Source organism: Rutidosis leptorrhynchoides, chromosome 3 (genome assembly GCF_046630445.1).
Source record: "Rutidosis leptorrhynchoides isolate AG116_Rl617_1_P2 chromosome 3, CSIRO_AGI_Rlap_v1, whole genome shotgun sequence".
In the NCBI taxonomy this organism is placed as follows: domain Eukaryota; kingdom Viridiplantae; phylum Streptophyta; class Magnoliopsida; order Asterales; family Asteraceae; genus Rutidosis; species Rutidosis leptorrhynchoides.
Window position 1 is genome coordinate 242604343 of NC_092335.1, and position 144179 is coordinate 242748521.

The 144179-nt window shown below is 33.4% G+C and overlaps 3 protein-coding genes across 3 annotated transcripts; 2 read left to right on the forward strand and 1 right to left on the reverse strand.

Annotated features, from left to right (window-relative positions):
• Positions 1-1561: 1561 nt before the first annotated feature.
• LOC139900908 (uncharacterized) lies at positions 1562-100644 on the forward strand. The gene is made up of 4 exons (XM_071883657.1): positions 1562-1612; positions 98795-98852; positions 99073-99155; positions 99466-100644. The coding sequence occupies exons 1-4, from the start codon at positions 1562-1564 to the stop codon at positions 100642-100644; spliced, it is 1371 nt and encodes a 456-aa protein (XP_071739758.1).
• Positions 100645-114444: 13800 nt separating this feature from the next.
• Positions 114445-119482, forward strand: LOC139897319 (sm-like protein LSM7). Its single transcript, XM_071880016.1, has 6 exons — positions 114445-114574; positions 115094-115136; positions 115480-115561; positions 116516-116587; positions 118758-118810; positions 119285-119482. The coding sequence occupies exons 2-6, from the start codon at positions 115134-115136 to the stop codon at positions 119372-119374; spliced, it is 300 nt and encodes a 99-aa protein (XP_071736117.1). The 5' UTR covers positions 114445-114574; positions 115094-115133; the 3' UTR covers positions 119375-119482.
• Positions 119483-124299: 4817 nt separating this feature from the next.
• LOC139897320 (zinc finger A20 and AN1 domain-containing stress-associated protein 5-like) lies at positions 124300-125028 on the reverse strand. Its single transcript, XM_071880017.1, has one exon. It carries the CDS (start codon positions 124879-124881, stop codon positions 124420-124422), a length of 462 nt encoding a protein of 153 aa, XP_071736118.1. The 5' UTR covers positions 124882-125028; the 3' UTR covers positions 124300-124419.
• Positions 125029-144179: the final 19151 nt, after the last annotated feature.

The window sequence follows — 144179 nt, forward strand, 5'->3', positions numbered from 1 at the left end:
AATCCCTACGGACTTGGCATGAGCAGACCATCAAGTTAAAGCATTGCCACCTAATGAGATAGTGGCATACTTTACTCGATCGTCATCACCACAGTTGCAAATACAGAAAATGGACTCCATCTTCTCAAACCAATGAACTAGTTCGACAGCTTCTTCATTTCCCTTGAATGCGGGAGGATGACAGTTTGTAAAGTCCTTGTATGAACAAGGTTTCGGTTGAGGATTAACATTATTAGCTTGAGCGTTACCTTGTGCGGCAGTGAGTAACTGTTGGAATTTCTCGGTAGTCAACACGATATTGTTAACAGCAGGTGCAGCTGGACGAACCATGATGTTGCTACATAGAAGTTGACATAAATCGGATAAGTTAACAAATTATAGGTTTGAGCAATTACAAGTATGAATAAGATAAAGTATTGATATCACATGATATAAATAAAACACTTTATATTATTAAGGAACGAGGCATTAAATAAGCCTTTTAATACACGATTCAGAAATAGAAAATAGTTTAAGGCATAGCCTTTACATCGATGGAAAATGGAAAAATAACTAAGAAATATTAAGATTGAAGTAGTCTTCATATTTCTTCTTCTCAAACTGCTTCATCACTTTTTCCATGTTATCCTTCACAAGTTTCTCTAGCCTTTCGGTTTGAGAGTTGAGGGACTCTTGGATGATTTCCTTCAAGATTTTGTTTTCTTTTTCTAGGTTGTTTAGACGCACTTCTATCCGAGCAACATGGCATCTACTATACTCCCTATTCTTCTCACAGCTACTCTGAAGGTTGATGATATCACACTTCACCTCCACGTACTCCTCGTTATTATAGAATAATGGACTGGTAGCGGGTTCGGGTTGCTTTCTCTTTAGAGTTGGGTTTTCAGACGATTCTTCAATAGGTTCTTCTTCATGCTCATAATTGGAGAAGTCACTGTCGTAGTTAGGGAGGTCTTGAAGAGCATCCCATTCAGGAGTACTCATTGGTTTATGTACCAATGAGTGAAAAGAGCCAGAGTCAGCAGAATCAGCAGGGCTTTCTCCTTCGCTTTCAGATCCTTGAGTTGGGTGAAAATTAGGAGATACATGTAGAGTATCCGGACAATAGTTTAGGGAACGAGGACCACCAAATCCGTAAGGTGGACTTTGGACTGATCTTTCACTGGAAGGCCCTTTAGTATCTTCTTTGGTTGGCTTGAAAAGAGTTGGTTTATTAATATTTGAGCTTGACATCCTATCATTAGGAAAGAAACTTTTGATTAGAATCTTTAAGTCAAGTTTAGTAAAGCATAAGTGTTAAGATTATAGGGCAATCTTAAGTGCTTTAAGTCTAAGGCAGGAAAGGTTATAGTTTCCTAGATTGCTAAGGCACCCTAATTAAAAAGTAAGGCACACATAAAAATGCAATCCTGGTTCTCTATAACAGCCTGGTTATGCTCTGATATCAATCTGTGACATTCTGTGTCGCAGAGTGGGGAATGTTTCATCCCACTTAGTGCCGTTCTTTCGTGACCACTAAGTGTACCTCAGACACTGATTTTACGGCTAACCTCTTGGCAAAATGGCCAACCTAAAAGGCTCGCGAGGGGCAAGAGCCAATGCTTCGTCACAGGTATCACTGTGAGAACCCCTTCTACGATTAATCTGCTAATAAGCGCATTAAATCAGCTCTGATACCAATCTATCACACCCCCAGTTAGGGCCTGGGCGAAATGTGACTTAATATCAAATAAACCAACATATTATAATATACGAGAACAATACTAAATGATAAAATAAACTTTTTTAAGTACACAGCGGAAAATGAAATGTCGTTACAATGATAGAAATTCCAATAAAGTAATTGTTTAAATGCAATAATAGCAAATGCGATATTTCTTAATCCTATGTCCAAGTAGTATCACATAAGCAGTAAGTAAGAAAGCTTGAATCAATCAGCACCTGAGACAAAACATGCTAAAGTGTCAACCAAAAAGGTTGAGTGAAGTTCATAGGTTTAACAAATAAGTTTGACCGTTGTTTTAGACCACAAGATTTAGTTTGTAAAGTTGATCTCGCAGGATCAAAAAGTTATGCCAATGCGTGATATTTAGACTAAACGTTCAAGTTTGCCCCAAAGACAAGTTGTGTATATATTTGTCAGTTTAATTTCATTATTAAGTAATACAAAGACTTAGTCAAATATATCGGGGACGTTACTCCCGATAGGCCTACCCCCAATAATTAAGCATGCATTCAACGAGCAATTAAAAATATCACTGTATGGACTTAGTCGGACATAGCCGGGTATAGCATAGTTTTAACAGTTGGCACTTGTGTCTAAATTGTAAATAGTAAAAGTAGCATGTGTCTCACCCCAATAAAAGTAAATAAGTTTGCTAGCAATAAAGAGTGGGGCTATGAATTCACCTTAGTAAGTAGAGAGAGATGGTTATTCCTCAGAATAGAAAGTTGGATGAGTGAGCAGAAAAGTTAACCTATTGACATTTAAGAGTAGTAAGTGTTTTGCCCAAGTTTAAGTTTAAGTATGTAAGTGTTTAAGTATAGTTTGTTTTACTAAGTTTCCATTCTTAGTAAGTTTCTACTTTTAGAAAGTTTCTATTTTTAGAAAGTTTCTATTTTTAGAAAGTTTCTATTTTTAGAAAGTTTCTATTTTTAGTGAGTTTCCCATTTTAGTAAGTTTATAATTAGAAAGTTTCTATTTTAAAAGTGTTTCCATTTTAGGATACTTGCCATATTAGATATACTTCCAATCACCCCTTTCCCTTCGAATGGCCATTTCAGGTCTAGGGGCTTGAGCTACAGGATCCTTTAAATCGAAAAATCCAAACCCTTCCGCCTAGAGTTTCGTAGAAACCATTAGTCAAGAAAGTTGGAAGATCTATATATATCTAATATATATCCCGAAATGTTTTTATGCGTTATAATATAGGTAGTATAGTATATGTGTTAATAATAGTATAAGTGTAAGTGTTAAATAATAGTATAAGTAATATTAGGGTTTCATTAATTAATTAGGTTTAATTAATTAGAGTAGTAATTAATGATTAGGGTTTAGTAATTAATAACTAGGGTTTAATAATTAATTAGGGTTTTAATAAATTAGGGTTAGGTTTAGGGTTTTAATTAAAGTAGTATAGTTTAGGTATAATTAGGGTTTAGTATATATATATGTATGTAACTCGTGTATATGTATATATATATATATATATATATATATATATATATATATATATATATATATATATATATATATATAATTTTTTTTACATGTATATATATGTATCGATATGTATATGTATATATGTAGGGTTATTTTGTTTCCTTAATTAACACAAACAAATCTCCTAATTGTCATCTAGGGTTTTGAAGATCAAACTTTCCTTTTCCTTTTTTTCTAGTCGACATACATACATACATATTAATATATATATATATATATATATATATATATATATATATATATATATATATATATATATATATATATATTTCGTGTATAGATCTAGGTGTGTTTATGTATATGTTTATGAATAAGTTTATAACACGAACATGAATTAAACAAAACTCAAAGTTTATGTAAATAAGTTAGGGTTTATGTTATACCTTTGAAGATTCGAAGACGACTAACAAAGAAAAGATGAACACGATGAAGATTGAAGATCAAAGCCTTAGAAGATTCGAAGAACACCTCGAAGATTCTTGAAGAACACGAAGAACGTGAAGAACACTTGAAGATCACCTTGAAGATTGATGATGATTTCGATGGTGGTGGTGTATGGTTTCGGTTTTGGGAGCCGAAACTAGGGAGAGAGGGAGAGAGACTTGGGAGAGAAAATTGTTGTTGTGATTTGGTACAATGAAAAGGTTTAGGTTAGGTCTCTATTTATAGGGAGGATAGGAAAATTCTAGAATTAGGGTTAGGGTTAGATTTACTTAGGGAATAAGTTAGCTTGAAGAGGGGGTTAAAGAGTGTTGCTTAGGACCAAAATTTTTAGGGGCAAAAGGGTAATTTTACCCTTCCAAAATTGGCTAGGGTTTAATGGGATTAGGGTTTAACTTTTTCACTTAAGTCCTTATGCTTTAATTTAGCTTAAATGATTCCTTAACTATCACAGTTTAATTATTTTAAGTACACAATATTTATTTGTTCATGTAAGGTAATTAACTTATTATTTTTATTAACTTGTCAATTAATGTATAAAGTTAATTAGTATATTTTATAATTCTTAACGCTTAACCATTATCGATTAAAGTTTAATTATTAAGTTTAATTATATTGTTAGGCATTTAATATGGAAAAATATAGAATGGAAAAATTGAGGGTCGTTATAGTACCTCCCCGTTATTGAAAACTTCGTCCCGAAGTTTTAGGTAGATTCCTCGTTTGCATCAGCAATTGAGAAGAGATGGGGATAGTTCCGTTTTATGTGGTCTTTAAGTTCCCAGTGAAATGTCCCGTTCTTATTGATTAAAAAAGTTCCATATTAATTGATTTTGTTGCGAGGTTTTGACCTCTATATGAGACGTTTTTCAAAGACTGCATTCATTTTTAAAACAAACCATAACCTTTATTTCATAAATAAAGGTTTAAAAAGATTTACGTAGATTATCAAATAATGATAATCTAAAATATCCTGTTTACACACGACCATTACATAATGGTTTACAATACAAATATGTTACATCGAAATCAGTTTCTTGAATGCAGTTTTTACACAATATCATACAAACATGGACTCCAAATCTTGTCCTTATTTTAGTATGCAACAGCGGAAGCTCTTAGTATTCACCTGATAATAAACATGCTTTAATCGTCAACAAAAATGTTGGTGAGTTATAGGTTTAACCTATATATATCAAATCGTAACAATAGACCACAAGATTTCATATTTCAATACACATCCCATACATAGAGATAAAAATCATTCATATGGTGAACACCTGGTAACCGACATTAACAAGATGCATATATAAGAATATCCCCATCATTCCGGGACACCCTTGGGATATGATATAAATTTCGAAGTACTAAAGCATCCGGTACTTTGGATGGGGTTTGTTAGGCCCAATAGATCTATCTTTAGGATTCGCGTCAATTAGTATGTCTGTTCCCTAATTCTTATATTACCAGACTTAATAAAAAGGGGCATATTCGATTTCGATAATTCAACCATAGAATGTAGTTTCACGTACTTGTGTCTATTTTGTAAATCATTTATAAAACCTGCATGTATTCTCATCCCAAAAATATTAGATTTTAAAAGTGGGACTATAACTCACTTTCACAGATTATTACTTCGTCGGGAAGTAAGACTTGGCCACTGGTTGATTCACGAACCTATAACAATATATACATATATATATCAAAGTATGTTCAAAATATATTTACAACACTTTTAATATATTTTGATGTTTTAAGTTTATTAAGTCAACTGTCCTCGTTAGTAACCTACAACTAGTTGTTCACAGTTAGATGTACAGAAATAAATCGATAAATATGATCTTGAATCAATCCACGACCCAGTGTATACGTATCTCAATATTGATCACAACTCAAACTATATATATTTTGGAATCAACCTCAACCCTGTATAGCTAACTCCAACATTCACATATAGAGTGTCTATGGTTGTTCCAAAATATATATAGATGTGTCGACATGATAGGTCGAAACATTGTATACGTGTCTATGGTATCTCAAGATTACATAATATACAATACAAGTTGATTAAGTTATGGTTGGAATAAATTTGTTACCAATTTTCACGTAGCTAAAATGAGAAAAATTATCCAATCTTGTTTTACCCATAACTTCTTCATTTTAAATCCGTTTTGAGTGAATCAAATTGCTTTGGTTTCATATTGAACTCTATTTTATGAATCTAAACAGAAAAAGTATAGGTTTATAGTCAGAAAAATAAGTTACAAGTCGTTTTTGTAAAGGTAGTCATTTCAGTCGAAAGAACGACGTCTAGATGACCATTTTAGAAAACATACTTCCACTTTGAGTTTAACCATAATTTTTGGATATAGTTTCATGTTCATAATAAAAATAATTTTCCCAGAATAACAACTTTTAAATCAAAGTTTATCATAGTTTTTAATTAACTAACCCAAAACAGCCCGCGGTGTTACTACGACGGCGTAAATCCGATTTTACGGTGTTTTTCGTGTTTCCAGGTTTTAAATCATTAAGTTAGCATATCATATAGATATAGAACATGTGTTTAGTTGATTTTAAAAGTCAAGTTAGAAGGATTAACCTTTATTTGCGAACAAGTTTAGAATTAACTAAACTATGTTCTAGTGATTACAAGTTTAAACCTTCGAATAAGATAGCTTTATATGTATGAATCGAATGATGTTATGAACATCATTACTACCTCAAGTTCCTTGGATAAACCTACTGGAAATGAGAAAAATAGATCTAGCTTCAAAGGATCCTTGGATGGCTTGAAAGTTCTTGAAGCAGAATCATGACACGAAAACAATTTCAAGTAAGATTTCCACTCGAAATAAGATTGTTATAGTTATAGAAATTGAATTAAAGTTTGAATATGATTATTACCTTGTATTAGAAAGATAACCTACTTTAATTAACAAAGGTTTCTTGATCTTGGATGATTACTTGGAATGGATTTAGAAAACTTGGAAGTAAACTTGCAATCTTGGAAGTATTCTTGATTTTATGAAACTAGAACTTTTGGAATTTATGAAGAACACTTAGAACTTGAAGATAGAACTTGAGAGAGATCAATTAGATGAATAAAATTGAAGAATGAAAGTGTTTGTAGGTGTTTTTGGTCATTGGTGTATGGATTAGATATAAAGGATATGTAATTTTGTTTTCATGTAAATAAGTCATGAATGATTACTCATATTTTTGTAATTTTATGAGATATTTCATGCTAGTTGCCAAATGATGGTTCCCACATGTGTTAGGTGACTCACATGGGCTGCTAAGAGCTGATCATTAGAGTGTATATACCAATAGTACATACATCTAAAAGGTGTGTATTGTACGAGTACGAATACGGGTGCATACGAGTAGAATTGTTGATGAAACTGAACGAGGATGTAATTGAAAGCATTTTTGTTAAGTAGAAGTATTTTGATAAGTGTCTTGAAGTCTTTCAAAAGTGTATGAATACATATTAAAACACTACATGTATATACATTTTAACTGAGTCGTTAAGTCATTGTTAGTCGTTACATGTAAATGTTGTTTTGAAACCTTTAGGTTAACGATCTTGTTGAATGTTGTTAACCCATTGTTTATTATAACAAATGAGATGTTAAATTGTTATATTATCATGATATTATGATATATAATATATCTTAGTATGATATATATACAGTTAAATGTCGTTACAACGATAATCGTTACATATATGTCTCGTTTCGAAATCATTAAGTTAGTAGTCTTATTTTTACATATGTATTTCATTGTTAATACACTTAATAATATATTTACTTATCATTTAACATAATTAACCAAGTGTATCAATATCTTAATATGATTCATATGTACCTAGTAAGACGTTGTTATAACGATAATCGTTATATATATCGTTTTCGAGTTTCTTAAATTAATAGTCTCATTTTTATGTATATAACTCATTGTTAAAATACCTAATGAGATACATACTTATAATAAAATCATGTTAACTATATATATAACCATATATATGTCATCGTATAGTTTTTACAAGTTTTAACGTTCGTGAATCACCGGTCAACTTGGGTGGTCAATTGTCTATATGAAACCTATTTCAATTAATCAAGTCTTAACAAGTTTGATTGCTTAACATATTGGAAACACTTAATCATGCAAATAACAATTTCATTTAATATATATATAAACATGGAAAAGTTCGGGTCACTACAGTACCTACCCGTTAAATAAATTTCGTCCCAAAATTTTAAGCAGTTGGAGGTGTTGACGTATCTTCTGGAAATAAATGCGGGTATTTCTTCTTCATCTGATCTTCACACTCCCAGGTGAACTCGGGTCCTCTACGAGCATTCCATCGAACCTTAACAATCGGTATCTTGTTTTGTTTAAGTCTCTTATCCTCACGATCCATTATTTTGACGGGTTCTTCAATGAATTGAAGTTTTTCATTGATTTGGATTTCGTCCAACGGAATAGTGAGATCTTCTTTAGCAAAACATTTCTTCAAATTTGAGACGTGGAAAGTGTTATGTACAGCCGCGAGTTGTTGAGGTAGCTCCAGTTGGTAAGCTACTGGTCCGACACGTTCTATAATCTTGAATGGTCCAATGTACCTTGGATTTAGTTTCCCCCGTTTACCAAATCGAACAACGCCTTTCCAAGGTGAAACCTTAAGCATGACCATTTCTCCAATTTCAAACTCTATATCTTTTCTTTTACTGTCCGCGTAGCTCTTTTGTCGACTCTGGGCGGTTTTCAATCTTTGTTGAATTTGGATGATTTTCTCGGTAGTTTCTTGTATTATCTCCGGACCCGTAATCTGTCTATCCCCCACTTCACTCCAACAAATCGGAGACCTGCACTTTCTACCATAAAGTGCTTCAAACGGCGCCATCTCAATGCTTGAATAGTAGCTGTTGTTGTAGGAAAATTCTGCTAACGGTAGATGTCGATCCCAACTGTTTTCGAAATCAATAACACAAGCTCGTAGCATGTCTTTAAGCGTTTGTATCGTCCTTTCGCTCTGCCCATCAGTTTGTGGATGATAGGCAGTACTCATGTCTAGACGAGTTCCCAATACTTGCTGTAATGTCTGCCAGAATCTTGAAATAAATCTGCCATCCCTATCAGAGATAATAGAGATTGGTATTCCATGTCTGGAGACGACTTCCTTCAAATACAGTCGTGCTAACTTCTCCATCTTGTCATCTTCTCTTATTGGCAGGAAGTGTGCTGACTTGGTGAGACGATCAACTATTACCCAAATAGTATCATAACCACTTGCAGTCCTTGGCAATTTAGTAATGAAATCCATGGTAATGTTTTTCCATTTCCATTCCGAGATTTCAGGTTGTTGTAGTAGACCTGATGGTTTCTGATGTTCAGCTTTGACCTTAGAACATGTCAAACATTCTCCTACATATTTAGCAATATCAGCTTTCATACCTGGCCACCAAAAATGTTTCTTAAGATCCTTGTACATCTTCCCTGTTCCAGGATGAATTGAGTATCTGGTTTTATGAGCTTCTCTAAGTACCATTTCTCTCATATCTCCAAATTTTGGTACCCAAATTCTTTCAACCCTATACCGGGTTCCGTCTTCCCGAATATTAAGATGCTTCTCCGATCCTTTGGGTATTTCATCCTTTAAATTTCCCTCTTTTAAAACTCCTTGTTGCGCCTCCTTTATTTGAGTAGTAAGGTTAGTGTGAATCATTATATTCATATATTTTACTCGAATGGGTTCTCTGTCCTTTCTGCTCAAGGTGTCGGCTACCACATTTGCCTTCCCCGGGTGATAACGAATCTCAAAGTCGTAATCATTCAACAATTCAATCCACCTACGCTGCCTCATATTCAGTTGTTTCTGATTAAATATGTGTTGAAGACTTTTGTGGTCGGTATATATAATACTTTTGACCCCATATAAGTAGTGCCTCCAAGTCTTTAATGCAAAAACAACCGCGCCTAATTCCAAATCATGCGTCGTATAATTTTGCTCGTGAATCTTCAATTGTCTAGAAGCATAAGCAATCACCTTCGTCCGTTGCAATAATACACAACCGAGACCTTGCTTTGATGCGTCACAATAAATCACAAAATCATCATTCCCTTCAGGCAATGACAATATAGGTGCCGTAGTTAGCTTTTTCTTCAATAATTGAAACGCCTTCTCTTGTTCATCCTTCCATTCAAATTTCTTCCCTTTATACGTTAATGTAGTCAAGGGTTTTACTATTTTGGAGAAATCTTGGATGAATCTTCTGTAGTAACCAGCCAATCCTAAAAATTGACGTATATGCTTCGGAGTTTTTGGGGTTTCCCACTTTTCAACGGTTTCGATCTTTGCCGGGTCCACCTGGATACCTTCTTTGTTCACTATGTGACCGAGGAATTGAACTTCTTCCAACCAAAATGCACACTTTGAAAACTTAGCGTACAGTTTTTCTTTCCTCAATACTTCTAGCACTTTCCTTAAATGTTCTTCGTGCTCTTGATCATTCTTTGAGTAAATAAGTATGTCATCGATGAAAACAATGACAAACTTGTCAAGATATGGCCCACACACTCGGTTCATAAGGTCCATGAACACAGCTGGTGCGTTAGTCAATCCAAACGGCATAACCATAAACTCGTAATGACCATAACGCGTCCTAAAAGCAGTTTTTGGAATATCATCCTCCTTTACTCACATTTGATGACATCCAGAACATAAATCGATCTTCGAATAAACCGACGAGCCTTGTAGTTGATCAAATAAGTCGTTAATTCTCGGCAGTGGATAACGGTTTTTGATGGTAAGTTTGTTCAACTCTCTGTAGTCAATACACAACCTAAATGTACCATCCTTCTTCTTGACAAACAAAACAGGAGCTCCCCATGGTGATGTGTTTGGTCGGATGAAACCACGTTCTAATAGTTCTTGCAGTTGGCTTTGCAGTTCTTTCATCTCGCTGGGTGCGAGTCTATAAGGAGCACGAGCTATTGGTGCAGCTCCTGGTACAAGATCTATTTGAAATTCAACAGATCGATGTGGAGGTAGTCCCGGTAATTCTTTCGGAAATACATCGAGAAATTCTTTTGCGACGGGAACATCATTGATGCTCTTTTCTTCAGTTTGTACTTTCTCGACGTGTGCTAGAACAGCATAGCAACCTTTTCTTATTAGTTTTTGTGCCTTCAAATTACTAATAAGATGTAGCTTCATGTTGCCCTTTTCTCCGTACACCATTAAGGGTTCTCCTTCTTCTCGTACAATGCGAATTGCATTTTTATAACATACGATCTCTGCTTTCACCTTCTTCACCAGTCCAAGCCAACTATTACATCAAAACTCCCTAACTCTACTGGTATCAAATCAATCTTAAATATTTCGCTACCCAGTTTAATTTCTCGATTCCGGCATATATTATCTGCTGAAATTAATTTACCGTTTGCTAATTCGAGTAAAAATTTACTATCCAACGGCGTCAATGGACAACTTAATTTAGCACAAAAATCTCTACTCATATAGCTTCTATCCGCACCCGAATCAAATAAAACGTAAGCAGATTTATTGTCAATAAGAAACGTACCCGTAACAAGCTCCGGGTCTTCCTGTGCCTCTGCCGCATTAATATTGAAAACTCTTCCGCGGCCTTGTCCATTCATGTTCTCCTGGTTCGGGCAATTTCTAATAATGTGGCCCAGTTTTCCACATTTATAACAAACTACATTGGCATAACTTGCTCCGACACTACTTGCTCCGACATTACTCGTTCCGACACCATTTGTTCCTTTCATTCTGTTAACCCCTGGTCCGTAGACCTCACACTTCGCCGTGCTATGACCATTTCTTTTACACTTGTTGTAAAATTTGGTGCAGAACCCCGAGTGATACTTTTCACACCTTTGGCATAGCTGCTTCTGATTGTTGTTGTTGTTGTTGTTGTTGCGGTTATTATTGTTGTTGGGATGATTGTTGTAGTTGCTGTTGTTGTTGTTGTTGTTGTTGTTGGGCCGTTTGTTGTAGTTGCAATTGATGTTGCGATTGTTGGGATAGTTGTTGCGATTATTGTTGTAATTGCTGTTGTTGTTGTATTGGTGATTCTTATCACCGTTTTCTTCCCACTTTTTTTTGACTTGCTTCACATTGGCCTCTTCAGCAGTCTGTTCTTTAATTCTTTCTTCAATCTGGTTCACTAGTTTGTGAGCCATTCTACATGCCTGTTGTATGGAGGCGGGCTCGTGTGAACTTATATCTTCTTGGATTCTTTCCGGTAATCCTTTCACAAATGCGTCGATCTTCTCTTCCTCATCTTCGAACGCTCCCGGACACAATAGGCACAATTCTGTGAATCGTCTTTCGTACGTGGTAATATCAAATCCTTTGGTTCGTAACCCTCTAAGTTCTATCTTGAGCTTATTGACCTCGGTTCTGGGATGGTACTTCTCGTTCATCAAGTGCTTGAATGCTGACCACGGTAGTGCGTACACATCATCTTGTCCCACTTGCTCTAGATAGGTATTCCACCATGTTAACGCAGAACCTGTGAAGGTATGCGTAGCGTACTTCACTTTGTCCTCTTCAGTACACTTACTTATGGCAAACACCGATTCGACCTTCTCAGTCCACCGTTTCAATCCGATCGGTCCTTCGGTTCCATCAAATTCCAAAGGTTTGCAGGCAGTGAATTCTTTGTAGGTGCATCCTACACGATTTCCTGTACTGCTAGATCCAAGGTTATTGTTGGTATGTAGCGCAGCCTGTACTGCGGCTATGTTTGAAACTAGAAAAGTACGGAATTCCTCTTCATTCATATTCACGGTGTGTCGAGTAGTCGGTGCCATTTCCTTCAAAATAGTCAAATGGAACAAGTTAATCATACATAATATTAAGAGTAGTTAATAGTATTTCGTAGCATAATATGAACTCATTTATAAAAGCTTTTTCTTCATATTAGCGTTTTATAAGTTTAAATTCGGGTAGTACCTACCCGTTAAGTTCATACTTAGTAGCTAATATACAATTCAACTACTACAATTCTATATGAAAAACTGATTATAATAATATTTCGCGTTCAAACTTTTATACAATATTTTACAAACTTACAATACCGCTTATTTTACATAAAGCATGAAATATAGCACACAATAACTTTGATACAAGATAGTTGTGAAGATAATTCTAGCTAGTACACAAGTCGTTCAGCAAAGACAATAAAGACACGTAATTCATACGTCCAGAAACAAGTCATGCATTCTGGTTTTACTAGGACTACTTCCCATCCTTGGTCTTGTGGAACATAACCGTTATGGCCATTGATAAGACAGTGTGTTGTAACGTCGTCAAAGGGACGAGGGTTACGTAATGACCAACAGTCTCGTAATAACCTAAAAACCTCATTTCTTACCCCAATTACCGACTCCGTCACTTATGGGAACGTTTTGTTTAATAGTTATAGCCCGATGTTCTTTTTCTCACTTTGGTGAGAAGCGAACATTACTAACCTGTAAGCATGGCATGCTTCTTTATGTTGCATGTTAGCCGCTTTTTCTAAATCATGAAGTCCTATATTCGGATACATTGAGTCAAAATAATTTCTTAACCCGTTGCGTAAAATAGCATTTGGGTTCCCCGCAATATATGCGTCAAAGTAAACACATCGTAACTTATGGGTTTCCCAATGTGATATCCCCCATCTTTCAAACAAAAGTCTCTTATAAACCAAGACATTCTTGGAACGTTCTTCGAATGTCTTACAAACTGATTTCGCCGTAAATAGTTGTGCCGAAGAATTCTGACCGAGTCTAGACAAGATTTCATCAATCATGTCTCCGGGAAGGTCTCTTAAAATATTGGGTTGTCTATCCATTTTGTGTTTTTATACTGTAAAATAGACAAGAGTTAGATTCATAAAAAAAATACTTATTAATACAAGCAATTTTTACATATATCATAAAGCATAAGCACACTATATTACATATATTACACCACATGAATACAACTATCTTATTCCGACTCGCTCATTTCTTCTTCTTCGGTTTTGGTTCGTTTTGCCAAGTTTCTAGGGATATATGATGTTCCCCTAATACGAGCTGTCGTTTTCCACAACGGTTTAGAAAAACCTGGTGGTTTAGAGGTTCCCGGGTCATTGTTACAACTTAAGGGCTTCGGGGGTTGACGATACATATAAAGTTCATCGGGGTTGGAATTAGATTTCTCTATTTTTATGCCCTTTCCTTTATTATTTTCTTTTGCCTTTTTAAATTCAGTTGGGGTAATTTCTATAACATCATCGGAATTCTCGTCGGAATCCGATTCATCGGAGAATTGGTAATCCTCCCAATATTTTGCTTCCTTGGCGGAAACACCATTGACCATAATTAACCTTGGTCGGTTGGTTGAGGATTTTCTTTTACTTAACCGTTTTATTATTTCCTCCTCCGGTTCCTCCTCTTCCGGTTCTGATTCTTCTTCCGGTTCTGATTCTTCTTTCGGTTCTTCTTCGGGAACTTGTGAATTACTCCAATATATATTTGACTCTTCGTTATTATTAGGTGAGTCAATGAGATTTGTGCTAGAGGTAGACATCTATCACACAATATCAAACATGTTAAGAGATTAATATATCACATAATATATACATGTTAATAATATATAGTTTCCAACAAAAATGTTAAACAATCATTTTTAAAGAAAACACGGTCGAAGTCCAGACTCACTAATGCATCCTAACAAACTCGATAAGACACACTAATGCAAATTTTCTGGTTCTCTATGACCAACGCTCGGATACCAACTGAAATGTCCCGTTCTTATTGATTAAAAATGTTCCATATTAATTGATTTCGTTGCGAGGTTTTGACCTCTATATGAGACGTTTTTCAAAGACTGCATTCATTTTTAAAACAAACCATAACCTTTATTTTATAAATAAAGGTTTAAAAAGCTTTACATAGATTATCAAATAATGATAATCTGAAATATCCTGTTTACACACGACCATTACATAATGGTTTACAATACAAATATGTTACATCGAAATCAGTTTCTTGAATGCAATTTTTACACAATATCATACAAACATGGACTCCAAATCTTGTCCTTATTTTAGTATGCAACAGCGGAAGCTCTTAGTATTCACCTGAGAATAAACATGCTTTAAACGTCAACAAAAATGTTGGTGAGTTATAGGTTTAACCTATATATATCAAATCGTAACAATAGACCACAAGATTTCATATTTCAATACACATCCCATACATAGAGATAAAAATCATTCATATGGTGAACACCTGGTAACCGACATTAACAAGATGCATATATAAGAATATCCCCATCATTCCGGGACACCCTTCGGATATGATATAAATTTCGAAGTACTAAAGCATCCGGTACTTTGGATGGGGTTTGTTAGGCCCAATAGATCTATTTTTAGGATTCGCGTCAATTAGGGTGTCTGTTCCCTAATTCTTAGATTACCAGACTTAATAAAAAGGGGCATATTCGATTTCGATAATTCAACCATAGAATGTAGTTTCACGTACTTGTGTCTATTTTGTAAATCATTTATAAAATCTGCATGTATTCTCATCCCAAAAATATTAGATTTTAAAAGTGGGACTATAACTCACTTTCACAGATTTTTACTTCGTCGAGAAGTAAGACTTGGCCACTGGTTGATTCACGAACCTATAACAATATAAACATATATATCAAAGTATGTTCAAAATATATTTACAACACTTTTAATATATTTTGATTTTTTAAGTTTATTAAGTCAGCTGTCCTCGTTAGTAACCTACAACTAGTTGTCCACAGTTAGATGTACAGAAATAAATCGATAAATATTATCTTGAATCAATCCACGACCCAGTGTATACGTATCTCAGTATTGATCACAACTCAAACTATATATATTTTGGAATCAACCTCAACCCTGTATAGCTAACTCCAACATTCACATATAGAGTGTCTATGGTTGTTCCGAAATATATATAGATGTGTCGACATGATAGGTCGAAACATTGTATACGTGTCTATGGTATCTCAAGATTACATAATATACAATACAAGTTGATTAAGTTATGGTTGGAATAGATTTGTTACCAATTTTCACGTAGCTAAAATGAGAAAAATTATCCAATCTTGTTTTACCCATAACTTCTTCATTTTAAATCCGTTTTGAGTGAATCAAATTGCTTTGGTTTCATATTGAACTCTATTTTATGAATCTAAACAGAAAAAGTATAGGTTTATAGTTGGAAAAATAAGTTACAAGTCGTTTTTGTAAAGGTAGTCATTTCAGTCGAAAGAACGACGTCTAGATGACCATTTTAGAAAACATACTTCCACTTTGAGTTTAACCATAATTTTTGGATATAGTTTCATGTTCATAATAAAAATCATTTTCCCAGAATAACAACTTTTAAATCAAAGTTTATCATAGTTTTTAATTAACTAACCCAAAACAGCCCGCGGTGTTACTACGACGGCGTAAATCCGATTTTACGGTGTTTTTCGTGTTTCCAGGTTTTAAATCATTAAGTTAGCATATCATATAGATATAGAACATGTGTTTAGTTGATTTTAAAAGTCAAGTTAGAAGGATTAACCTTTATTTGCGAACAAGTTTAGAATTAACTAAACTATGTTCTAGTGATTACAAGTTTAAACCTTCGAAGAAGATAGCTTTATATGTATGAATTGAATGATGTTATGAACATCATTACTACCTCAAGTTCCTTGGATAAACCTACTAGAAATGAGAAAAATAGATCTAGCTTCAAAGGATCCTTGGATGGCTTGAAAGTTCTTGAAGCAGAATCATGACACGAAAACAATTTCATGTAAGATTTCCACTCGAAATAAGATTGTTATAGTTATAGAAATTGAATTAAAGTTTAAATATGATTATTACCTTGTATTAGAAAGATAACCTACTGTAAGTAACAAAGGTTTCTTGATCTTGGATGATTACTTGGAATGGATTTAGAAAACTTGGAAGTAAACTTGCAATCTTGGAAGTATTCTTGATTTTATGAAACTAGAACTTTTGGAATTTATGAAGAACACTTAGAACTTGAAGATAGAACTTGAGAGAGATCAATTAGATGAAGAAAATTTAAGAATGAAAGTGTTTGTAGGTGTTTTTGGTCGTTGGTGTATGGATTAGATATAAAGGATATGTAATTTTGTTTTCATGTAAATAAGTCATGAATGATTACTCATATTTTTGTAATTTTATGAGATATTTCATGCTAGTTGCCAAATGATGGTTCCCACATGTGTTAGGTGACTCACATGGGCTGCTAAGAGCTGATCATTAGAGTGTATATACCAATAGTACATACATCTAAAAGCTGTGTATTGTACGAGTACGAATACGGGTGCATACGAGTAGAATTGTTGATGAAACTGAACGAGGATGTAATTGTAAGCATTTTTGTTAAGTAGAAGTATTTTGATAAGTGTCTTGAAGTCTTTCAATAGTGTATGAATACATATTAAAACACTACATGTATATACATTTTAACTGAGTCGTTAAGTCATTGTTAGTCGTTACATGTAAATGTTGTTTTGAAACCTTTAGGTTAACGATCATGTTGAATGTTGTTAACCCATTGTTTATTATAACAAATGAGATGTTAAATTGTTATATTATCATGATATTATGATATATAATATATCTTAGTATGATATATATACAGTTAAATGTCGTTACAACGATAATCGTTACATATATGTCTCGTTTCGAAATCATTAAGTTAGTAGTCTTATTTTTACATATGTATTTCATTGTTAATACACTTAATAATATATTTACTTATAATTTAACATAATTAACCAAGTGTATCAATATCTTAATATGATTCATATGTACCTAGTAAGACGTTGTTATAACGATAATCGTTATGTATATCGTTTTCGAGTTTCTTAAATTAATAGTCTCATTTTTATGTATATAACTCATTGTTAAATTACCTAATGAGATACATACTTATAATAAAATCATGTTAACTATATATATAACCATATATATGTCATCGTATAGTTTTTACAAGTTTTAACGTTCGTGAATCACCGGTCAACTTGGGTGGTCAATTGTCTATATGAAACCTATTTCAATTAATCAAGTCTTAACAAGTTTGATTGCTTAACATGTTGGAAACACTTAATCATGTAAATAACAATTTCATTTAATATATATATAAACATGGAAAAGTTCGGGTCACTACACCCAGGTATATTCGGGGCCTCTACGCGAATTCCAACGGACTTTAACGATAGGTATGTTGCTTTTACGCGTTTGTTTGAGCTCTCCTTCCATGATTTCTATAGGTTCTTCAATGAAGTGCATTTGCTCATCAATGCGGACATCATCCAAAGGAATAACGAGTGTGTCATCAGCAAGACACCGTTTAAGATTTGAGACATGAAACACATCATGTATTTGGCTAAGTTCAGTTGGTAGTTCTAATCGGTACGCCACGGGACCGACTCTTTGAGTGACTGTGAAAGGTCCAACGTATCGTGGACTGAGTTTACTTCATTTACCGAAGCGGACAACACCTTTCCAAGGGGATACTTTCAACATGACTTTATCTCCAACTTGGTATTCGATGTCTTTTTTTTTCTTATCGGCATAGCTCTTTTGTCTGCTACGGGCAGTTTCTAATCGTTGCTTAATTTGTACGATCTTTTCGGTAGTTTCGTGAATGATTTCAGGACCAGTTAAATGTCTGTCCTCAAGTTCATCCCAACACAAAGGGGATCTACATTTTCGTCCATATAAAGCTTCAAAAGGTGCAGCCTTAATACTGGAGTGATAACTGTTGTTATAAGAAAATTCAACCAAAGGTAGATGTCTATCCCAACCTTTACCGAAATCGATTGCACAAGCACGTAGCATATCTTCCATGGTTTGGATAGTTCATTCACTTTGACCATCAGTTTGCGGATGATAGGTGATAGTGCTCCAAATGAACATATATTTAGTAGCAATATCCTCCCAATATGTAAATTATTTAGTTGTAATTGTCCTATTTTAAGTTGTAATCATTTATATTAAATAAGTGCAAAGACAAAAGGCGAAAACAACGATTTGAAGACGCAAATGACCAAAAAGCTCAAATGTACAAGATACAATCCAAGTGGTTCAATTTATTGATGAGAAACGTCTAAAAATGACAAAAGTACAAGTTGCGGAACACAAAGTACAAGATATTAAATTATACGAAAGGACGTTCAAAAATCCGAAACCGGGACCTGAGCCAACTATCAACGCCCGACGCAACGGACCAAAAATTATGAGTCTACTATGCATAAGAATATAATATAATATATATATATATAATTATATAAATTTATATATATTATATTATATAATTATATAATTAAATATAACGTCGACAAGCTAGAAAACAAAGCAATTGGGCATGGCCAGACTGGCCATGCGATCGCATGAGATTAACACTGAGAACCCATGCGATCGCATGGGCCTCAGGATCAGACCACATCTATAAAAGGCAACGAGTTTTGACCATAAAAATATAATAATAATACTCTATAATAAATAAATAAATATATATATATATAATATATATATATATATAATATATATATAGTATAGGGTAGTTTTATATTAGATTAGTTCGGGTTATGTAAAGGTTATTTTACGGGTTTTAAAGTCGGAGCTCTGTCCGTGTAACACTACGCGATAAATAATCAATGTAAGCTATGTTCTCCTTTTTAAATTAATGTCTCGTACTTAAGTTATTATTATGCTTATTTGAGCCAAAGTAATCATGATGTTAGACTAAATATTAAAGACGGGGTAATTAGGCTTTATACCTTAATTGGGGTTTGGACAAAAGAACGACACTTGTGGAAATTAGACTATGGGCTATTAATGGGCTTTATATTTGTTTAACTAAATGATAGTTTGTTAATTTTAATATAAAGATTTACAATTGGACGTCCCTATAAATAACCATATACACTCGATCGGACACGATGGGCGGGATATTTATATGTACGAATAATCGTTCATTTAACCGGACACGGGAATGGATTAATAGTCTATGGAATTATTAAAACAGGGGTGAAATTATGTACAAGGACACTTGGCATAATTGATAACAAAGTATTAAAACCTTGGGTTACACGCAGTCGATATCCTGGTGTAATTATTAAACAAAGTATTAAAACCTTGTTACAGTTTAAGTCCCCAATTAGTTGGAATATTTGACTTCGGGTATAAGGATAATTTGACGAGGACACTCGCACTTTAAATTTATGACCGATGGACTGTTATGGACAAAAACCAGACGGACATATTAAATAATCCAGGACAAAGGACAATTAACCCATGGGCATAAAATTAAAATCAACATGTCAACCATCATGGTTACGGAAGTTTAAATAAGCATAATATATTTTATTTCATATTTCATCGTACTTTTATTTACTCGCTATTTTATTTAACGTCATTTATTTATTGTAATTTATTTTTCGCTACTTTAATTATCGTCATTTATATTTTGCATTAGGTTTTCATTGTAACTTAAAATATAAAATCGACAAACCAGTCATTAAACGGTAAACCCCCTGTGGAACGAACCAGACTTACTAAAAAATATACTACTCTACGATTAGGTACACTGCCTATAGTGTTGTAGCAAGGTTTAGGTATATCCATTTTGTAAATAAATAATTAAAACTTGTGTAATATTTCGTCGTATTTCGTATTTAAATTAATACTATTTCGTACACCCCGCTGCACACATCAAGTTTTTGGCGCCGCTGCCGGGGACTCGGCGAAACGCTATATTTTTAATATATATTTGTATACATATATTTATATATCATTTTTAGAAAAACAATAAAAAAAAACCTGGAACCCAGACCCATGCGATCGCATGAGCCGGGTGTTGTAAAGCCATGCGATCGCATGGCCTGATCTGACACGCCAGAAACCCTATTTCAGCATTTATTACGGGGTATTATTTAGTATTATTATTATTTAGGGTTATTTATAATAATATTTAGTTTTAGTTTTAATTTAATTTGTAATTTAAGTTTTAATTAGTTTTATAATTATAAAAAAATTAATACTTTTATAAAATATATAATATAAAAATAATATTTTTATAAAATTTATATTTTTATCATTTTAATTACAATTTGTATTTTTATCGTTTATTCGTAATAATTGTATTTTTATCGTTCGTAATTAGTTTTAAGACTAGTATTTTGCCGTAGCTTATTTTATATTTCTAGATTTTTAGGTTTTGCCGTAAAATTACTTAAGTGCCTTTTCTTTAGATTAAGATTTAGGTGCTTTAGAATTTTGCGACGCTGTTTATAAATTTTAGTACATTTTAAGTTTCGACGTTTTTCTTTCTTATTTTTATTTTTCGACGTTTTTCGACGCGCTTCTTTTTCTTTCTTATTTCTCGACGATCTAGTTTTTAGGACATAGAATTTTCTATTTCTTCTCTAAAATTTCAAAAACGAAAAAATTATTTTAAGCGGTTAAATTGATAGACATCCAAATTTTCTGGTTCGTAGTAATAGTTGGATTTGTTAGTGGCTGAGTTGTGAGCTTCCGATTTAAAGGGTTCTGGCTCCCTGCTGCATCTATTGGCTATTCGAAACGTGGGCAAAATCAGAAAAGTCTATTAATTTGATAACTTATATAATTTTTATTTTTATAACTAATAGGATAATTAAGTAAATGCACCACATTGTAGCTAAAATTTGGTAAAAAAAAAGCGCATTATGGAAAATCTCGAGAATATTTTGGAAACTCTTTATGACATCCGAAATCAATTTAATCAATACTCTCAAACGGGTGTTGATGACAATTCGTTCGGTCAATCTTGGATCACGAATGACGAAACAATAACTGGTTGTGAAATCTGTGGAGATTATCATTCAACATGGGAATGTTATTATTATGTTCCTATGGAAAATTACGCACCTATGTGAAAGGACCCGTCCTAATCCATCCGGACGAAGTCCATATCGATTACAAACGTTTCACAATAGTTGGTTACATCGCGAGGTACTTGACCTCTATATGATACATTTTACAAACATTGCATTCGTTTTTAAAAGACAACTTGCTTTATATCGAAAATTAACGACATGCAAATCATTTCATAATTTATTCAACTATAATTGACTAAATAATAATCTTGATGAACTCGACGACCCGAATGCAACGTCTTTTGAAATATGACATGAATGACTCCAAGTAATATCTTTTAAATGATCAATTTCACAGCGGAAGACTTCTTTCATACCTGAGAATAAACATGCTTTAAAGTGTCAACCAAAAGGTTGGTGAGTTCATTAGTTTAGCATAAATAATCGTTTCATATTTTTAATAGACCACAAGATTTCATATTTCCATTTCTCATAAACATACGTCCCATGCATAGAGACAAAAATATCATTCATATGGATTGAACACCTGGTAACCGACATTTACAATATACATATAAGAATATCCCCATCATTCCGGGATCCTCCTTCGGACATGATATAAATTTCGAAGTACTAAAGCATCCGGTACTTTGGATGGGGCTTGTTGGGCCCGATAGATCTATCTTTAGAGTTCGCGTCAATTAGGGTGTCTGTTCCCTAATTCTTAGATTACCAGACTTAATAAAAAGGGGCATATTCGATTTCGATCATTCAACCATATAATGTAGTTTCGATTACTTGTGTCTATTTCGTAAAACATTTATAAAAATTGCGCATGTATTCTCAGCCCAAAAATATAACAGGGTAAAAAGGCAAATGAAACTCACCATACTGTATTTTGTAGTAAAAATACATATTACGCTATTGGACAAATGCAGGGTTGGCCTCGGGTTCACGAACCTATAGCATTTGTATATATATTAAAACATATAACAAATTCATAATTTAAAAATATTAATGTACTTGTTATATTTAATGATTCGTATATCATGTTTAATAAATAATTTAAATATACTTACTTTATATATATAAAAAATTTAATTAATAATAGACTTAAGTTATATGTTTTAAAACATGGTTTTATATATTTATTAGTTATGTTGATAATAATAATGTTACTAATAAAAATGATAACAATAATGATAATACTAATTACTATTAAAGGTAATGTTAATAATAATATTGATGATAACGATATCAATAATTAATAGCTCATTTAAATCATAATTTATCCATAGTTTTTAACTCCATAAATTTATAAATTTTTAATATTATTTAGCAAAATATTATTTTCGTATTCGAAGTTTCGAATTAACATTTGTAATCAAACTTTTTAAATCATGATTTTTATTTAAGCTTAATTATCTTACTTAATTCATAACTTTGTTACATTACCTTTTACGTCATAACATTGCTCATAATATTCTAGTATCTTAAAATCTTAACGGTTTGATGTCTGTACATACAAATATATATATATATATATATATATATATATATATATATATATATATATATATATATATATATACTTTGGTTATCATATTCATAACCATAGTGGTGTCACTCATTTCCTAATCAATATAAACTTTATAGTTATGTGCATACTTAACTTATTTAAGCTCATAAGATTTTAATTCACAAACTTAAAATACTTAATAATAGAAATCCTTTATCACGATAATTATAATACATATATTAGTATTAATAATAATAATAATAATAATAATAATAATAATAATAATAATAATAATAATAATAATAATAATAATAATAATAGTTATAATACCTGTAATACATAAATCATAATTAATATTTAATGATAATAACAGCAACAATAATAATAATAATAATAATAATAATAATAATAATAATAATAATAATAATAATAATAATAATAATAATAATAATAATAATAATAATAATAATAGTAACAACAAGAAGAATAAAAGCTACCTTAGAAGCTTATTTAAAAAGATTAGTCCCCAGTCGGTCTCGAACCCGCGACCTCCCGTTTGCCCACAACACCCTTTAACCATTACGCCATTTCAAACTTTCTGTTTTTATACCCATCGAAATAAATATACACTGTATTATTGTGTTCTTATTTCTCCTTCATCTTCTTCGTAAATCATGATTGACCAAGCACACGTAACAATTAACACATCTCATTAACAGGTTGATTGTAGACTTTTATACGAATTAGAAAACAACAAAAGTGGATGAAAAATTAAATAAAGGAAAAAAAATTGCAGCAGAGGCTGCGACTAAAAAATATATATATGAACACAATTGGTGATTTTAAAATCCGAACATTTTTAGGCCGTGATTTCTTCATAAGATCTGTCCTAAATCACTCTAATAAAGTTTCTAAACCATCAATTCAACTTGAAACATAAACACAACTTCGAATTTTGCGAAGAACGAAAATGTTTGACTTTTTGAATTGAACTTTGACTCTGAAATCCAAACTCGTTTTGTAAAATTAAAGGTTAGGATTTTTACAGATAGTTTTAATGAAGGTTTCCTAGCAATTCTGCAATTCAAGATTTAAAAAAAAACATGCTTCGATTTCGAGTCAAAAAAAAAAAAATATGAGAGTGGACAGAGATGTCGAGCAGTGAAGTGCAAATAAATAAATAAAAAAATCTGTTTTTAATTTTTCTGATATCGGTGATGGATATTCCCATAGTACCATTGATTGAGAGATACTGGAATATGATATTATAAATTTGTTTATATTGCTGTTTTATGATAGTGGTCGACACCCATATGGTTCGGCCAAGAATAAGATGACAAAAGAAAATAATTAAAATATAAATCTGATAGGTATGTTAACTGATTAATATCAATTTGGTACAGAGATCATCTAATCAGTAGACAAATCACGAATAAGATATTGATGGCAAATGGAAACAAACATAACGTGATATATATATTTGTATTTTCTATTTATTTTTATATATCTCTATATTTATATATCTCTTCTATTTATTTATTTATTTTTTTTTATTTATTTTTTTTTTGTAAATTATAGTTAATCTTAATATTAAAATAAGAAAAAATTTATAATAATAATATTACTAATGATAATGTTCTTAATTTTCATAAAATGTATAGAAATGATATTGTTAATAACAATAATATTAATAATACTAATATTATTATTAATAACAAATATAATAATAATAATAATAATATATTATCAATCTATATCAATTAAGTTCATATCTATAGATTATTAATAACACTCAATTTGATATTAATATTGGAAGTAGTAATCAATATTATTGTATAAACTATATTTATATTTGTATTATATATCTGTATCTTTACTTATATTATATATTAATTTTCATTACATGTTTATTATTTATACATTATATATATGTTACAATTAATAATAATTATACATAGACTATATCTATATATACATACTTTTATTAATAACAACAATTTATCTTGTGTAATGAATTAAATAAATAATCCAATTGATTAAATTGTATTTTATTATTTTGATTTATATATATATATATATATATATATATATATATATATATATATATATATATATATATATATATATATATATATATATATATATTTATGATTATACATACTATATTTATTTACTACTATGGTTCGTGAATCGTCGGGAGTAGTCAAAGGTTAAATGCATTTACGTAATCTGTTCTAAAGTTTTCGAGGCTCAACATTACAGACTTTGTTTATCGTATCAAAATCAAATAATATTCAAGTTTAAATTTGGTCGGAAATTCCCGGGTCACTACAGTACCTACCCGTTAAAGAAATTTCGTCCCGAAATTTGAGTGAGGTTGTCATGGCTAACAATAAAAATGTTTTCATGGAAAATATGAGTTGATAAATAGGATTTTATCACAGGGTGTAACCCGGATAGAATAATTTGATTATTCGAAGCGTACGAGTGAAGCTATCACCAAAGAGTGAAATAAGAAGTAAAAATTCATCTTAACTTTTGACGTAGGGGGCTGAATTTAGAAAAGAAAAAAAAAATAAGATGCGTCTTAGCTTTTGACGTTGTTTTGCTTGAATTCCGGAATTCAAGGAATTTGAAGAAAATCTTCGAAATCTAAAAGATTTGATTCTTCGGCGAGTAAGAAAATTAAGATCTCTATAATAAATGCGGAAATCTGCCTTGATTTCTTTGTCTGGTATTTTCACTATAAATGAACTTCTTCCGTTCCATTACTTTCACCATTCTTATACTTTCTTCCTCTATTCCTACTTCTAAAATATTGTGGAAATGCTCCATCCAGTTCTGATTCTTGATATTTTCCTATCTATGTATCTGTCATCCTTCTTTTCAATCTTCCACCAGAAAATCTGTTTACTTCTACTATTGCCTTGGGGAAATACTATTCTTAATTATACCGTGTCTTTATATTGATATTCTTATTAATATCCACTGTTTGTAACTTCTGTGTTGTTATTGGGTTTTACATCTTCCCTTGTATTTCAATGTCCCTGCTTCTGTCTCTTATAATTATTGTCATCCACAGTTAATGCACTCTCTTATTTGCTGCGATTTATACCCCCTTTCTATTTCGGAGCTTTATGCTTTTCTTTACTTTTCGCAAGTAATGGTCCAGAATTCATAGGTATGCAGTTTCAAATTATCATAATATACAAGATAGAAAGGGAAGGTAGTAGCACGATTTGTTTTGTCAAATTACCAGGAATTACGGAAAAGACAGAACCATCAAGAAGATATTTTCTTGATATGTTTAGAGGTTAAGTAGAATGAAAGAATCGTGTAACATGGCACATAATGATGGTACTGTGAATCATCACATTCCATTAGAAACTCAGCATGACTTACTGTAATATAATCACGTTGATCAAGTGTCATTATATTATACTAACTCATGCTTCAGTTCCCAACATTACTTCAATAACATTCGTATTTTAAGCTCGAAAATTTACAGAATATAGAAACTAACAGTTTCTATATGACGTAATACTGATAGCACGAAGAGATTAATGATTTCAGATAAGAATAGTTATAAAAATATCTCTAGAAATATGTAGGATATTTATAATGAAAGCTACGATGATATCTTGGAATTTCTAATATCGATGGATGATGAAGAAGATTTATCCGTAAGGGTTTAGATTCGGAAGCAAGGTATTCGCTAAAGATTTCATCAGAAACGGAATCATTTGGATTCTTTGAAGTCAAACCTATTCTTTGTGATTTGTTCACGGCTTCCTTTATAGTTTCGCATAATCTGCTTTTCGGTACTAAATTTTCTATTGAATGTTTCCAATATAATGATACACAGGAAGCACGAGGAGGTATATAATTTCGAACGAGAATATTTATGAAAATATCCTCAGAAATATCGAAGATATTGATGATGATATTTTGGAATTTCTAAGTTCGATAGTTGATGGAGAAAGATTTTCCCGCAAGATTTTAACATGACTTCAGAGTAAGATATTCTCTAAAGATTTCAACGAATCTAGATTTATCTAGGTTCTATGAATTTAGGGTATGTTACTTGTATTTCTCCTTGGTTTCCTTTTTGGTTAGCTCAATCCGCTTTCCAGTTCCAACTTTTCTGAGCTTTTCCAACATACTAATCTTTATCATCAAACTTTCGATGATTATGGTCGTTTACGGTTATCTACAGTTTCTGCTGCTTCATTCAGTTTTTTTTTTTTTTTTTTTTTTTTTTTTTTTTTTTTTTAACATTCATAGTATTGATTTGTGACTGAGTGCTTTTCAGAATTTCAGAATGAGAGGTCATAATTCTAAGAGATAAATGTCATATATATAACTGTTGATGTAGATATGCTGTGAGTTTTCAAAGTACTGATTGCTGATTCCCGGTAATTGTTATGGCTCGTTATAAGATGCGGATGAGTATATGATAGGGTTTCAATGAATAAATATAATGATTTATCAGAGAGATTTAACCAAAAAGCAACGAGGTTGCTGGTACGTCTGCTGGTAATATGGTAAAATATGAAAGGTTTGCCGGTAATAATAAAAGAGCACGTATATATATCAAGGTTATAATAAGGTTGTTTCGAACGAAAAGTCGAAGTTGACTTGTTGGAGCTGTGACACAATTTGCTAATTTGGAAAGAGATTACTAAGTTATTTTTGTTAATACATGTCAAAGGATCTGACGCGGCGAAATGTTAAACTTTTACTCAGTTGCCGAGAGTTTCTCAGGTGCATAACTATATGCATAACTCTTTCCTTCCGTAAATGAAGTGCGGTTGGTTCATCCTCTCGATTGAGGTGTTTTCAAGAATCATGAAAGGTTTGAACGCAGAATGTAATCGTGAAGATACAATTGAGGTTTAAGATGAAATCAAGTGGCAGACTTGAAGAATTGTTTAGTTTCATATGTTTTAATCAATATTTTAGTTCATTTTAATTGTTCATGTTGGTAGTCATCAGTTGATAGTCCACAGTTGACAGCCCAATAATTCATATATAGTTTAATATATAAAATTCGAATTAATTAATACGTGTCGTGACCCGTATACGTCTCAGACTCGATCACAACTCAAAGTATATATATATTTTGGAATCAACCTCAACCCTGTATAGCTAACTCCAACATTTGCATATAGAGTGCCTATGGTTGTTCCGAAATATATATATAGATGGGTCGATATGATATGTCAAAACATTGTATACGTGTCCCGATATTTAAAGTGCGTAAAATAAATAACAGAAATTAAATGACTATAAATAAAATTGCGATAAATTAAAATGTGATCAGTTAGCTAGGAATAGTTAGCTAGGATTTTGTTAGCGTGGATTCTTAACAAAATTCCTCATAGTTAATTGTTTGTTTCTAACAAATTTTATTCCGTCAAATGTTTTCTTCATTATGCCACTTGTTGGATTCTGATAGGTCAAAATCCAAATTTAAAATTTAATGAAAATGGTTACTCTGCGGTGAACGGATACGGATACCGGTGGATGTAAGTAGGATAGTGAATAACTGTGGAATCAGATTCGAAGAATATACAGTGTAAGTTATTAATGTGAAATTTAAATATTCCTCGGGTATTACCTACCCTTTAAAATATTTTCACCATTAACAGTTTGTACAAAAGAATTTTAAATTACAACTTCTATGAAAACATATTTACATATATATTTTCTTCAGATGTAACCATGGATTTAATGAGTCAATATGATATTAAACTCATTTGATTTACCGTTAGAGCAAGAATATATAATCTCTAAAACATTAGAGATTACATAATCTCCATGAAGAACGAAGATAATTGATGTAGAACGATATGTAGAACGATGATTATACTCGAGGTATATAATGAGATGTTGAGGCATGGATTGTTGATGGTACTGGTGATGTTACTGATTGTACTGTTGGTGCCGGTGATATTGCTGAAGCTGGTACATTTTGTACCATATTCTCCAGATTGATTACTCGAGCGCGAAGTTCGTTGACTTCTCCTATTATTCCAAGATGATTGTCGGTCGGAACGAGCAGATGAATAGGGTTTGGAATTGTGGATAGAATATGATCTTGTCGAGTTATTCGGAAAAATGAGGGTGAAAATGGTGTTTCGGACTAGTTCACTGGTAAGTGCTTCTGGTTCTTCGTCAAGAGGCAAATTCGGTTGGTGAAAAGAATCGCCTTCTTCGCGTCTCCATTGATTAAGTCGACTACGAACTCATCAGATAAATAAGGGATGAATGATTGGTCGATTCATTCTAGTGACACATGCTTTCGGAGCTCAGGTGGATATCCATGTCGAAATAGCTGTCGGAATAACTATCGGAATAGCTATCGGAACTTGAGGGACTCAAACTGGTTGAGGGATTCATCTCGTACGATCAGATGAAGGATTTTCGATAAGAAATAGATTATAGGATATAGATTAGTACCTTGCAATACATAATTTACATATACATATATAATACTAAAATCCCATAAGTTACGAAGGAATCTATGGATTACGACAGGCAAAGTTTACAGTAGCAGGTACGCTAAGATATGGATTAGCATATACGCTAAAATATGAATTTATCTATACACTGTCTATGCAATAGAGGCAGTAAGACGTGTCTAGACTTTAAGGATGATAAGCAATTAATTTTCGACACTAAATGATAAGCAAAAATTTTTGACATGCAGACACGGTCGAAGTCCAGACTCACTAATGCATCCTAACGACTATCAGTTAGACTCACCAATGCAAGACCTGGTTCGCTAAGACCACCGCTCTGATACCAACTGAAAGGACCCGTCCTAATCCATCCGGACGAAGTCCATATCGATTACAAACGTTTCACAATAGTTGGTTACATCGCGAGGTACTTGACCTCTATATGATACATTTTACAAACATTGCATTCGTTTTTAAAAGACAACTTGCTTTATATCGAAAATTAACGACATGCAAATCATTTCATAATTTATTCAACTATAATTGACTAAATAATAATCTTGATGAACTCGACGACCCGAATGCAACGTCTTTTGAAATATGACATGAATGACTCCAAGTAATATCTTTTAAATGATCAATTTCACAGCGGAAGACTTCTTTCATACCTGAGAATAAACATGCTTTAAAGTGTCAACCAAAAGGTTGGTGAGTTCATTAGTTTAGCATAAATAATCGTTTCATATTTTTAATAGACCACAAGATTTCATATTTCCATTTCTCATAAACATACGTCCCATGCATAGAGACAAAAATATCATTCATATGGATTGAACACCTGGTAACCGACATTTACAATATACATATAAGAATATCCCCATCATTCCGGGATCCTCCTTCGGACATGATATAAATTTCGAAGTACTAAAGCATCCGGTACTTTGGATGGGGCTTGTTGGGCCCGATAGATCTATCTTTAGAGTTCGCGTCAATTAGGGTGTCTGTTCCCTAATTCTTAGATTACCAGACTTAATAAAAAGGGGCATATTCGATTTCGATCATTCAACCATATAATGTAGTTTCGATTACTTGTGTCTATTTCGTAAAACATTTATAAAAATTGCGCATGTATTCTCAGCCCAAAAATATAACAGGGTAAAAAGGCAAATGAAACTCACCATACTGTATTTTGTAGTAAAAATACATATTACGCTATTGGACAAATGCAGGGTTGGCCTCGGGTTCACGAACCTATAGCATTTGTATATATATTAAAACATATAACAAATTCATAATTTAAAAATATTAATGTACTTGTTATATTTAATGATTCGTATATCATGTTTAATAAATAATTTAAATATACTTACTTTATATATATAAAAAATTTAATTAATAATAGACTTAAGTTATATGTTTTAAAACATGGTTTTATATATTTATTAGTTATGTTGATAATAATAATGTTACTAATAAAAATGATAACAATAATGATAATACTAATTACTATTAAAGGTAATGTTAATAATAATATTGATGATAACGATATCAATAATTAATAGCTCATTTAAATCATAATTTATCCATAGTTTTTAACTCCATAAATTTATAAATGTTTAATATTATTTAGCAAAATATTATTTTCGTATTCGAAGTTTCGAATTAACATTTGTAATCAAACTTTTTAAATCATGATTTTTATTTAAGCTTAATTATCTTACTTAATTCATAACTTTGTTACATTACCTTTTACGTCATAACATTGCTCATAATATTCTAGTATCTTAAAATCTTAACGGTTTGATGTCTGTACATACAAATATATATATATATATATATATATATATATATATATATATATATATATATATATATATATATATATATATATATATATATATATATATATATATATATATATATATATACTTTGGTTATCATATTCATAACCATAGTGGTGTCACTCATTTCCTAATCAATATAAACTTTATAGTTATGTGCATACTTAACTTATTTAAGCTCATAAGATTTTAATTCACAAACTTAAAATACTTAATAATAGAAATCCTTTATCACGATAATTATAATACATATATTAGTATTAATAATAATAATAATAATAATAATAATAATAATAATAATAATAATAATAATAATAATAATAATAATAATAATAATAATAATAATAGTTATAATACCTGTAATACATAAATCATAATTAATATTTAATGATAATAACAGCAATAATAATAATAATAATAATAATAATAATAATAATAATAATAATAATAATAATAATAATAATAATAATAATAATAATAATAATAATAATAATAGTAACAACAAGAAGAATAAAAGCTACCTTAGAAGCTTATTTAAAAAGATTAGTCCCCAGTCGGTCTCGAACCCGCGACCTCCCGTTTGCCCACAACACCCTTTAACCATTACGCCATTTCAAACTTTCTGTTTTTATACCCATCGAAATAAATATACACTGTATTATTGTGTTCTTATTTCTCCTTCATCTTCTTCGTAAATCATGATTGACCAAGCACACGTAACAATTAACACATCTCATTAACAGGTTGATTGTAGACTTTTATACGAATTAGAAAACAACAAAAGTGGATGAAAAATTAAATAAAGGAAAAAAAATTGCAGCAGAGGCTGCGACTAAAAAATATATATATGAACACAATTGGTGATTTTAAAATCCGAACATTTTTAGGCCGTGATTTCTTCATAAGATCTGTCCTAAATCACTCTAATAAAGTTTCTAAACCATCAATTCAACTTGAAACATAAACACAACTTCGAATTTTGCGAAGAACGAAAATGTTTGACTTTTTGAATTGAACTTTGACTCTGAAATCCAAACTCGTTTTGTAAAATTAAAGGTTAGGATTTTTACAGATAGTTTTAATGAAGGTTTCCTAGCAATTCTGCAATTCAAGATTTAAAAAAAAACATGCTTCGATTTCGAGTCAAAAAAAAAAAATATGAGAGTGGACAGAGATGTCGAGCAGTGAAGTGCAAATAAATAAATAAAAAAATCTGTTTTTAATTTTTCTGATATCGGTGATGGATATTCCCATAGTACCATTGATTGAGAGATACTGGAATATGATATTATAAATTTGTTTATATTGCTGTTTTATGATAGTGGTCGACACCCATATGGTTCGGCCAAGAATAAGATGACAAAAGAAAATAATTAAAATATAAATCTGATAGGTATGTTAACTGATTAATATCAATTTGGTACAGAGATCATCTAATCAGTAGACAAATCACGAATAAGATATTGATGGCAAATGGAAACAAACATAACGTGATATATATATTTGTATTTTCTATTTATTTTTATATATCTCTATATTTATATATCTCTTCTATTTATTTATTTATTTTTTTTTATTTTTTTTTTTTGTAAATTATAGTTAATCTTAATATTAAAATAAGAAAAAATTTATAATAATAATATTACTAATGATAATGTTCTTAATTTTCATAAAATGTATAGAAATGATATTGTTAATAACAATAATATTAATAATACTAATATTATTATTAATAACAAATATAATAATAATAATAATAATATATTATCAATCTATATCAATTAAGTTCATATCTATAGATTATTAATAACACTCAATTTGATATTAATATTGGAAGTAGTAATCAATATTATTGTATAAACTATATTTATATTTGTATTATATATCTGTATCTTTACTTATATTATATATTAATTTTCATTACATGTTTATTATTTATACATTATATATATGTTACAATTAATAATAATTATACATAGACTATATCTATATATACATACTTTTATTAATAACAACAATTTATCTTGTGTAATGAATTAAATAAATAATCCAATTGATTAAATTGTATTTTATTATTTTGATTTTTATATATATATATATATATATATATATATATATATATATATATATATATATATATATTTATGATTATACATACTATATTTATTTACTACTATGGTTCGTGAATCGTCGGGAGTAGTCAAAGGTTAAATGCATTTACGTAATCTGTTCTAAAGTTTTCGAGGCTCAACATTACAGACTTTGTTTATCGTATCAAAATCAAATAATATTCAAGTTTAAATTTGGTCGGAAATTCCCGGGTCACTACACTATGGAACCTGAATGGAATGATTATGAGGAATACAATTCAAATTGGGATTATTCCCAAGAATATTTCCAAACTCAACAACCAGAAGACGAGGAAAATTATGTGTCTGAAAATTCTTTAGATTATATGAAAATCAAACTCGAAGAACTTGATGCTCAAAATGAACAAATGAGAAAGTTTGTAAATAGGCAAGCTGAAACTCTATCAGACTACACACCTGTTGATCTGAGGAGTCATGTACAATAAAATCTCATATCATCGAATTTTGTTGAATTCGAGAGCTCCGAAATCACCAACTATCCCGATGATACTTTTTATTCAGCTTTACCAATTTCACAACATATCGACACATTAGCCTCTACCGACGAAATCATCGATCAATCAATGAATGAAGAAGAAGTAAGGGTGACAAATTTGTACTCTTGGGAAAACGATAACGTTGAAAATTTTACCCCCGAGACCAAAGTGGTGGAACCGATAAGTACCGTTAAAGAAGAAGAATCTACTTCGATCCCGGAATTCACCATTCCACAACCTTCCAACCCAATATTCTCAATAGACGAGTCATCTACTGAAGATGAACTACGGGCTGTAATAGATAATGACACCTTGGATTTCACCCAATTGGGTAATAGAGGTGAAACCTTTGATCCCGAGAATAAAAGGAAGAAAATGTTAGGAATTTTTCACCCTATAGTATGTATGTCGGTGTATATCGATCCATTTGACCAAGAACCAGAAAAGAGACATATCCATTTACTAAAAGCTACACTTAAAAAAGAATTAAGTAGTGAAGATCGGGTGGGTTTAAACTTTAAACCCATTGATATATTTTATACCACCCGAGATGTAAATAACTGGCTCACTATTTTAATTCGTGGAACTTATTCTACCGACTTCACATATCGTCAGCTAAGTGTGGGGAAGTCTAACCCCACTTAACGTTAAATTAGGGGTTCGGGTTAGTGCATAACTCATTAATAAACATGCATAATAAGTAAAGGTAAAAGACGCATTTTCAAATATTAACAAACAGCTCAGAAAATCAGCCGTTTTTGAAGAAGAAAAAAAAAACATGTGTGATAAAAGAAGAAGGGATGAACGATGAGGCGCGCCATCTATCATTCGACGAGCTTTGTAATTACAAAACTGGGTATCTTTAACTACTTTTCTGCACTAATCACCCTCATGAATTTATAATTAGAGTCTGATTTCATGCAAATGAGGGCATTGCATGATCTCAAGTGTGGGGAAGGGTTATAAATTCTCTCAGGTTTACACTTGGTTTAATGGCCAAATTTTGTGAAAATTTGAAAAAAATTTCAACTAAATGAATTCAAAATCATGTTTATACATATTTATGAACGATGAAAACTAGGTGTTAATATCGAAATTATCGTTACCTCGGAAAGGACATAAAATTGAGAAACACCCTAAAACACTTGAATTCATTTAAAATGGAATAAAGGAGAATAAAAAGGCAAAGAAAGAAACTAAGTGTGGGGAGAATGTACCAAGTTATTCAATTAAAAAAAAAAACTATCTATCACATGTTTCTGTAAAGTTATTGCAGGTGCTTTTGTTTTGGACTAAATTGACTGTTTTACCCGCAATATTATAATAAAGATAAAAGAAAAGATGGATCTACACGATGAATCAATTCCATCATTAAATGGAAGTAAAGTCTTCCGAAAAAGACACGCGCTTCTTGATTTAGTCAAGAAGTTGTCATCCAGACCAGCTGTAGGTTGACGAAAAATCTAGAAAAGTCATCTCTAAAATCAGCAGGAAATCCACGGACCTCAGCATCAAACAGGGTCGCCAAGTGGTCAGACTTATCCTAACCATGAGAGGATCTGTCTCGTAAAATGGGGAGGGCATCGTGCAAATTAGCTTGCTAAGACTAATGAATCAGATCCCCAGAAAGGAAAATCTCCTTAAAGATTAAAAATCAGCTTTTAAGACTGATATTACTCAATCCTAGAGATTGACCTTAAAGATTGAGAATTACAAACTCATGGAATTCGATGATATCTAAACTCGAGCTTGAACGAGACAATATTTTGATCAAATTAAAACCGATTTGTTTTCTAAAAACCCATTTTTAATTCGTTCATTACCATTGAACGTGAAATCCTAGGAATTCACCTAGAATTCATTAGGTCACCTGAACCAATTCGGGTGTCAACCGTAAAAACGGTGGTTGCATAGCATGGTCGAAGACAGGACCTTGTGCCAGACCGGAAAAAAATTATAGGGTGATCTTTACTATTGCTCCTACAAAGGATAGTAATTGCATCCGACACGTTTTAGACCATGAACAAATGCATGTCATTAAACATTGCCTTAACAGTTTCTTGTTCATCGCTTTCCTTTACAACCGGACGGTAGTTTGCCGAAAGGTAATATACGAGACAAGTATACTGGACGTGTTGCTTTCCCAATACAAGGTTAGCAAATGGGTGACACAAAACCATAAGTTTTGAGCTAAAATTTTCAAATCTGAAACTCACAAAACCCACAAAAACATTTTGCAAACACCGGTGAAGGGGTATTCCAGAAAACTTATCTAGGGTAAAAGCTAGAATGAATTTTCAAAAGATCAAATGTTTTCATAAAGATCCAATTTCCTTAAGGATCTAAATTTTTATAGTCATGTGGGACTGTAAACCACATCGTTACTATCATTGTTTATACCGCCGTATCAAAATCACTAATGTATAAAGTGTGAAGAATAAAGAAGTGATTCGTGTGATTTAATTTCAAGTTCTGTATTGCTTGAGGACAAGCAACGTTCAAGTGTGGGGATATTTGATAGTGCTCTAAATGAACATATATTTAGTAGCAATATCCTCCCAATATGTAAATTATTTAGTTGTAATTGTCCTATTTTAAGTTGTAATCGTTTATATTAAATAAGTGCGAAGACAAAAGGCGAAAACGACGATTTGAAGACGCAAATGACCAAAAAGCTCAAATGTACAAGATACAATCCAAGTGGTTCAATTTATTGATGAGAAACGTCTAAAAATGACAAAAGTACAAGTTGCGGAACGCAAAGTACAAGATATTAAATTATACGAAAGGACGTTCAAAAATCCGAAACCGGGACCTGAGCCAACTATCAACGCCCGACGCAACGGACCAAAAATTATGAGTCTACTATGCACAAGAATATAATATAATATATATATAATTATATAAAATTATATATATTATATTATATAATTAAATATAACGTCGACAAGCTAGAAAACAAAGCAATTGGGCATGGCCTGACTGGCTATGCGATCGCATGAGATTAACACTGAGAACCCATGCGATCGCATGGGCCTCAGGACCAGACCACATCTATAAAAGGCAACGAGTTTTGGCCATAAAAATATAATAATAATACAATGTAATAAATAAATATATATATATATATATATATATATATATATATACACATATATATATATATATATAATATATAGTATAGGGTAGTTTTATATTAGATTAGTTCGGGTTATGTAAAGGTTATTTTACGGGTTTTAAAGTCAGAGCTCTGTCCGTGTAACACTACGCGATAAATAATCAATGTAAGCTATGTTCTCATTTTTAAATTAATGTCTCGTACTTAAGTTATTATTATGCTTATTTAAGCTAAAGTAATCATGATGTTGGACTAAATATAAAAGACGGGGTAATTGGGCTTTATACCTTAATTGGGGTTTGGACAAAAGAACGACACTTGTGGAAATTAGACTATGGGCTATTAATGGGCTTTATATTTGTTTAACTAAATGATAGTTTGTTAATTTTAATATAAAGATTTACAATTGGACGTCCCTATAAATAACCATATACACTCGATCAGACACGATGGGCGGGATATTTATATGTACGAATAATCGTTCATTTAACCGGACACGGGAATGGATTAATAGTCTATGGAATTATTAAAACAGGGGTGAAATTATGTACAAGGACACTTGGCATAATTGATAACAAAGTATTAAAACCTTGGGTTACACGCAGTCGATATCCTGGTGTAATTATTAAACAAAGTATTAAAACCTTGTTACAGTTTAAGTCCCCAATTAGTTGGAATATTTGACTTCGGGTATAAGGATAATTTGACGAGGACACTCGCACTTTAAATTTATGACCGATAGACTGTTATGGACAAAAACCAGACAGACATATTAAATAATCCAGGACAAAGGACAATTAACCCATGGGCATAAAATTAAAATCAACACGTCAACCATCATGGTTACGGAAGTTTAAATAAGCATAATATATTTTATTTCATATTTCATCGTACTTTTATTTACTCGCTATTTTATTTAACGTCATTTGTTTATTGTCATTTATTTTTCACTACTTTAATTATCGTCATTTATATTTTGCATTAGGTTTTAATTGTAACTTAAAATATAAAATCGACAAACCAGTCATTAAACGGTAAACCCCCTTTTACATATTATCAATATAATATATTTTGTACAAATAATATTGTTTAAAAATATAGTGTGCAATAAGCCCGCTCCCTGTGGAATGAACCAGACTTACTAAAAACTATACTACTCTACGATTAGGTACACTGCCTATAGTGTTGTAGCAAGGTTTAGGTATATCCATTTTGTAAATAAATAATTAAAACTTGTGTAATATTTCGTCGTATTTCGTATTTAAATTAATACTATTTCGTACACCCCGCTGCACACATCAATAGGCTGTACTCATGTCGAGTTGAGTTCCAAGAGCAGATTGTAAAGTTTTCCAAAATCTGGATACGAGTCAACTGTCGCGATCAGAAATAATCGAGATAGGAACACCATGACATGAGATAATTTTTTAATATAAAGCTGTGACAATTTCTCCATCTTGTCGGTTTCCTTGATCGGTATGAAATGCACAGATTTAGTAAGATGATCAGCTACTAAATAGTCAAAGGTCAAATGCATTCATATAAATTGTTCCAAAATTTTGAGACTCAGCTTTACAGACTTTGCTTATCGTGTCGGAATCATAATAAGATTAAGTGTAAATTTGGTTAAAAATTTCCGGGTCGTCACAGTACCTACCCGTTAAAGAAATTTCGTCCCTGAAATTTGATCGAGGTTGTCATGACTAACAATGAAAATGTTTTCATGACGAATATGAGTTGATAAATAGAGTTTATCACAAATGAGTAATATAGATACAATAATTCAGTTACTCGAAGAGTACGAGTGAAGCTATCACAAACGAGTGAAATGAAAAATAGAGATTTGCCTTGACTTTTGATGTAGTCAAGGTTGAATTCCGGAATTCAAGGGATTTAAAGTAAATTTTCTAAATCTATAAGATTTGATTCTTCGGTAAATAAGGGAATTAGGATTCTCTTTGGTTAAATGCGATAATCTGTTTTGAATGCCCTGTCGGATATTTCTCTATAAATTCACTCCATTCGTTTCCTTTATATTTTGGTGTTCCATCCCTTTTGTTTTCCTCTTCCCGACATTAAGTCAAGCGAATCATGGTCCGGAATTCGTAGGTATGGAGTTTCGAATGAACATGACTAATGTTCTAAGAAAGAGATTGTAATAGCACGATCTTTATTGGTTAAATAACCAGAATCACGAAAGATAGAACTATCAAGAATATATGTTATTGATTGTTTTAGAGATTAGATAAAATGTAAGAGTCGTGTAACATGGCACATGATGACGTTATAGTCTGTGAACCAGCATGTTCCATTAGAAACTCAGCATGACTTACTGTAATATAATCACGTTGATCAAGTGTCATTATATTATACTAACTCATGCTTCAATTCCCAACACTACAACAAAAACATTCATAATTTAAACTCGAAGGTTTACAGAATATAGAAACTAAACAGTTTCTTATATGATGAAATACAGATAGCGTGAGGAGATAAATGATTTCAGATAAGAATAGTTATGAAAATATCTTCAAAAATATCGAGGATATTTATAATGCAAGATACGATGATATCTTAGAATTTCTAATATCGATGGATGATGAAGAAGATTTGTCCGCAAAAGTATAGAGTCAGGAGCAAGGTATTCGTTAATGACTTCAGCAGATACTGAATCATTTAGATTCTTTGAAGGCAGGTTTAGTCTTTGTGATTTGTCCACAGCCTCCTTCATAGTTTGCTCAATTCGTTTTCCAGTTCCAACATTTCTGAGCTTTACCAAGATGCTATTCTTTATCATCAAACTTTCGACGGTTAAGGTCGTTTACGGTTGTCTACAGTTTCTACTGCTTCATTAAGCTTTTTCAACATTTAGAGTATTGATTCGTAGACTGGGTGCTTTTCAGTAAATACATAATGGAAGATCATAATTCTAAGAGATAAAGGTTATATGTAAACTTATAACTGTTGATGTGGGCATGCTGCGAGATTTCAAAATACTGATTGTTGATTCTCGGTAATTGGTATGGCAATTCTCGTTACAAGGTGCGAATGATTATATGATAGGGCTGCAACGAATATAATGATTTTTCTGAAAATCAAAGATCAACACAGTTGTTGGTAAGTTTACTACTAATGTGGTGGAATATAAACGGTTCTCCGGTAACGATGACGAAAGGCAAACTTATATATAGAGGTTATAATAAGGCTAATTTGAATGAAAGTCGAAGTTGATTTGCTGGAGCTGTGACAAAACTGGCTATCTCAAACAGGAGTTGCAAAGTTATTTTCAATAATAACAACGCTAAAGGAATTAGCACAGCTATGTTTTAAACGTTTACTCAGGTTCCTAGAGTTTTTCAGGTGCATAACTATATGCATAAATCTTTCCTTACGTAGATGAAGTGCGGTTGGTTCATCCTCTTGATTGAGGTGTTTTCAAGAATTATGAAAGGTTTGAACGCATATTGTAATCGACAAGGTACAAATGAGGTTTAAGATGAAATCAAGTGGCAAACTTGAAGAATTGTTTAGTTTCATATGTTATAATCAATATTTTAATTCATTTTTAATTGTCCAATGTTGTTAGTCCACAATTGGTAGTCCACAGTTAGAAATTCAATAACTTATATATAATATTCGAATTAATTGATACGTATCGTGACCCATTATATACATGTCTCAGACTCGATCACAACTCAAAGTATATATATTATTTTAGAATCAACCTCAACCCTGTATAGCTAACTCGATCATTACCGCATATAGAGTGTCTATGGTTATTCCAAATAATATATATAGATGCGTCGATATGATATGTCAAAACCTTATATACATGTCCCGATATTTAAAATGCGTAAATAACAATATTTAAATGACGATAAATAAAGTGCGTAAAATAAATAACAGAAATTAAATGACGATAAATAAAATTGCGAGAATTAAAATTGCGATAAATAAATTGCGATAATTAAATTGCGATAAATAAATTGCTATAAATAAAATGTAATACGGAATTAACAGTTAGCTAGGAACAGTTAGCTAGGATTTTGTTAGCGTGGATTCTTAACACAATTTCTCATAGTTAATTTGTTTGTTTCTAATAAATTTTATTTTTGTCCAATGTTTTCTTCATTATGCCACTTGTTGGATTCTGATAGGTCAAAATCCAAATATGAAATTAAATGAAAATGGTTATTCTGCGGTAAATGGATACATATATTTGTGGATGTAGGTAGGATAGTAAATGACTGTTGAATCAGATTGGAAGAATGTGCAGTGTAAATTATTAATGTGAAATCTAAATATTCCTCAGGTATTACCTACCCGTTAAAATATTTTCACGATTAACAGTTTGTACAACTGAATTTTTAATTACAATCTTTATGAAAATATATATACATATATATTTTCTTCAGATGTAATCATGGATTTAATGAGTTTATATGATATTTAACTCATTTGATTTTCGAATCGGAATTAGAATGAATAATCTCTAAAAATTCAGAGATTACATAATCGCCATGAAGAACGAAGATAATTGATGTAGAACGATGATTATACTCGAGGTACATAATGAGATGCTGAGGCATGGATTGTTGATGGTATTGGTGCTTGATGCTGAAGCGAAGGGGTACAAAATACTATTAATTTTTACTAGGAAATACTATTAAATACGATACAATTTTACACAAGTTATTTATTTATTTATAGAGTGGATATACCTAAACCTTGCTACAACACTTATAGGCAGTGTACCTAATCGTACAGTAGTGTAATTTAAGTAAGTCCGATTCGTTCCACAGGGAGCTAAACCAAGTTTAACGCTATATTTTTAAAACTATATTTGTATAAATATATATATATATATATATATATATATATATATATATATATATATATATATATATATATATATATATATATATATATATATATATATATATATATATATATATATAAGTAATATTATTATTATTATAAAAGGGGGTTTTTACCGTTTAATGACCGGTTTGTCGATTTTATGTCTTAAATCACAATTAAAACCTAATGTAAAATATTAAAAATAAATATAACTTAATTTAAAGCGTAAAGTAAATAACGATAAATAAAATGCGATAAATTAAAGTGCGATAAATAAAAATGCAATAAATAAAATGACAGTAAATAAAAGTGCGATGAAATATGAAATAAAGAAATTATGCTTATTTAAACTTCCGTAATCATGATGTTTGACGTGTTGATTTTAGTTTATTACCATGGGTTAATTGTCCTTTGTCCTGAATTATTCGATATGTCCATTTGATTTTTGTCCATAACAGTCCATCAGTCATAAATATAAAGTGCGAGTGTCCTCGTCAAATTTTCCTTATATCCGAAGTCAAATATTCCAACTAATTTGGGGACTTAAACTGTAACACGGTCTTAATACTTTGTTTAATAATTACAACAGGATATCGACTGCGTGTAACCTAAGGTTTTAATACTTTGTTAACAATTACGCCAAGTGTCCTTGTACATAATTCACCCCTGTTTTAATGAGTCCATTGACTATTAATCCAATCCCGTGTCCGGTTAAATGAACGATTATTAGTACTTATAAATATCCCGCCCATCGTGTCCAATCGAGTGTATATGGTTATTTATAGGTACGTCCAATTGTAAATCTTTATATTAAATTAACGAACTATCATTCAATTAAACAAATATAAAGCCCATTAATAGCACATAGTCCAATTTCCACAAGTGTCGGTCTTTTGTCCAAACCCCAATTATGGTACAAAGCCCAATAACCCCGTCTTTAATATTTAGTCTAACATCATGATTACTTTGATTTAAATAAGCATAATAATAACTTAACTACGAGACATTAATTTAAAAAGGTTGAACATAACTTACAATGAGTATTAATAGCGTAGCGTTACACGGACAGAATTTTGACTTATACACTTACAACATTCACCACTATAACCTTATTATTATTAAACTTAAATTAAAATTAAAATTATAAAATATAAATATTAATATAAATATATCGTGAGAGATAGATTGAAAAAGCGTGAATAAAATCGATCAGAATGCGCGACCTTTTATAGCCCCACATTTCACTGTAGAGCTCCGCGAGTGCTGAGCTTTTATGCTTTACACCTCCGCGAGTGCGGAGGTCTGGAATCCAGCTCACCAAATGAATTTAACGTGGGCTGCTTTGATTAAAATAATATATAATATATATATAATCTATTATATATAATATTATATTCTTGTGCATAGTTGACTTGTAATTTTTGGTCCGTTGCGTCGCGCGCTGAAAGTTGGTTCATGTCTCGGTTTCGGATTTTCAAACGCCTTTTCGTTCAATTTAATATCTTGTACTTTGTGTTTCACGGCTTGTACTCTTATAATTTTTAGACGTTTCTCATCAATAATTTGAACCACTTGGATTGTACTTTGTACTTTTTAGCTTTTTGGTCGTTTGCTTCTTCAAATCGTCGAATCTGTCTTTTGTCTTCACCTTTTATTATTTAAACGAATATAACTTGTAAATAGAACAATTGCAACCAAAAGCTTGTCTTTCTTGAAGGATAATGCTATGAAATATATGTTTGTTTTTAGCATTATCAAATATTCCCACACTTGAGCTTTGCTTGTCCTCAAGCAATATAGAACTTCAATATAACTTTACTAGAATCACTTCTTTATTCTTCACACTTTGTACATCAGTGAGTTTAATAATGCGGTATGAACAATGATAGTAAAGTTGTGGTTTACAGTCCCACATGACTATAAAAATTTAGATCCTTTAGGAAATTGGATCTTTATGAAAACATTTGATCTTTTGAAAATTCAATCTAGCTTTTACCCTAGATAAGTTTTCCGGAATAACCCTTCACCGGTGTTTGCAAAATGTTTGTGGGTTTTGTGGGTTTCAGATTTGAAAATTTTAGCTCAAAACTTATGGTTTTGTGTCACCCACTTGCTAACCTTGTATTAGGAAAGCAACACGTCCAGTATACTTGCTCCGTATATTACCTTTCGGTAAACTACCGTCCGGTTGTAAAGGAAAGCGTTGAACAAGCAACTGTTAAGGCAATGTCTCGTGACATGCTTTTGATTATGGTCTATATCTTGTCGGATGCAATTACTATCCTTTGTAGGAGCAATAGTAAAGATCACCCTATAGTTTTTTCGGTCTGCCACAAGGTCCTGTCTTCGACCATGCTATGCAACCACCATTCTTACGGTTGACACTCGATTTGGTTCAGGTGACCTAATGAATTCTAGGTGAATTTCTAGGATTTTACGTTCAATGGTAATGAACGCATTGAAAATGGGTTTTCAGAAAACAAATCGGTTTGTAATTTTGATCAAAATATTTTCTCGTTCAAGCTCGAGTTTAGATATCATCGAATTCCATGAGTTTGAATTCTCAATCTTTAAGGTTAATCTCAAGGATTGAGTAATATCAGTCTTAAAAGCTGATTTTTGATCTTTAAGGAGATTATCCTTTCTGGGGATCTGATTCATTAGTCTTATAAGCTAATTTGCACGGTGCCCCCTCATTATACGAGACAGATCCTCTCATGGTTAGGATAAGTCTGATCACTTAGCGACCCTGTTTGATGCTGAGGTCCGTGGATTTCCAGCTGATTTTCGAGAAAACTTTTCAAGATTTTTCGTAGACTCTACAACTGATCTGGACGACAACTTCCTGACCTAAATCAAGAAGCGCGTGTCTTTTTCTCGGAAGACTTTACTTCCTTTTTAAATTCTATTACAATAAACTGGGTAAAACTTGATTAAAATTGTCCAAAACAAAAGTATCTTCAATTATTTGTACAAAAATATGTGACATATGTTCTAAATAACTTGGTAAATTTTTTCCACACTTGGCTTTTATTTTCCTTTCTTTGCCTTTTTATTTTCCTCTATTCCATTTTAAATGAATTCTAACATTTTGGGTTGTTTCTCAATTTATGTCCTTTACGAGGTAACAATAATTTCGGTGTTAACACCTAGTTTTATCGTTCATAAATATGTATAAACATGATTTTGAGTTCATTTAGTTGAAAATTTTGAAAATTTTTACTAGAATTGGGTAGTCAGTATATAAGACTAGGGCTGTTCTTTATTATCAGAGAGCACTAGATTCTAATACAACTACTGCGTTACTAGTATTTTTAATGGTAACCAAGTGTTTAAATTTAAAATTTTAAAAATCCGAAAGAATTTAACCCCTTCCCACACTTAAGATCTTGCAATGCCCTCATTTGCAAGAAATCAGTAACAATTTAAATTATTGAGGGTGATTAGCGTAGAAAAATGATTAAATTTTACCAAAGTTTCCAAACATATTGTTGTTTATGTTGAATGATAAATGGTGCACATCATTTGTTCATTCTTGCAGTTGTTATTTCACATATATTTTGCATCTTGTCGTCAAAATTAGTTGCTTTTGCTGAACTTAATGCCAGTCTTTGAAAATGAGTTGTTTTACCCTGTTTTGTACATGAGATAAACTGCAAACATATATATACATATTTTTGAAGTTGGGTATATCACCCCACATTCAAAAATTATTAAAAATCTAATAATAAAAGTTAGAAATTTATAAAAACTATTATAGTATCAAAAGAAATATTAAAAGTATAAAATTACAAGTTACCAAATAAATAAAAATAGGCATAAAAAAATCAGGGTTGATGAGGATGGTGCCAGTAGGGATCCCATTCATAGCCGTATGTGCTGTTGAATGCTTGAGCTGTGTCATATGTAGGGTACGGTGGTCTGGTCTGTATAGTCCAGGGAGGAAATACGGGCATTGGAGTAGCAATGTAGTTTGTATTTATGTGTGCACAATGACTTATGATTTGGTTTTGATGATACTGCCAATCTTGAAATGCTCGTTGTCTAGCCATTTTATACTCATGTTGAGCCATAAAAAGTTGCATTTCTGTCATCTGATTCCCCCCTCCCGCATTACCTTGATGCTGATCTCTTTCGACCTGTGGATGATGGCCGTCATATGGTGCTGCAGCGCTATGTCGTTTCTTTAAAACCTTAGCACCATGATATACTTTCAAACCAATTGGATCACGGGGTTCTGGTGCTGCAATTACTAATCCCCCCGATTTCTATCGACACAGAGATACTCAGCAATTAAAGTAACAAAGATACCACCTCCTGTTATACCATTAGGTCATATACTCCTAACCATAGCCGATAAATAATAACCCACACAATAAGGTATACTCACAGCGCTCTGTGGGTCTCGAATACACATGAGATAAAATAAATCATTCTCATTTACTTTCTCTTTGTTCTTACCTCGCTGTGTAATCGAGTTTTCTAAGAACCTATGGATTACTCTTAGCTCAGCTCTATCAATATCAGTATAAGAGTTATTCCCCCCACGAAATCGGTTATGCCTAGTCATTCTACTCCATATTCCATTCATATCAAAATTTTCATCAACCCTCCTACCATTAACTATCAACCTTTGACAATCAGTAGATGCTAGTTCCTCAGGCGTATATATACACAAAGCCTGAGCCATGTCTAGTAGAGACATATGGCACATCACACCTCCTAATAAAAATCTAATAAAACTACGATCGGTTAAGGTAGCTACCCGATTATTTATTTCAACATTACATAATAATTCCACACACCATTCTCGATATACACGCCTACGTATATTAAACAAACGTTCCCAATCATTAAAAGTAGAATTACCATACCTTTGTGTAAGTAATTCTCTGATTGGACCGGCCAATCCCACTGTTTCTAATGGTTCCCAATCTATTACTCTGGGTACTTCAACAACATTAGACTGAAGGGTGTGCAAGTTTCTTTGATACTTCGAATAATCTATCCAATATCGGTCAAACCTTAAATTAGGATGTAAATCTGCCAATTCTATATTTGAATATGAAATGAATTGATGCGGTAGATTTTGGCTATATTGGTCGTTAATCTCCTGTTCTTCTGCATTCTCAGGAGGAGCATTGTGAGCCTGAGATGCGGATGAAGATTCACCACCTTTCATTCTGCAAAACACATTAAAAACAAATTTTGTGCATCCAAATATGCATTAGTGTTAGCAAAATCATAAATCAAAATAATCATAAAGACATGTTTAATCTATTTTAAACTTTATATGCATTTTCAGAATATTAACAATTCTACACTTTTACAAATAAACATATATGAAAATGTATACAATGTTCTTTAGCTTTTATCTCAAATAACATGTCAAAATAATCATTACTAGCAATTAAACAAGTTCCAAATGGCATTCATATCAATTAAATTGAGTTCATGCATTTTTGACTCAAAAAGTCTACTTTATTACTTAAAAATCATGTTTAGGATCAAAGTTTTGATCATTTAGCAACCTAAACATGTTACACTACTCAATTTAGTATAAAGTAACAACAAAATTCGGCCATAACCCGTTTATATCAAAAAGCCCCAATTTTGCTCAAGAACACAAACCCTAGATTATTCAAAATTTAAAGTTTAATGCTTCTAATCATGTTAAATAGCATCAATCTAGGTTATACAAGAATAATACACAAACAAATTGAGCATAATTAAACTAGAAATCATCAAAATCAAATTAGGTATAAATTTATTCAAGAACACTAAAAATCCGAATTAAAGAGTGTTTAGATGTAGAAATTACCGATCTCCTTGAGAAACTTCTTGGTAGGATCCTTCTCAACATGATTTTAGCAAAAAAATTGATGTTTAACGGTGAAAAATCGCGATTTTTAGAGTGTTTTGTGTGTGTTTTTCGCAGAAAATATGGGTGTGGGTGTGTTGGGGACTGGTTTCTTCGACCAGTTAACCCCATCTGGATTTCGATACCTCCGCGAGTGCGGATGTGGGACCCTATCAAGTACCGCGAGTCCTGATTTTTTTTTAAACCTTTAACTAATAAAACATAAATTAATAAATTTTAAAAATTTATTTCTTTTAAGAATGAGGGCGTTTCGGATCGTTGTCCTAGTCCGTCTCTCGACAAAATTTTAAAATTTGTCATTTTAAAGCGTTTGTTTTAAAAGCAAAGATTTTTTTTGGATTTTTTAAATGTTTTTGACATACTTTAAATCAATAAGATTAAAAAATAATGATAACAAAATTTCTCGTCCCGCCCTCGGGTAAAGCAATTTCAGTTCAACGACCTAGTCTTCAACTTACGACGAATTTTAGATATCAAATTTTTAACTTAATGATATTAAGTAAATTTTTGTTTTTAAATTCACACCAAACTTAAATTTAAAATGCATAAAATTAAAAATTCATATTAATATTATTAATATTTTTATACATTAATTTTACAAACTTATATTAAAAATATTAATTTTTTTAAAATATTTAAAAACTTAAATATATTGATTTTAAAAATTTACAATAATAATTTAATATTTATATATTAATTTTAAAAACAAGGTAAAAATTCATAATGAAAAATCTTTTTGGTCTTTTATCCCACTTTAATTAATCAAATATTATCAAAAATATACGCCCCTCTTTTGGGTAAAGTAATTTCAGTTCCATAACCTAGTTTTACTCCTGACGAATTTTTGAAATATTTTGGGTTGATTGATTAAAGATATTTATACCTTAAGAATAAACGGTAAATTTCGCAGTGATGTAATAAATTTTTGTATGATATCAATAATTTCGGTTTCGCATACCTAATTTTATTGAATACCAATTTAATACTTTATAGCGAACGATTCAGCGTTTATTATCAAAAGGTTAAAAACAATAAATAAAAAAACAAAAAACTGTACATACTTACCTATGAGAAAGAATTCTCAGAGACCTGCTTTAGCTGACTCATAGGAAAGTCGTGTGATTTGGTTTTCCATAGCTACATAAGCGTAACCTCGATTCTTCAATATCTTTTCTTCTAAACATATGAACGGTCCTTCTCTGCATAGAGTAATAAATTCGGTATTTGAATATGTTTGATTGTTTGAACATTTACCTTCGTGTGACCATTTTCCGCATTTATGACATCTTTCAAGGTGTCGTGCTCTTCTTTTTGTTGCGGATTTTGATTTTCCTTTACCAAAATGTATCTTATAATGATCTTTCCTTAGTTCTCTTCTTACTTCGTCCATTTTTCCTCTTACGAATGATACCAGTTCACTCGGGAAGATGTTATTATTACGTTTAGTAATCATAGCGTGTAGTAGTAGACCATGGTTCAGATCAAAGGAATTCTTCATCTCGTAAAACCTAAAAAAAAATAAAAATTCAGAATGGAGGGAGAAGACTAGTTCTTTAGGGTCTGCTAGGGAAAGACCATTCGAATTCCATTCTCGAAAACTACACGAAAACAGAATATCTAACTCTAACAGAAATACATATTACCCTAAAAAGATTCGAATCTTCCCACACTTAGTTAGCTGTGGTATCGAAATTGTGATTAACTTTATCTTCAACTTCCATTGGATTATCTATGTAATGTTTAACTCTGTGACCATTAACCTTGAATTCAATTCCATTTGAATTTATTAATTCTACTGTTCCATATGGGAAAACTCTTTTGACTATGAATGGTCCAGACCATCTTGATTTCAATTTTCCAGGAAATAGCTTGAATCGTGAATTGAAAAGAAGAACTCTGTCTCCTTCTTTAAATTCTTTTGAACTTCTGATTCTTTTATCATGCCATTTCTTCGTTCTTTCCTTATAGATTAACGAATTTTCGTATGCTTCATGTCTTAATTCTTCTAATTCATTTAATTGACTTAATCGTAGACGTTCAGCTTCATGTAAATCAAGATTACATGTCTTCAAAGCCCAAAATGCTTTGTGCTCAATTTCTACTGGAAGATGACATGCTTTTCCGTAAACGAGTTTAAAAGGTGTGGTTCCAATTGGAGTTTTGTAGGCTGTTCTAAAATCCCAGAGTGCATCCTCCAATTTCATGGACCATTCCTTCGGATTTGATCCTACGGTTTTCTCTAGAATACGTTTTAATGCTCGGTTAGTATTTTCAACTTGTCCACTTGTCTGTGGATGATACGCGGTTGAGATTTTATGAGTTACTCCATATCTTTTGAGAACTTTCTCAAGTTGATTATTACAAAAATGAGTACCCCGATCACTTATTAAAGCTTTCGGTGTTCCGAACCTAGTAAAAAGACGTTTTAAGAAGTTGACTACAACTCGTGCATCGTTAGTTGGGAGAGCTTGTGCTTCCGCCCATTTAGATACATAATCAATGGCAACGAGAATGTAGAGATTATTATGAGATTTTGGAAATAGACCCATAAAGTCAATACCCCAAACGTCAAATACTTCACATACTTGAATGACATTTTGTGGCATTCCATCAAATTGACTTATTTTCCGACCCTTTGACAAGCATCACAGGATTTGCAAAGAATGTGTGCGTCTTTGAAAATTGTAGGCCAATAGAATCCAGCATCGTAAACTTTTATTGCTGTGAGTTGAGGCCCATAATGTCCTCCTGTTGGTCCTGTGTGACAATGGTTTAAGATTTGACTGGCTTGTAACATCCCAACCCGTTAACAAACCAAAAACGCGGAAATAAAAAAAATTAAAACTGGGCAGGAGGGTGCGCCGAGCGCACCACACCAGGTGCGCGGCGCGCACTGGTGCCTGGCAGCTTCTGTCCACTTTTTCCGTTTTACGCGAAAAAATCTTCGACTTCCCGACACATTTAGACCAAAGGCTTTTCACAACATGTTATAATAGTTAAAAATAACATGTTCCAATAATAAAATGAGTTTTACGAGACCGGGCCCACATCGGCCGTTTTACGACTTTCGTACAAAATACAAATTTTCAACCACATTATTTTTAACACAAAATAAAGACCGAGCATGGCGATTGGGAATATGCTACCCAATACTAATCAAATCCAAAAGCAAGATCTTCTAAGAAACTACGCAAGTCCACTAGTCCCCACGCTTACCCGAGCCACCGCATCCATGCAAATCTATAAAAATATAAACAACGAGAGGGTAAGCTACACCCGGAGGGTTAGCTAAATCACAACAATACATCAATATATATAACAATTTATATATAAACGCCCAAGGTTAACCCCTTAACCCAATACCGAAAACCAAATACCACAACGAAGATTGGCCGAACAACCCAAGCCTTAGTGAATTCGCACAACCCGATATTCACTTCTTCACCAATTCAACAACCGAGGTTGGCCGAACTACCCGAGCCTTAGTGAATTCGCACAACCCGAAATTCACTACCTCATCACGAGATGACCGAACAACCCGAGTCATCATGAATCCGCACTACCCGAGATTCACTACCCAAAATATTATGAATACGAGCAAACCGATATTCATTTCCCACTCCATAACCCACGCTGTCGGGATTATAACTCCAAATCACAATCCATGTGATATCGTACACACAAGTGTGCAACTCGCCAATGGTGGTCAACCAAAACGCACAACCATGCCAATTGGACCTATTACAAGTCCATAAAAATCCACCTATATGTGAAGTGAGCTCTATAACCGAGAACCACTTCACCCGACCCGCACCCATCCTACACATACATATGCACATAGGATATTAACACTCACCTTGTCGTCTTGATGAATGCTTCCAAGTAATCCGCAACTCGTCAATGGAAAGTACCTATTCCTTTATCACAATTACAACAACACACTTAGAGTGGATTTACAACCAATTCAATTCGACACTTAGTGCAAATTCGACCAATTGCACTCATAAACACAAAACGCGTCCAAACTAACCAATAATCACTAATCACAAGTGAACATGGTTCTAATATGCCAATGAACCCAATCTTAAGTGTTAAACACTTATCAATCTCAAAATCACCCAAAAACCCTAATTTTGACTCAATTCCAAAATTAGTCTTACAAACACACAAAAAGGGTTCCAATACTTCCATAATCACTAAACCTAGTGATTAAACCCAATTACAAGTCCTAATCATAACCAATTTGTTCACCAACCCAAAATCCACCATCAATAACAAATAACCCGATTACTAGCATCAACAAACTCACTTCAAGAGTTTAAATGGGTTTCTCTACAAATCAAGTTCAATCCCTAACTTTGAATATCAAAATCAATAATGAAATTCGGAGTTAGAACTTACCACAACAACTAAAACGTAGCTAGGAACGAGGTGAACAACTTAAACACTTGAGATTTTAATCAAACCAAGCTTCTTCTTCTCCAAAACCCCAAATCTCTCTCTAGAATTCTCCCTCTCTCTAGAATAGTTGAGAGTGATGAATGGATGTGAAAATGATCCAAAAGTGGATCCAAACCAGCTGATAAGGCCTGAGATCTGGCCTCAAGTGAAAAGACCAAAAAGCCCTTCATTAAACTTAAAATAGAAAAAGGCATAATTCTATCGCTGGGCATGTACGCGGCGCGCACACCTTATGGTGCGCGGCGCGCACCCATGTCTGGGCAGATTCTGACCTTTTAACTTTTACACAAAGCTTCATCCACTATACGTACATCATTTAAAACTCTGTGCGCCATAAATATTGGGGTCTTACAACTCTCCCCCACTTAGAATCGATCACGTCCTCGTGATCCTCATCACTTAACCAAACGGACCACATTCTACGGTCCTCAAACATACGTTCCAAACCGACCTCTACCATAATTATCATAAACTCGAAGATTAAACCACTTACCAATTACACACGTGCACGCACTTCGAGACATGCAATGCACACGACATCCGAAAACTACTACAATCGCTTAACATTCGCGGAAACATCATGTTTCCTTCCAATTTCTCTAGGCAATCCTCCCCAATGGACCGCCCTTAACACTAAATCGTCATCCGTGATTTAACAAATCCGCAAATCCGAGCATTAAAACTTGCTCAATCCCTCACATCGGGAAAAACTCAATCAATCTCTTACCGATATATCAATCCCTTAGCGTACCCTTACCGAGTACAATGCTAAAAGCAACCAAGTCTCAACCTAAGGTCAACAACCCGAAATGATGAAGACCGAACAAAAACGAATCCTTACGGATACGCTTACCACATAACATCCCTTGTAGTGTGCAATACGACCAATACGCAACTATCGTAATATCATAAACAAACGGCTAAAACCGATAGCGCCCCAAACGACTATGGCAACGCAAATCCCAAGGTGTACAAAATCGACTATTGTCACACCCGTAACAACATGTGAGCGAAACACGGATATCATATCACTAATCATACGACATGGTCCTCGCGACCCCACCATTGGTGTATAAACAACCAATAGTTCACAACACAACATGGCCGAAACAACCCGAGCCTAAACACATATGGAGGATGGTCGAAACAACCCAAACCTTAGTGAATTCGCACAACCCGAAATTCACCAACCCAATCCATATATCCCACAACGAAATGACTGCACAACCCGAGTCATCGTGAATATGCGCAAACCGATATTCACTACCTCCGCCACATAGTATAACCGAGGATGGCCGTACAACCCGAGCCTTAGTGAATCCGAACTACCCGACATTCACTACCTCAAACTATGAGTCCAACCAACAGGGACAATAGTACTACCCGAATTATTGTGAATACGAATAACCCGATATTCACGTCCCACAACACAACACGTGAATGGTACTCCCATTCCGATAACGTTATACCATACCGATATAACACTAAACCCAAGATGAAGTCAGCGGACCCCGAAGGTCATGCTCCACCAATCAACAATACCATGATGAAGTCAGCGGACCCCGAAGGTCATGCTTCACCAATCTCATACGCACTTTTGTCCTCAAACAACGAGTAGTGCAACATCGCGCTCTGCTACACTATAGTGAACCCTAACGGATACCACTAACCATCCACACAATCGAGCGAGAACCACCTATATCGAACATAGGCACAAAACAATAATTCTCTACAAGGGAATCCACCACGCACATCCCTTAGCCGAGGGATTTCACCTTGCTCGCCAAACACGCCCATTATCTCTCAACGAGATTACCACATTATCACCTCGGTGATAATTTATATCCCAAAATCATAAGTACAATTTAACCTAAATTGTACTCTACCACAAATCGACCAAAACTATGTCCCAAAGCAAACTTCCGGATCTACCAAAAGCATTATTCGAAGTCTCACACTAAAACCTCCTCGTGCGGGAGTGTAACTCCCCACTTGGAACTACGTTCCATAACCACAACTCGTACTACCGTACAGTGCTACCAAAGGTAGACCTTACCAACAATTGGGTTCACACGACCCATCATTACTTCTTGCTCCAATCTTGAGCACACAGAGGATTTTAACCAATCCCTAAACACTTTGAACGAAAAGTGTACCCCAAATTACACAACTATACACTCGCAATCATCCAATTGCTATAGCTCGCCAAACTTCACCCAATCACTCATGTACCTAAGGGTTTCTCTCTGGTACCCTAAGCACAGTGTAACCGCAACACCATCGGAGTCGAACACTACGCTAGTAGGTATGAAAGAGGCACCTAACGTCGCTTCATGTAGACTCCATTACCAACATACATCGAGATCCAAAACACTCGATCTCAAAGGTTCCAACCACCCGACGAACCTCACGGTTCATCAATTTCAACACAAGAGCGAACACGCTCTAACATTCGAACACCAAAGCCCATTCCCAAGGCTTGGTAGAACATTTCTCAATACTAAGGAATGCTTGGTTACACTAAGTCTTACGCCCTTCGCCCATTAATCAAAACGTCACCATAGGGTACTTCCATTAGGAACGTCACCCATAACAATAACTTGCAAAATACTATGTAAACCACAAACCCGAACGCATTAACACATAAATAAATATTCAAAGGGCATATTTATTAAAATGAAATGTACCTCAACGTCTCCTTGCGGCATTCGCCGCCTCCAACTCGGAACAATCCGGCTTGCGATGTCCCTCTTTATGACAATAGTAGCACATTCCGTCATCACTCTTCGGCATTGTGCATTCCCACAACTTGTGGCCCCTAACACCACAATTGAAACATCTAGGCGCACGAGAACTCGTCGAACCTTTCTCCACATTACCCATACTCACACTTGCGCCGTTAGTTTTCTTACTTGGAGCACCATACGAATCAACCCTTCTCTTACTTGAAAGCTCCCTTGAAATGTCCTGTTCTTATTGATTAAAAACGTTCCATATTAATTGATTTCGTTGCGAGGTTTTGACCTCTATATGAGACGTTTTTCAAAGACTGCATTCATTTTAAAACAAACCATAACCTTTATTTCATAAATAAAGGTTTAAAAAGCTTTACGTAGATTATCAAATAATGATAATCTAAAATATCCTGTTTACACACGACCATTACATAATGGTTTACAATACAAATATGTTACATCAAAATCAGTTTCTTGAATGCAGTTTTTACACAATATCATACAAACATGGACTCCAAATCTTGTCCTTATTTTAGTATGCAACAGCAGAAGCTCTTAGTATTCATCTGAGAATAAACATGCTTTAAACGTCAACAAAAATGTTGGTGAGTTATAGGTTTAACCTATATATATCAAATCGTAACAATAGACCACAAGATTTTATATTTCAATACACATCCCATACATAGAGATAAAAATCATTCATATGGTGAACACCTGGTAACCGACATTAACAAGATGCATATATAAGAGTATCCCCATCATTCCGGGACACCCTTCGGATATGATATAAATTTCGAAGTACTAAAGCATCCGGTACTTTGGATGGGGCTGGTTGGGCCCAATAGATCTATCTTTAGGATTCGCGTTAATTAGGGTGTCTGTTCCCTAATTCTTAGATTACCAGACTTAATAAAAAGGGGCATATTCGATTTCGATAATTCAACCATAGAATGTAGTTTCACGTACTTGTGTCTATTTTGTAAATCACTTATAAAACCTGCATGTATTCTCATCCCAAAAATATTAGATTTTAAAAGTGGGACTATAACTCACTTTCACAGATTTTTACTTCGTCGGGAAGTAAGACTTGGCCACTGATTGATTCACGAACCTATAACAATATATACATATATATCAAAGTATGTTCAAAATATATTTACAACACTTTTAATATATTTTGATGTTTTAAGTTTATTAAGTCAGCTGTCCTCGTTAGTAACCTACAACTAGTTGTCCACATTTAGATGTACATAAATAAATCGATAAATATTATCTTGAATCAATCCACGACCCAGTGTATACGTATCTCAGTATTGATCACAACTCAAACTATATATATTTTGGAATCAACCTCAACCCTGTATAGCTAACTCCAACATTCACATATAGAGTGTCTATGGTTGTTCCAAAATATATATAGATGTGTCGACATGATAGGTCGAAACATTGTATACGTGTCTATGGTATCTCAAGATTACATAATATACAATACAAGTTGATTAAGTTATGGTTGGAATAGATTTGTTACCAATTTTCACGTAGCTAAAATGAGAAAAATTATCCAATCTTGTTTTACCCATAACTTCTTCATTTTAACTCCGTTTTGAGTGAATCAAATTGCTATGGTTTCATATTGAACTCTATTTTATGAATCTAAACAGAAAAAGTATAGGTTTATAGTCGGAAAAATAAGTTACAAGTCGTTTTTGTAAAGGTAGTCATTTCAGTCGAAAGAACGACATCTAGATGACCATTTTAGAAAACATACTTCCACTTTGAGTTTAACCATAATTTTTGGATATAGTTTCATGTTCATAATAAAAATCATTTTCCCAGAATAACAACTTTTAAATCAAAGTTTATCATAGTTTTTAATTAACTAACCCAAAACAGCCCGCGGTGTTACTACGACGGCGTAAATCCGGTTTTACGGTATTTTTCGTGTTTCTAGGTTTTATATCATTAAGATAGCATATCATATAGATATAGAACATGTGTTTAGTTGATTTTAAAGGTCAAGTTAGAAGGATTAACTTTTATTTGAGAACAAGTTTAGAATTAACTAAACTATATTCTAGTGATTACAAGTTTAAACCTTCGAATAAGATAGCTTTATATGTATGAATCGAATGATGTTATGAACATCATTACTACCTCAAGTTCCTTGGATAAACCTACTGGAAATGAGAAAAATAGATCTAGCTTCAAAGGATCCTTGGATGGCTTGAAAGTTCTTGAAGCAGGATCATGACACGAAAACAATTTCAAGTAAGATTTTCACTCGAAATAAGATTGTTATAGTTATAAAAATTGAATTAAAGTTTGAATATGATTATTACCTTGTATTAGAAAGATAACCTACTGTAAGTAACAAAGGTTTCTTGATCTTGGATGATTACTTGGAATGGATTTAGAAAACTTGGAAGTAAACTTGCAATCTTGGAAGTATTCTTGATTTTATGAAACTAGAACTTTTGGAATTTATGAAGAACACTTAGAACTTGAAGATAGAACTTGAGAGAGATCAATTAGATGAAGAAAATTGAAGAATGAAAGTGTTTGTAGGTGTTTTTGGTCGTTGGTGTATGGATTAGATATAAAGGATATGTAATTTTGTTTTCATGTAAATAAGTCATGAATGATTACTCATATTTTTGTAATTTTATGAGATATTTTATGCTAGTTGCCAAATGATGGTTCCCACATGTGTTAGGTGACTCACATGGGCTGCTAAGAGCTGATCATTGGAGTGTATATACCAATAGTACATACATCTAAAAGCTGTGTATTGTACGCGTACGAATACGGGTTCATACGTGTAGAATTGTTGATGAAATTGAACGAGGATGTAATTGTAAGCATTTTTGTTAAGTAGAAGTATTTTGATAAGTGTCTTGAAGTCTTTCAAAAGTATATGAATACATATTAAAACACTACATGTATATACATTTTAACTGAGTCGTTAAGTCATCGTTAGTCGTTACATGTAAATGTTGTTTTGAAACCTTTAGGTTAACGATCTTGTTGAATGTTGTTAACCCATTGTTTATTATAACAAATGAGATGTTAAATTGTTATATTATCATGATATTATGATATATAATATATCTTAGTATGATATATATGCAGTTAAATGTCGTTACAACGATAATCGTTACATATATGTCTCGTTTCGAAATCATTAAGTTAGTAGTCTTATTTTTACATATGTATTTCATTGTTAATACACTTAATAATATATTTACTTATCATTTAACATAATTAACCAAGTGTATCAATATCTTAATATGATTCATATGTACCTAGTAAGACGTTGTTATAACGATAATCGTTATATATATCGTTTTCGAGTTTCTTAAATTAATAGTCTCATTTTTATGTATATAACTCATTGTTAAAATACCTAATGAGATACATACTTATAATAAAATCATTTTAACTATATATATAACCATATATATGTCATCGTATAGTTTTTACAAGTTTTAACGTTCGTGAATCACCGGTCAACTTGGGTGGTCATTTGTCTATATGAAACCTATTCCAATTAATCAAGTCTTAATAAGTTTGATTGCCTAACATGTTGAAAACACTTAATCATGTAAATATCAATTTCATTTAATATATATAAACATGGAAAAGTTCGGGTCACTACAGTACCTACCCGTTAAATAAATTTCGTCCCGAAATTTTAAGCAGTTGGAGGTGTTGAAGTATCTTCTGGAAATAAATGCGGGTATTTCTTCTTCATCTGATCTTCACGCTCCCAGGTGAACTCGGGTCCTCTACGAGCATTCCATCGAACCTTAACAATCGGTATCTTGTTTTGTTTAAGTCTCTTAACCTCACGATCCATTATTTCAACGGGTTCTTCAATGAATTGAAGTTTTTCATTGATTTGGATTTCGTCCAACGGAATAGTGAGATCTTCTTTAGCAAAACATTTCTTCAAATTTGAGACGTGGAAAGTGTTATGTATAGCCGCGAGTTGTTGAGGTAGCTCCAGTTGGTAAGCTACTGGTCCGACACGATCTATAATCTTGAATGGTCCAATGTACCTTGGATTTAGTTTCCCCCGTTTACCAAATCGAACAATGCCTTTCCAAGGTGAAACCTTAAGCATGACCATTTCTCCAATTTCAAACTCTATATCTTTTCTTTTACTGTCCGCGTAGCTCTTTTGTCGACTCTAGGCGGTTTTCAATCTTTGTTGAATTTGGATGATTTTCTCGGTAGTTTCTTGTATTATCTATGGACCCGTAATCTGTCTATCCCCCACTTCACTCCAACAAATCGGAGACCTGCACTTTCTACCATAAAGTGCTTCAAACGGCGCCATCTCAATGCTTGAATGGTAGCTGTTGTTGTAGGAAAATTCTGCTAACGGTAGATGTCGATCCCAACTGTTTCCGAAATCAATAACACAGGCTCGTAGCATGTCTTCAAGTGTTTGTATCGTCCTTTCGCTCTGCCCATCAGTTTGTGGATGATAGGCAGTACTCATGTCTAGACGAGTTCCCAATGCTTGCTGTAATGTCTGCCAGAATCTTGAAATAAATCTGCCATCCCTATCAGAGATAATAGAGATTGGTATTCCATGTCTGGAGATGACTTCCTTCAAATACAGTCGTGCTAACTTCTCCATCTTGTCATCTTCTCTTATTGGCAGGAAGTGTGCTGATTTGGTGAGACGATCAACTATTACCCAAATAGTATCAAAACCACTTGCAGTCCTTGGCAATTTAGTGATGAAATCCATGGTAATGTTTTCCCATTTCCATTCCGGGATTTCGGGTTGTTGAAGTAGACCTGATGGTTTCTGATGCTCAGCTTTGAACTTAGAACACCTCAAACATTCTCCTACGTATTTAGCAATATCGGCTTTCATACCTGGCCACCAAAAATGTTCCTTAAGATCCTTGTACATCTTCCCCGTTCTAGGATGTATTGAGTATCTGGTTTTATGAGCTTCTCTAAGTACCATTTCTCTCATATCTCCAAATTTTGGTACCCAAATTCTTTCAGCCCTATACCGGGTTCCGTCTTCCCGAATATTAAGATGCTTCTCCGATCCTTTGGGTATTTCATCCTTTAAATTTCCCTCTTTTAAAACTCCTTGTTGCGCCTCCTTTATTTGAGTAGTAAGGTTAGTGTGAATCATTATATTCATAGATTTTACTCGAATGGGTTCTCTGTCCTTTCTGCTCAAGGCGTCGGCTACCACATTTGCCTTCCCTGGGTGGTAACGAATCTCAAAGTCGTAATCATTCAACAATTCAATCCACCTACGCTGCCTCATATTCAGTTGTTTCTGATTAAATATGTGTTGAAGACTTTTGTGGTCGGTATATATAATACTTTTGACCCCATATAAGTAGTGCCTCCAAGTCTTTAATGCAAAAACAACCGCGCCTAATTCCAAATCATGCGTCGTATAATTTTGCTCGTGAATCTTCAATTGTCTAGACGCATAAGCAATCACCTTCGTCCGTTGCATTAATACACAACCGAGACCTTGCTTTGATGCGTCACAATAAATCACAAAATCATCATTCCCTTCAGGCAATGATAATAGAGGTGCCGTAGTTAGCTTTTTCTTCAATAATTGAAACGCCTTTTCTTGTTCATCCTTCCATTCAAATTTCTTCCCTTTATGCGTTAATGCAGTCAAGGGTTTTGCTATTTTGGAGAAATCTTGGATAAATCTTCTGTAGTAACCAGCCAATCCTAAAAATTGACGTATATGCTTCGGAGTTTTTGGGGTTTCCCACTTTTCAACGGTTTTGATCTTTGCCGGGTCCACCTGGATACCTTCTTTGTTCACTATGTGACCGTGGAATTGAACTTCTTCCAACCAAAATGCACACTTTGAAAACTTAGCGTACAGTTTTTCTTTCCTCAATACTTCTAGCACTTTTCTCAAATGTTCTTCGTGCTCTTGATCATTCTTTGAGTAAATAAGTATGTCATCGATGAAAACAATGACAAACTTGTCAAGATATGGCCCACACACTCGGTTCATAAGGTCCATGAACACAGCTGGTGCGTTAGTAAATCCAAACGGCATAACCATAAACTCGTAATGACCATAACGTGTCCTAAAAGCAGTTTTTGGAATATTATCCTCCTTTACTCGCATTTGATGATATCCAGAACGTAAATCGATCTTCGAATAAACCGACGAGCCTTGTAGTTGATCAAATAAGTCATCAATTCTTGGCAGTGGATAACGGTTTTTGATGGTAAGTTTGTTCAACTCTCTGTAGTCAATACACAACCTAAATGTACCATCCTTCTTCTTGACAAACAAAACAGGAGCTACCCATGGTGATGTGCTTGGTTGAATGAAACCACGTTCTAATAGTTCTTGCAGTTGGCTTTGCAGTTCTTTCATCTCGCTGGGTGCGAGTCTATAAGGAGCACGAGCTATTGGTGCAGCTCCTGGTACAAGATCTATTTGAAATTCAACAGATCGATGTGGAGGTAGTCCCGGTAATTCTTTCGGAAATACATCGGGAAATTCTTTTGCGACAGGAACATCATTGATGCTCTTTTCTTCAGTTTGTACTTTCTCGACGTGTGCTAGAACAGCATAGCAACCTTTTCTTATTAGTTTTTGTGCCTTCAAATTACTAATAAGATGTAGCTTCATGTTGCCCTTTTCTCCGTACACCATTAAGGGTTCTCCTTCTTCTCGTACAATGCGAATTGCATTTTTATAACATACGATCTCTGCTTTCACCTTCTTCAGCTAGTCCATGCCAACTATTACATCAAAACTTCCTAACTCTACTGGTATTAAATCAATCTTAAATATTTCTCTAACCAGTTTAATTTCTCGATTCCGACATATATTATCTGCTGAAATTAATTTACCATTTGCTAATTCGAGTAAAAATTTACTATCCAAAGGCGTCAATGGACAACTTAATTTAGCACAAAAATCTCTACTCATATAGCTTCTATTCACACCCGAATCAAATAAAACGTAAGCAGATTTATTGTCAATAAGAAACGTACCCGTAATAAGCTCCGGGTCTTCCTGTGCCTCTGCCGCATTAATATTGAAAACTCTTCCACGGCCTTGTCCATTCATGTTCTCCTGGTTCGGGTAATTTCTAATAATGTGGCCCGGTTTTCCACATTTATAACAAACTACATTGGCATAACTTGCTCCGACACTACTTGCTCCGCCATTACTCGTTCCGACACCATTTGTTCCTTTCGTTCTATTAACCCCTGGTCCGTAGACCTCACACTTCGTCGCGCTATGACCATTTCTTTTACACTTGTTGCAAAATTTGGTGCAGAACCCCGAGTGATACTTTTCACACCTTTGGCATAGCTGCTTCTGATTGTTGTTATTGTTGCGGTTGTTATTGTTGTTGGGATGATTGTTGTAGTTACTGCTGCTGTTGTTGTTGTTGTTGTTATTGTTGTTGTTGTTGTTGTTGGGCCGTTTGTTGTAGTTGCGATTGATGTTGCGATTGTTGGGATAGTTGTTGCGATTATTGTTGTAATTGCTGTTGTTATTGTATTGGTGATTCTTATCACCATTTTCCTCCCACTTTCTTTTGACTTGTTCACATTGGCCTCTTCAGCAGTCTGTTCTTTAATTCTTTCTTCAATCTGGTTCACTAGTTTGTGAGCCATTCTACATGCCTGTTGTATGGAGGCGGGCTCGTGTGAACTTATATCTTCTTGGATTCTTTCCGGTAATCCTTTCACAAACGCGTCGATCTTCTCTTCCTCATCTTCGAATGCTCCCGGACACAATAGGCACAATTCTGTGAATCGTCTTTTGTACGTGGTAATATCAAATCCTTGGGTTCGTAACCCTCTAAGTTCTGTCTTGAGCTTATTGACCTCGGTTCTGGGACGGTACTTCTCGTTCATCAAGTGCTTGAATGCTGACCACGGTAGTGCGTAAGCATCATCTTGTCCCACTTGCTCTAGATAGGTATTCCACCATGTTAATGCAGAACCTGTGAAGGTATGCGTAGCGTACTTCACTTTGTCCTCTTCAGTACACTTACTTATGGTAAACACCGATTCGACCTTCTCGGTCCACCGTTTCAATCCGATTGGTCCTTCGGTTCCATCAAATTCCAAAGGTTTGCAGGCAGTGAATTCTTTGTAGGTGCATCCTACACGATTTCCAGTACTGCTAGATCCAAGGTTATTGTTGGTATGTAGCGCAGCCTGTACTGCAGCTATGTTTGAAGCTAGAAAAGTACGGAATTCCTCTTCATTCATATTCACGGTGTGTCGAGTAGTCGGTGCCATTTCCTTCAAAATAGTCAAATGCAACAAGTTAATCATACAGAATATTAAAAGTAGTTAATAGTATTTCGTAGCATAATATGAACTCATTTATAAAAGCTTTTTTCTTCATATTAGCATTTTATAAGTTTAAATTCGGGTAGTACCTACCCGTTAAGTTCATACTTAGTAGCTAATATACAATTCAACTACTACAATTCTATATGAAAAACTGATTATAATAATATTTCGCGTTCAAACTTTTATACAATATTTTACAAACTTACAATACCGCTTATTTTACATAAAGCATGAAATATAGCACACAATAACTTTGATACAAGATAGTTGTGAAGATAATTCTAGCTAGTACACAAGTCGTTCAGCAAAGGCAATAAAGACACGTAATTCATACGTCCAGAAACAAGTCATGCATTCTGGTTTTACTAGGACTACTTCCCATCCTTGGTCTTGTGGAACATAACCGTTATGGCCGTTGATAAGACAGCGTGTTGTAACGTCGTCAAAGGGACGAGGGTTACGTAATATCCAATAGTCCCTTAACAATCTAAAAACCTCATTTCTTACCCCAATTACCGACTCCGTCACTTGTGGGAACATTTTGTTTAATAGTTGTAGCCCGATGTTCTTGTTCTCACTTTGGTGAGAAGAGAACATTAATAAGCCGCAAGCATAACATGCTTCTTTATGTTGCATGTTAGCCGCTTTTTCTAAATCACGAAGTCCTATATTCGGATATATTGAGTCAAAATAATTTCTTAACCCGTTGCGTAAAATAACATTTGGGTTCCCCGCAATATATGCGTCAAAGTAAACACATCATAACTTATGGATTTCCCAATGTGATATCCCCCATCTTTCGAACGAAAGCCCTTTTATAAACCAAGGAATTCTTGGAACGTTCTTCGAATGTCTTACAAACTGATCTCGCCTTAAATAGTTGTGCCGAGGAATTCTGACCGACTCTAGACAAGATTTCATCAATCATGTCTCCGGGTAGGTCTCTTAAAATATTGGGTTGTCTATCCATTTTGTGTTTTTATACTGTAAAATAGACAAGTGTTAGATTCATAATAAAAAAAAATACTTATTAATACAAGCAATTTTTACATATATCATAAAGCATAAGCACACTATATTACATATATTACACCACACGAATACAACTATCTTATTCTGACTCGCTCGTTTCTTCTTCTTCGGTTTTGGTTCGTTTTTCCAAGTTTCTAGGGATATATGATGTTCCCCTAATACGAGCTGTCGTTTTCCACAACGGTTTAGAAAAACCTGGTGGTTTAGAGGTTCCCGGGTCATTGTTACAACTTAAGGGCTTCGGGGGTTGACGATACATATAAAGTTCATCGGGGTTGGAATTAGATTTCTCTATTTTTATGCCCTTTCCCTTATTATTTTCTTTTGCCTTTTTAAATTCAGTTGGGGTAATTTCTATAACATCATCGGAATTCTCATCGGAATCCGATTCATCGGAGAATTGGTAATCCTCCCAATATTTTGCTTCCTTGGCGGAAACATCATTGACCATAATTAACCTTGGTCGGTTGGTTGAGGATTTTCTTTTACTTAACCGTTTTATTATTTCCCCCACCGGTTCTATTTCCTCCTCCGGTTCCTCCTCTTCCGGTTCTGATTCTTCTTCCGGTTCTGATTCTTCTTCCGGTTCTTCTTTGGGAACTTGTGAATCAGTCCAATATATATTCGACTCTTCGTTATTATTAGGTGAGTCAATGGGATTTGTGCTAGAGGTAGACATCTATCACACAATATCAAACATGTTAAGAGATTAATATATCACATAATATATACATGTTAATAATATATAGTTTCCAACAAAAATGTTAAGCAATCATTTTTAAAGAAAACACGGTCGAAGTCCAGACTCACTAATGCATCCTAACAAACTCGATAAGACACACTAATGCAAATTTTCTGGTTCTCTAAGACCAACGCTCGGATACCAACTGAAATGTCCCGTTCTTATTGATTAAAAACGTTCGATATTAATTGATTTCGTTGCGAGGTTTTGACCTCTATATGAGACGTTTTTCAAAGACTGCATTCATTTTAAAACAAACCATAACCTTTATTTCATAAATAAAGGTTTAAAAAGCTTTACGTAGATTATCAAATAATGATAATCTAAAATATCCTGTTTACACACGACCATTACATAATGGTTTACAATACAAATATGTTACATCGAAATCAGTTTCTTGAATGCAGATTTTACACAATATCATACAAACATGGACTCCAAATCTTGTCTTTATTTTAGTATGCAATAGCGGAAGCTCTTAGTATTCACTTGAGAATAAACATGCTTTAAACGTCAACAAAAATGTTGGTGAGTTATAGGTTTAACCTATATATATCAAATCGTAACAATAGACCACAAGATTTCATATTTCAATACACATCCCATACATAGAGATAAAAATCATTCATATGGTGAACACCTGGTAACCGACATTAACAAGATGCATATATAAGAATATCCCCATTATTCTGGGACACCCTTCGGATATGATATAAATTTCGAAGTACTAAAGCATCTGGTACTTTGGATGGGGCTTGTTGGGCCCAATAGATCTATCTTTAGGATTCGCGTCAATTAGGGTGTCTGTTCCCTAATTCTTAGATTACCAGACTTAATAAAAAGGGGCATATTCGATTTTGATAATTCAACCATAGAATGTAGTTTCACGTACTTGTGTCTATTTTGTAAATCACTTATAAAACCTGCATGTATTCTCATCCCAAAAATATTAGATTTTAAAAGTGGGACTATAACTCACTTTCACATATTTTTACTTCGTCGGGAAGTAAGACTTGGCCACTGATTGATTCACGAACCTATAACAATATATACATATATATCAAAGTTTGTTCAAAATATATTTACAACACTTTTAATATATTTTGATGTTTTAAGTTTATTAAGTCAGCTGTCCTCGTTAGTAACCTACAACTAGTTGTCCACAGTTAGATGTACATAAATAAATCGATAAATATTATCTTGAATCAATCCACGACCCAGTGTATACGTATCTCAGTATTGATCACAACTCAAACTATATATATTTTGGAATCAACCTCAACCCTGTATAGCTAACTCCAACATTCACATATAGAGTGTCTATGGTTGTTCCAAAATATATATAGATGTGTCGACATGATAGGTCAAAACATTGTATACGTGTCTATGGTATCTCAAGATTACATAATATACAATACAAGTTGATTAAGTTATGGTTGGAATAGATTTGTTACCAATTTTCACGTAGCTAAAATGAGAAAAATTATCCAATCTTGTTTTACCCATAACTTCTTCATTTTAAATCCGTTTTGAGTGAATCAAATTGCTATGGTTTCATATTGAACTCTATTTTATGAATCTAAACAGAAAAAGTATAGGTTTATAGTCGGAAAAATAAGTTACAAGTCGTTTTTGTAAAGGTAGTCATTTCAGTCGAAAGAACGACGTCTAGATGACCATTTTAGAAAACATACTTCCATTTGAGTTTAACCATAATTTTTGGATATAGTTTCATGTTCATAATAAAAATCATTTTCCCAGAATAACAACTTTTAAATCAAAGTTTATCATAGTTTTTAATTAACTAACCCAAAACAGCCCGCGGTGTTACTACGACGGCGTAAATCCGATTTTACGGTGTTTTTCGTGTTTCTAGGTTTTATATCATTAAGATAGCATATCATATAGATATAGAACATGTGTTTAGTTGATTTTAAAGGTCAAGTTAGAAGGATTAACTTTTATTCGAGAACAAGTTTAGAATTAACTAAACTATATTCTAGTGATTACAAGTTTAAACCTTCGAATAAGATAGCTTTATATGTATGAATCAAATGATGTTATGAACATCATTACTACCTCAAGTTCCTTGGATAAACCTACTGGAAATGAGAAAAATAGATCTAGCTTCAAAGGATCCTTGGATGGCTTGAAAGTTCTTGAAGCAGGATCATGACACGAAAACAATTTCAAGTAAGATTTCCACTCGAAATAAGATTGTTATAGTTATAGAAATTGAATTAAAGTTTGAATATGATTATTACCTTGTATTAGAAAGATAACCTACTGTAAGTAACAAAGGTTTCTTGATCTTGGATGATTACTTGGAATGGATTTAGAAAACTTGGAAGTAAACTTGCAATCTTGGAAGTATTCTTGATTTTATGAAACTAGAACTTTTGGAATTTATGAAGAACACTTAGAACTTGAAGATAGAACTTGAGATAGATCAATTAGATGAAGAAAATTGAAGAATGAAAGTGTTTGTAGGTATTTTTGGTCGTTGGTGTATGGATTAGATATAAAGGATATGTAATTTTGTTTTCATGTAAATAAGTCATGAATGATTACTCATATTTTTGTAATTTTATGAGATATTTTATGCTAGTTGCCAAATGATGGTTCCCACATGTGTTAAGTGACTCAAATGGGCTGCTAAGAGCTGATCATTGGAGTGTATATACCAATAGTACATACATCTAAAAGTTGTGTATTGTACGAGTACGAATACGGGTGCATACGAGTAGAATTGTTGATGAAATTGAACGAGGATGTAATTGTAAGCATTTTTGTTAAGTAGAAGTATTTTGATAAGTGTCTTGAAGTCTTTCAAAAGTGTATGAATACATATTAAAACACTACATGTATATACATTTTAACTGAGTCGTTAAGTCATCGTTAGTCGTTACATGTAAATGTTGTTTTGAAACCTTTAGGTTAACTATCTTGTTGAATGTTGTTAACCCATTGTTTATTATAACAAATGAGATGTTAAATTGTTATATTATCATGATATTATGATATATAATATATCTTAGTATGATATATATACAGTTAAATGTCGTTACAACGATAATCGTTACATATATGTCTCGTTTCGAAATCATTAAGTTAGTAGTCTTATTTTTACATATGTATTTCATTATTAATACACTTAATAATATATTTACTTATCATTTAACATAATTAACCAAGTGTATCAATATCTTAATATGATTCATATGTACCTAGTAAGACGTTGTTATAACGATAATCGTTATATATATCGTTTTCGAGTTTCTTAAATTAATAGTCTCATTTTTATGTATATAACTCATTGTTAAAATACCTAATGAGATACATACTTATAATAAAATCATGTTAACTATATATATAACCATATATATGTCATCGTATAGTTTTTACAAGTTTTAACGTTCGTGAATCACCGGTCAACTTGGGTGGTCATTTGTCCATATGAAACCTATTCCAATTAATCAAGTCTTAATAAGTTTGATTGCCTAACATGTTGAAAACACTTAATCATGTAAATATCAATTTCATTTAATATATATAAACATGGAAAAGTTCGGGTCACTACATCCCTAGCTTTCGATCGCGAATGTGATTCGAAACCCCTAGCCATGTTAAATAACTCTGCAAACAAGTTCACTTGGCCAACACTAATTTTGCCCTACAACTCATCATTCAAAGTCTGATAGAAATCTTCCATCAACATCCGATCATTCCCAATATACTCCGAGCAAAAACGAGCCTTCGACATAAAGGTCATCTTTAGAGTATTCAAGTCCATCGACCCTTGTTGCAAATTTCGCAACTCATTCCGCATTTCCGACAAATCGGCTGAAGTCCGGAACTCCTCGAAGAATTCCCTCTTAAACACGTCCCATGATAACGCCATAAATAGTTCACCACCGACAAGATCAATCTTACCATCTAACCAATCCTTTGCTCTACCCCGCAACAAGCTAGTAGCGAGCCTTGTTCTCTTCTCGGGAGGACATTTAATCGTGCGAAAACACCCTTCGACATCCGAGATCCAAGTGGTGCTTACCAAGGGATCCTGTTTCCCATCATACATCGGAGGTTTAGTCCTCATGAAACTCTTAACACACCGCTCCATTTCACTACTACCCCGAAATTCGGAATACCTCCTATCCATTCTTTCTTCCAACGCACTCATTTGCTCCGCAACGGCGGCCGCAACTCTAGTACTAAACTCATCGGCATTCGTCCCGATCTCGTTTCGCGTTGCCATTCTAAAGAATGCAAAACGATTAGTCTACGAACGTATGAAACCATACGCACAACACCGCCCCATCTTGCTCAACACCCATCGTACATCACTTGTTTGACACGATTTGCACCCGTAATAAGGTTTGCAAGTCCTTATTACGCACACACGCCATATCAACTTGTTAGTACAACGAATATCTTGCTCGATGATATTCGCAACGTAACATAAATACAAACATAACGCAATTGTATATTAATAATATCCACATATTAATATAAATGTTAGTCCACCTACCAATTAAGGCACTAACCACATTTCCCATTCCGACCCGTACACCTAAAAGTCCTGCAACAAATAAGCACACACAAAAGTCTAAGTCTAGGCACCTATCTCAAGTCACCTAAATCCCTTAGTCCATGCTCTGATACCACTTGTAACATCCCAACCCGTTAACCAAACAAAAATGCGGAAATAAAAAAAATTTAAAACTGGGCAGGAGGGTGCGCCGAGCGCACCACACCAGGTGCGCGGCTCGTACTGGTGCCTGGCAGCTTCTGTCCACTTTTTCCGTTTTACGCGAAAAGATCTTCGACTTCCCGACACATTTAGACCAAAGGCTTTTCACAACATGTTATAATAGTTAAAAATAACATGTTCCAATAATAAAATGAGTTTTACGAGACCAGGCCCACATCGGCCGTTTTACGACTTTCGTACCAAATACAAATTTTCAACCACATTATTTTTAACACAAAATAAAGACCGGGAATGGCGATTGGGAATATGCTACCCAATCCTAATCAAATCCAAAAGCAAGATCTTCTAAGCAACTACGCAAGTCCACTAGTCCCCACGCTTACCCGAGCCACCGCATCCATGCAAATTGAAAGGATCCGAAACTAATCATCCGGACGTTGTCCATATTGATTACAAACGAATTACAATAGTTGATAACATTGCGAGGTACTTGCCCTCTATATGATACATCTTACAAACGTTGCATTTATTCTTAAAAGACAATCTATAGTTACATCCATAATTGACATATTCGCCTGACATTTCATAATATTCAAATGACCTAAACCGCCATTTACTTAATAATAGTCTCTATGAACTTCAATGACTCGAATGCAACGCCTTATGATATAAGTCCTTAATGGCCTCAAGTAGTATCCTTAGTACGAGATAATGCACAGCGGAAGACTTAATTCATACCTGAGAATAACATGCTTTAAAATGTCAACATAAAGTTGGTGAGATATAGGTTTAATGTCGACAGCGATATAAATATAGACCACAAGATTTCATATATAAACATTTTAATAAAAATATTCTAAGTGGTTGAGCACTTGGTAACCATACTTAACAATTAATCACGTCGCATATTCCCTTTAATATGAAATCTTACTACACTGTACCAAGTGTAGTCACGAAACGAAGTACTGTGCAACCGTTGAATACTGGTCGTCCAGTCCGGTTGGGGTTGTCAGGCCCGATAGATCTATCAACAGGATTCGCGTTTACAATACCGCTGTAAATATTAGTTACCAAGCTACAGGGAAGTATGCCAGTGGTACAACTCAACGTAGAATATATTTTTCAGTTACTTGTGTCCATAACGTAAAACATAAAATACATGTATTCTCATCCCGAAATATTTAGAGTTTAAAAGTGGGACTATATACTCACTTTCGTCTTGAAGATATATATAATTTGACTTGGTCTCCGGTTGATATCACGAACCTATCCATATATAATATATCAATACCTTTTCTTTTTAAACAAACGTCACATATATATACTTGTTATACTTTTAATACTTTGAATAATTCCTTAGTCCGTAGTTAGCAGCTCGTTGTTAGTAATTCAATTTTAATGGTTCATTTTTAGATGTTTAATATACCCGCAATGAAATAAATAAAACCCCCAACGAAATAAATAAAACCCCATCGTATATGTATTGGTCGAGATTAATCTTGACCCACGGTACCGGTGTTGTCAAATGACGTGTTGCGTACATAAAGTACCGGTGTTGTCAAATGACGTGTTGCGTACAAACATGGGATCTTATGATTAATCTTCTCGTGTTGTTTACGGGTGATCCTGAACCATATAAAATTGAATTATAAGTACATATATATAAAATATCATGTTATCTTAGAAATATGTGATTTATTTAATTTTTCCCAATTAATCCCGAAGTTAAACAAGTCTAGGATAACCAATTTTGTTTCGGTCATAGTTTCTTCGTTACAAATCCGTTTTCGTTGATTCAACTTGCCATCTCCTTGGATCGAGTCCCTCTTTAAGACTATGAACTGAAAATATCTTGGTTTGTATTCAAAATCACACGGCATAGGTGAAACTTTAGTGAAACTTATGAAGTTAAACATTTTTGTTACAAAAAAATAACACTTAATGACCATTTTTCTAAAAATACTTATACTTTGAATTAAATCATGAAATTTCTATGTGTTAACATATTTATAGTAAAAATCATTTTTCCAGAACATAAACCTCCAATTCAAAGTTTAAGATAGTTTTTAATTATCCAACCCAAAACAGTCCCCGGTTACACTCCGACGTCGTAAAAACAGTTTTTAAGATATTCTTTGAAAAACCAAGTTATACCTTGTTAAGTTAGCATATATTTAAGTTATATTACAGGTCTTGAAGTATTTTAAAAGTTAAGTTAGAAGGATCTATTTAGTTTGCAAACAAGTTTGAAAACTTTCAAACTATGTTCTTGTTGTTAAAATTGTATACCACAAAATATGATAGCTATATATATATGAATCGAATAAGGTTATGAACATAGATACTACCTCAAGTTCCTTGGACAAGGTTTCTGTAAAAGAGGAGTAAAAAGCTAGAACCAAAAGGGTGATGGAATTGGATGAAAGATTGGAAGTAAGTTTGTGTTCTTGGAAGGATTTCTTGAAGTGTTTTTGTATGGTTTTCTTATGGTGTTTAAGTAAGGTTTTTGAAGCTAAATGTGGGGAAAATGCTTGGAGATGATCAAGTATGAAGTTAAGAGTATTTTGAGAGAGAAATGGAAGTGTAAGTATAAGAAAATTGGGTGAAGAAATGGTGTGCATGCATAAAAACGTTTTTAGGTTATAAAGGAAAAAAAAAATACCTAACTTTGTTTTCTTGCTAAATAATTCATGCTACTTGACAAATGGTTGGTTCCACATGTTTCTTAATCATTTAAGGCTGCTAAGGAGCAGATTTTTATTGGTATATACCAATAGTAAATACATCTAGAAGCTGCGTATGATACGGGTACATATACCCTAGGTATACGTATAGAAATCTTTGAGAAAACGGAACGAGGATTCAAATATAGCTATCTTTTGTAAATATACTTATATTGTTTTATGTATTTAAGTCTTTAAAAGTGATTAAATACATTACTTATACGATATATGTATAAACATTATAGGTCATAAGTATTTAAGTCAAATAACGTTACGTATGGTTATCGTTTTGAAAACTTAAGTTAGTAGTTTCAAAATATACTTATAACTTATTGTTATTAATACAAAATGAGATATTAAAACATTCTTAGATCATGTTAAATATGTATATATACATATATATACACAAACGTATAATTATCATATATTGTATAGTTCGTGATATCATCGGTCAAACTAGACGGTCAAACGTTGTGTAAAACTCTTTTCGAAAACATAAGTCTCAACAATTTGGATTGCTTATCATGTTGGTAAGGTTTAATTTATGTAAATATTAATCTTATAAGTATAGAACGATCGAAAAAGTGCGGGTCAACTTTAGGGTTTTTGCTTATCGTGTCGGAACCATATAGAGATTAGAGTTTAAATTTGGTCGGAAATTTCCGGGTCGTTACAGTACCCACCCGTTAAAGAAATTTCGTCCTCGAAATTTGGTAGAGGTTGTCATAAATAACAATAGGAATGTTTTCATGACGAATATGAGGTAATAATGAAATTTTATCATTATTGAAAGATTTAGATAAAACGATTCGGTTATGTGAGACGCACGAGCGAAGCTATCACAAAAGAGTGAAATGAGTAAATATAGAATTGTTGTAACCGATGACGTGATTATGATCGATTTCCGGGATTTAAGGGTTTTAAAGAAAATCTTATGTAATAATATTTAGTTTTGCGGCGATCAGGATCTTCTTTGATTTAACGCGGCAATCTGTTTTGATTTCTTTGTCGAATATTTCACTATAAATTTACCTCCTTCCCTTTCTTTCTTCCCACATCTTCTATTCTTTCTCTTTAGTTCCTACTTTAAGACATTCGCTAATATGCTCCATCCCATTCTAATCCTTGTTATATTTCTAACTTTCATATCTTTCATTCTTCTTTTTCATCTATCACCAGAAGAATCTATTCTCTTTTATCCTTTCCTTGGAATTATAATGTTTTTAATTCTCCCGTGCCTTTACGTTGCAATACGTATTGATATGCACGGTTTGTAGTTTCGGGGTTGTTGTTAGGTTTTATACCTTCCCTTATATTTCGATGTTCCTACTCCCATCCCTTAAAATCATTGTCATCCACAGTTAATGCTCTCTCTTATTTGATGTGGTTTATGTTCCTATTTCTATTCTGAGGTTTTGTCCCTTCGTTTCTTCTTCCTGTCCTCGAGCCAAGCGAACAATGGTCCGAAATTCGTAGGTAGGAAATTTGGAATGAACCTAGCTATTGGTTTTAGAATGAAATTGTAATGGCACGATCTTGATTCGTTAAATTACTCGAATATTCCGGAAAAATAGAACTAACAAGGTGATACGTTCTAATATGTTTGGAGACTTGATAGAATGTAAGAGCCGTGTAACATGGCACATGATGACGGTACTGTGAATCATCACATTCCATTAGAAACTTAACATGACTTACTGTAATATAATGAAGTTGATCAAGTTTCATTATATTATACTAATTCATGCATCAGTTCCCAACACTACTTCAAATCATTTATATTTTAATCTCGGAGGTTTCAGAATTTAGAAATTAACACAGTTTCTTTTATATTGTAACGCAGATGTTACGGAGAGATAAATGATCGCAGATAGGAATAGTTGTAAAAATATCTCCAGAAATATGAAAAATATGTATAACGAATGATATGAAGATATCTTATAATATCTAAGATAAGATGATGATGAAAAATATCATCCGGGCAAGGTTTTGAATAAAGAGTAGGGTTCTTACTGACGGTTTCAGCAGGTACGGAATCGTTTGTATTCTTTGAGAGCAGGTTCAGTCCCTGTGATTTATCCACAGCCTCTTTCATACTTTGCTTCATCCGTTTTCTAGTTCCAAACTTCTTTTTTTTTCAGCTTTACCACCTTACTATTCTTTGTCATCAAACTTTTGACCGTTAAAGTCGTTTACAGTTTTTGCTGCTTCATTAGCATTTCAAGAACTATTTCATAGTCCCGGGTGTTTTTCAGAAACTTCACGTTCAGATTATGAAATTCTTAGGGATAGACATTATAGATATGATGGAAGAAGTTCCGCGAGATTTTCAAAATACTGATTGTTGATTTCGCCAAAAGGATAACGATCTGCTGGTGCACCTGTTGATGTTGTCGAGGGATATAAAAGGTTTTCCGGTAATGACGGCGAAAGGACAAGGTATAAATATCATGATTATAATAGAAATAATCTCACTGAAAAGTCGAAGTGGAGCTGTGACAAAATTAGCTTCTTGAAAAGGAATTGTAGGGTTGTTCTTGCTAATAAATGGCAAAGGATTCAATATGTTATGTGTTAAATTATGAATTTGGGTTCGAGAGTTCTTCAGGTGTATAACTGTATGTATAAATCTTCATTCCGTAGGCAAGGTGCGGCGGGTTCAACTTCTCGGTCGAGGTGTTTTCAGGAATCATGAAAGGATTTGAATGCGAATTGTAATCGTCAAGTTACGAATGAGGTTTAAGATAAAATCAAGTGGCAAGCTTGAAGAATTGTTTAGCTTCATATGTTACAATCAACATTTTAATTCATTTTAATTGTCCAGAGTTAGCCGGAACAGTTAGCGTGGAATCCTTAATAGATTTTTAATTAGTTAAATCGTGTGTTTCTAACAATTTTTTTTTTTATTTTGTCCAATGTTTTCTTCTTTATGCCACTTGTTGGATTCTGGTAGGTCAAAATCCGAATATGAAATTTGATTGAAAATGGTTATTCTGGGGTGAGCGGATACGAATATCGGTGGTTGTAAGTAAGATAATAGATAACCGTTGAATCAGATTCAAGAATGTACAATATAACTTATTAATGTGAATTCTAAATATTCCTCGGGTACTACCCACCCGTTAAAATATTTTCATCATTAATAGTTTGTACGAAGGAATTTTTAATTACTATCTTTATGAAAATATACTTGCATATATATTTTCTTCAGAGATAATCATAGATTTAATGAGTCAATAAGATATTAAACTCATTTGATTTATCGTTAATTCTAGGTTACATAATCTCTAAGACTTTAGAAATTACATAATCGTCATACGATACGTAAAGCGAAGATAATCGATGTAGAACGATATATAGAACGAAGATCATACTCGAAGTACAGATATTGAGTCGTGTGATGTTGATATTCGAGATACAGATTGTGATGTTGAGATTTAAGGCGCGGTTGTGATTGGGGTGATAAAGGTACTGTCGGCGTTGACGATGGTAGTACGGATTATGCTGCTGGTGCTGCTGTTGGTGTTTGTAACCTTCGCACCATATTCTCCAAAACCACTACCCGAGCACGGAGTTCGTTGACTTCTTCTATTATACCGGGATGATTGAAGGTTGGAACGAGCGAATGAACAAGATTTGAAATATGGGATAGTATGTAATCATGACGAGATACTCTAGAAATGAGCGAGAAAATGGTGTTTCGAATAGGTTCGCCGGTAAGTGCTTCAGGTTCATCGTTAAGAGGACAATTTGGTGGATGGAATGGATCACCTTCTTCTTGCCTCCAGAAATTTAGTATATTACGAACCCATCCCCAATTCATCCAGAATAGATGATGGGAAATTGGTTGATCCATTCCGGTAACGCTGTTCTCGGAGCTCGAATGGAAATCCATATCGGCGAAGCTATCGAAGTCGGAGGAATTTGAGCTGGATGAAGAATCCATCTTGTATGGTCGGAGAAATGAATTTTTGGTTTGGAATAGATTATAGGAGTTGGGTTTGGTACTCTTCAATACATAATTTACATATGTATATATAATATCAAAATCCCATGAATTACGGAGAATCTTTGAAATACGTCAGGCAATGTCTATAGTAACAGATACACTAGGATATGAATTTTGTCTATACACTATCGATGCACTAAATGCAGTAAGACGTGTCTAGACTTAAGAATGATAAGCAGGCAGTTCCCTAAGAATGATAAGCAGATGATTTCCGACTAGGATTGATAAGCAAAACTTTTGACAGGCAGACACGGTCAAAGTCCAGACTCACTTAATGTATCCTAACAACTACTAGTTAGACACACTAATGCAAGGCCTGGTTCGCTAAGACCAACGCTCTGATACCAACTGAAAGGATCCGAAACTAATCATCCGGACGTTGTCCATATTGATTACAAACGAATTACAATAGTTGATAACATTGCGAGGTACTTGCCCTCTATATGATACATCTTACAAACGTTGCATTTATTCTTAAAAGACAATCTATAGTTACATCCATAATTGACATATTCGCCTGACATTTCATAATATTCAAATGACCTAAACCGCCATTTACTTAATAATAGTCTCTATGAACTTCAATGACTCGAATGCAACGCCTTATGATATATGTCCTTAATGGCCTCAAGTAGTATCCTTAGTACGAGATAATGCACAGCGGAAGACTTAATTCATACCTGAGAATAACATGCTTTAAAATGTCAACATAAAGTTGGTGAGATATAGGTTTAATGTCGACAGCGATATAAATATAGACCACAAGATTTCATATATAAACATTTTAATAAAAATATTCTAAGTGGTTGAGCACTTGGTAACCATACTTAACAATTAATCACGTCGCATATTCCCTTTAATATGAAATCTTACTACACTGTACCAAGTGTAGTCACGAAACGAAGTACTGTGCAACCGTTGAATACTGGTCGTCCAGTCCGGTTGGGGTTGTCAGGCCCGATAGATCTATCAACAGGATTCGCGTTTACAATACCGCTGTAAATATTAGTTACCAAGCTACAGGGAAGTATGCCAGTGGTACAACTCAACGTAGAATATATTTTTCAGTTACTTGTGTCCATAACGTAAAACATAAAATACATGTATTCTCATCCCGAAATATTTAGAGTTTAAAAGTGGGACTATATACTCACTTTCGTCTTGAAGATATATATAATTTGACTTGGTCTCCGGTTGATATCACGAACCTATCCATATATAATATATCAATACCTTTTCTTTTTAAACAAACGTCACATATATATACTTGTTATACTTTTAATACTTTGAATAATTCCTTAGTCCGTAGTTAGCAGCTCGTTGTTAGTAATTCAATTTTAATGGTTCATTTTTAGATGTTTAATATACCCGCAATGAAATAAATAAAACCCCCAACGAAATAAATAAAACCCCATCGTATATGTATTGGTCGAGATTAATCTTGACCCACGGTACCGGTGTTGTCAAATGACGTGTTGCGTACATAAAGTACCGGTGTTGTCAAATGACGTGTTGCGTACAAACATGGGATCTTATGATTAATCTTCTCGTGTTGTTTACGGGTGATCCTGAACCATATAAAATTGAATTATAAGTACATATATATAAAATATCATGTTATCTTAGAAATATGTGATTTATTTAATTTTTCCCAATTAATCCCGAAGTTAAACAAGTCTAGGATAACCAATTTTATTTCGGTCATAGTTTCTTCGTTACAAATCCGTTTTCGTTGATTCAACTTGCCATCTCCTTGGATCGAGTCCCTCTTTAAGACTATGAACTGAAAATACCTTGGTTTGTATTCAAAATCACACGGCATAGGTGAAACTTTAGTGAAACTTATGAAGTTAAACATTTTTGTTACAAAAAAATAACACTTAATGACCATTTTTCTAAAAATACTTATACTTTGAATTAAATCATGAAATTTCTATGTGTTAACATATTTATAGTAAAAATCATTTTTCCAGAACATAAACCTCCAATTGAAAGTTTAAGATAGTTTTTAATTATCCAACCCAAAACAGTCCCCGGTTACACTCCGACGTCGTAAAAACAGTTTTTAAGATATTCTTTGAAAAACCAAGTTATACCTTGTTAAGTTAGCATATATTTAAGTTATATTACAGGTCTTGAAGTATTTTAAAAGTTAAGTTAGAAGGATCTATTTAGTTTGCAAACAAGTTTGAAAACTTTCAAACTATGTTCTTGTTGTTAAAATTGTATACCACAAAATATGATAGCTATATATATATGAATCGAATAAGGTTATGAACATAGATACTACCTCAAGTTCCTTGGACAAGGTTTCTGTAAAAGAGGAGTAAAAAGCTAGAACCAAAAGGGTGATGGAATTGGATGAAAGATTGGAAGTAAGTTTGTGTTCTTGGAAGGATTTCTTGAAGTGTTTTTGTATGGTTTTCTTATGGTGTTTAAGTAAGGTTTTTGAAGCTAAATGATGGGAAAATGCTTGGAGATGATCAAGTATGAAGTTAAGAGTATTTTGAGAGAGAAATGGAAGTGTAAGTATAAGAAAATGGGGTGAAGAAATGGTGTGCATGCATAAAAACGTTTTTAGGTTATAAAGGGAAAAAAAAATACCTAACTTTGTTTTCTTGCTAAATAATTCATGCTACTTGACAAATGGTTGGTTCCACATGTTTCTTAATCATTTAAGGCTGCTAAGGAGCAGATTTTTATTGGTATATACCAATAGTAAATACATCTAGAAGCTGCGTATGATACGGGTACATATACCCTAGGTATACGTATAGAAATCTTTGAGAAAACGGAACGAGGATTCAAATATAGCTATCTTTTGTAAATATACTTATATTGTTTTATGTATTTAAGTCTTTAAAAGTGATTAAATACATTACTTATACGATATATGTATAAACATTATAGGTCATAAGTATTTAAGTCAAATAACGTTACGTATGGTTATCGTTTTGAAAACTTAAGTTAGTAGTTTCAAAATATACTTATAACTTATTGTTATTAATACAAAATGAGATATTAAAACATTCTTAGATCATGTTAAATATGTATATATACATATATATACACAAACGTATAATTATCATATATTGTATAGTTCGTGATATCATCGGTCAAACTAGACGGTCAAACGTTGTGTAAAACTCTTTTCGAAAACATAAGTCTCAACAATTTGGATTGCTTATCATGTTGGTAAGGTTTAATTTATGTAAATATTAATCTTATAAGTATAGAACGATCGAAAAAGTGCGGGTCAACTTTAGGGTTTTTGCTTATCGTGTCGGAACCATATAGAGATTAGAGTTTAAATTTGGTCGGAAATTTCCGGGTCGTTACACAAATCTATAAAAATATAAACAACGAGAGGGTAAGCTAACGCTTAGTGAGTGAAAATATACTACATACATATATATGCATAAAATGGGCACGCCACACAAATAATCAAATACCGCATACCGGAGCATCCAAGCATAAAGGCAGGCTAATCTAAGCATACCGTACGATCACTAAGCAACAAGCTAAAATATAACAACAAACATAAGTTCACCAACGACGATGTGAACAACGCCAAATAGCTACACCTGGAGGGTTAGCTACATCACAACAATACATCAATATATATAACAATTTATATATAAACGCCCAAGGTTAACCCCTTAACCCAATACCGAAAACCAAATACCACAACGAAGATTGGCCGAACAACCCGAGCCTTAGTGAATTCGCACAACCCGATATTCACTTCTTCACCAATTCAACAACCGAGGTTGGCAAAACTACCCGAGCCTTAGTGAATTCGTACAACCCGAAATTCACTACCTCATCACAAGATGACCGAACAACCCGAGTCATCATGAATCCGCACTATCCGAGATTCACTACCCAAAATATTATGAATACGAGCAAACCGATATTCATTTCCCACTCCATAACCCGCGCCGTCGGGGTTATAACTCCAAATCACAATCCATGTAATATCGTACACACAAGTGTGCAACTCGCCAACGGTGGTCAACCAAAACGCACAACCATGCCAATTGGACCTATTACAAGTCCATAAAAATCTACCTATATGTGAAGTGAGCTCTATAACCGAGAACCACTTCACCCGACCCGCACCCATCCTACACATACATATGCACATAGGATATTAACACTCACCTTGTCGTCTTGATGAATGCTTCCAAGTAATCCGCAACTCGTCAATGGAAAGTACCTATTCCTTTATCACAATTACAACAACACACTTAGAGTAGATTTACAACCAACTCAATTCGACACTTTGTGCAAATTCGACCAATTGCACTCATAAACACAAAACGCATCCAAACTAACCAATAATCACTAATCACAAGTGAACATGGTTCTAATATGCCAATGAACCCAATCTTAAGTGTTAAACACTTATCAATCTCAAAATCACCCAAAAACTCTAATTTTGACTCAATTCCAAAATTAGTCTTACAAACACACAAAAAGGGTTCTAATACTTCCATAATCACTAAACCTAGTGATTAAACCCAATTACAAGTCCTAATCATAACCAATTTGTTCACTAACCCAAAATCCACCATCAATAACTAACCCGATTACTAGCATCAACAAACTCACTTCAAGAGTTTAAATGGGTTTCTCTACAAATCAAGTTCAAACCCTAACTTTGAATATCAAAATCAACAATGAAATTCGGAGTTAGAACTTACCACAACAACCAAAATGTAGCTAGGAACGAGGTGAACAACTTAAACACTTGAGCTTTTGATCAAACCAAGCTTCTTCTTCTTCTCCAAAACCCCAAATCTCTCTCTAGAATTCTCCCTCTCTCTCTAGAATAGTTGAGAGTGATGAATGGATGTGAAAATGATCCAAAAGTGGATCCAAACCAGCTGATAAGGCCTGAGATCCGGCCTTAAGTGAAAAGAACAAAAAGCCCTTCATTAAACTTAAAATAAAAAAAAAAGGCAGAATTCTGTCGCTGGGCATGTACGCGGCGCGCACACCTTATGGTGCGCGGCGCGCACCCATGTCTGGGCAGATTCTGACCTTTTAACTTTTACACAAAGCTTCATCTACTATACGTACATCATTTAAAACTCTGTGTGCCATAAATTTTGGGGTCTTACATGGCTTCATCCTCGAATACACATCGGCGTATTATTCTATCGGGACAAGTTTTAAACAAATGTGGATCTTCCCAGAAATAGTGTTTTATATCACTAAAGAATTTCTTTCATTTTTGGTACGACAACCCTTTTTCAAGGAATCCACATACTAAGTAGTTTGCATAGTCTGCAAACCATGAAATTTCACTATAATCTATCTTCAATAGATATTCATCAGGAAAGTTATCTTGTATGGCCGATTCATTTGGAACTTCTAATTCAGGATTTTCAAGACGAGAAAGATGATCAGCGGCGAGATTTTCTGCTCCTTTTTTGTCTCGGATTTCAATATCGAACTCTTGTAGGAGTAAGATCCAACGGATTAATCGTGGTTTGGCATCTTGTATTGAAAATAGGTATCTAAGAGCAGAATGGTCGGTATAGACCACCGTTTTAGCCAGAACGAGATATGAACGAAATTTGTCAAAAGCAAAGACAATAGCAAGGAGTTCTTTTTCAGTAGTTGTGTAATTCGTTTATGCTCCTTGTAACGTCTTACTAGTGTAATAAATAGGTTGAAATCATTTTTTAATCCTTTGTCCTAAAACGGCTCCTATTGCAAAATCACTTGCATCGCACATGAGTTCAAATGGTAGATTCCAATTTGGAGTTATCATGATCGGCTCATTAGTGAGTTTTTCTTTAAGAATATTAAAAAATTTGATGCATTCATCTGAAAAGATGAATGGAGCATCCTTTTCTAGGAGTTTATTCATAGAGAAAAATCTTTTATGAAACGTCGGTAAAAACCAGCATGCCCTAGAAAACTCCTAACTCCTATAACATTGGTGGGATGTAAAAGTTTAGCAATTACATCTACTTTAGCTCTATCCACTTCAATTCCTTCCTTTGAAATCTTATGACCAAGAACGATGCCTTCTTTAACCATGAAATGGCATTCTCCCAAATAAGTACTAGATTTGATTGCTCGCATCTAATAGGCATTAGTTCAAGATTAACTAGACATGATTCAAAAGTATCATCGAAGACTGAAAAGTCATCCATGAAAACTTCCATGCATTCTTCTATCATGTCATGAAAAATCGCCATCATGCACCTTTGAAAGGTTGCAGGAGCATTGCAAAGTCCAAATGGCATGCGTTTGTAAGCAAAAGTACCATAAGGGCATGTGAACGTAGTTTTCTCTTGGTCCTCGGGTGCGATTGGAATTTGAAAGTATCCGGAAAAATCATCAAGAAAACAATAGTAACTATTTCTGGCTAACCTTTCCAACATTTGATCAATGAAAGGTAAGGAAAAGTGATCTTTTCTGGTAACATCATTTAATTTTCTATAATCAATACAAACACGCCATCCTGTTACAGTCCTAGTAGTAATAAGCTCATTTTTCTCATTTGTGATGACAGTCATGCCACCCTCCTTAGGTACACATTGAACTGGGCATACCCATGGACTATCAGAGATTTAATTAATTAAAACTGCATCTAGCAGTTTAATAATTTCTTTCTTAACAACATCTTGCATATTAGGATTTAGTCTTCATTGGTGTTGCACATACATTTTATGACCTTCTTCCATAAGGATTTTATGTGTGCAATACGAAGGACTTATGCCTTTAATGTCATGAATCTTCCATGCAATAGCTGGTTTATGAGCTTTTAGCACAGAAATGAGTTGAAATTTTTCATTTTCAGTAAGAGAATACGGTATTATTACAGGTAATTCATATTTACCATGTAAATAAGCATATTCCAAATGGTTTGGAAGTGGCTTTAACTCTAATGTCGGTGGTTCTTCTATCCATGATTTGTATCGATATCTGTCTTCCTCTTTTAGCATTTGAAGTTCTTCTGTTGTTGGTTCATATTCATTAGCCATAAGTGTAGCTAACATTTCAGCTTCATCAATTGGTTCAGTTCCTTCTCCTAAAGAACATTCTCCTGTTCCTTTTAATTCTGGAAATTCTTCTAACAATTCTGCATGTGAATCTATAGTTTGAATATAATAACATGTATCATCTGCAGATTGCGGTTGTTGCATGGCTCTATCAACAGAAAAGGTAACACTCTCGTCCTCTATACTTAGGGTCAGTTTCTTACCGAACACGTCTATTATTGATTTAGCCGTGTTTAAGAATGGTCTTCCTAATATGAGAGGAACTCGAGAATCTTCTTTCATGTCCAGAATAACAAAATCTACTGGAAATACTAAAGTACAAACTTTAACTAGCATGTTCTCCATTATCCCTCTAGGATATTTTACTGATCAATCAGCTAGTTTGTAACACCCCGCTTTTCCGTACATCCTAAAAGGTACACACCTAATCAATTATACGTCTATAACTTGCTCGTTATGTGGCTAATTTAGCTAACATGTTAGTTACTTGATAATGTGTGCGAATACAAGTTTATACATGAGCTTTGTTAGCGTTAAGTCTTATGAGACTATTGTTGAAGGTTAGGCGAATATATGAAGCGAGATTTAAGTGTACGAATTAAATAAAATCAAATTTTGTTTAAGGTTGTCGAAGTGTCCAGGTGACGGCCAATGCCGCGCCGCGACACATTGGGCCGCGCCGCGGCATATAAAGCAAATCCAGATCAGCAATTGGATTAAGAAGGGTCGATTTTACCCTTATGTGTCGCGCCGCGACAAAGGGGTCCGCGCCGCGGCATTTCAAGCGAACCAGGTTCAGAAAGTGGGTTAAGAGAGGTTGTTTTTCCTTCGTAATGTCGCGCCGCGACATATAGCGCCGCGCCGCGACAACTCTGCAGTTCTGACTCCGATTTTAGCTCAAATTGAATGACTTCAAGGGGCAAATTGGTAATTTCACGTATAAATCAGATGGGAGCATTAAATCCCAACCACTCATCCATTTCATTTATTTCTTTTCTCTTTTTTTCCAATTTCTCTCTCAAAACTTAAAACCCAATTGAATTAAAAGCAAGATTTGAGAGTGAAGGATTGAGGGTTGATCTTTGGAGCAAGAATTAAAGTTGTTCCTTGTGTCTCTAGCTACGCGTTGATAGTCTCGGTAAGTTCTAACTCTAAGTTTTGAGTTTTAATTAGTTTATGCTAGGGTTTTGTTCATTTGGAACTTATGTGACCCATTTGGGGTTAAAATGGGCGAACTTGGGTTGTGTTGGGGAAAGAAAACCCAAATGGCTATAACCTAGGGTTTGGTCTTATGATTTGGGGTTATAAATGTTAAATGGCGTTTTTAATCACTAACACGCTTGTTAAAGTTGAAAGAGATGTTATTTGGGTCATATTTGACAAGTTTGGTAGTGAAAGTGTTAAATGGATCCAAAATGGGCTAGTTGACCTAGTTTGGGTGAAATGGGTATGAATTAACCTAAGTTTGTGTTAGTTGATGTTAGTAGACTTAATTTACTAGCTTTAGTGATTAAAGTCGGGTCTTGGCCATTTAAGGGCGGTTTTGGTATGGTTGAGTCATTTAATGCGAATTGGGTCATTAAATGCTCAAGTAAGTGTAATGTGGTTAATTCCACTAGTTGTGTAATCGAATGTGTACTTATGTAATTAGGTACTTTGCTTTGAAGCCTTCGGAAGCATTTAAATCACCACCGAAGTGTTAAGGTGAGTGGAATAATTATATGCGTAGGTATATAATATATTTATTTGTGGTAGCGTGAGATGTGAAGTGTCGAGGTGTTAAGACGCCACGTTTCACGTGACGAGTGAAGCATCGAGGTGTTAAGATGCCACTCGAGGTGAAGCATCGAGGTGTTAAGATGCCACCTAGGAGTGAAGTGTCGAGGTGTTAAGACGCCACTCCATGTTAAAGGGTGAAGTGTCGAGGTGTTAAGACGCCACCCGAGGGTGAAGTATCGAGGTGTTAAGATGCCACCCGGGGGTTAGTGATACGAGGTGCTAAGTACACTAATGGATGTTATGAACACCAATGGGAAATTCGAGTACCATCCCTTGTACGATTGGTTAACCATGGTTATTGTGTTGTAGTGTAAGCATATTATATTGTACGGTTTGTATATATGCTATTGCATTGCTAGCTTGTGATATTGGAAGTTTATAGTTTATAATTGAGATGATAAGCTAATTGTGTTGCTAGCATGTATGCGGTATGTGTTTAAGTGTTTGCAAGTAAGTATATTATATATGTACGTGTATAATTATTGCATTCACTAAGCGTTAGCTTACCCCTCTCGTTGTTTATCTTTTTAGTCGCAGGTACGGATATGGGCAAAGGGGTTATCGGGCATTAAGTGGCCCTTGATGAGGTTTTGTTGAAGCTTGGAAGTTGGCCTAATGTTTTGGGTAGTTTAGTCCCAAACCATGCTCGAGTGTCGTTTGGATTATAAACTATCAATTGTAGTGGGTCAAACTTGTATTGAATTTGATTAATGGTCTTCGTGCCTTTTGTAAACATTTAAATTGTTGTACGTTTAAGTGGATCTTGTGAAATGGTTTACATATTTAATTGGCGCGTAAATGTGTTGTATAAAAAAAAAAATTATCGTATGGAATACGGGTTGGGTTGTTTCAAGTGGTATCAGAGCATGGTCTAAGGGATTTAGGCGACTTGAGATAGGCGCCTAGACTTAGACTTTATTGTGTATGCGCGTTATGCGGGACTTGTAGGAGACGGGTCGGACCGGGAGTTGATTAGTGCTTAGGTTTATGTGAACTAACCTTGCGCTAATTGTTTTGTGTGGAGTTAGCAAACGTCAAGCAAGATAGACGTTGTACTAGCGAGTTAATGCGACGTGCTCGCGTAACAATGATTAGCTACCATTGTTACGGGTTCAAATCGTGTCAAACAAGCGATGTACGACGATTGTTGAGCAAGATCGGGTAGTGTGTTGTATATGTATATACTTATGTGTTAAATCCTTTTCGTCTCGTTGTTTAATCTATTCCGTCTTATAGAATGAAGATGAGAAACGGGCATGATATCAACGGCGGAGGTACTAGTGAAGAAGTCGAGTTTACGGCCAAGGTTGAGGCCATTTTGAAAAGGCATCATGAGGCTTTTCTCGAGGACGTTAAGAAGATGTTCCTAGATACGATTGACGAGCAATTAGTCAATGTGGTAAAGGAGCAAGTTAAGGCCGTTCTTCGCGAAGATAATGTGGGAAGACGGGACTTTTTCTATAAGAATTTCAAGGACTCTCAACCTCCCTCTTTTGATGGTGAAAGAGATCCTCTTAAGAGCGCCCGTTGGATCTCCGATATGGAGGGGGCCTTCCGTACTTGTGAATGTCCTCTCGATAAGAGGACAAGGTACGGGTGTAGTATGTTGAGGGGCGATGCCAAGTTGTGGTGGGACGCAAAGCTCCAAGTTTATGGTGAAGAGCAATGCATGGAATTCACTTGGGATGAATTCAAGTCCGAATTTTTCAAGGAATACCGAACTTCGGCCGATCTTACTAGGCTTAAGGACGAGTTACGTTCCTTGAGGCAAGGGTCGATGGATTTGAACACTCTCAAATCCGTGTTTTTGTCCAAGACCCAATTTTGCCCGGAGTACGTCGGGAATGATAAAATGTTGAAGGAAGATTTCTATCGAACCTTGAACGACAACTATCAAGATAAGATTAGTGTGAACGTAGTGAAAAGCTTTGATGAGTTGTTTGACATGGCCAAAGGTTTCGAGTCGCTCATCTTAAGAAAGAGTGGTTTTACTTTTGGCAAGAGAAAAAGTGAAGGTTCGAGCTATTCAAACTTTTCGAACAAAAAGAACAAGAAAAGTTCCGAAAGTGTCAATAGCGTGAAGAAGGGCGCTTCCGGTGGTTTTACTTTTACGTGCTATAATTGTGGACAAGCGGGTCATATGGCTCGTGATTGTCCAAAACCATCTTCCGGAAACAAGCTCACTTGTTTTAATTGCAGTAAAGAAGGGCATAAGAAGCCGGAGTGTCCCGATTTGCGCAACGATAATGTTAAGCGTCTAGAGAAGGCGGCGGGTACGGCTAGGGGTCGCAACTATTTGATGACCAATGATAAGGCCAAGCAATCCAATGAAGTCGTCTCAGGTACTTTCATAGTTAACTCTAATCCGGCACGGATACTTTTTGATAGTGGGGCTAACTTATCCTCTGTGTCGCCTCGATTTGTGCCTAAGTTAAATAAACCGCTAGTTAAGTTAAGTCATCCGGTAGAAGTTGAAATAGCGGATGGCAAGACGGCGCTAGTGGTTGGTGTGTGTAAGAATTGTAATGTTGTATTTGGTTCCGAAACGTTTAAGATTGATCTTATTCCAATGACCTTGGGCGACTTTGATATTGTCGTTGGTATGGATTGGCTCGATCGTTATAGAGCCGATATTGCATGCCATGATAAGTTTATTCGTGTGAAGGCCCCAAGTGGGGGAGAGTTAATTATTCATGGTGATAAGCGAAGGAGACCGGTGCCGCTATGCACTTTTGCACGGGCACGTCGTTTTGTTGTTACCGGTGGCATGGCTTTCCTTGCTCATGTTGTTGATACTCGCAATGAGCCACCACCTATTAGTGAAATTTCGGTTGTTAGTGAATTCGAAGACGTTTTTCCGAACGAATTACCGGGTGTTCCGGCGGAAAGACAAGTTGAGTTTGGTATTGAGTTGGTTCCGGGAGCTACTCCCATTGCTAAAACTCCTTATCGTTTAGCACCAACGGAAATGCAAGAGTTGTTAAACCAAACCCAAGAGTTGCTTGAAAAGGGTTTCATTCGACCGAGTGCTTCTCCATGGGGCGCTCCGGTTTTGTTTGTGAAAAAGAAAGATGGTAGTATGCGGATGTGCATCGATTATCGGGAGTTGAATAAAGTGACGATCAAGAATCGTTATCCATTGCCTCGGATTGACGATTTGTTTGATCAACTCCAAGGTGCAACGTATTTCTCTAAAATCGACCTACGGTCCGGCTATCACCAAATGTGGGTCCGTGAGGAAGATATTGAGAAAACGGCTTTTCGAACGCGTTATGGGCATTTTGAGTTTGTGGTAATGCCTTTTGGTCTTACGAATGCACCGGCGGCATTCATGGATCTTATGAACCGAGTGTGCCAACCTATGTTGGACAAGTCGGTAATTGTGTTCATTGACGACATACTCGTTTATTCGAAGAGTATGAAGGAACATGAACATCATTTGCGGTGTGTGTTAAAGACGTTGCGGAAGGAGAAGTTGTATGCAAAATTCTCAAAATGTTAATTTTTGGCTAAGGGAAGTTCAATTCCTTGGCCATATTGTGAATATGGACGGTATTCAAGTAGATCCGGGGAAGATAGAGACGGTAAAGAGTTGGGGACGACCGACTACGCCTACGAAAATCCGAAGTTTTCTCGGATTGGCCGGGTATTATCGTCGGTTTATCCAAGACTTTTCTAAGATTGCTTCTCCATTGACGAAGTTGACGAGAAAGAACACGAGATTTAATTGGGAGAACGAGCAAGAAATTGCTTTTCAATTGTTAAAAGAGAAGTTGTGTCAAGCTCCGGTGTTAGTGTTGCCGGAAGGTGTAGAAGACATGACGGTCTATTGTGATGCGTCTTTAAATGGACTCGGGTGTGTTCTAATGCAAAGAGGTAAAGTCATCGCTTATGCCTCTCGACAATTAAAAGAACACGAAATGAGATATCCGACTCATGATCTTGAGTTGGCGGCGGTTGTTCATGCATTGAAAATTTGGCGCCACTACTTGTATGGTGTCAAATGTACGATTTATTCGGATCATAAGAGTTTGAAACATCTTTTTGATCAACGAGATTTGAATTATCGTCAACGTAGATGGATGGATGTGGTGAAAGACTACGATTGTGAAATACTTTATCATCCGGGTAAGGCGAATGTGGTCGCGGATGCGTTGAGTTGAAAGAGTCAACATCCGGCGATAAAAGTGGGGTCGTTACGTTTGATTATTACCAATGATTTTCTTGAAAAGCTTGGTGAGATCCAAATAGAGGCTTATGTTCACAACAAGCATACGGAGCGAATCGTGGGCCAATCGGAGTTTATTACTATGGGTCCGCGTGGGTTGTTGTCCTTTCAAGGAAGGGTGTGGGTGCCTAAGATGGGTGATTACCGACGAGTGCTACTTGATGAAGCACATAAGTCAAAATACTCCATTCATCCGGGCGCGACGAAAATGTACCTTGACTTGAAGAAAGATTATTGGTGGCCGGGCATGAAACGTGATGTTGTTAAGTATGTTGAACAATGCGTCACGTGTTTGCAAGTTAAAGCTGAACACCAAAAGCCGTATGGTATGTTACAACCGTTAGAAATCCCGAAATGGAAATGGGAGCACATTACCATGGATTTCATCACAAAGTTACCTAAAACGGCGAGAACCCAATTTGATTCAATTTGGGTGATAGTCGATCGATTGACGAAAAGTGCCTTGTTTCTTCCCATTCGGGAAGCGATATCGTCGGAAACCTTGGCTAAGCTGTTTATCAAGGAAGTGATCTCAAGGCATGGGGTTCCTATATCTATTGTTTCGGATCGAGATACCCGTTTTACATCTCGGTTTTGGGAAAAGTTTCATGAAGATATGGGTACACAATTGAAATTGAGCACGGCGTACCATCCTCAAACGGACGGTCAAACCGAACGTACGAATCAAACATTGGAGGATATGTTACGTGCGTGTATTATTGATTTTGGTGGTAGTTGGGACGAGCACTTACCTTTGGTGGAATTCTCGTACAATAATAGTTATCATACTAGTATCGGGATGCCACCGTATGAGATGCTTTATGGACGAAGGTGTCGAACCCCGATTTGTTGGGGTGAAGTGGGTCAAAGGGAAATCGGGAGTACCGATTTGGTCTTAGAAACGAATAGCAAGATTGATATGATTCGAGAGCATTTGAAAAAGGCTCAAGATAGACAAAAGTCGTATGCCGATAAAGGTAGAAGAACGATTAAGTTTCAAGAAGGTGATTTGGTGATGCTTAAGGTTTCTCCATGGAAGGGTGTGATTCGGTTTAGGAAGCGAGGAAAGTTAGCTCCTCGGTTTATTGGTCCTTTCAAGGTATTGGCACGTGTTTGTGAGGTTGCTTATCGATTAGAGTTACCCGAAGAACTTGCGGGAATTCATAATACGTTCCATGTTTCCCATCTTCGCAAGTGTCTTGTGGATGACTCGACTTGGGTGCCATTGGATGAGATTACTTTGAATAACAAGTTAGCGTATGCGGAAGAACCGGTTGCAATCCTTGATGAAAAGGTTAAGATCTTGCGGAACAAGGAAGTTAGAACCTTCAAAGTGCAATGGCGACATCGAAAGGGTTCCGAGTTTACATGGGAATCCGAAGAGTTTGTTTTGGCTTATCTTCCGGCTTGTCATGCGGTTTGGATCGCGAGGACGCGCTCCGATCTAAGTGGGGGAGAGTTGTAACACCCCGCTTTTCCGTACACGCTAAAAGGTACACACCTAATCAATTATACGTCTATAACTTGCTCGTTATGTGGCTAAGTTAGCTAACATGTTAGTTACTTGATAATGTGTGCGAATACAAGTTTATACATGAGCTTTGTTAGCGTTAAGTCTTATGAGACTATTGTTGAAGGTTAGGCGAATATATGAAGCGAGATTTAAGTGTACGAATTAAATAAAATCAAATTTTGTTTAAGGTTGTCGAAGTGTCCAGGTGACGGCCAATGCCGCGCCGCGACACATTGGGCCGCGCCGCGGCATATAAAGCAAATCCAGATCAGCAATTGGATTAAGAAGGGTCGATTTTACCCTTATGTGTCGCGCCGCGACAAAGGGGTCCGCGCCGCGGCATTTCAAGCGAACCAGGTTCAGAAAGTGGGTTAAGAGAGGTTGTTTTTCCTTCGTAATGTCGCGCCGCGACATATAGCGCCGCGCCGCGACAACTCTGCAGTTCTGACTCCGATTTTAGCTCAAATTGAATGACTTCAAGGGGCAAATTGGTAATTTCGCGTATAAATCAGATGGGAGCATTAAATCCCAACCACTCATCCATTTCATTTATTTCTTTTCTCTTTTCTTTCCAATTTCTCTCCCAAAACTTAAAACCCAATTGAATTAAAAGCAAGATTTGAGAGTGAAGGATTGAGGGTTGATCTTTGGAGCAAGAATTAAAGTTGTTCCTTGTGTCTCTAGCTACGCGTTGATAGTCTCGGTAAGTTATAACTCTAAGTTTTGAGTTTTAATTAGTTTATGCTAGGGTTTTGTTCATTTGGAACTTATGTGACCCATTTGGGGTTAAAATGGGCGAACTTGGGTTGTGTTGAGGAAAGAAAACCCAAATGGCTATAACCTAGGGTTTGGTCTTATGATTTGGGGTTATAAATGTTAAATGGCGTTTTTAATCACTAACACGCTTGTTAAAGTTGAAAGAGATGTTATTTGGGTCATATTTGACAAGTTTGGTAGTGAAAGTGTTAAATGGATCCAAAATGGGCTAGTTGACCTAGTTTGGGTGAAATGGGTATGAATTAACCTAAGTTTGTGTTAGTTGATGTTAGTAGACTTAATTTACTAGCTTTAGTGATTAAAGTCGGGTCTTGGCCATTTAAGGGCGGTTTTGGTATGGTTGAGTCATTTAATGCGAATTGGGTCATTAAATGCTCAAGTAAGTGTAATGTGGTTAATTCCACTAGTTGTGTAATCGAATGTGTACTTATGTAATTAGGTACTTTGCTTTGAAGCCTTCGGAAGCATTTAAATCACCACCGAAGTGTTAAGGTGAGTGGAATAATTATATGCGTAGGTATATAATATATTTATTTGTGGTAGCGTGAGATGTGAAGTGTTGAGGTGTTAAGACGCCACGTTTCACGTGACGAGTGAAGCATCGAGGTGTTAAGATGCCACTCGAGGTGAAGCATCGAGGTGTTAAGATGCCACCTAGGAGTGAAGTGTCGAGGTGTTAAGACGCCACTCCATGTTAAAGGGTGAAGTGTCGAGGTGTTAAGACGCCACCCGAGGGTGAAGTATCGAGGTGTTAAGATGCCACCCGGGGGTTAGTGATACGAGGTGCTAAGTACACTAATGGATGTTATGAACACCAATGGGAAATTCGAGTACCATCCCTTGTACGATTGGTTAACCATGGTTATTGTGTTGTAGTGTAAGCATATTATATTGTACGGTTTGTATATATGCTATTGCATTGCTAGCTTGTGATATTGGAAGTTTATAGTTTATAATTGAGATGATAAGCTAATTGTGTTGCTAGCATGTATGCGGTATGTGTTTAAGTGTTTGCAAGTAAGTATATTATATATGTACGTGTATAATTATTGCATTCACTAAGCGTTAGCTTACCCCTCTCGTTGTTTATCTTTTTAGTCGCAGGTACGGATAAGGGCAAAGGGGTTATCGGGCATTAAGTGGCCCTTGATGAGGTTTTGTTGAAGCTTGGAAGTTGGCCTAATGTTTTGGGTAGTTTAGTCCCAAACCATGCTCGAGTGTCGTTTGGATTATAAACTATCAATTGTAGTGGGTCAAACTTGTATTGAATTTGATTAATGGTCTTCGTGCCTTTTGTAAACATTTAAATTGTTGTACGTTTAAGTGGATCTTGTGAAATGGTTTACATATTTAATTGGCGCGTAAATGTGTTGTATAAAAAAAAAAATTTATCGTATGGAATACGGGTTGGGTTGTTTCATAGTTGTATGCTTATTCGTGTTGGTTTCAATTCTCCGAGGTCTAGTTTAGTGTATAGTGAATACGGCATTAAATTTATACTAGCACCTAAGTCTGCCAATGCTTCTATTGAACTAAGACTACCCAGAAAATATGGAATTGTGAAACTTCATGGATCTGATAATTTTTCTGGTATCTTATTTAACAGCACTGCAGAACAATTAGCATTCATAGTAACAGCCGAAAGTTCTTTCATTTTCTTTCTATTTATGATTAGATCTTTCAGAAATTTAGCATATCTTGGCATTCCTGAAATCACATCAATGAAAGGAAGATTGACATTTATCTGTTTAAACATATCCAAGAATTTAGATTGCTCGGCTTCAAGTCTTTCTTTTCTCAGTTTACTCGGGTAAGGAAGTGGTGGTTAATACGGTTTAACATAAGGCTTAGCCTTAACTGTATTATCTTCATTAACCTTTTCAACTACCAGTTATGTTTCCTTTTCTTGCTCAGATTGTGGTTCTTGTGGAGTAGGAATAGAGTCATCAGAAATTACAGGTATTTCAGGTGGTTTAAGTGTAATACCACTTCTTGTGGTAATGGCTTTAGCTGTTTCATTCCGGGGGTTAGCATTTATATCGCTAGGTAGACTTCCCGATTTTCTTTCACCTATTAACCTTGCTAGGTTACTTACTTCTTGTTCCAAATTTTGGATAGAAGCTTGTTGATTTCTAAATGCTTGAGCATTTTGTTCATTGGTTTGTTTCTGAGATGTGAAAAATTGAGTTTGAGATTCAACTAGCTTCGACATCATGTCTTCTAAATTTGGCTTTTTATCATCGGTTTGTGGTGGTTTATTTTGAAAAATAGGTCTTTGCTGATTGTAAGTATTATTGGATACTTGTTGATTGCTAGGACCTTGTTGATTGCTAGGACCTTGTTGGTTGTTGTATGGAAAATTTCGGTTATAATTCTGATTTTGATTGTAGATTGGTCTTGGAGGTTGATAATTATTTTGATAATTATTTCCAGGCCTTTGGTTCATGTATGAAACATTCTCTCTTTGTTCCATTGTTTGTTCAATACTAAGACAATCTTTTGTCAAATGTGGTCCTCCACACTGCTCAAAACTAATTCGTATTGAGTGAATATCTTTAGTCATCTTTTCCATTCGTCTTTCGACAACATCTATCTTTGCGGACATGGAATCAAAGTCATGGCTAGAATCGACTCTAGCTGCTTTAGATAATCTAACGATATCTTTTTCTTGATGCCACTCATGTGAGTGGGAAGCAGTGTTCTCAATAATTTTGTAAGCTTCAATTGCGGTTTTCTTCATAATGGAACCACCAACTGCTATATCGATGTCTTTTCGTGTAGTGATGTTGCATCCTTGGTAGAATATTTGTACTATTTGATAAGTGTCTAAACCATGTTGCGGACATCCTCTCAATAACTTTCCAAATCTTGTCCATGCCTCATATAGAGTTTCATTTGGCTTTTGGGTGAACGTAACAATTTCTCTTTGAAGTCTTACGGCTTTAGATGCCAGAAAGAATTGTTTAAGAAATTTTTCAACTAAAACGTCCCATGTATCAATCGCCCCTTCAGGTAATGATTCTAACCAATCTTTGGCTTCTCCCTTTAAAGTCCAGGGAAATAACATGAGATATATCTGTTCATCCTCAACTTCTCTGATTTTGAATAGAGTACAGATCCTATTAAAGGTTCGAAGATGTTCGTTTGGATCTTCCTTCGGCGCACCACTAAATTGGCATTGATTAGTTACCATGTGTAGGATTTGTCCTTTGATTTCATAATCTGGCGCATTAATGTCTGGTTGAGTAATTGTGTGACCTTGGCCAGTGCGTTTAGCTCTCATTCGGTCTTCCATACTTAGAGGTTCCAGATTCTCCATGATTGAATTTGTTGAATCTGAATCACTAGAGGATTCTGATTTAATGGTTTCTTCCTCGACAATCTCTGGATGAGTAATTTGTGGTTCAGGAGGAATGATTAGTGGTTCAGGATCTCTGAATTGTCCCTGAATATCCTCCGGATTCTCAATTGTGAGGTCGGGTTCAAAAAATGGATTATCAGAAATTAGAATTGGAGTACTTGGTCGACTAGATGACGATTCTAAAGAAAAATCAACGGCGACAATATTGGCTAGATGTCTTGATCTGGTTACAGGTGGTGAACGTATGAAAGGTGGTGAACGTTTTGCTTGGTGCATTCACTGAATATCCTATTAGTTATATAAAAAAATAAAAATTATATAAGTTATCTAATTAATAGACTTTTCTGATTTTGCCCACGTTTCGAATAGCCAATAGATGCAGCAGGTAGCCAGGACCCTTTAAATCGGAAGCCCATAACTCGCCACTAACAAATCCAACTATTACTACGAACCAGAAAATTTTGGATGTCTATCAATTTAACCACTTAAAATAATTTTTCATCGAAATTTTGAAGAAAAAAAAATTTATGTCCTAAAAACTAGAGCGGCGAGAAATAAGAAAGAAAAAGAGCGCGTCAGAAAACGTCGAAAAATAAAAGGTCGAAAAATAAAAATAAGAAAGTAGCGCGTCGAAACTTAAAAATCTAAAAACTAAATATTAAAACATGCGTCTAAAGGTATTAAAGCTTAAAAGGAATTCTATATCTACAACGGCAATAACTTAAAAACGCACTAAAATTTATAAAATATTAAAGCGATAAGCGACGTCGTAAAATTCTAAGGCGCCTAAATCTTAATCTAAAGAAAAAGCACTTAAGGGATTTTACGGCAAAGCCTAGAAATCTAGAAATAAAAATGGCTACAGCAAAATACTAAATTTAAAACTAAGTACGAACGAAAAATATATAAATTATGAATAAACTATTAAAATATACAATTACGAATAAACGATTAAAAAGATATAAATATAAAAAGAAACTTAAATTTATAAAAATACAATTTTTACAAAAATATTATTTTTATAATTTTATTTTACAAAAATATTTGTTTTATATATTAATAAAACTAATTAAAACTTAAAATTAATTAAAACTAAACTTACACTAATTATATTAAATTAAAACCCTAATTTTAATTAATAATAATTAATTTTAACCCTAATTTCGTAATTAATGCTGTCCAATGTTTGACCTGTCAGAGAACTCCGCGAGTGCGGATACCAGCTGGAAAAAAGCTCCGCGAGTGCGGATGATTCAGATTCAGCTGAGCTACAGGTCAAATTCGTGCAGGTTCAGTTGTTTTTTTTTTACTTTATTTTTAATTTTTTGTTTTTATTTTATAGAAAATATAATTTAAACAAAACTTATATTTTTTTTCAAATACTTATTAGTTTGTTCTAACTAAAAAAAATAAACTTTTTTTAATTAAAACACCTATATATATATATATATATATATATATATATATATATATATATATATATATATATATATATATATATATATATATATATATATATATATTATGTTTTTATATTTTTGTTTTTAATATTTAAAAACTTATATTTTTACAAAAATAAATTAAAACTTAATAAAAATTTCTTTTTTTTATATATATGGCGTTTCTCTTCGGCGTTTTAGTGTTCCCCGACAGCGGCGCCAAAAATACTTGATGCTGAAGCGAAGGGGTACAAAATACTATTAATTTTTACTAGGAAATACTATTAAATACGATACAATTTTACACAAGTTATTTATTTATTTATAGAGTGGATATACCTAAACCTTACTACAACACTTATAGGCAGTGTACCTAATCGTACAGTAGTTTAGTTTTTAGTAAGTCCGGTTCGTTCCGCAGGGAGCTAAACCAAGTTTAACGCTATATTTTTAAAACTATATATATATATATATATATATATATATATATATATATATATATATATATATATATATATATATATATATATATATATATATATATATATATAAGTAATATTATTATTATAAAAGGGGGTTTTTACCGTTTAATGACCGGTTTGTCGATTTTATGTCTTAAATCACAATTAAAACCTAATGTAAAATATTAAAAATAAATATAACTTAATTTAAAGCGTAAAGTAAATAACGATAAATAAAATGCGATAAATTAAAGTGTGATAAATAAAAATGCAATAAATAAAATGACAGTAAATAAAAGTGCGATGAAATATGAAATAAAGAAATTATGCTTATTTAAACTTCCGTAATCATGATGTTTGACGTGTTGATTTTAGTTTATTACCATGGGTTAATTGTCCTTTGTCCTGAATTATTCGATATGTCCATTTGGTTTTTGTCCATAACAGTCCATCAGTCATAAATATAAAGTGCGAGTGTCCTCGTCAAATTATCCTTATATCCGAAGTCAAATATTCCAACTAATTTGGGGACTTAAACTGTAACACGGTCTTAATACTTTGTTTAATAATTACACCAGGATATCGACTGCGTGTAACCCAAGTTTTAATACTTTTTTAACAATTACGCCAAGTGTCCTTGTACGTAATTCACCCCTGTTTTAATGAGTCCATTGACTATTAATCCAATCCCGTGTCCGGTTAAATGAACGATTATTATACTTATAAATATCCCGCTCATCGTGTCCGATCGAGTGTATATGGTTATTTATAGGTACGTCCAATTGTAAATCTTTATATTAAATTAACGAACTATCATTCAATTAAACAAATATAAAGCCCATTAATAGCCATAGTCCAATTTCCACAAGTGTCGGCCTTTTGTCCAAACCCCAACTATGGTACAAAGCCCAATAACCCCGTCTTTAATATTTAGTCTAACATCATGATTACTTCGATTTAAATAAGCATAATAATAACTTAACTACGAGACATTAATTTAAAAAGGTTGAACATAACTTACAATGAGTATTAATAGCGTAGCGTTACACGGATAGAATTTCGACTTATACACTTACAACATTTGCCACTATAACCTTATTATTATTAAACTTAAATTAAAATTATAATTATAAAATATAAATATAAATATATCGTGAGAGAGAGATTGAAAAAGCGTGAATAAAATCGATCAGAATGCGCGACCTTTTATAGCCCCACATTTCACTGTAGAGCTCCACGAGTGCTGAGCTTTTATGCTTTACACCTTCGCGAGTGCGGAGGTCTGGAATCCAGCTCACCAAATAAATTTAACGTGGGCTGCTTTGATTAAAATAATATATAATATATATATAATTAATTATATATAATATTATATTGCTGCCATTCTAGAACAAATTAGAAGCTGAGACCTACACCATTCAACTCGCGCAATTTTCCCGGACCCAACCGTACCTTTTTTTCCGGCGATTGTTGTGCCACCCGCCGCCACTCGCCGCACGCGCCGCCGCGAGAACTAACCCATAAACGTTATCTTTTTCTAAATTTTGCAGGGATCCATCACCAAGAGGGTGCTGACTGCTAGCCGTGTACCGCCGAGGACTGCTGCCGGTTAACGCCGCTAATTGTGGACGTGTACCGCCGCTGACCAGGGCCGCTTCAGCTGCCTATTGAATTAGAAGCCGTAACCTACATCATTAAACTTGCGGCATTTTTCTGATTCTGTGAGTTCGATTTTCGCCGGCAAGCGTTTCGAAACGCACCGTCGCTCAGTTCGCCGAAATTTTTTTCGGGCACTTTCTCTGTTCTTTTCGCAGGTATTAAAACGAAGCTTCGCTAATTCCGCCGCCTCCTGCTGCCCTTGTGCCGTCGCTAGCCACCGCTGCCGGAATTTCCTTGTTTACACAAGGCTGTGTTTGTTTCTTTCTACCCTTAAACTTCTTTTACCCTTAACCTTACTTTGACTGTATTATCCTAATCTTGTGAGCCTTACTTTTTTGTATACTAGCTACGTGATTGGTATTATTAGAATATACGGAGTATTTTTCTAACTTGCTGAACTTGTTTTTTTATTTATTTTCTTATCTCATCTATTTATTTCTTACTATTTGCTATCTTTTTCCTATCTTTTGCCTTACTTTGACTGTTTACTATTGTATAGCCCGGTCTTTATTGTATTTTACTTTTTTGTTTTGAATTCTCTCAATTTTTATTTTCTTTATAGGTTAATATAGACCCTACTAGCACCTATGATCACCTGAGGTCATGTCCTCCTAGATTAGGGGCGGATAGGACTAGAGGGGTTAGAGGGGGTAATAGGGTTGCTACCCCGGGTGGGATTAGAGTGGGTAGTTGGAATATAGGAACCTTGACGGGCAAGAGGATTGAGCTCGTTGATACATTTCTTAAGAGTAATGTAGACATAGGGTGTGTTCAAGAGACTAGATGGAAGGGTGAAGGGGCGGTAGATATTAAAGACTATAGGTTGTGGTACTCGGGTTCTAGGATAGCACGAAACGGGGTAGGTATCTTTTTGGGCAAACTACATAAGGATAACGTTGTTGACGTGAGTAGGCTTAGCGATAGGATTATGTCGGTTAGTCTAATTATTAAGGAGGAGACTTTCACGGTCATAAGCGCTTACGCACCTCACACGGGCTTAAGTGATGCGGAGAAGAAGAGTTTTTGGGAATTGTTAGACGAGGTAGTGAGGGGGTGCCCAGCTGACCATCGACTGATTATAGGGGGTGATCTGAATGGACACATAGGAGTGGAGGCAGAAGGTTACGAGGGAACCCATGGGGGCTTTGGGTTTGGCCCTAGAAACGAAGAAGGGCGCTCAATCCTGGAGTTTGCCATTGCCCACGAGATGGTCGTAGCAAACTCTTTCTTCAAGAAGAGGGATGCTCAGTTAGCTACGTTTCATAGCGGGGGTCGTAGCACCCAGATTGACTTTTTGCTCCTCCGTAAAGGGGAACTTAGGACGTGTAGGGACTGTAAGGTCCTTCCAGCATTGACTTGCTCCTCCCAGCATCGATTGTTGGTCATGGACCTAGTCACTCGGGGAAGAGTTGGTAGGAGGGCCAGGGTTGTGCAACCTAGAGTCCTTTGGAAGAACCTGCATGGAGCGAATGCAGAGACTTTTAGAGTGACTGTTGCTGATAGATTGAGGGTAGAAGGGGATTACGTAGCCCCTACTGATGTAGATCAGATTTGGAACCGCATGGCGTCCACTATCAGAGATGTAGCAAAAGAGACTTTAGGGGTGGCAATAGGGACATCGAGAGCCCATAAGAGTAGTAGAGAATCGTGGTGGCTTAATGACGATGTCCAAACGAAAGTCGCGTTAAAACAGACGAGGTTTAGGGAGCTCATTACTTTTGGAGAAGGGACACCTGCATAGAGAACTAGGATAGAAGAAAGATATAAAGAAGCTAAAAGAGAAGCAAAGAAGGCCGTAGCTATTGCTAAAGACAAAGCATATGAAGATTTATATAGTAAACTAAACTCTAAAGAGGGAGCTAATGACATATATAGGATAGCTAAAGCTAGGGAGCGAAGAAGCAGGGACTTGGTTAACGTCAAATTTATCAAGAATGAAGCGGGTCAAACTATAGTGAAAGAAGACCTTATTAGGAATAGATGGGAGGAGTATTTTGCATCCCTCTTCTGTAGGGAAAGACCCGAGCGGAACGGGGAACTCCATGAGGTTCGTGAGTATCAAAACAACTGTTTCTGTACGAGGATTAACCAGGAGGAAGTTAGATCGTCTCTACGAAAGATGGGGAGAAACAAAGCAGTAGGACCAGACCAAATTCCGATTGAGGCATGGAGGTGCCTAGGAGATGAAGGGGTTAGATGGCTGACAAACCTTTTCAACATGACGTTTAGAAGCGCAAAGATGCCTATGGAATGGAGACTTAGTGAGGTTATTCCCATTTACAAGAATAAGGGAGATGCGCAAATATGTAGTAATTATAGAGGCATAAAGTTACTTAGTCATACAATGAAGCTTTGGGAGAGAGTGATTGAGACGAGGCTCCGACGTGAGACAAAGGTTTCAGAGAACCAGTTCGGTTTCATGCCAGGACGTTCGTCGATAGAAGCGATCCACATCGTTAGAAGCCTTATGGAGAAGTATAGGGAAAAACAAAAGAACCTACACATGGCATTCGTAGACTTGTAAAAGGCTTATGACTGTGTCCCGCGTGAGCTGATTTGGAAGACCCTTAATGTTAGGGGTGTCCCAAGTAGATATATAAGGACTATTAGAGATATGTATGAGGGGGCGAAGACTCGTGTACGTACGACGGTAGGAAACACTGAGTTTTTCCCAGTAGAGGTAGGTTTACATCAGGGATCGGCCCTTAGCCCATACCTTTTCGCTTTGATTCTAGACGAACTGACTCAAAGGATACAAGATAACATCCCATGGTGCCTAATATTCGCGGACGATATTGTATTAGTTTCGGATTCCCAGGATGAGCTTAACAGAAGGATAGAGCAATGGAGGAGCGCCCTAGAATCAAATGGCCTACGGATTAGCAGACTTAAGTCAGAGTACCTTAGATGCGATTTCAGGACGAGCGAAGAGGAACAAGAGGATATTGTGGACGTCCAAATTGGGGACCAAATTTTACCTCCACAAGAGTCCTTTAGATATTTAGGCTCGATGCTTCACAAATCGGGAAGGATAGATGAGGACGTGACACATCGTATACGAGTAGGATGGTTGAAGTGGAGGGCAGCGAAAGGGGTATTGTGCGACAAGAAGGTACCCCTTAAATTGAAAGGGAAATTCTTCAAGGTGGCAATCAGACCGGCCATGTTGTACGGATCGGAGTGTTGGCCAATGACGAAAGCCCAGGAGAGAAGGATGGAGGTGGCAGAAATGAGGATGCTTAGGTGGACGTGTGGTAAGACAATGCTAGATTTGATACCAAATGGAGTTTTTAGGGAGAACTTGAAAGTTGGGAACATAACCAACAAGCTGAGGGAAGGACGACTAAGATGGTTTGGACATGTTTTGAGGTGCCCACTTTTAGCCCCGGTTAGGATAGTCGAGACCCTTGTTGTTGGGGGCGTAAGGAGAAGGGGTAGACCCAGACGTAGGTTGGAGGATAGATTGAAGCTTGACATGAAGGAGCTCTTATTGACTGAGGACATGACTTCTGATAGGAATTTGTGGAGGAGTAGAATTAGAATAGATGACTAGGCTTTACATTTTGTTTTTTTTTTTATATTTATATTATATTTCCTGCCTACTTGCTTGTGTGCCTTATCGTATTGGCTGTACCTATTTTACGGTTATATTATATATCTATACTTATTGTAGCATTTTCAGAGGATTTATTGCACTATATGGTTACATGTTTGTATTACATTATATAGCAATTAATTTATACATACTTACATATCACATGCTTTTATGCTATCATTGCATGCTTATTTGTCTATGTTTACATTGTATACCATCTATTTTATACTGCATAGTATACCTACATGCTTCTTACCAACATGTTTTCGTATACTTATTGTACTTACATGACTGGTTATACTTGCATATTTGACACGCACATATTTTAATTATATGTTATATTACATTATTTTGTTACATGCTTTATTTACCTATACATATCGTATTGATATATACTTTAGTCATGGTAAAGTTTCTTTTTTATCTACTTTACTTGTATACTTTTACTGCACATATTGGAATTCATGGTTCTTTATGGTCGGAGGTCCCTAGGAAGCAGCCTCTCTGCTCTACAGAATAGGGAGGGACGACTTCCTCTACCTGGGGACCGATAGGTATCCGTGGGTGGAGGAATGACTTCCCTTTTACTTTAGGGTAGAGGAAAGGACTGTCTACATCTAACCTCCCCCATACTCCACTCTAGTGGAATTGGGTATTGTTGTTGTTGTTGTTGTTGTTGTATTATATTCTTGTGCATAGTTGACTTGTAATTTTTGATCCGTTGCGTCGCGCGCTGAAATTTGGTTCATGTCTCGGTTCCGGATTTTCAAACGCCTTTTCGTTCAATTTAATATCTTGTACTTTGTGTTTCACGGCTTGTACTCTTGTAACTTTTAGACATTTTTCATCAATAATTTGAACCACTTGGATTGTACTTTGTACTTTTTAGCTTTTTGGTCGTTTGCATCTTCAAATCGTCGAATCTGTCTTTTGTCTTCACCTTTTATTATTTAAACGAATATAACTTGTAAATAGAACAATTGCAACCAAAAGCTTGTCTTTCTTGAAGGATAATGCTATAAAATATATGTTTGTTTTTAGCATTATCAGTGCTGTTACTGATGGTACTGTTGGTGCCGGTGATGTTGCTGAAGCTAGTAAATTTTGCACCATATTCTCCAAATTGATTACTCGAGCGCGAAGTTCGTTGACTTCTTCTATTATTCCGGAATGATTGTCGGTCAGAACGAGCGGATGAATAAGGTTCAGAATTTGAGATAGTATATAATCATGATGAGATACTCTGGAAATGAGATAGAAAATGGTATTACGGACATGTTCGTCGTCAAGAGGTGAATTCGGTTGATGGAAAGGATCTCCTTCTTCACGTCTCCATTGATTAAGTCGGCTACGAACCCATCAGATGAATTGGGGATGGCTGATTGGTTGATTCATTCCGGTCACGCTTTTTGTTTTTTTCGAAGCTCGAGTGAAACTCTATATCGAAATAGCTGTCAGAATCTGAGGAACTTGAACTGGTTGTGGGATTCATCTTGTACGGTTAGGTAAAGGGTTTTCGATATGAAATGATATTTGAATATCGGATGATATTCTAATTACATAGAATACCTATAGTATAGAAGATCCCGTAGATTACGGAGGGAATTAAGGAAACGTGTCAGACAAGGTTTACAGTAACAGATACGCTAAGATATGATTTAGCAGATACGCTAAGATACGAATTTATCTATACACTATCTATGCAATAGAGGTAGTAAGACGTGTCTAGACTTTAAGGATGATAATCAGATGATTTCCGACTAGAAATGATAAGCAAAACTTTTGACATGCAGACATGGTCGAAGACCAGGCTCATTAATGCATCCTAACAACTACTAGTTAGACACACTAATGCAAGACCTGGTTCGCTAATACCACCGCTCTGATACCAACTTTAATGACCCGTCCTAATCCATCTAGACGAATACATTACATTTAGTTACATCGCGAGGTACTGGACCTCTATATGATACATTTTGCAAACATTGCATTCGTTTTTAAAAGACAAACTTTCATTACATCGAAAGTTGATGGCATGCATACCATTTCATAATATATCCAACTATAATTGACTTAATAATAATCTTGATGAACTCAACGACTCGAATGCAACGTCTTTTGAAATATGTCATGAATGACTCCAAGTAATATCTCTAAAATGAGCAAATGCACAGCGAAAGATTTCTTTCATACCTGAGAATAAACATGCTTTAAAGTGTCAACCAAAAGGTTGGTGAGTTCATTAGTTTATCATAATCGATCATTTCCATCATTTTAATAGACCACAAGATTTCATTCAATAATCATACACTCGCAAGTGTTTAAAATTCATTCATATAGATTGAACACCTGGTAACCGACATTAACAAAATGTATCTAGAATATCCCCATATATAAATATCGAAGTACTAAAGCAGTTCAAATTCTCTGACTGGGGCGTGTCAAAGCCCATAGATCTATCTTTAGGATTCACGTCAATTGGTGGCAATTATAATAAACACCAATTCTTAGGCTACCAAGTTCAACAAGGGCGATATTCGGTATAACAATTCAACCATAGAATGTAGTTTCGATTAATTGTGTCTATTTCATAAAACATTTATAAAAGCAGCGCATGTATTCTCAGTCCCAAAAATATATATTGCAAAAGCATTTAAAAAGGGAGCAAATGAAACTCACAATACGATATTTTGTAGTAAAAATATGCATACGACGGAACGGAACAATGCAGGGTTGGCCTCGGATTCACGAACCTATTATTCAATTGTGTATATTAACACATGTAATGAAAATCGAAACAGGTTTATATATTATTATTAATACTATACTTGTTATATTGTATGTTATTTAGGTAATTTCATATATTTAATTTATATGTCTTATATATACTAATATTTCTCATTAATAATAAAAATTTATATTAAAGTTTATATATAAAAATATATATTTATATATTAATTGATATTATATATATATATATATATATATATAGCTTAATTAATGTCTTTTTAATAATAAAATTATGGTGAGATGTAGTATTAATATCATTGTATTGTATTATAAAAATATCTATTTATAATAATACTGATAACGATAAGAATGATAGTAGTAATAATAATCCTAATGATAATCTTAATAATAATGTTAGAAATAATAATGTTGTTAAAAATGAAAATACTTATAATACTAATAATAATGATAATACTAATAACTAAAAATGTTATATGTTAATACATATATTAATAATAATAATAATAATAATAATAATAATAATAATAATAATAATAATAATAATAATAATAATAATAATAATAATAATAAGAATAATAATATTAATGATAATAATTAATAATAATACTTATATGAAAATAATAATAATGATAATAAGAGAACTACCTCAAGAATAGGCCTAAAAAAAATAACGACTCAGCCCAGGCTCGAACCCACGACCTCTCACTAACCATCAACACCTAGCCTAACCGTTCCTCTATCCTTTCTTTTCTGTTTTAATACCATATATATATATATATATATATATATATATATATATATATATATATATATATATATATATATATATATATATAACCCATATGTAATTCTGTTTCTCCATAAACATAACCCATTTAATTCACACCTTCAGCATCATCATGTCATCGATCATTATAACAGATCTTCATCATCGTTTCATTAACTCATCATGATTATCATCATAACTATAATCATCCATCATCATCCTAATATATTCGGATCACAAATATGATCATCGAATCCATCATCATATCTCATTATCATCGATATCACTATTATCACCATCATATTCTTATCTTCATTAAATCCTTGTTATCATAATCATCATCCTAGTCACTGTTTTAACCTCAGCTTCATCGTTACCTTCGGTTGTAGCTCAAAACAGGAAGAGAAACAGAAACATATTGCGCCGACAGATTTTTGATTGTAATAGTAGGGTTTGGGCCTCAAGTAAAACAGAAAACAATTAAGATTTTGGCTATGGCCCAAACAACAAACGAAGGCAGCCCAACTGCAAAAGAATTCGATGGATTTGGGTTCAGTTTTTAAATAGAAAATAGATAGGAAATCAGAAGCAATGTAGTGGTAAGTGGGTAGTAGGGTTTGGCCCTACAGGTAACAAAAAAAATGTAATCAATTAGTTGCTATCGTGGATGTTGGCTGTCAAAAAGGAACTGATTAATAGCAGTAAAAAGGGAATTGCAGGTGGAGTTGGTTTACTTGAGTGTTTATTCTTTGTCGACAAAAACAAAAAAAATAAAAATAAATAAAGAACGTTGCAGCACTTTTTTTTAATGTTAAAATTATTCGGTGGCTACCATTTAAATACATGGTGACATGTTGTGAGAGAGTTTTCATTACTGCAACGACTCCTTTTATTGTAAAGGGTTTGGTGGTGTTCGAATCCAAGACAGAAAGAATCGTAGCAGCAGGAATTCAAGACAGTCTATGATGGTGTTAAGATGGTTTCACGAAGAAGATGTAAGAGAGAGAGAAGAGAGAGTAAAGTGACGGGTTATGGTGGTGGTGCTCGGTAGTGGTGGTGTGTTATGATGGTTGATAGTATAAATTGTGTGTTGAGTTTGAGTGGTTAATCGAACATACAAACAGGAAAGTTAATTAGGAAGAGTTTAACAACTTGGTGGTGGATGAAGGTGGAGGGTGAAGGTGGGATCATGGTGTCGTGGTGATGGTGCCCCGGTGAGTGTGGGAGTGTGTCCATGGTGGCCGATGATCGTGGTTAATGATTATCAAAACAACATTAAGAAAGACTTCGGTTTTAATGGAGAACCAAGGATGGATATATCGGTTCTGCATATGAATATGATTATGAATATGATTATGAATGTAATATCTTAACTTCAAAATGAATTAGATAATATGCAGAGAATAGACTAAAGTGGATAGTTAGTAGTGATGTTAATCATATATGTATCGTACACACACACACACACACACACATATATATATATATATATATATATATATATATATATATATATATATATATATATATATATATATATATATATATATATATATAATGATAGTATAATAATAAAATATCTTCAATTTCAAATGAAAATTTAAAAGAACAGTACAGCCAGCGAAACCTTTGGATGATATTACCAACAGTTTTCTCGGACTGCGTATCATGCGAAATCAGTGGCGGATAAAAGTGTTCAGAAAATCCCCTATTTTTAAATTAACTATATTTATTTATTTTGGTTATTATGGTATAAAATTCAATTATTAATTTAATAAATAAAAATTACATCAACTGTCCCTCTCATTTCTGGGTAAAATATAAAAAATGTTAAAACTTAATAAATAGTTCCTAAATACATTTTTAATAAGCCTAAAATTTATAGAACTCATTTTCGTATCACCGTTTACTTTAAAATTACATAATTTTGAATTTAACTTGTTTAATATCAACTGAAACATCAAACGAGTATTACAATCATTTAATATTTATTTTTAATATACTTTATTTATATATAGAGATATATTTTAAATAATAATTATTATAATATCCTATTTTTATTTTATTAATTATTAATAACAACAACATATAATACTTCAAATTATATTTCGAATTATTATTTATATATACATACACACATATCTAATTACAATTAATTGTTCGTGAATCGTCGGAATTAGTCAAAGGTCAAATGCATTCATATAAATTGTTCCAAAATTTTGAGACTCAGCTTTATAGATTTTGCTTATCGTGTCGGAATCATAATAAGATTAAGTTTAAATTTGGTTGAAAATTTTCGGGTCGTCACATTTTGAATGTAATATATTGATGAATTATGTACTCATTATTTGTTTCTCATATTTTGAAGTTCATGATGTACACTACTGGAGTGCAAAATCAGTCAAATGGTGGGGATCTTTGTATTGCAGACAGTGGTACCACGCACACTATACTCAAATCTAAAAAATATTTCACTGATTTTAAAGCAACAGAAGGAACGGTACATACTATATCAGGTCCTGTGGATTTAATAAAAGGAATGGGAAAGGCAAAATTCATGTTACCAAATGGTACAAATTTTCTGATAAAAATGCCTTATTTTCTCCCATGTCAAAGAGAAATTTGTTAAGCTTCTCTGACATATACCAAAATGGATATGATTATCAGTCAGTGACTACAGAAAATGATAAATACTTAAGTATCACTGACAAGAAGCATGTGATTGAAAAACTACCAAGACTTAGTTCTGGTTTACATTATACATATATAAATGTACCAGAAGCACACATGGTAGTTAATAAAAGGCATGTGATCCTGTAATGATCAATCTGTGGCATGAAAGATTAGGCCACCCAGGATCAACAATGATGAAAAGAATAATTCAAAATACACATGGACATCCATTGATGGATCAAAAGATCCCTCATGATGCACTTATCCCATGTACATCATGCTCACTTAGAAAATTGATAATAAGACCATCACCTCTTAAGGTTGAAAAAGAATCACCAATGTTTCTTGAAAGAATTCAAGGTGATATATGTGGACCAATTCATCCACCATGTGGACCATTTTGATATTTCATGGTCCTAATAGACGCATCTAGTAGATGGTCTCATGTTTGTCTATTATCAAGTCAAAATGTGGCATTTGCAAAATTTCTTGCTCAAATTATTAAATTGAGAGCACATTTCCCTGATTATACTATTAAAAGGGTGATATTGGATAATGCTGGTGAGTTTACATCTCAAGCATTTAATGATTTTTGCATGTCTATTGGGATTGTTGTTGAACATCCTGTTGCCCATGTGCACACACAAAATGGTTTAGCTGAATCACTAATCAAACAATTGCAATTAATAGCTAGACCATTGATAATGAGAACAAAACTCCCAGTATCTGTATGGGGTCATACAATTTTACATGCTGCATCATTAATTCGCATTAGACCAAGTGCAAGTCATACATATTCTCCCCTGCAACTTGCTTTTGGCCATCAGCCAAATATTTTCCACCTTAGAACATTTGGTTGTGCAGTTTATGTTCCTATCGCGCCACCACAACGCACTAAAATGGGTCCTCAAAGAAGGATGAGAATATATGTTGGATATGAAACATCTTCAATCATAAGATATATTGAACCCATGACGGGTGATGTTTTTACAGCACGTTTTGCTGATTGTCACTTTAATGAAACATTGTTCCCTAGATTAGGGGGAGAAATAAAAAATAAAGAAAATGATGTTTCATGGTGTAAACCTCAATTAATGTATCTTGATCCTCACACAAAAGAATGCGAGATCGAAGTTCAGAAAATAATGCATATGCAAGAACTTGCGAATAAATTGCCTGATGCATTTACAGATACAAAAAGAGTGATTAAATCATATATACCAGCAGCAAATGTTCCAGCTCGAATTGAAATTCCAAAAGCTGGCAATAATGTCACTCTTGAGTCTTTGCCATGCCAGAAACGTGGGAGACCAATTGGTTCCAAAGATAAAAAATCATCGAAAAAGAAAATCAGCTGATAATGAGGTAAAAGAAAGTGTTCAAGAAGAACCACAAATCAATACTCCTTCTGCATAGGAGATTGATGATGTCAATACAGAATTTTCAATTAATTATGCACATTCAAAAATATTATAGAACCGAAATGAAATGAAAAATCTTGATGAGATATTTTCATATAATGTTGCATATGACATCATGAATGATGATGATGATCCAGAACCAAAATCTGTCATGGAATGTCAAAATAGACATGATTGGGATCATTGGAAAGGAGCAATACGAGCTGAATTTGAATCGCTCAATAAAAGAAAAGTTTTCGGATCTATCGTTCTCACACCTAAAGATGTGAAACCAGTGGGATATAGATGGGTTTTTGTGCGAAAAAGAAATGAAAAAAATGAAGTTACAAGGTATAAAGCTAGACTTGTAGCTCAAGGTTTTTCTTAAAGACCGGGAATTGATTATGATGAAACTTATTCCCCTGTTATGGATGCAATTACTTTTAGATACTTAATCAGTCTGGCAGTTTTTAAAAATTTAGAAATGCATCTCATGGATGTTGTGACTGCTTATCTATATGGATCACTTGATAGTGATATATATATATATATATATATATATATATATATATATATATATATATATATATATATATATATATATATGAAGATACCTGAAGGATTTAAGGTATCAGAAGCAACCAATGCAAAATCCAAAGAAATGTACTCAATCAAGTTACAAAGGTGTTTATATGGGTTGAAACAATCGGGTCGCATGTGGTATAAACGATTAAGTGATTACTTGATATGCAAAGGGTATACCAATAATCTTATTTGCCCATGTGTATTCATTAAGAAAACAACATCCGGATATGTGATCATAGCCGTTTATGTCGATGATCTTAACATCATAGGTACAAATAAAGAGATCCATGAAGCCATTCAACTTCTAAAGAAAGAATTTGAAATGAATGATCTCGGAAAAACCAAGTATTGCCTTGGTTTGCAGATTGAGCATATGCCTAATGGTTTACTTGTACATCAAACAACTTATACGAAAAAGATTTTAAAACGTTTCAATATGGACAAGGCAAAACCATTAAGTACTCCTATGGTTGTTAGATCACTTAATGTTGACACTGATCCATTTCGTCCCTGTGAAGATCATGAAGATATCCTGGGACAAGAAGTACCATATCTTAGTGCAACTGGAGCTCTTATGTATCTTACAAATTGTACAAGATATGACATTTCTTTTGCAGTTAATTTGTTGGCAAGGTTCAGCTCAGCTCCTACCAAAAGACACTGAAATGGGATCAAACACATATTTAGATACCTTCGAGGAACTACTGATTTAGGATTATTTTATTCTAATGAATCAAAACAAGATTTGGTTGGTTATGCAGATGCAGGTTATTTATCTGATCCACATAAAGCTAAATCTCAAAATGGATATGTATTCCTAAATGGAGGTACTGCAATATCATGGCGTTCTCAAAAATAAACACTTGTTGCAACATCATCAAATAATGCCGAAGTGATTGCATTACATGAAGCTACTCGGGAATGTTTTTGGTTGAAATCAATAACACAACTCATTACTGATTCTTGTGGACTAGAACGCGATAAAAGTCCAACAACTATCTATGAAGATAATGCAGCTTGCATAGCACAGATGAAAGAAGGGTATATCAAAAGTGACCGAACAAAACGCATACCTCCTAGATTCTTCTCATATACTCAAAATCTCATCAAAGACAACCAGATTGAAATGAGATATGTTCAATCCAGCAAAAACTCTGTCGATCTTTTCACCAAAGCACTTCCAACTGCTATTTTTAGAACGCATGTTCACAATATTGGCATGAGGCATGTTCAAAAGATGTAAAAGATCAATGATGCCTACTTGAGGGGGAGTCAACTCTATGCTGCACTCTTTTTTCCTTAGCTAAAGTTTTTTCCCAATGGATTTTCTTTAGCAAGGTTTTTAACGAGGCAGTAATTTATAGTCAATATCCGAGCTAATAAAATTGTCATCCAAGGGGGAGTGTTGTGATAAAGTAAATATGGATGACATCTACTCCTAATTATAAGTCAAATAATGCACAGTAAATCATGTATTATAAATACCCCATCAAATGTAATCATGTAACTTGCTTGAATGATATATATATTTCATATATACTCTCTCTCTCTCTCTCTCTCTCTCTCTCTCTCTCTCTCTCTTTATATCTTCTAATAATTATCAATAGTCCACACTGAAAAACCACATCACTAAAAGTAGTTATAAGCCTACTGAATTATAACACGTCACTAAAAGTAGTTATAAGCCTACTGAATTATAACACGTCACTAAAGGTAGTTATAAGCCTACTGAATTATAACATTATTCACTTAAAACATTTTACTCATCTAATATAATTTTAGACATTCACATATCCATATCAAAAGTCATATACTTGGTTAGTAAAAGCTCTCCCTTGTCAAGTTTCATTTCATCCTCTGATAATCTACATATATGTTTGTCCATTCTACTTATGTCGTCAACCACAAGGGCCTTAACCCTCCTAACTTGTGATCTAAGTGGTTGTTTCCTTACATGTCTAAACTACTTGAGTCGCCATTATCTCAGTATATTGATGATGCCCTTGACTTGTAAGTTGTCCTTAAAATCTCCATTATGTATCATATATAACATAATTTTATCGTACGTTAACCTATACATCTTCATTTATGTCACTTTCATCCTCCTCGCTTGTGTTTCTATCATTGGTCAACACTTTAATATGTACAACATTCATGGTCCAATTGTCATCTTAAAGATTTTTTTTTTTTCAGTTTAAGAAGAGCTTTCTTGTCACAGATGATCATGTTATGACTCTCTAGTATGGTGCTCTATGTATATGACATACGATATTGTGATGTAATTTGTTGTCTATTACTTGTTATACTCTCACTAAGCAATTGATTACTTTGTATGTTACTATGGCAGGTAGGTTCTCAAAAGCATCGTAAAGAACCAAAGAGGGACTAGAAGAGCATTGGCTTAAGTAAGTGGATTGCAAGTCTTATACTTTGATCATATTTCTAGTACCGCTTGTTTAGACGCCAAAGTCATTGTTCCAATGTTTAGACATGTTTTGTGTCTTAGTTAACTAAATTAAGAAATGTTGTAGTGTTAAATGATGCACTAAGTTTTGGTGTAAGTGTTTAATAAATGGAAACGCTTGGTTTTAAGCCAAGTTGCAGGTTTGAAAGGTCAATATTGAATTGGCACGTAAATGGGTCGTGTTTGACAAGCCTTAGTCTAAACGGGTCAAGTGTCAAAATAGTTAAAAATTGGATCAGAACTTTTGATCCCATGGTCAGAATTTGAGATCCCATTTGGATCAGAACTTTTGATCCCATTTGGATCATTTTGATCCAACTTGGAAGTTTAAAAAGATTTGGTCAGAATTTGGGATCCCACTTGGATCAACCTTTCCAATTGAGATTTCCGGAAAATAATAAAGTTTATATCGTCTCTGGTAATGGGTTAAAAGGGCGTCTCATATATAGTCCAGTCCTCAGTCTGATTTTTTGCTATTAAATGGGACTCGGGACGAAACCGAATCGGGTTAGTTTGGTCCGGTCCCATACCATGCACAACCCTACGCACCTCAGGTTGTGGTTGTTCTGGTCGGTTTGTAGCATTTTGTCTCGATCCTCTCTTTTCTCGGGTTCCCGGTCTCAGACTTCGTTTGTTCCACCTTTCTCGTCGTTGGTTCTTTTCGGGCGAATCGACGTTGTTCTCTATTTAGTTGATATGTCTAGGTTAGCAGGGGATGTTACTCGGTAGTTTCTCGACAGTCTGTGGGTATGGATTAGTATGGCTGGTGCTTCTTGGTATTCCGTTTTCACGAAGGTTGCATATTAGGTTAGTCTATAGGGGTTCTGTTCGGATTATTGGTTGCGGTCTCATGAAGGGTATTATTGGGTTTCCTGGAGAGCGTTTCCTGTTGTTACATGGACGTGTTGAGGTGTGGTCGGTTGACTGAGAGTTTTGGGGTGTGTCTTACGTTGTAGGGCTTAGATCGATTCCAGATGTTTGTGATTTGATGACGTTTGGTTGATTGTGTTTAGTTTAGACTTGTGTTGGTTGTTTATTGTTTATTGTATGACTTGTTTGTTTGTGGTCTATTGCTTGTACTTGTATTGGTTATCGTAGTGTTTAGTAGGACACAAGTTTAGGTTTTAAATAGATCGCATGATTTGTCAAAATTGTAATTCAACCTGATCAGATTTTTTTATATTACTCCGTATTATACTACAGTAATATATATAATATAATATGTATTATGTATGTATATGTATATGTATATATGTATAGGTATTTTTGGGGGGAAAAAAAAACAAGTTAAAACTCACGTGTGCTAAAAAGGTTAAAACTTTATTGCAAGATCGAACCAGTTTCCCTCTCCAGAGTCCACTCTATTCATTCAGATTATTAAGCATACTCCAATCGCCGGACATCCTACCTCCGCCGCTACTCCGTCTCCGATCAATTGTAAGTACTAACTATGCCCTAAATCAACTTTCACTTTCATCACCTGCAAGCGCACACATAAACGTAAATACAAACACAAACGCCGCCCAAACACTTGTTCATATTGTTACATACGGACGGCATTATATATAGATAGATACTAGTTCACTGTAATAAGAGGTTTGATTCTAGTATATGAAATATGAATAACCATTATTCATTGGTTGAAATTGTAAATTTTTATTAATTCAAATGGAACTTTCAATTTAGGGTTTAAGGTTCGACCTAGTTATTATAAATTATTTCTTGAGAGTAACATATCTTATATGGCTAAAAATTGCCGTTTTACTTTGTAAGTGTGGTAATATCAACTCATATGATTTGATGTTTATATATGTTGTCTAATTTTGTGGTATTCATGTAATCATGTAATGATAGTCTAAAAAGAAGAAGCTATAAATGTCTTAGAAACAGAAGGTATGACTTATGAGTACCTTTTTATTTTTATTTTTATTCAGTTTAGTCCCAATTTTTTTGCAGGATTATCTTCTTGTGCCACATTTAACAAGGATAATTTACAATGGTATCACTCTTATTCATTATCATCATTCATCCTTGCTTACTGATATTCAAAAATACAAGATAAATCTTAGAACCCACCTCATGAAAGCATTTCAATTACGCAAGATTGGATGTAGTACTTTATGGTAGTAAGATCAAAGGGTTATAGAAATTTATAGTATTGACGAAAGGTTAGGACTTTTGTTACATACTGTGCAATCAATTTCAATGGTGATGGCAAAACTTAGCTAGTAACTGCACTTTTTATTAATGAACAATTGGAGCCTTTATGTAACTATGTTACTATATCTAATGTTAAAAGGTGTTTTTAATTTATAAGTCATTTTTATGTGTAAATGTTTCAGTCAGGCAGGAAAGAAACAGTTTTGGATTTAGCCAAATTTGTTGATAAGGGTGTCCAAGTGAAGCTCACCGGGGGAAGGCAAGGTTAGCCAACTAAAAATATTTGCACCTTACTTTTTTCTTTCCTTGCATATCACTTACTAATGAATGTGATTGAGATACAATGAAACGACTTAAAATGATTATAAGGTGTTCCATCTGTGTTTGTAGAGTTTGAACTTTGAAATGTAACTGCTTACTGTCATGTTAACTTTAGCTTACAAGTTAGATGGGTTTTTAGAGGTAGCTTGAATATTCTAGTTCTGTATAATGATGATCATCATGCTTTTTACACTTAGTATGTAGATATTGCTACTACTTATCCTGGGAAATGGGAATTAACCGGTATATATACATATATAAAAGTATTTAAGACACTTGATTTGGAAGTATGACATGTATATGATGTAATTCTAATACTGAATAGTATGAGTATCTGTATGGGAATTCACATCGACATGGTATTTACTTGATAATGGAAAGCCAAAAGCATTATTAGTATGTATGAAATGTAGATCAAGGATGAAAGAAATAGCTGTAGTACCTTTGGATATCTTTGATATGAGGGATCTATTTCTGTTTTTATCATGGTTCTCATGTTCAAATTGATATGTGATCATGTGTAATTGGTTATCCATTGAACGCATTTTTCTGATTCAACGTCTTTTATTTATCCTAGATATGAAGCACAATTTACATGTGGAATCTAAGCTGAACAAAGTTATATACAAAAATAGCTTAGAGTTATTATTTGTCTAACCATTGGGTTTTAGTTTCACCTAGTTGCTGTGATAGATTGATTAAATAGTGATTTGTCAGGTTTATCATATTAAGAACATTCTTTAATCATTTTTGAATTCTCTGTCTCGTTTACCATGCATGGGACGTCTAGCTGTCCCTATTAAATGTTATTTTGTTTATTAAACCCACAGTCTACTGTGTAAAGAATCTATCTTTTTGGGTTTTTACTTCTTGAATTGACATTTATTTCTCAATTAGTGTCAGGGACGCTAAAAGGATATGATCAGTTGCTGAACCTTGTCTTAGATGAAGCTGTAGAGTTCCTTAGAGGTAACAAATCATGTATTACTAGCAAATTATTAACCTTTCATTACCTACTCTTGTCCGTGCATATGTAATTTCAGATAATTGTTTTTCTCACTTTAGTATGTATTCGTGAAGTAGTTATTTTAAGTCACAATTAGTGCCCACTTTGGTATTACAGTTCCCACGTAGTGGTTATCAAGTTTAAACATAATTCCAACAGTATTAATTTTATTTAGTTTTTGTCCAGGATCTTTTATTTTTATAGGTTACTTACTACTTACTTTTATCTGAAAAGGTTACGAGTATATTAAGAAAATTGAAAAGTAGAACAAAATGAAATTACACCATAGGCCCATAGCCCTTCAATCTTATCCGTACGACACATAAAAAATTAAAGGGAAATGGAACCATATGACTCCTACACACTGACCATACATAAGTACCTTTAACACCTAAATAGACTTCTGCCTACACAATTATGCTCTCTAAAGACATTTGCTACTGCACCTAGAAAGCTCTATATATAAAGTTTTGTGCATGGCTACCACCCCTTGAACAATGAGCATGACCTGAGAAAAAAGTGACTCAGGATCTCTTTCACGGGTTTTGGTTTGTTGCTTAGCTCTTGTTTTTTGAAGTCTTTTTCACGTTTTAGCTTTTGTTTTGGAGTTGATGTGGTTTAGGTTTTTTAGGTTAGTTTTTTGCGCTTTGTCGTTTTTAGTTTTAGCTTTTGTTTTGCGCTTCAGTCTTGCATTCACTGTAAAAGGACATTTTCCTTTATCAAAGGACTTAGACTTCAGGAAATGTGTCAATTTGATTTGTTTAAATTGGTTTTCAAACACGATCTTATTTCTTGTTCTACAAATTACATCTATTGCACTCCATACATCACTGCTTGCCATAGAGCTTTTTGAGGTCTTGTTATTATGATTGTATACCCCTCCATGATTTATCAAACTTGATATCAAAACGACGTTAAATTCACTTGTCTAAAATGATGGGATATGTAATATGTTTCTTACTAGACTATATTAGTTACTACTAACACATCTTTTGTCAGTTTTGGAGTAGAAATTACCCACTGTTGTAAAATTCGGGTCGGTTTGGGGACTATCCCGTCCCGATTCTCCCAAAAAACGCCTTAAAAGTCGGTCAACGCTAAGTCATCTGGTCAAATTCTGGCCCAGCCGACTCGGTCTGAGTCGGTCAAAGTCAAATTTTGGTCAAAAATCATATATTATTTAAAACTAAATTTTTATATCTATGTTGGAAATATTTTTGTTTTATGTTTAATATATATATATGTTTTAATTATTTATTACGAAAAGTCAACGTTGGTCAATGCATGTCTTGTCCCCGACTCGTCCCTCCAAGCTCCTGACTGACTCGTCCGTGACTTACGGCTTATGCAACCTTGAAATAACTTCACCTCAAATTCAAATATGGATTCTCGTTCACTCTATTATATTTTATATTAATGGTTACAAGCATCTGCTGCACCTTAGGTATAAATTTTGGCTATTTACACTTCAAAATTTGACATCACTTAATTAGTGCTTAACCAGATTCTTGATGAGCTGACAATTAGATCAATAACCTATGGATTGATGGTCAGTTTATGTGGTTAACACTTTTATATTCTCTTGATCGCTTTCAACACCTAAGTTGTAGTAGTTAAGAAGGGTAAGGTTTTTTTGATAGAAACTGATTCGAGATGGCTAGTCTTGTAGAAGAAATCGAAATACGATATAATCTTTTGTCATTCTTTCCACTTAAAGGTCTACTAATGCAATGGAAACTTATCTATCTTGATTTTACATACTTCATTTTTTTATATCTTGGCAAGTATAAAACAAGTAACACTGTTTTGCGTGTCTATACTTCATTTTTTTATATCTTGGCAAGTATAAAACAAGTAACACTGTTTTGCGTGTCACCTAACGTCGTTGGTGAATTGTCATCGTTATAATGACCATCAAAGCTACAGAGTATACCACCATTGTGATCATGATGTTACATGGGCTATACTGTATTTTATGACCTATAGGTTTGAGAATTTTGGCATGTCTGTCGCTTTTTTTTTTAAAAAAAAATTTGAATGTGCTTCTGCTTTAGACTACCATGAGTATCAAATTTTTTTTTTTTAATACATTGGAAATTGAAAATTACAAGAATTATATTTGATTTGCTGCAGATACGGAAGATCCACTGAAGACTACCGATCAAACTCGTCGTCTTGGTTTGATAGTATGATTTCTAATTCTCAGTTAAATATTCTCTCTATTGAAATATATAAATAAATATTTCATTGATCTCACTCCTCTGTTTTCACTTGTTAGTATTAGACCAGTTTTACATGTTAAGCGTTCCTTTAATCGCACAAGCCCAAGCCTCCCTCATTATATTGAAATTAGTGCTAGGATTTAAACTTATCATCTATCTAAATCACATTTCATATTGCATCATTACTGCTAACCATACATATACATACATTAATTAAAACAAGAGATACAATAAAACATGAAACATCATTGCATCCCCCTTTGGTTGTTGAATTATCCTAGTTACACTGTTTTTGAACCTGCATTAGGTGTGTATGGTGTGTACGATTTATTATAATCTTAATAGTAATAATTAGTTGCTGAGCCTCTCAAAGTATGATTCAGTTTTCCAGAACTCAAATTTTGAATAGAAACTTATGGTCAATTTTTTGCATTGCAGGTTTGTAGGGGTACTGCAGTTATGCTTGTTTCACCTACTGACGGTACAGAGGAGATCGCTAATCCCTTTATCCAGCCGGATGGAGTTTAATCCTACTGAAAACCTCTTGGTGCGTCTGTCTTCAGTCAAACAATAAAATTCGGTGTCCAAATTATTATACTCTTAATGCTAGTTTTTACTGTTTGTTTAAACATTCAATCTTTATGTATCATGCTGCAATATCTCGGTAATTAGCTCATTATTTTGCTAAAACACCAGTTTAGTTTAAATTAAGTCCCTATATATTAGGTGGATTCATTTGCTCTTGGTAATATGACAGTTTTTTGGTCGAATGTATCAATCAATACCTCTTTTCAAAGGACAAGTAGAAGATTAACATTCAATGGTAACGTATATAGTAATTTTAGCCCCATAGAAACAATGTTGCGAGAAAACCATATATTTTTTTTTTTTACTTATTCTTGAGTAATTTAGGCTTTCCCTCTTTGGTTTTTTTTTTTTTTTTTTTTTTTTTTACCCAGACCGTAACTTACGTGTATTTTAACATACAAGATCTATAACAGATGGTTAAATTTCACCTAAATAACTTAGGTGTATTTCAAGGTGGCAGATGGTTGCAACTCGGCTATGTTTAAAATCATTTTATGAATACCCTTTATGTTTAGAGAAAATTACTGATCAGAAAATAATAGAGAAAACATGGTTTATTATTATACATGCTCCTGCAACAGCAATAGATTATGACTTATGAGTTACTTGCAAACGAGTATCAAGTAATTTGAGTTCATTTCAATTTAGCTTGTGATTAACAGAGCTGTCTCGCTAATTTTGGACGCCATATCCAAAACTTAAAAATGAGCTAATATAAACGTTAATTTTTTAATACATAACCGTAGCAAAGTGTTATTTAGTGAATAGTTGTCAACTCGTTATAATTAAACTACTTTTTATATAAAATTGCTATCCTTAGATATATTGTAGGATGAAGTTATTGGTCAACTCCTTATAGCCAATGCTCACATTATATTGTTTTCAATACATTTAAACGCCAATCTATTAAGTCTTTGTTGTGACATGGTAGACCGCAAATATGATATTCTGTCACGATATATAAATAAATAAATTATTACATAATTATTACATAGGTTTTTTCATTATGAAAAGCTAATTTAAAAACATATAATGGTCGATGTATATAATATTAAGAAGAGAAATTGTACAAGCAATGAATTAGGTTTAAGTGGAGTGAGATAAATTAGGTTTAAAGTGGAGTGATGAGAAGTAGGAAAAAGGAGGAAGAGGGGAAATGGTGTAACATTATTAATCACCAGTGTAATATCGTACATCACATATTTGATTTTTTTTTTTTTTTTTTTTTTGAAAGGCAAGCAAATTTTATAAATAGAAAAAAAAAAAATAACTAGCAAGAAGCTAGAAAGAACGAGAAAACCACGAAAGAACACACCTTCGGAAAAAAAAACTATCTAACCTAACACCGAAAAATGCTAAACACGAAAACCACGACAAAATAACTCAAATGACCCAATAAAATGAACACGAACGGGAGCTAAACTCGTAGAGACAGTCGCACAAAACATAGATCATGGACCATAGTCTTTTACGATTCCTCGTCTGAGGATGAAATAGTATCGCAATCGCTCTCCCAATCACAATTGCAATCACATTCGCAATCGCTATCGCAATCATCATCGTCATTGTCCGAGTTCTTTAACAGATCATCGATAATGATCCTTTCACACCAAGTACGCTTTTCACGACATCTTTTGCGCTTCAATTGTTTTCTTCCGTGTAGGTACTTAATAAAATGATTTTTAATCAAAGGCCTAAATTTTCGCTTCCTATATCGAAAACGAACCACTGTGCTACATTCATCCACCGAGACACCATTCATAAATTTTGACCCACTAGAAGCTTCAACCGAATTAATGGGCTCAGTTTCCAAAATTCCCACATCAACCCCATGTTCACTAGATGTAGAAGTATCTAGTGGCCCATCATTGGAAACTACATTGCAACCACGCGCAGTACTATCTCTGTCATCTAAATCATTACACAAATTTGTCTCCTTGAAAATTGGGTTACCCACATCCTCATTCGATTGATACACGTCATTTGTGCCAGAAGCATCACAGTCACGTTTACCATTTGAATTGGGAATTTCACTATCACGTTTGAAACCCGATAAAGTGACACAAGAATCGGAGACATCACAGCATACCTTAGAGTTCGAGGAAGCAACAGATTTTCAATGCCTCGAGACTCGTCAATATCCTCCATAGTCGTACCGTTGACCGAATTCTTGGACGGACCGTCAACAAAATTGTTTAAGGGAGGTTCACTCGTCGAAACGGAAGTCGGTAACTTGCTCTCACCATCGACTAACACCTGGTTCACAACCACCCCAAGACTTTCAGTGGACTGAAATTTGTTGACCGAAACAGACCCATTTTGACTACAATCGACTTTGCTAGTTAACGAAGCATCATTGCCACCGGACGGAGCCTTAAAACCAAAAGGGAAATTTGATGGATGAGGAGGAGGGTGAATTTTTACATTATTTGGATCAAGATCAGTGGATTTACTATCCACAGAAGAAGTTTTAGAGTAAATCTTTGTATCACACCCATTGACCTTGTGTTCACTATCTGTAAGCTTACTTTTAGATTCCCCATCACCAAGAGATGAGGGAACATTATGTTTATCTAAGCTGCCAGAGTTCACACTGAAAGTATCGTTATCACAACCGAACTCACTCGTATGCAATTCATCTACTTTAATCAAAGACCAAGTAAACCGATCTTTATTGAAACTAAAAACTAAATTGTGATTTCTAACCGACTCAGGTAGATTAAACTCGAACAACTTACCATCGACCTTAACTTCAATGGAATTAGAGTTCTCTGTGAACTCCTTAAAGTGACACGAATTGTTATTCCAGATCGAAGGATGGATCCCAGAAGCGGCTGATTTACTTTCAAACCCTGTGACGACGTTGACGGAGGATCTGCCACCCCGCTTCTCACTTCTAGATGGAACAGAGTTCACGTATGGACCTGAAAAACCAGCATTGCACTCATATTTCGATGAGTTCTTACCCACGTTAGGCCCGGAATAACCATCTACCATCTTTTTCCTCTCCAACGCTTTGAAAACACGAATCACCCTTCCATTTATATGAATGCAGTTTAACTTTTTTTCAAAGCTTTCGACATCACTAACCTTTTCAAATCTCACAAAACCGAATCGTTGACCACTCGAAAGTTTCTTTCTAGCTAAGTACACATCTTTAACAAACCCAAATTGACCAAAAGCTCTCCAACAATCACCTCGAGACCAATAATCCGGAAAGTTAAAAAAACAAAAACGAAGTAACTCGATTATCACTCGAATCAATGGATGAGAGCCCTTCCTTACTCGACTTGAGGGGTACTCCCTCGCACTCCTGCTCAACCATGAATCGAAACATACATCGTTGAACTAATAGTAAAGTCAAAGGTGATCGGAAATTAAAATAAGGAGGAAACAGGAGATTTCAGTTTGTTAGGGGCAATTGAGGGTTATTCAATTGAAAGTGGGACAAAAATAGGGAATAGGGAGCGAGTATGGGGAAGAGTAAATACGAAATTGGTGAAGGATTAAAGGGGAAGGTAGAGGGATGGGAAGAGTGGAGGTGGTGCCACGGCGGCTTACGGTGGAGAAGGATGAGATTCAAATTCTCCGGTGAAACACATATCCCGAGATTGAGAGCGATTCAAATTAATAAAGGAATACAGTTTACCCTTTTTTACGAGTAATGTTTGACTTTTGTGTGTTTCATGTCTGTTAGGATACATCACATATTTGATGAATGATAGTTAACATTCGTCACACATTTCACTAATGTTAATTACGAAATATCATTCATCATGCTGCTTTCCTTTTCTTTTTTTGGATCGCGCTTTTAGGTTTAGATTGGGTTAGATTACAACGCTTAAATGTGTAAGTGCTTCAAAAGAAAATAAGTTTTGAGATTGAAATTTTGTAGAGATTGTTTGGTTTGTTAGGCATCGTCCGCAGTTTTGGTAATTATAATACAGAAATTGAATATTTTTGAATGAAAGTGAATTTTAAATGAGAATTTGTTCTGATAATTTTTATTTAAGTTAAGAAGTGTTGTATTTATAGAGAGAGAAATTAAATTATTATTGATTATTTGCTTACGGTTTGAAAAAGGAAAAAAGAATAGCAACTCACGTAACATTCAAGTGAAGATTTTAAGGCCACAACATAGCCGAAAATGATGATCGAGATACCATTCCTAAAGTTGCAAAACTTCCGATAAATTCATAACTAAATGTCGATGTTAAGACCACTCGATCCTTTTGCTCCAAAACCCTAATCCCTAATTATTTCAGTTGACTAATGATATCATATATGGTTGGCTCCATCAGACTTGGCGACTTCTATATCTAATGTTATTTTCAATTTTTTAATTTATTAATTATTATTAATCTATAACTTTAGTACTTTACATTTATAAATGATCGAATATATAAAGAGCCATGTTGTATATCTTTTTTTTTTAAGAACCGCCCAAGTTGTCTATCTTTTTATCAGAACCGCCCATGTTGTCTTTTCCATCTATCTTAATTTAATTACTCATGATTTTAAGCAGAACAATGATGATTACGAAACCATCCAGTCTTTCCTTTATGCATTTTTTAAGCAATAAGGTATTTGATTAGATAAAGTGATTAAAATATTCACATTGTAATTCTAAATTCTTATCATATTTCTAAAACAAATATATTTAATTAGTCATCATCCAACCAACTAGAAACACACCAGTCAAACACCACCCTTCACGTACCATCCTAAAAATTGGTCAAATCCGTCGTCTACTCCACTCTAACCAAAAACCCGACTCACCGGACCCCACCCGACCCGACCGGACGGACAAATTCATAAATTTCAATTGCACACAATCTAACATTCAATCGCTGTTGAGAGTCCAATTCAGAATAAAAATTATTCATTAACTTCAAATTTAACAATATTTTTCTCATAATAAAAAATCATAATCATAATAACTCTACGTGGCAATATTACATAATTAAATTAAAAATTTATTTTTTTCATATTCTAACAATTTTTGCAGCTTTAACAACCGGATTATCTCTAGCAATCATCTCACGTCCCGCAGTTTTATAATCATAACTACAATCATGTCGATCAGAATACCGATGCTCCGAACAAAACAGATCACCGCACCGGCACCGGAATCCGGTCAAACCTACTTTTCTCCGGCAACCTGAACACCGATTCACCTCCTTTTTCACAACAACCGATTCATTCCGATGGCTCAATTCTTCATTTAGAACCTCAACTGTCCGATCAATCACCAGATCCACCGGTACCGGTGACCTAGATCTACGATACGACGTCGTTGAGCTAGCGATTGTTGTGGCTTTAAAGCATTTCTGACACATATTGTTCGTCGCCGGATTTGCAACGACGCCGCAGTTGTTGACGCATAAAGTCAACGCCTCGTGTACGGATTTGAATTCCGTTTCTTCTTTTTCCGTTCTCTGAGCCATTCAATTCGATTAAAATTGAAATTAAATAAAAGTTAATAAGATAATTGATTAGTTGGGGGAATATGAAGATAATTAAGGAATTGAAATGTGAAATTAAGATGAAATTGTGAGGGGCGAGGGAGGGGGATTTAAGGAGAAATTAGGAGATGGGTCAAACGCGTTATGATAATGAAGTGGTGAAATGTGAGTTTATGGAAATGAGGATAGGGGTATTTAGGTAATTTTGAGGAAAGTACGTGGTTGGGGTCTTGGGGATGGGATGAGTATATGACGTGTTAATTACCCCATCGTGTTCCATTCATGACATAACCTAACAAATTAGTGATTCTAGATAAAACTTTACAGGTGTACAATTATTTATAAAAATAAAATACTCTATTTGTTTTATAAACTCTTACACATTTTTATCCCTTTACAAATCTTTTCTTTTTTTTAAGCGTATATTAAAAATAAAGTAGCTCTGCGGAATTAAAAAGTTATACTCCATAATTATTACACATCTTAACAATATCGTTGAGTATATTATACGATCTACATCTTTTTTTTTTTTTAAAGCAAACAAGGAATTTTATTAGATATAAATCAGTAATACATCCGGAAGGCTATACAATATATCAACTAACTAGATTTAAGAGCCCGTGCGTTGTGACGACCCGGAGATTCCCGACCAAATTTAAACCTAATCTGTAAATGATTCTGGCCCGATAAGCAAAGTTTAATAAACCGAGTCTCAAGATGTTTGAACTATTTTTCATGAATGCATTTACCATGTGACTATTGCCGACGATTCACGAACAATTGTTGTAAAAAAAAAAGTATATATGTATATAAATGTAAGGATATATGATAATTGAAAATATTAAAATATAATTAAAAATGTAAAACAAAAATACAAAATAAATATGTTGTAAATTAAAATGAGTCTATACATATAAACAGATATAATTTCTATGTATAACTATTATTAAATGTATATTGTAATATATATATATATATATATATATATATATATATATATATATATATATATATATATATATATTACATATCATTAGTAAACATTACATAAGTAATAAATTGTAACATTAATATATTAAAAGTAATTAAAAATTAAAAATATAGTTGTTATACTAAATACTTTCATTATTATTACTAATATTAATATTAATATTAAAATCAGTATTATTAATTATATTATTTTAAATATATGACTTATAGATACGAATTTAAGATATGTATAAATTATTGCAGTAGAATTACTAATATTATTATTATATACTCTATAGATATGAAAAATGAAACATGTAAATTATTATATTTTCATTATTAATTGTATTATGATTAGATGTTATTATTATTAAAAATCATTAGTAAAGATATCATTATGCTTATTATAAAATAATCCAAATTAGTATTATTATCATATTTATAGTTATTATTATCATTAATTACTATGATTAGCATAAGTATTACTATTAATAATATCATTACTATTATTAATAAGGTTATCATTATTAGTATGTTATTATTATTAAAAGTTATTATTTTTACAACTATATTAGTATTGAAAGAATCATTAGTAATAAAACTATCATTTTATTTTTATTATTAAAAAAACATCATTGTTAGTAAAATTATTATTATTATTAAAGTTATTATCTTTATTAAAATTATCATTTTTAAAATTAACATTTTTATTATTATTATTATTACTATTATTACTATCATTATTATTACTATCCTTAATCTAGTATTATTGTTAAATTAACAAATAAAGGATCTTTATATAAAAATGTATTTAATACACATAACTTAATTATATTAATATCTTTATTTACTTAAAATATATAAAATGAATGTATCTAATTAAATAATGAAACCTATAAGTTATTAATATAAAAAAATAGATCACTAATAATAATATACATATATTTTGTTCAATTACGATTATATGATTTAATAGATATACAATTAATATAGGTTCGTGAATCCGAGGCCAACCCTGCATTGTTCAGTTTCATCATATGTATTTATACTACAAAATACAGTATGGTGAGTTTCATTTGCTCTCTTTTTAAATGCTTTTGCAATATATATTTTTGGGACTGAGAATACATGCGCTGCTTTATAAATGTTAGACGAAATAGACACAAGTACTTAAAACTGCATTCTATGGCTGGATTATTAAACCGAATATGCCCCTTTTTAGTCTGGTAATCTAAGAATTAGGGAACAGACACCCTAATTGACGCGAATCCTAAAGATAGATCTATTGGGCCCAACAAGCCCCATCCAAAGTACCTGATGCTTTAGTACTTCGAATTTATCATGTCCGAAGGGAGTCCCAGAATGATGGGGATATTCTATATGCATCTTGTTAAGGTCGGTTACCAGGTGTTCACCATATGAATGATTTTTATCTCTATGCAGTTTGCGAAATGCCTGATATGAGATGTATATTTATGAAAAAATGAAATCTTGTGGTCTATTAAAATGATGAAAATGAATATGATTATGATAAACTAATGAACTCACCAACCTTTTGGTTGACACTTGAAAGCATGTTTATTCTCAGGTTTGAAAGAAATCTTCCGCTGTGCATTTGCTCATTTTAGAGATATTACTTGGAGTTATTCATGACATATTTCAAAAGACGTTGCATTCGAGTCGTTGAGTTCATCAAGATTAATATTAAGTCATTCATAGTTTGGATATATTATGAAAGTATATGCGTATCTGTCAACTTTCGATGTAATGGAAGTTTGTCTTTTAAAAACGAATTCAATGTTTGTAAAATGTATCATATAGAGGTCAAATACCTCGCGATGTAATCATATGTTATTGTATTCGTCCTTATGGATTAGGACGTGTCGTTTCAGGTGGTATCAGAGCGGTGGTCTTAGCGAACCAGGTCTTGCATTAGTGTATCTAACTGATAGTTGTTTAGATGCATTAATGAGTCTGGACTTCGACCGTGTCTGCATGTCAAAAGTTTTGCTTATCATTTCTAGTTGGAAATTATCTGCTTATCATCCTTAGAAAATTACCTGCTTATCATTCTTAGTCTAGACACATCTTACTACATTGATTGCATGAATAGTGTATAGAAAAATTCATATCTTAGCGTATCTGCTAATCCATATCTTAGCATATCTGTTACTGTAGACTTTATCTGACACGTTTCCTTAATTCCCTCCGTAATCTACGGGATCTTCTGTACTATGTATAGGTATTCTATGTAATTAGAATATCATCCGATATCCGAAAATCATTTCATATCGAAAACCCTTTATTTAACCGTACAAGATGGAACTCGTCACTAGTTCAAGTTCTCCGGATTCCGACAGCTATTCCGACATGGATGTTCACCTAAGCTCCAGAAGCAGCGTCACCAGAATGAATCAACCAATCAGTCATCCCCAATTGATTTGATGAGTTTGTAGACGACTTAATCAATGGAAACGAGAAGAAGGCGATACTTTCGATCAACCAAATTTCCCTCTTGGCGAAGAACCTGAAGCACTTACCGGAGAACCTATTCGTAATACCATTTTCTCTCTCATTTCCAGAGTATCTCGCCACGACTATATCACAAGTCAGATTCTAAACCTTATTCATTCACTCGTTCCTACCGACAATCATCCCAGAGTAATAAGTCAACGAGCTTCGCGCCCAAGTTGTAGCCTTGGAAAATATGGTGCAAAACATACCAGCTTCAGCAATATCACCAACACCAACAGTACCATCAGTAACAGCACCCGTACCATAAAAAACACACGCCTCAACATCTCATTCTGTACCTCGATTATAATCATCATACTACGTATCGTTCTACATCAATTATCTTCGTTCGACATGGCGATTATGTAATCTTTATTGTTTTAGAGATTATATATCCTTGTTCTAACAGTAAATCAAATGAGTCTAATATCATATTGACTCATTAAATCCATGATTAAATCTGAAGAAAATATATATGTATATATATTTTCATAAAGATTGTAATTAAAAGTTCTTTCGTACAAACTGTTAATGGTGAAAATATTTTAATGGGTAGGTAATACCCGAGGAATATTTAGATTTCACTTTAATAAGTTACACTGTACATTCTTCGAATCTGATTCAACAGTCATTTACTATCCTACTTACATCCCCAGATATACGAATCCGTTCACCACAGAATAACCATTTTCATTCAATTTCATATTTGGAATTTGACCTATCAGAATCCAACAAGTGGCATAATGAAGAAAACATTGGACAAAATAAAATTTGTTAGAAACAAACAAATTAACTATGAGAAGAATTTTGTTAAGAATTCATGCTAACTGTTCCTAGCTAACTGGTTACATTTTATTTATCACAATTTAATTATCGCAATTTATATTCTCGCAATTTTATTTATCGTCATTTAATTTCTGTTATTTATTTTATACACTTTAAATATCGGGACACGTATATAAGGTTTTGACATATCATATTGACGCATCTATATATATTATTTGGAATAACCATAGACACTCTATATGCAGTAATGCTTGAGTTAGCTATACCGTGTTGAGGTTGATTCTACAATAATATATATACTTTGAGTTGTGATCGAGTCTGAGACATGTATACAATGGGTCACGATACGTATTAATTAATTCGAATTTAATATATTAAACTATATATGAATTATTGAACTGCTAACTGTGGACTATCAACTGTGGACTACCAACATTGGACAATTAAAATGAATTAAAATATTGATTATAATATATGAAACTAAACAATTCTTCAAGTTTGCCACTTGATTTCATCTTAAACCTCATTTGTATTTTGACGATTACAATCTGCGTTTAAACCTTTCATGATTCTTGAAAACACCTTAATCAAGAGGATGAACCAACCGCACTTCATCTATGGAAGAAAAGATTGATGCATATAGTTATGCACCTGAAAACACTCGGAACCTGAGTAAAACGTTTAACACGTATCTGTGCTAGCTCCTTTGGCATTGTTATTACCGGAATTAACTTTACAATTCCTTTCCAAATTAGCCAATTTTGTCACAGCTCCAGCAAATCAATTTTGACTTTCATTCGGATTAAACCTATTATAACTTTGATATATAAGCCTGCCTTTTGTCATTGTTACCGGAGAATTGTTTATATCTCGCCACATTAGCAGCAAACTTACCAGCAACTTCATTACTCAATGGCTTAAGTCTTTTCGAAAAACCATTATACTTGTTCATTAAAACCCTATCACGTACTTATCCGCATCTAGTAACTAGAATTGCCATACCAATTATCGGGGATTTAGCAATCAGTATTTTGAATTTCGCAACGTTTCTATATCAACAGTTATATGTATACATATAACATTTATCTCTTAGAATTATGATCTTACATTCTAAAATTCTGAAAAGCAACTAGTCTATTAACCAATACTTTGAATTTCGAGAAAGCTGAATGAAACAGCTGAACTGTAGACAACATAAATGACTTTAACAGTCAAAAGTTTGATGATAAAGAAGGATACGTTGAAAAAGCTCAAAAGAAAATTTTGTACTGAGCAAACCATGAAGGAGACTCTGAAACAAATCACAAGGACTAAACTTGTACATAAAGAATCTAGATGATTTAGTATCTGCTGAAATCATTAACGAATACCTCACTCATGACTCTATACTTTTACGGACAAACTTCCTCATCATCCTTCGATATTAGAAATTCTAAGATATCATTGTATCTTTTATTATAAATATCCTCGATATTTCTGAAGATATTTTCATAACTATTTTCATCTGAAATCATTTATCTCTTCGCGATATCAGTGTTACATAAGGGAAACTGTTTTAATTTCTAAATTCTGAAAGATTTGAACTTAACATATGAATGTTATTGAAGTAGTGTTGAAAATTGATGCATGAGTTAGTATAATATAATGACACTTGATCAACGTGATTATATTACAGTAAGTCATGCTGAGTTTCTAATGGAACGTGGTGATTCACATACCATAACGTCATCATGTGCCATGTTACACGACTCGTTCATTCTGTTTCACCTCAGAACATATCAATAAAATATATTATTGATAGTTCCATCCTCAGTGATTCTGGTAATTTAACCAATTAAATCGTGAGAATATGCTCTTTCTTGTTTAGAACGTGAAGTTCATTCGAAACTCCATACCTACGAAATTCTGGACCATTATTCGCTTGACTTAAATTCGGGAAGAGAAAACAAAAGTATGGAACTCCAAAATATAAAGTAAATGAAGAGAGTGGATTTATAGTGAAATATCCGACTGAGCAATCAAAATAGATTATTGCCTTTAATCAGAGAGGATTCTAATTTCCTTAATTATCAGAGAACCAAATCTCATTACGAAGATTTTCTCTAAATCCCTTGAACTCCGGAGATCAATCATGTCTACGTCAAAAAATATGACAAGATATTATTTTCTCATTTCATTCTTTTGTGATAGCTTCACTCGCACTCTCCATAAAATCAAATCAATTTATCTATATTACCCAATGATGATAAAACTCTATTTATCAACTCATATTCGTCATGAAAACGTACTTATTGTCAACCATGACGATCTCGATCAAATTTCGGGACGATTTAACGGGTAGGTACTGTGACGACCCGGAGATTCCCGACCAAATTTAAACCTAATCTGTAAATGATTCTGGCCCGATAAGCAAAGTTTGATAAACCGAGTCTCAAGATGTTTGAACTATTTTTCATGAATGCATTTACCCTGTGACTATTCTCGACGATTCACGAACAATTGTTGTAAAAAAAAAGGTATATATGTATATAAATGTAAGGATATATGATAATTGAAAATATTAAAATATAATTAAAAATGTAAAATAAAAAATACAAAATAAATATGTTGTAAATTAAAATGAGTCTATACATATAAACAGATATAATTTCTATGTATAACTATTATTAAATGTATATTGTAATATATATATATATATATATATATATATATATAATTTCTATGTATAACTATTATTAAATGTATATTGTAATATATATATATATATATATATATATATATATATATATATATATATATATATATATATATATATATATATATATATATATAGTGTATATATATTACATATCATTAGTAAGCATTACATAAGTAATAAATTGTAACATTAATATATTAAAAGTAATTACAAATTAAAAATATAGTTGTTATACTAAATACTTTCATTATTATTACCAATATTAATATTAATATTAAAATCAATATTATTAATTATATTATTTTAAATATATGACTTATAGATACGAATTTAAGATATGTATAAATTATTGCAGTAGAATTACTAATATTATTGTTATATACCTTATAGATATGAAAAATGAAACATGTAAATTGTTATATTTTCATTATTAATTGTATTATGATTAGATGTTATTATTATTAAAAATTATTAGTAAAGATATCATTATGCTTATTATAAAATAATCCAAATTAGTATTATTATCATATTTATAGTTATTATTATCATTAATTACTATGATTAGCATAAGTATTACTATTAATAATATCATTACTATTATTAATAAGGTTATCATTATTAGTATGTTATTATTATTAAAAGTTATTATTTTTACAACTATATTAGTATTGAAAGAATCATTATTAATAAAACTATCATTTTATTTTTATTATTAAAAAACATCATTGTTTTTAAAATTAATATTATTATTAAAGTTATTATCTTTATTAAAATTATCATTTTTAAAATTATCATTTTTATTATTATTATTATTATTATTATTATTATTATTATTATTATTATTATTATTATTATTATTATTATTATTATTATTATTATTATTATTATTATTACTATTACTATTATTACTATCATTATTATTACTATCCTTAATCTAGTATTATTGTTAAATTAACAAATAAAGGATCTTTATATAAAAATATATTTAATACACATAACTTAATTATATTAATATCTTTATTTACTTAAAATATATAAAATGAATGTATCTAATTAAATAATAAAACCTATAAGTTATTAATATAAAAAAAATTAGATCACTAATAATAATATACATATATTTTGTTAAATTACGATTATATGATTTAATAGATATACAATTAATATAGGTTCGTGAATCCGAGGCCAACCCTGCATTGTTCAGTTTCGTCATATGTATTTTTACTACAAAATACAGTATGATGAGTTTCATTTGCTCCCTTTTTAAATGCTTTTGCAATATATATTTTTGGGACTGAGAATACATGCGCTGCTTTATAAATGTTTGCCGAAGTAGACACAAGTACTTAAAACTGCATTCTATGGCTGGATTATTAAACCGAATATGCCCCTTTTTAGTCTGGTAATCTAAGAATTAGGGAACAGACACCCTAATTGATGCGAATCCTAAAGATAGATCTATTGGGCCTAACAAGCCCCATCCAAACCGGATGCTTTAGTACTTCGAATTTATCATGTTCGAAGGGAGTCCCGAAATGATGGGGATATTCTATATGCATCTTGTTAAGATCGGTTACCAGGTGTTCACCATATGAATGATTTTTATCTCTATGCAGTTTGCGAAATGCCTGATATGAGATGTATATTTATGAAAAAATGAAATCTTGTGGTCTATTAAAATGATGAAAATGAATATTGATTATGATAAACTAATGAACTCACCAACCTTTTGGTTGACACTTGAAAGCATGTTTATTCTCAGGTTTGAAAGAAATCTTCTGTGACGACCCGGAAATTTCATACCAAATTTAAACCTTAATTTTTATATGGTCTCGACACGATAAGCAAAGTCTATTAAACCGAGTCTCAAAATGTTGGAACTATTTTTCATGAATGCATTTGACCTCGACCAGTTTTGACGATTCACGAACAATTATTTGTAAATAGATATGTGTATATATATATATATAAATAATAATAATTGGAAATATAAATTAAAATATTATATTTTGTTGTTATTAAAAATTAATTATGTAAATTAAAATAAAAATAGGATATTATAATACTTATTATTTAAAACATATCTATATATAAATAAAGTATATAAAAAAATAAATATTAAAAGATTGTAATACTCGTTTGATGTTTTGATTTATATTAAGCAAGTTAAATTCGAACTTATGTAATTTTAAAATAAACGGTGATACGAAAACGAGTTCTATAAATTTTAGGCTTATTAAAAATGTATTTAGGAATTATTTGTTAAGATTTAACACTTTATATATTTTACCCATAATTAAGAGGGACAATTGACGTAATTTTTATTTAACAAATTAAGGATCGAATTTTATACCATAATGACCAATATAAATAAAGACGTTTAATTTAAAAATATGGGAATTTTCCGAAGACTTTTATTCGCCACTGATTAATAACAAAGCAAGATATAATATTCCGTGAATTAACGTCGGTAGAGTAATCTAAAATTTAGGCTGCTTATATTATTATTATTATGTTAACTTGCACGTTCTCTTTTCTTAATGTGAAATATGAGTATGAGTATAATATAATATATATATATATAATATATAATTACTATAAATTATGTATTATATTTATATATTATTTTTGTCGACATATTAAGATTCAAAAGAGAAACTATTAATCTCACCATTGATTTGTCAAAAGTTAATAAGATACAATGAATGAAACTTATATTAGTGTTTCCTTTATCACAATTATGGTTTATATATATACATGTACATAACATATAGATAACACATCTAGATATAAATATACACTGCATATTACTCGTTTACAGAGCAACTTCATCCTAATCTCACCATTTCCACATGCTCGATCAAACACCCACTTTCAAATCATCATTCAATCCTCCACATCACAATATCGGCTAAAACCATTGTTTCTGTTTTCGTGTTGTGATGAAACCACCTTCTTTATCTCGAATACCATCTACAACCATTCAAACCGCCATCATCTTCCTTATTCATCACCACCATGGCCATCGTCATCTTCAAACACCCCACAGGCAACCACCTTCGATCATCATAATTTTTTTTCCTTTCTACCATCGACCACCAAGACACCCGAATACAACACACAATAACCACCACCAAGTTTGACAAAGCAAAGTTCATATTACTATTTTGTTTTCTGAACAGCCACTACTGCTAATTAATTCACTCGTTTCATGTTGATGTTAAACTGTTGTACTACTGCTGTGTCAATCACTATAAACACCAACCAAAAACCACTCGAGTTTCCACTATTTCGTTAGTATTATTCTTCTTTTGTTAGTATTATTCTTTGTTGTTACTTCTTCATTTACTTTTCGGTGATAAACGATGAAGATGATAGATAATTCATGATTGTATGTATGATGATGCCACGATAAAGATAATGAGATAGATGATGAGTTCTTCAAATTGGTCTTCATGGCTTATTGTTTTAAGCATAAAAATATTCCCACCTTTGTTGGGTTTTGTGATGACAACTACAAAAGCCGTCAATTAGTAAGTGAGTGGGATTGTATCAAAAGTCTCACCCAATTTCATAATATTCATCTCATCATATTGGTCGACTCTTTTTGCTGTAGACAAAAGCCATTAAGCTGTTGCTATTCGTTAATATGGTTGCTAATTCTGTCATTAGATTAAGACCCAAAATATCATTGAAAACCTGCAACCCATCTTTCTACTTCCTGTTTTCTGTCCGGTTACCACCAAATAACACCAACATCGACACCCACATCACTATCTTATAACCATCCACCTGCGTTTGTTTCTGTTTCCCTATTGTGAATTCGAACAAGTCACCACCGGAACCATCATCAAATACCTCTTTCTCTTTCTGTCGAGTTCCACGCTACAAACCACCATCAATCTTATTTTATGTTGCTGCTATAAAACCCTATTGTTTATCCTGTGCTACTGAAACCCATTTGATATAGGAATTGAACTACTGTCGTTGTTTTTTTTTCTTTTTGGACCGATGGTTATTTAATTGAAACCACAACTTGAATTTGCTGCTACTTTATCTTCTTGGGTAATGGTAGGGCCAAACCCTAATCCACTTGTTATATAAAAAGATTTTACAGCGTATGATATTCAGTAAAGCCGATGCCATGTGATAACCAAATCATTCGGTCTTTCTCATTTGTAACGGAAACTAATACAAACTTGGGATGTATTTCTGCTTTTGGGCTGCCATGTCTAGATTAGGCATGTGTTATCTAATCGGGCTTATATGTTTACACTTGTGGACTGATGGGACGGTATATACATGGCCCAAACTAAAAACCTGCTGCAGTATGCATTGTGTTTCTGTAATAAGGTGCTGCACAAGTGATTAGGATTATGATCTTTAATGATGAAGTTGAAAAACTATGTAAAAATGATAAAGGATAAAATATAATATAACAAGATTATATAATAATGATGGGTACGTGATACATGTTAATTATGATCGTGGTATTATGATGAGTTTATGATAAGAATATGATTATGATAAGGATGGAGTGATGATGGGTATGATATACGGATGACGAGAATAATGGTGATGTTATGGTGATGATTGTAGTAGTGTTATGATGATATAGGTTAACGATAACATAAGATGAGGATAGCGGAAATCGAATTTAATATAAATAAAGTGATAATAATTTCAGAAAGAAAGAAGATAGAGTAATGGCTATGGGTTGTATTGGGTTAGCGGGACGTCGCGGGTTCAAACCCGGACTTGGGAATTTTTTTTAGGGGCTACTTTTTTGAGGTTCGTGAATCGAGGCCAACCCTGCATTGTTCAGTTCAACCGTCGTATGCATATTTTTACTACAAAATATCGTATTTTGAGTTTCATTACTCTAATGACCCTCCATCTGGACGAACTCTTCAACAGTTGGTCCCATTGCGAGGTTCTGACCTCTATATGCCATGAACGACTCCATGTAATATGAGAAAATGCACAGCGGAAGATTTCTTTCATACCTGAGAATAAACATGCTTTAAAGTGTTAACCAAAAGGTTGGTGAGTTCATAAGTTTATCATAAAACAATAAAATTCATCATTTTGATAGACCACAAGATTTAAATCCTGCATGATACAAATGGGCCCGAATCCTATACCCACCTGTAATGTACATGCGATATCTTTTAAATACTGTACACCTTTCTCGTGTACGAAATCATCTTTCATAAATCTTAGTAACCGTACACATATCTTGTGCACAAAAATAACATACACATAACCTGTGTATAAAATCATTCTCTCGATACATAACATTCACTTTTCATTGCTTTCATAGCTTGGCTTGGTAACCGACCTTAACATATAATGCGTATAATAATATCCCCAAAACAGAACATCTCGTCTGTATAATAATCATATAAACTTCGAAGTACTAAACACCACGCCCACTAGCCCTTCCGTCTAGTGAACATTCTGGATGGGGATGTTAAACCTGGTAGCTACCTTTAGGATTCGCGTCAATTAGGCGTGCACTAATTCTTAAAATTAGTGATGTTCCCTAATTCTTAGGTTACCAAGCAAAAATAATCAGGGGAAAAATATTCATATCAATTGTGACAATTATCACGTCTACATAATTCAATGGTGGCAATTATCAAGTCCACATAATTCATTCGAGGAATGTTTTGCTTGTGTCCATCTCGTCAAATATTTATAAAAGCATTTCATGTATTCGCAGTTCAAAATGTATTTCAAAAGCATTTAATAAAGCAGTTGTAAAAGTAGCGCATGTATTCTCAGTCCCAAAAATGTAAAGAGTAAAAGGGAATCAAATGAACTCACGCATATAAATATTGTAAAACAGTTAATAAAGCATTTGCATGTATTCTCAGTCCAAAAACATAAAGAGTAAAAGGGAGCAAATGAACTCACAATCCAATATTTTGTAGTAAAAATATTCATACGACGAAACTGAACAATGCAGGGTTGGCCTCGGATTCACGAACCTATATTATTCACGCACACATATATATATATATATATATATATATATATATATATATATATATATATATATATATATATATATATATATATATATATATATATTAAAACATATAATCGTAATCGAACAAGTTTATATATTATATCTTAAATTATATATATTATATATATTTAATTTGTGCATATATTTAAAATGATTAATATTTGTATAATTATATTAATATATCCATATTTATATATATAATTGTTTAGTGGTATATTTAAATCTAATAGTTTGTTATATGTAAGTATTTATATAAATAATATTTATAGATTTGATATATATAGTTATGTGAAGTGTTAATATAATTATAGTATATGTAATAAGTATATCTTGTACACAAAATATTTATTTATTTTTAAAAAAATTAGTTTTTATACAAATGTTTTACTAATAATAATAATAATAATAATAATAATAATAATAATAATAATAATAATAATAATAATAATAATAATAATAATAATAATAATAATAATAATAGTAACTTTATTACAATGATAATATTAATAATAATGATTTTGTCAATAACGATACTTTTGTTTAATAATAATAATACTAATGTTTACCAAAAGTGATACTAATACTAATACTGATGAAATTAAGGATAACTTGTATTATTTTCATAATAATAATAATAATAATAATAATAATAATAATAATAATAATAATAATAATAATAATAATAATAATAATACTTATATTGATATTAATTTAGATTATATTAATGATTGTAGTAGTTATTCTAATAATACTAACATAATAATAATAATAACAATACTTATATTAATATTATTAATAATTATAATGGTAATAGTAATCAAATTTGTAATCTTTAATCATAACAATAATAAATAATAACTAATATTAATATTAGGAATAATTACTATAATATTAGTCACAATAATAATTTCTAACAATAATATTAAATATAATGATAATAATAATAATAATAATAATAATAATAATAATAATAATAATAATAATAATAATAATAATAATAATAATAAATATTAGAAAAAACTACCTTTAAATCGAGTTGTAAAAAAAAATGGCTCCGCCTAGATTCGAACCCGAGACCACTTGCTCAACACCTCAACACCTCAACACCCTTAACCAACTGAGCTGATACTCACTTTCTGATTAAAACCGAATTTATTTCTTTATAACTCGTATAAATAACTTCATCTTCTTCATTATCAAATTTAAATCGATCAACCCAAATTTATCAATCCAGAGGATAATTTGTTCAGTTTTAAAACATTTAAACGAAATGATAAATCACTCAATAATAGTTTATGAATTAATTAAAAACAAAAATACATATACAATAGCAGTAGCAGACCTTCGACGTTAAAAAAAAAAAAAAACTCAAAAACCTCTTCACGAATTTAAGATTGTTTCAGGTTATACTTTCAACACGAAATACGTTATAAATTGTTCCTAGAAACTTTATGCATCATCAATTTAACTTAAATCATAATAGAAAATTCGAATTCGATTGAAGAACACAATTTGACTTTTTAAAACCCAAACTTTGACTTCGAAAATTTGTACTTAATAAAAGGAATTGGAACGTGAATTTGTGAAGATAGTTTGAGTATATGATTAATAACATCTCTACATTTCCAGATTTTTAAAATAATTACAAATTCAATTTATTGATAAAATGAAGTAAAACAGAGATATTCGACACTTTAATGGGTGTTTGAGTTTTCAGTTTTGAATGACATTGTAAAGGTTGAGTTATATACAGCTAATACACGATTATTAGATGCAGTAAATCTTTTTGTTTGTATTCTGAATTGATTTCAACGATTAACAAATTGGAGACAGTATCCATTTGATCAAGGACTGAATAACAATATTTTAAACTGTAAAGTGATTAGATTGGTACCACTGAAAATGATACGTAACAGATTGGGAACAAAAAAATCAAAGCGTGATACAGTTGATGGATATATGCAACTGTTTTTGGATTCAAGCATAAAGATTTATACAAATTTTATTAATAATTACTAATTATAATTGTATTTACAATAATCTAATTACAAATAATAATAATAATATCAATAATAGTTAATAATAATAATAATGATAATATTAATAACAAGTAACAAAAATTTTAATGTAATTGATAATATTAATAATCATACAGTATTAATGGTAATTATTATAATAATAATACTAATTATTATTGATAATTATTATTATATTAATATTAGTAATAATATTATAATTTAAATGTATCATATTTTATTTCTATTTAGCAAAATTAATAATACTGATATAAATATTAATACTACTATTTATAATGTAAGTAATAATATTAATCTAACAACTATAATTTAACTTGTAATAAAATTTGATATATTAAACTCTCATATTATTAATTCTGTAATACTTATTTCATATAATAACATGTTTGAATATTTAATATTATATATATATATATATATATATATATATATATATATATATATATATATATATATATATATATATATATATATATATATATATATATATATATATAATAGAAATCATATATAGTTTCAAAATAACGTATGTATATGTATTTTAATAGTAACCTAATTATTCTAATTATTATTTTTACATTTTAAGTTTCAATTAATTAAAGTATACTTTATTAATTCAAAATATTATACATATACTTATATTTATTTTTATATCTACATATGTATTTATCTATTTATTTGCAAATAAATGTTCGTGAATCGTCGAGAATAGTCACAGGGTAATTTAATAAATGAAAATAGTTCAAAATTTTGAGACTCGATATTACAAACTTTGCTTATCGTGTCGATTTCATATACAGATTAAGTTTAAATTTGGTCGGAAATCTCCGGGTCATCAGTACCTACCCGTTAAAGAAATTTCGTCCCGAAATTTGATCGTGGTCGTCATGGCTAACCATAAAAATGTTTTCATGATGAATTTTTGTTGATAACTAGGATGTTATCAATATTGAGTAATATAGATAAAATAACTCGATCATTCGAAGCGTACGAATGAAGCTATCACACAAGAGTGAAATGAGTAAAGGTAGATTCGTTTTAACTTTGGACGTAATCAGGATTGAATTCTGGAATTCAAGGGATTTAAAGAAAATCTAGGAAATCTATAAGATTTGATTCTTCGGCGAGTAAGGAAACTAAGATCTCTATAATTAAATACGGTGATCTGCCTCGATTACTCTGTCTGATATTCCCATTATAAATTAAACTCTTTCGTTCCATTATTCTCACCATTCCTATACTTTCTTTCTTAGTTCATACATCCAAAAGATTTTGAGAATGCTTAATCCAGTTCTAATCCTTGTCCTTATCCTTACTATCGCAACAATCATTCTCCTTTTTCAACTTCCACCGGAGGAAATCTGTTTTATTCTACTTTGCCCTTGGGGTGATACTATTCTTAATTATACCATGTCTTTATATTGCTATTCGTATTAATATCCACGGTTTGTAATTTCTGTGTTGTTGTCGAGTTTTATATCTTCCCTTATGTTTCGGGGCTCTTAGCCTTTTTATTATCTTCTCGACCTCTAGTAAAACAAGTAACGGTCCAGAATTCGTAAGTATGGAGTTTTGAATGAACTTAATGTTCTAAACAAGAAAGAACGTAATAGCACGATTTGATTTGTCAAATTACCAGAATCACTGAGAATAGAACTATCTAGAATATATTTTCTTGATATGTTCAGAAGTTAAGAAGAATGATAGAGTTATGTAACATGACACATGATGATGGTATGATCTAATGTGAACCATCATCACGTTTCATTAGAAACTCAGCATGACCTACTGTAATATAATCACGTTGGCCGGATGTCATTATATTATACTAACTCATGCTTCAATTCCCAACACTTCTCCACAATTCATTCATAATTTATACTTAGATTTTACAGAAGTTTTCAATATAATGAAATACAGAAAACACGAAGAGGTAGATAATTTTGGACAAGAATATTTATGAAAATATCCTCAGAAATATCGAAGATATTTATAATGATATTTTGGAATTTCTAAGTTCGAAGGTTGATGAAGAAAAATTTTCCGCAAGATTTTAACATGACTTCGGAGCAAGATATTCTCTAAAGATTTCATCGGTTCTTGAATTACCTGGATTCTTTGAATATAGGGTTTGGTCCTTGTATTTGTCTTTGGTCTCCTTTATGATTTGCTCAATTCATTTTTTAGTAACAAAATCTTTGAGCTTTTTCAATATTCCTAGTATTGATTCGTAGACTGGTTGCTTTTCAGAATTTCAGAATGAAAGATCATAATTCTAAGAGGTAAATGTTATATGTATACATATAACTGTTGATGTAAACATGCCGCGAGATTTCAAAATACTGATTGCTGATTCTCGGTAATTGATATGGCAATTCTCGTTACAAGGTGCGGATGAGTTCATGATACTACTTCAATAGATAAATATAGTGATTTGTCGGAGAGATTTAAGCCAAGGAGTAACGAGGTTGCTGGTACGTCTGCTGGTAATATGGTGGAATATAAAAGGTTTTCCGGTAACGATGATGAAAGGCAAACTTATATATCGAGATTATAATAAGGCTTATTCAAATGAAAGTCGAAATTGATTTGCTGGAGCTGTGACAAAATTTTCTAATTTGAAGAGGGATTGCATGATTATTTTTGATAATAACAACGCCAAAGGAGCTAGCACAGATACGTGTTAAACGTTTACTCAGGTTCCGAGTGTTTTCAGGTGCACAACTTATATGCATCAATCTTTTCTTCCGTAGATGAAGTGCGGTTGGTTCATCCTCTCGATTGAGGTGTTTTTCAAGAATTATGAAAGGTTTGAACGCGGATTGTAATAGTCAAGATACAAATGAGGTTTAAGATGAAATCAAGTGGCAAACTTTAAGAATTGTTTAGTTTCATATGTTATAATCAATATTTTAATTCATTTTAATTTGTCCAATGTTGGCAGTCCACAGTTGATAGTCCACAGTTAACAGTCCAATAATTCATATATAGTTTAATTTATAATATTCGAATTAATTAATACGTATCGTGACCCGTTATACATGTCTCAGACTCGATCACAACTCAAAGTATATATATATTATTTGAGGAACAACCTCAACCCTGTATAGCGAACTCTAGCATTACAGCATATAGAGTGTCTATGGTGATTCCAAATAATATATATAGATGCCTCGAAATGATATGTCAAAACCTTGTATACGTGTCCCGATATTTAAAGTGCGTAAAATAAATAATAGAAATTAATTGACGATAAATAAAATTGCGAGAATTAAAATTGCGATAAATAAAATGCGATAAATAAATTGCGATAAATAAAAGGTAATACGGAATTAACAGTTAGGTAGGAATGGTTAGCTAGGAACAGTTAACGTGGATTCGTAACAAAATTTCCCATAGTTAATTTGTTTGTTTCTAACAAATTTTATTTTGTCCAATGTTTTCTTCATTATGCCACTTGTTGGATTCTGATAGGTCAAAATCTAAATATGAAATTGAATGAAAATGGTTATTCTGCGGTGAACTGATTTGTATATCTGTGGATGTAGATATTAAATGACTGTTGAATCAAATTGGAAGAATGTACAGTGTAACTTATTAATGTAAAATCTAAATATTTCTAGGGTATTACCTACCCGTTAAAATATTTTCACCATTAACAGTCTGTACAAAAGAATTTTTAATTACAATCTTTATGAAAACATATATACATATATATTTTCTTCAGATGTAACCATGGATTTAATGAGTCAATATGATATTAAACTCATTTGATTTACCGTTAGAACAAGAATATATAATCTCTAAAAATTCAGAGATTACATAATCACCATGAAGAACGAAGATAATTGATGTAGAACGATACGTAGAATGATGGTTATACTCGAGGTACATAATGAGATGCTGAGGCATGGATTGTTGATGGTATTGGTGCTGTTACTGATGGTACTGTTGGTGCCGGTGACGTTGCTGAAGCTGGTAAATTTTGCACCATATTCTCCAAATTGATTACTCGAGCGCGAAGTTCGTTGACTTCTTTTATTATTCCAGAATGATTTGTCGGTCGGAACGAGTGGATGAATAAGGTTTAGAATTGTGGATAGAATATAATCATGTCGAGTTACTCTGGAAATGAGGGTGAAAATAGTGTTACGAACAGGTTCGCCGGTAAGTGCTTCAGGTTCTTCATCAAGAGGTGAATTCGGTTAGTGGAAGGGATCGCCTTCTGCACGTCTCCATTGAT

Coding starts and splice junctions, on each gene's coding strand:
- LOC139900908 (XM_071883657.1), top strand. CDS start 1,562: ATGGCCAACCTAAAAGGCTCGCGAGGGGCAAGAGCCAATGCTTCGTCA. Junction 98,853..99,072: donor ACCGCCGAGGACTGCTGCCG/GTTAACGCCGCT, acceptor ATTAAAACGAAG/CTTCGCTAATTCCGCCGCCT. Junction 99,156..99,465: donor CCTTGTTTACACAAGGCTGT/GTTTGTTTCTTT, acceptor TTTTCTTTATAG/GTTAATATAGACCCTACTAG.
- LOC139897319 (XM_071880016.1), top strand. Junction 115,562..116,515: donor GCTCACCGGGGGAAGGCAAG/GTTAGCCAACTA, acceptor TTTCTCAATTAG/TGTCAGGGACGCTAAAAGGA. Junction 118,811..119,284: donor CTCGTCGTCTTGGTTTGATA/GTATGATTTCTA, acceptor TTTGCATTGCAG/GTTTGTAGGGGTACTGCAGT.
- LOC139897320 (XM_071880017.1), bottom strand. CDS start 124,881: ATGGCTCAGAGAACGGAAAAAGAAGAAACGGAATTCAAATCCGTACAC.